Source organism: Toxotes jaculatrix, chromosome 12, assembly GCF_017976425.1.
Source record: "Toxotes jaculatrix isolate fToxJac2 chromosome 12, fToxJac2.pri, whole genome shotgun sequence".
In the NCBI taxonomy this organism is placed as follows: Eukaryota; Metazoa; Chordata; class Actinopteri; family Toxotidae; genus Toxotes; species Toxotes jaculatrix.
In genome coordinates this window covers 15,690,174-15,810,631 of record NC_054405.1, presented here as the reverse complement: position 1 = coordinate 15,810,631, position 120,458 = coordinate 15,690,174, and the positions used below count along the sequence as shown (strand labels likewise).

The window sequence follows — 120,458 nt, the reverse complement described above, 5'->3', positions numbered from 1 at the left end:
CAACCAAACTCCTTATGAGTCTTCCCGTGGCTGGTTTATCGCCCTGTTCTGTAAAAAGTTTGAGAGTAAAATCCCATCACACTATGTTTTCTGCTATCTTAACAGGTGAAACAAGGACGCGTGGGAGCGTTCAGTAACTGAGCTTCTGCTTGTATGAAAACAAAAGCAAATCTGACAGACTGGGCTGAAAGAAATTGTCATTATAGCCAGTAGATGTCAGTGTCGGCAACAATCTGAACAAAGTCAGTTATGTCAGTAAATTCTGGGTATTTCAGAGGAATTAATGCATTGTTGCTTAGCGGTAGACTATCTCTGTTTTAAGAATCTGATTCAAATTCAGTCTGTATAATCTATGAAATTTCAGCAACATTTTTGCTGAAATACCTTCACTTTAGATCATTTAATTTTTAACTTTTTTCCCATCAGTTTGTTGGTTAAGATGGATTTGCAAACCTTTAAATATATATATATATATATATATATATATATATATATATATATATATATATATATATATATATATATATATATGTATTAAAAATACAATCAAAACAATACTTAATAGCTGTGTTTAACAGATTTAGCTTTTGTTTGTGTATTTTTGATAATATATAGAAATACTGTTGCCAATTTAATTTTCCCTCCCAAAACGTATTCAAGCTGTATAGAAAACATTATTTTCATTCCTTATCATCATCAGTGACTAAAATGTAATGTTAGTCAAATATAAACTTTTTTTTTCCTTTCCACACATTGAACAAGGCATTAAAAGTTTTCACTCAAGTACTATTTCTCATTACTTACTGCTTTATTTGAATGTTTCCACTTTAAGTAATTTATTTAATTTATTTAATGAAAAACTCAACTGCAAGCAAATATTCTGCTCAAAAACATTTGTCAAAGAGCCTGAATTTACTTGATTCTTTATGGGAAAGGATTAACATGCAAAACATTTAGTTCACAAGATTAACTTAGCCAGAGAGAAAAGTCAAAGCCAAACACATTTTATCACTTGCCAGGGGGACTTTATATTGAACATGTATTTTTAAGTGCATTGAATATTAAGTGTGGATTACTGTATGTCTCAACAAACTATTGACTTATGTAACTTTTACCTGCGACAAGCTACAGACAGACTTATCTTCTTTTTAAAAGCTTTGCAAACTTCACTTACTGGCTCATTCTTCAAACAATGCTGGCTGGCTTTACTACAGACTTTTTAGTTAATTCTAATAGGGCTGCGGTTTTTGACACATTTTGACGAATTTAATGTTTTCAAGACATACTGAAGGCAGCTATGATGGGAAAGCAAGATTAATAACATTAATTGAAGTCATGATTGCAAACAGAACAGCTCATAAATAAAACAAACTGTCACATGACGAATGAAAAGAGATAGCTCATCCTTTACTCATTCACCAACATCCACAGCTTGTTGTCATTAAACAAACACATTTAACTTATTTCCTGATGTGTATTTCGAAGTTTCCATCTCTGTTTTGTGTTCTTGCATCACTGAATCTCAAGTAACATTTAATCAACAACTAGTAACATGTTTGTCGCCTGTCGGTCGCCTTCAGAGGCAGCCAAAATTCATTTCTAGATTATCCTCGAGTCATATCTGGATGCTCTGCTTTCATCCCAGAAGCTTCAAAGCCAACGCTACACTCACTTCAAACAGCCATCACCGAATGCCAATCAAATCCCGCTCCAGAAGACAACAAACACTACAGAAAAAGTTAATCAGCCCGGGCCAAGCATCACCAAAGTAAATAAAATAAATTGTAAACAGATGCTACGATTTGCAACACATGGATAAATAAGGCAGTATGTCATATTTCTTTCTTTTTTTTTAATTCAGTGGTTCACACAGGGTCCAAACTCCTCTACTTCTTCAATTTCCCTCCATCTCATCCTTCCATCCATCCATCCATCCATCCCAAATCCTCTCATATGTGTCAGTGACTTCACTGCCTACTGCTGCTTTTTCCAGCTCAGAGAGGAAGTCCATAACCCAGGGTCTTGTTAATATAGGGGTATAAATCACTTTGTTCATGTTCCTGTGTTCAAACAGTCCGAGACCAGTAACCTTTTTACCTCCGTCTCTGTTGGATCAAATACAACATTCAGCAAGCTTAAAGGGTTTATGTAAAAGATTTAATGGTTCAAAGTTTCCACTTCTTCAAATTTGGAAGGATTTCTGCCATCAAATGAAATGCTGAAAAAGATGACAGGTCCAAATGGATAAATAAAATCCCTCATTCAGCCACTGGGCACAGTCCAGAAGTATCCAAATGAAAACTACTGATGCAGAGCAATTTGACTTTCATGTCATGAATTGACTGTCTTTCATTGTGAGACACATGAAGTTGGTCAGGACTCGTAAAATGTTCCAACAAAATCTCCAACAGTACCATCATTGTGTGAAACCACTGATGAAAGAACTGTCTTAGAATAATTGTTGTAAATAATTGTTTTTTTTAAATAAATAAAACAAGCAATTATTGCTTGCAATCAATTGATTCAAGAATTACAGAAGGAATATCAAATGCACATTTCTGCATTGTCTTCACAGCATGTTTGTGATGCTTGTATTTTTCTTTGTTAAATAAATCAGGTAGCTGGTAAGAATGTGCTGTCCGTTTTAGCACAGTATGAATAACTAACCGCAACTTGTCCTGAGACAAGCCCAGTGATGTAATGTCTAGAAACACAAACAATGTGAATGTTTTTCACTTAACAATAAGGATCTATTTGTGTTCAGTATTTCTTCCTCTTCACATTGTGGCATTGTTCTAGTGGATACATGGTGAATTCCTCTGAAAACCCATTAGACTGTAAAGTTTAATAGAAAAAAAGAGGAGGAAAGGTGATTGCTCACTTATAAAAGTTCACTTCAAAGTGGAAAACAACATGGAAACAAGTTTTTTTTGTGGGTTTTAGCAAACACAACTTAAAAAATCATACATTTGTTTGTCCTTTCTGTTGTTTTGATCAGCATCAATGTTTATGAGTGGCTGACATGATAGGAAAAGTGAGAGATGCGTCCTTCCTGTCTGAACTTTGGTAAATAGATTGGAGGCATGAGAAAATGTCAAGGCTCAACTGTGGTCAGAGCACTGCAGTGGAGCAGTGACTCATTCTCTCTTTGTATGTCTATGTATGTGTCTATGTGTGTGTGTGTATGTCTGTGTGTGTGTGAGAGAGAGAGAGAGAGAGACACACATACACACACACACACAGAAATGTTGTGTTTGTCTGTGGCGTGTTGTATGTAGCAGATGTAGCGATCTTTATCTCTCATTCATGGCGTCCAAGGAAATGTAGCGTAAGCTGGTTAACAGTCATTTTCTCAGTATCTGCTTGGCAGAGATGTGCTGATAATCACTGCCATGTCGCTCATGCAGCCACCTGCTGCCTTGTTCTGTGGAAACTGAGGTGATGCTGTAGCATTGCCCAATAGCGCTCATGTTGCCCACATGCTGCTCAGTTCATTGATTGCCTTTTAAATGTTGCGTAGTTGCTCAGTGCCAGCATGTATTACCACATAAGAATGAAATACAGAGTAAACACAGTGCAACTAAGTGTCTAGTGAAACAAGCTACATCTGCTTACATTAAAACTTAAATTTTTTATGTGTTAAAAAGAATCTTCCGTCGTCTTTCTCTAGATCTGTTAAAACCAAATGTGGACTTAACAAATAATCAATGGTAAAGTGCAAAATGTGAAACCCTTTAAAGACAAGTCTTTTAAGATGGCACCTTTAAAGGCATACCTCCACTAATGACAGAGCTCTGGTGTAAAGGAGGGGGGACTAGGCCACCACTAGTGGTTGTTTAGGACACTTTGGATAAAAGCGTTCATCAACTGACATACAATACTCCAAATCAGTCCAAGTAAAGCCTATATTTTAAGGCACACTGATCAGGAAGAGTTTATATTCTGATTCACATCTGCCCTTGATGATCACAATATGAAACCACAGGCTTGGCAGCGAGAGGGGAGCTGCGGCCCTGCCAGCACATTTACCACAAACTATCAAACTGCCACGCCGAGCCTCCTGCTATACACTGCACCCAGCATCAATGTGTGTGCTGAATACAGGATCCTGTAATCAACAAATTCTCCATATTCGCCCCCTCAGGTGCCTTCGCCAACATCAAAGGAGGTAAAGGATGGTGTGGTATCTCTGTGTGCCTGTGCCTTCTACTGTATAAAACAGCCCCAAGACACAGGCGGGGAGCAGCCGAGGAAATTTAATTTCATGACTACCACGTTGCTACCTGGCAGGTAGGGCCTTGGTTCATGTGTTTTGTAGGTTTTGCCTGCAAGGTGATCACACCAAATACCTCTTTAAAACTGCAGGATCAGATATGAAAATCTCTGTGCCAAGGATCCAAGTTTTTGTACAGAGCAAAAGTGGGTAAAAAGTACCAAAAACTCACTCAGTTTAACTGTTATTTGTGAAAATTTCTGAAATTACTCTGTTTTTTAAAAAAGGAAAATTTACTGAAAGTAAAAAATTACTGAGTGACCCTTTAAAACCCCAGTGAAACATACACACACATACATCAACACAAACAACAAGTGTCCTCTACTCTGCAACAGATGCCTATTAAAATTTAGAAAATTTCACTTCAGTCAAACACTTTGTTGAAAACAAAAACACTGACTTCCTCCAGCTGTACAAGAGCACAAAATTTTCATATTTAGGCATTCTTGAGTTCATGATTTACTGATTACTACACTTTATTTCTCTTGAAATAGAAGCATCATGTGTCATGTGTATTTTTTTTATTTTTTTTTTACATAATTTGCTGTTTGGTTTTTAAATACAAAGTATGACAATTACCACAACTTTAAGTTGATGCAGCACAGATTTTCATTCATTCATACCAAAAAACATAGATGGTTGAAATCATTCACCATCTGAGTATGAGTAGATGAAAGCAGTTCAAGTTAAGAACCAACTTGTTATTAAAACCAAATAATTCAATGGATATTTTCATTTGAGCATTGTTTGGTTTCTCACCAGTGTGGTTTGCTGAATGACCTTGGCTGCTCTTTGACTCTTTGCCCAAACATTAAAGTTACTATGGTTAATTATTGGAGCGACGGCCCAGAGAGAGAAGCTGCACACCAACTGAAAATCCCTGGCACTGAACGCCGAGCCCCTGAGCTAGTAACCTTATTACGCTTTTTGATCCTGACTTGAATTTCACATCAGAAAAATCACCAAAACTGGCTTTTATCTTCTCCTGAGTACAGCCAGATACTGAAAGGCAGATGAATGCTTTTATCACCAGCAGACCTGACTACTGTAATGCTTTCTTTTGGAAAACTCTTGATAAACTGCAAATGCAGAAGCAGATGTTTCATTGAATGCCCATTAGTTGCAGATGTTAAGGTTCTGTAATTGGTTTCCAAATCACTCAGTGAACTAAAGCTTAAACTCAACCTGCTTTCTACAAATATTCCCCCTAGATCCATTCAACTGGATCTGTGATTTGAGTTTTATATATAGGTGTTTGTATTTAGCAAACTAGTCCCTATTATTCACTGTATTTGTTTATTTTAGTATTACAGCATTGTTGGGGGTTTTTTTTATGACATTTCCACTGAGTTTTTTGGAATTACTTTTATACTTACACTCTTTCTTGATTCGACTTGATTGCATTAATACATCAACAGGTCTGACATATTTACACATGAATCAAAGTGGAAATTTGTTAAGAATCACTGAACTTAATCCCCAGGAGTCACATCCTTTGATTTTTATGTCAATGATTGCTCCACCTGAATGATCCTTGAACCAAAACTTTTCCTTTTTGTTTCCTTGTTTCAAGGATAAATTGACATTTTGAACTGTAAGCTTTTGCCTATCATCATGCACGTGTTCCCTGCCTTGCCTAGATTTGGTAGCATAGTGAATAGTTTGAGGCTGAGCTGTGGTCGACGTCAGAACCATTTTATGTCAAATAAAAGACAAAATATCTGAGTTTAAGCTTTATGTGAAAAGTCAATGAAAATCTGGCGCACTTTAAGATTTTATTGTTTCTGTGCATCTGCACTAGAAAAAAAATCTGCCTTAAATGTTTGTCTCTAATGTTGCATTGATCTTACAGTAAAGCTTTGATGCTTGTGGTTTTCAGTGTTAACATAAGATGCTCAGGCAAAGTTATTTTTGTGAGATCACTTGTGCAATGCTTAACTGTTGATAATTTGCCTTAAACCTCGATCAGTTCCATTCACAGAACACAGCCACCTGAGAGATGTTACAGTTTGTTATACTGAAGTGGTAGAAAAAACATTTTCCATTGGGGCGTCTGATCAGCCCTGAGATCTTCCAGTGGTTGTGTAATTCTATATGTCCTTAAGAGACACGCTTCAGCCTCTTCAAAAAGCCTCTACTGTAGACGTGAGGAGCCCTTTCAACTGAAAGAGATGTGAAGAAATCAGGCAAAACTGTTGTCTAGGCGTAAACAAGCTGTTTGTTGAGATGCTAACGGTTAAACCTAAATGCCAGGCCCCATCTCAAGCTCACGTACAGACAAGCCCATATACACACACACAAGATACAGACACATATGCATAGGCGCAGATGAATGTATAAATATGTGCAAGAACGCACACTCTACATCTATACAGTGACACACACACAAAGACAGACACGCAGTACTGTCTCTGGCTGTGGATGAAAGCCGTGTCTAAATTTACCTCTTTCAATAAAGTTTTCCAGAAAGGAACATACTCATACTTTTTCAGATTATCAGTCACTCATGATGAGAACATGGGATCCAAAATCATTCACAAATCATTCAACTGTCTGCAGAGTGAGAAAACACTGTAGACGCAGAAAATAGCAATTAGTTTTTGCGGTATAATTACTGTTGCTGCCCTGAGGTGTCAATCAAATTACTATTTTATGCTCACAAACCTGTCAGACAAAATAATCAAAAAAATTGTGCTCAGCGACGACACGTGTTGTGTGATCCACTACATTATGGTAACATTCAAGGTGAGTGATCACAGAGAAAGCTGGAGGCAACAAAAATCTGCTTTCTTTCTGTTCGCTTTTATTTACACAGAGACAGAGCAGTGAGAACAAATGCTCTTTTTCGCGGGAACTGTTCACAATCAAATAGTTACACACATTCACACCTGGAAGCTGCCCAGTACCAACCACAGTCTGGTCTGTGTGATCTGTCAGACACTGAGCGTTACTGTTTTGGAAAGTCAGTTTTGAGTGTAAAAATGTCATCACTTGCTGAAGTCAAAGGCCAAAACGAGAAAAAAAGATTTTCAGATTCAGTCATTGTAATGTGGATGTGGTTTTAAGCAAGCAATCAGTCAAACTTTATTTGTTTAGCCCCCTTTCATACATGTTCGTGTAATTCAAAGTGTTTTACAGATGACTGACAAGCTGAGAAAAAGACAGTACAAAGTACAAAGCGAGAAACCAGTGTGATGTGCATGAAAAATAGAAGTGATAAAAGTGAAATAACAAAGCAAATAAAATGGAAAAAATACAATGAAAAATAAAATGGGTTAAAGATAGTAAATGCTTTTAACAAGAAGAAGACAAAGAGTTTCACGAGAGGAAAGCAAATCACAATATAGAGATTAGATTCTCACTTCTGTTATTTTGTTTTGTCTGTTCCACTGTTCATTTTTGTAAAGGAGATTTCTTTCAATACATCTACTGTTTCTGACAAAATTTGAATTCTTAAACCTCTTAACTCATGAGGCTCCATCATGTTTTTACAGCACACCCTAACAATGACAGACATCTAAGTAGGAAACACTCTACATTCATAAGCAATTTATACACAATAACTTGTACATTTTACTTTTTTTTTTTTTACAGTACTCAGCATTGTTTATCATGTGTTATCATTTAACAAGTAATTTGACCTACCATCCAAATCTGACCAACTCATTTAAGAAGTCTGGGGTCTTTTAAAATGCATGTTGTTCAAAGAAGCCTTCTAAATCTCTCAAAAACTACAAAAAGAAAGCAAATTAAATAAATGATTAAAAAAAAGTTTATAAGATGCAAACCGAGTTGTACAAAATAAGAAGATATTTCTCCTTGTGATGTTTTCCCAGAGCAAAAACAAACCAGTTATTTATCTTTTTTTTTATCAGTATGGTTTCATATATCACAGTGAGATGTTACTTTAATTACATGTTATGACTGATGTAATTCATATGGTCAAAGTCACATCTCCATTCAGTCAGGCTTCGTTAGCTGTGATGTAATACATTATTATCCTTAAGCTCGCTCACTGAGAAAAGGCCAGCTTTGCTTTTCCTTGATCCCATCGACTTTATGTCGGGTGATGCGACCTCAAACCTCAGTTACTCTTCCCAGACAAATACATTTTGTCAATCACAAAACCCCAAATAAAGGTTTTACACAAAAGTCTTAAAACCCTCAACAGCTATACATCACAGCGACATTCAAATTAGTGCCATATCAGGCGAATCTTACCAGAAGCCACACATCAAGAAATGTTTCTGATTGTTTTCACTGTTTATAACAACCGAGAGACAGAGACGATGTGGAGATATGTGTGGTGACACATTTGTCGCCATCGCAACAAGGACCCTATAATCTTCCCGATCAGGAAAACCAAAACAAATTAGGTTGTGCAGCGCTTCCAGTCTACCATCACTATAAATCAACATCATGACCCCGAATATCTACAAGTACTCTATACAACAACAGGGCCTGGGAGAATAATGTTTGTTCCCAAGATTGGTCCACAAGCATTACATGATATACTGTGAGAAGAATCCCATTCACATCTACTTCTCACACACTTATTGTATGGTGCAGTGAAACCATAGGTTACAGGATCTGCAGGGTTTGGGTTTGGCTCTTTTTCATTACAGGGTTTGTTGGCTGTGAACAAGCATCAGGCAGTGATTGTTAAATGTCACTGTGAGAAAGAGCAGAGTTGCACAAAAAAACCCCACCAAAACAAAGGCCTGTCAATGAAAATCACCTACACAGCAAATACTGATACTCTTTTTTTAATCTGTGAAATTTTCTCAGACACTAAACAAGACTGAGATTCTACAGCCATTCCAGCACTGTGAGGCTGCACGCTAACACGATGCTCACAGCATGCTCACAACAACAACACTGACATGCAGATGTTTAGCAGGAATGATGTTTACCATGTACACTATTTCAGTCTACTGTGTTAGCAAACTAACATTTGCTCTTTAGCAAAGGACAGTTGTCATTAGTTTTGCTGGTACAACAGGTAAATCAAAATATGGGACAAATTGAAATTTTGACCAGACGATGGTGCAAGAGGAAAAGTTAAAAGATCAACCGACATTGTTAAAGTTCATCCTGATGGGAACATGAATGTGTATATGAAGTTTCACGCCAATCTAGTTAATAGTTGTCGAGACATATTGCTCAAAACCGCAAAAGTGAACCTGCTGGTGGCGCTACACGTTAAGATCCATCCTCCCAGCACCATGAATACATGCACCAAATATAAAGGCACTTCACTGCTGTTGAGATGTTTAAGTGTAAGTGATGTAGAGACCAACAGACCAACACTGCCTCATAGAACCAGCTTCTCTTGATGCCTTTGCCATGGCTAAAAATAATTCAGATCAGTTCTTACGCTGCAACGTTTGTTCTTATAATGTTAACATGTCACATGTTTTTTTTTTTTTAAGTTGCAAAGAAACAGTCAAAAATCCAAAAAGAAAATGTAAACCAATGAGAAAGAAGAACATTTTCTGGGTAATTTAGAACAAAGTAATATTCATACGCAGCAGTGTTAAGGGGAGATTTAGGAGATTAAAGAATTTCATCCAAAAAAAAAGAAACCATTCCATAATCTCCAGATCAGTGTCAAGTCTGTTTTAAATAACTGCAGTCAAACAAGAAGGTGCATTTTATTAAGCAGCTGTACAGCAACAAAAAGAGAGAAATTTAATTTCATTTAATGGATACTTTTTTTAAGTCCTTTGTTTCCTCTACACGTTTTGAAGAGTAAAATTGTTTACTTTGAAAGAGAAACCTGAGAAAGAGAGGAAGCCAGAATAAAACCTGAGAGAGGGAGACGAAAAGTGAGAGAGAAAAAGGCAAAAGGAAGTAGTAAACCAGAAAGAGAGTAAGCATGGCGGTGAGGAAGAGAGGAAAGGAAAATACTGAGAGGAAGACAGACACAGAGAGCGAGAGCCAGAAAGGACCAGTTCAGCTCCAGTTGGATATCCAATCTGTGTTCTCAGTCTCTGAGTCAAGTAAAAACCATCAAAGCTTGAGGTTTGGGGACTCAAAAGTCAGTTCAATCTCCAACCATTTCCCACAGCCTTTCAAGGGCTGCCAAACGTTTATTTGTTTTGGATTAATGTAATTAACCCCCCCCCCCCCCCACTTTCCTGGTGTCACACACAAGAAGCAAGTCACAGTGAAAAGATTACAAGGCCTCTGCTTCTCATACATCCAGCTCGGCCAGCCCAGCCCAGTGGCTCAAAGATTTCATATCAGTGGATTATATTTTGCTTGAGCTTGACGTGTAAATGGCTCTTTAACAGTTCTCACATGCACAAGCAAACGCTTTGCAGTCCATGCATTAAAAAGATAAACTGCAACATGAGGAATACTTCTGAAATGTACCATATGTGCTTTTGAGCCATTCTGCAGTTACTTACACATGTACACAGTTACTTCCCAGTTTTGTTTTGTTTTGTTTTGTTTGTGATAGTTTGTAATATTTTTGAAATTGATAGATATTTATTGGAGCATTGTTTGTCCTCTCTCACAGCTCACATAACTCTGTGACAGCTGGTGAAAAAAATTAACTGAATGGAAACTTTTTGTTCTTTGTCTTTGGTGCAAATAATATAATTAAATAAAATAAGATAAAACATAATTCTTGTAAAAATAAAGTTGTTTGGTGATTTATCTTTAGAGGTATTTTCTCCAGAGAGAAACATCTCAGAAGATTAGCAGTATCATGCAGTACCTGCATACTATTATGTTGTGTTGAATTTACTATTTGTTTCCCCATTTAACTACAACAAACAGAGATATGATTGTGTGTGGGCTCAACATTTCTCTTTCATCTTAGGGATTCATGTCAAGACAAAATCTTAATTTGTAATATAATTCAACAAAAAATAGGTTCTCACTTATAAATAAGATTTCCAAGTCCCACACTGCACCATGAACCAGTTCATCATGCACTGTTGAGTCATGTGAAACTCTTGAATCTCTAAATATTAAATTATTCAAGAGTAAAGAAACCCCTACTGATTTTGTCATTGACCCTAATGCAAATCCTGAAGCGCACAGCGTGTTTTAAAGGTCCTCTTCTCGGATCATGAAATTTACTCTGTAATACTTCATTCAAAGTATAAACCAGGTTTTTGTGAACCAACTCATCAGCCTTCCCAAGCAGCCCAGAGCCATAACTGTTCTGGCGTCAATAATTTTTCATGTGACAGAAGTCACAGTTAAAATGATGTGTGAGTATGTAATACATTAGTGTTCCAGCCATATTAAAATGTCCCATAAATCCTGAGGGTTTTCTGTTTCATACGCTACATCTCCCTTCATTCCAGAGGAAGATGAAAAATTGAAAAGTATTGGAAAGATTTGGCGATCAAACCCAGATGGGACCAAATCTTTTTTTCAAAGCCTGGTACAATGATTAGTGTGTATTTCTTTCTCATTTTGCATAAGATAGAATGATGAGAGGTTTTTCTGACGCACGTTATGGTTTGACCATTTTAACAATCATTCATATGCAGGCACTCTGGGAAAAAAAAAATCTTTTTTTGAAATCAAAATGCAGTCACCCAAGAAGTATCTTTGGATAAAAATACTTCACCAGTTTATGTGCTGATTCAAATGTTCAGTCATCTGCATCTTAGCTGCATATATGTTTTGGTGCCATCCTCATCTGTTTTGTGCATTTTCAAAAGTAGAGAGTTTTGCCAATACTGAAGATAAAGTCTTTTAGTTTCAGGTATGCTTGAAAAGTCAAAGAGCAGCTTCAACAGAAGTTCTCCTTCTACTACAGTGATGTGGTGGAGCTCAAACCGTTTACTGAGAGCCTTCACTCAGATTAATTCCCATTTTGTACCTCAAGAGGTCAGTCTAGCTCCCTGTGCCAGCGGTGGCTGACCACCAGAACTGATGACCAGCAATGAATCTTAAGAAAGAGGGTGTTTGTACATATCTTTTGATATATGCTATTCAAATACTGTACCTCTTCATCCATAAATAACACATTATAATATGTAATACTTACTGATCCCTTCTCCCTTGAATGCAGGGTCAACTACTGTTTAAGGACATTTCATCAGATAAACTCCTGATCAAAATATTTGATCAGTATAAAATATCATGCACTGTTACAAAATAAATTTGCCAAACAATAAAGTAGTTCAAATTAGCCTCACCCGGTGCTTTACATTTGAAGTATACTTTTACTCAAGGTGCCAAATATAGAGAATATCAGTTCAAATTTATCATGTAAGTGTCCAGGGCAACTGAGTTTCAAACTAAAGCATTTTTCAACAGTCTACCACGACGTCAATAGTGAAAACAGATTTTGGAATCAACTCAGTATAATGAAAAGAGCATTTTTTTTCCTCTGATGTCCAACAAATGTACAGGGAGAAATCCATCAAAGAGGAGCCAGAGACAAACAAGTTTCCACCCACAGCATCTATGATACCTGAAAGCAATGCAGCCAAAAGACATCTGACAGTTTGGAGTGAAGATTTCTTTTTCCTTTTTTTTTTTTTTTAAATTTGGAAATCTGACGTCTTTTGCTTAAATTATTCTTTAGTTCAGCTTCAGTGTGGGAAATCATGAGTGTTACATGATCTGTGAATTTTCCTTTAATTCTGTGACTTTCAGCATTTGTAACCGTCTGCCACCACCACCTCCATTAAACCAATGTGTGGTTAATCTTTTCAGAATGAAATGAGATAATTAAATGTGATTCACTACACTTAATGGAAATTCTTTGGCTTGTCAGCTGTGACTGCCATTGCTGCAGCCCTTACTTGAGGTTTTGTCGAGTTGAGCAAAACCAACTCACAAGCTTGCTCAGGGATGAAAATGCAACAAAAAAACACTTAAAAAGTTGCTCTTGTTTGGGTTTTTTTTTTTTTTTTTTGAATGAACCTTGAATTGAAAGAGACTCAGAAAATGAACTCTGCAAATTCTCAGTGCTTTTCTTGAGGCAAACCAGTGCAGAGGTCATCCGTTTGAGTCTTTTCCTCCTGTTTCCATGGCTGCTGCCAGTTTTCTGGAGAGAGAAAAAAAATTGCCAGGATGTTTTCTTTGTCCTGCATGACACTCCCTACATTTGACCTTGGCTTCCATTGAGGCCATTTGGACTCTCCGTGATGCTTAGGAAATTTAACAACATCACAAAGAGCCGGTGGATGAAGGGTTCTTATAAATAGTAGTACTCCCTGTCTACCATGACATTCAGTGCTGTAACTCCTGCCAATCCATCCTTTACAATAAAATTCTTTTAGCTGTAATGTTGAGGTATCTAGCAAGAAAACAACACACAACTGTATACACGTAGGCAAGGAAATATATCTATTATATTTCATCTTTTAAATGTTTGCATTAAAAAATAGAGCTTAAATGAATATCCTACATCTTCATTTCCTGCAAATCCTTTTTTTTTCTTTTCAACATAGAGGCACATGTTTAAAGTTTTATTTTATCAGAAAACACACAGTGGAAAAAGACCTGTAGAAAAGTAGTAGAAACAGCAGGAACAATGGCATCCCGAGCTCCTGGCTCTGTTCGACTTCAGCAATATGTTTTCTTCATGTCAGTCTGGGATTTCACTTGCTACATGTTTTAGAGGATTGAAAGTCTCATTTTGCTCAGCGAGATCAACTCTTTGATTGGTTTCTTTGTTCACATGAGCATGACACAGACCGTGTTGTTCACTCTCTGGCCGAAGCTTTTATCATCACAGTCCTGCAGAATCTTTTGCTTCTCCAAGTGTCAAGTTTCTCAGGAAAAGGGACAAAAAAAACCATGATGTTCACTCCTGAAACTTTTGACATGTTGCTATGCTTTATCAATAGTCTAACTCATTACATATTTTATGCATGTTGGAGACATGCACATCAGTCAAACTTGAACAGATAATACACTCTGAAAAGATATGAACAGTATCTTAACTTTTACTGTAATATTTGCTTTTTTTCCCCAATCATCTGATTGATACAACTTGCCAGGTTACATCCCTATTCCTCACCATCACAACTCAGTCATGTTTATCCTCAATATCAAGACTAAACCATCATAAATCACTTCAGAACTCATACAAAAGAGGTGTCCTTATAACTTTAGAGTTTATCTCACAATCATCAGAATTTGACTTTTTTGGTGTCAGTTTTCAACAGATGTTTTGCATTGATGTTGCAATGTCATAATTTTCACCTAATTTAAAAACATTTAAAAGACATTTAAAAGCATCTTCATTTTCATCCATACCTCCTCCCTTTTCATGCACTTAATCATGTTTTATAGTTTTGCGGCATGAACCAGTGAACCATTATGGCAACATGATTGTCAACAGCTTTCTCATTTCCTGTCACAGACTCTTCAGATAAACTATATTTACATACATACAGATACAAATACAAATTCATTTGTTGTGTGAAATAAACACATAAAAACAGATACAGACAGTAGTTTGGCATTAGTGCCCTAGTTTAACAGGTCACGTTAAATTAAAAACATGGCTCTCCAAAACACCAACTTTACGAAATAAGAACAGCCTTGTTTTAACTTTTGTGAAACTGAATTTTGTAGATGATTCAAGGGGTTTTGGTGTTTTTATGAGCCATGCAGATGTTTCTCTGCAGACATGTACGTACATACTGTGGGGCCGATCCTGAATCCTTCATCTCCATGGACTAGCATGGAAACACTCATACACATAAGCACACACACACATACACACACACCCATAGGCTCACACACCCACTCCCCAAACCTAAACAATGATCCATCATATGAATCCACATCCTCCTCTGGGCCACATCAATCCCTACGCTGCGGAAAAACTGATCCCAGAATCGGCTGCTAACTGTCAACTGCAGGACTCTGAGCCGCCCACTCACCACTAGAAAGAGACCACTGTGGACGCACGCATTTAATAGGCCTGCCATCAGAGTAAATGGAGGCTTAGTTTGAGAGCACTCTGATCTCTCTCTGGATTTGTGACGCTCCTCTTTTTTTTTTTTTTTTTTTAAAAAACCCCAAGGGGAGCGAACACAATGGTGGATTTGTCAAGGCTGTAATTGTGATTTTAGTTTTAGTTTTGTTCCTTGTCATTGAAGGTGAATTGTCTGGCATGTCGTAGCTGTCATCGAGGTTTGTGTGCGGTGTGTGTGTGTTTGCTTGCTCACATGTAGGTCTCTGCTCTTTCAGCTGAATGAATGAATGAAATGTGCAGAAGTGGCTGAAGACAAACATTAAGTGACTTTTGATCCAGATGGAGATACTACAATGATTAGTTTAAGTAAAAAGAAAAAGCTGAAGACACGGTTTGATAAGATAAAGTTGAATGTATACATTGTAAAATATTACATGTAAAGGTTTTTTTTTCATAAAAATCAATCCAGTGTGCACACCCTCCACCCCTGCATCAATTACTGAGGACTTGATGATATCACATGGAAAACTGTGTTCAACAGCCTCAGTGGCCACTACAGTGCCTACTACTACTAATGCCCCCATAGCCCTGACGAACAATGCACTCAGGGAGATGCTAAACAAATTTTTCTTCATCAACCTTGATTTCTTCTCTTAATTTTTCTCTTTCTTCATCCTGGCCCTCTTTTGTCAGTGATTCATGTGGTCTTCCATTGAGGTGCCAAAGTGAACAGAAGAGCCAGGAGATGAAAACAGCCCTACGGTGCATGGCCTCCATCAGACACTGCTGTCGCAGTTGGCTCTGGGTCCACAGGGGTTTCTCTGGACCTCTGAGACATATCACACAGCTCCTCCTCCCCAGGCATTTGCTCACCTGTTCCCCATTCCCTCATTAGCTCCCCAGCATACCAGTCCATTTCCACTCGTTCTCAGCCAGATTGTCTTTGTGCCATGTGCCTTAGCTTTCCAGCACTCTGTTAATTGTCCGTCTGTTTTGATGCTGATCATGTTTTTGACCTTGCCTGTTTTTTTGTTTTGTTTTGGGATTTTTTTAGTTTTTTGGGGGGGGGGGTTAAGATTTTGGTCAGTGGGCATTTCCATTTCAGTAAAGAAAGTTGAGCAAACAGTTGCCTAGTGTGGTATTGAGGCTACATTTATACAGTACTTGCCTAAGTACTAGCCTACTCAAGCCTCCACCATCATCAGCATTTATACTTGTGTGTTGCTCTGCAATTACACTAACACAACACTAGTTGACGATGGGCTTTCTATGTCACTGTGTTGAGCTTCTTTGTGTTCTTGAAACATGGGCAACAAACTGAGAGGATCATATTGGAGTTGTCAGACTATCTATGGCATTTCTACACACAAGCATAAACTGGCCTTTAATTCTGAGAGCAGATGATTGTGTGTTTTGCTTCTTTTTTTCCTAAACTCATTAGAGACCAAACCAACAAGGAAAAATTGTGCTGAGGGACTGCAAATTACAAAAAGTAGATAAAGTGAAAACACCAAACAAAAAGCCGAGCAGATCTCTGACAGCAAACAGTAAATAAAGCAGACAAGGAGAAGAGAGAAGATTAACACTTTGATTATTAACATCCTATTTCACGAAGTGTGTTGTGTCCTGGGACATGCAGCTCTGGGCAGGACCTTCATCAGAGACACAGCCAGGCCTCTTTGGCTGTGGTGAACACACTAACCACTAATATCAGGTTGGTTCAGCAGAGGAGAACAACAGCACGGCCACACTAACCAGACAGCTGCAGCTTCCTGCATCACAATATGCAGGAGGAGGGATTAGCCACTCAGCTAACATAATAACAACAAAAACAATACTAATACAAATGATTATCATAATTACTCTGACATCACTATACTGCTTCAGCCACAGCTGCAACCATGGAAATATTGTATATTACATGGAATAGTATATACACCTACATACTTTACATACAATCTGTAAATATAGCCATAACAGTTGTATTTCACCACATTAGCAATAGCAACTTTTACAAACAAAGGTTGTCATTGTGTTTCACTGCAACTATAAAGACAATCTTTGTGGTATCTGAAAGCTTTTGTTTCTAAAAATTGCTAATGTGCTGATCTACTACTGTTATGACTGTCTATAAACTGCATGGAGAGCAGATACAATTAACAAAACTGAACAAGAAAGACAGAGATATACCAGCACAATACAACTAAGTACAGATGAAGACAAAATTCTGGGATTACTGTCACAGCTATTCCTGTTACTACTGCAACTGGTTTTAGCACTATTTTTATGACCACAAGTATCACTACCACTGCAGCTCTGTTATTGTTTCAGTGATGCCTGCCAACATCCCTTTATTATAGGGAAGCATGTTTCTCATCAGACAGCTCACCTGGAGTCACAACGACTCTATGATTTTCCTCTTGTACTTTTAAAGACCTTGTCCTGCTGCTTTAAATTGACAGAGAGAGACTGAACCAGTAGCTTCATGTTATTAAATCACATAGAAAATGAACCACTGAAAGAGGAACTGTACACATTTTGTGTCCTCCAAAAAAAAAAAAAAAAAAAAAAAAGTTCTGATGTTTTGGTGGCTGGAAAAATAATGGTGTGTTTTAAGAAGGTTCTGATTAACAATGAGCAAAACAATTTTTTTTTTTTTTTTAAACACGGAGCTGCTGTATCTCGTGCATTTTGTGTGGCTCTCACTAACACATTTCATATTTAGCAGTCATTTTGTATGCAGAAGGAAATTAAATAAATCAAATAAAGTTCTTCAACTAGAAGAGACAATTTGAAGTGGTGCGAGTAATGTGAGCATTTCTGAAGAATGATATACTGTGGAATGATCGAGGAATTTTTCATGAAAGTGTTTTGAACTTTGTGGAGGTCACAGGATCTCAAAGCTGTTATGAATTTTGAGTTGGATTTGAGATGCTCAATGTACAGCATGTCGACCATGTAATCACTAGTTCCTTGTCAAACTTTTTGTACTGATTGAGCCACAGCTCTGATTCTGATGATTTTTTTTTTTGTTTTACACTCCTTGTTACTCAAAAGCTACCATAACTAACTGCCATAACTGTACCTAATGCCACTGGCACTTCTGCTAAGCTACCTCCACCACTAACACAAACACCACTCTAAAAACTGCAACCATTTACTGTAAGATTGTGGCTTCTACTGAGCCATGAAACCCATGTATTGCTACATATTTCTATGTACATGCACCAAACCTCACCAAGTTTAATTACTTGAGTAAATATTTCATGCAGTGTACCCAGTAAGTCCTCTCTTTCGGATGAGCATAAGTACTAGCACCACAGCTACTGTTACTACAGCAGTACCAGCCATTCTGAGATTTCTTGCTTTTATGAGCTGAAATTACTTTAACATTTTTACTTTTGAAATAAAATAGCAATGGTGTGAACTGATATCACCACACAGGGGTGAAAATGTGCAGTAAAAAAAAAAAAAAAATGTTTCCACTAAGCCAAGCTGTAGCTTTGTGGTTCATCAGTGTGTGAGTGTGTTTAGTGCTGGGTGATTCAAATCTAATGTATCAAGCTTTAAATAGCAGGCACACAGCCTCAACTCAGAGAGATTACAGTCTTTTCAGCATTTTCTTTTTTTTTGCAAAAGTGTGTGTTTGAGACGTTCTGTGGTAAAAGGCTGTGTGTGTGTGTGTGTGTGTGTGTGTGTGTGTGTGTGTGTGTGTAGCGAGGAGTGAATGGCTTGGCTCCACATCAAAGGCCCCTGCGAGTCTCTGCATTAACGAGGCCCTTTGTTTCCTGCCTCCCAGATTACAGCACGTCTCTCCCTGTGCTGAGTGTGAGTGTGAGTGTATGTGTAGTGTGTGCGTGTGTGCATATGTCTATGTATGTGTGTAAGTGTGTGGAGGGCACAGTAACCTGTAGACCAAAGGCCAAGGTCTCATCCTCCTCCTCCTCCTCCTCTGCCTCCTCCTTCTCTTCTTCACCTAATGTAACCAAAACCGAGCTGATCCAAGGTCAATGTCATGGTTCTCAGAAAAGGGACCCAAGAGCACGAGGCAGATGTAAAAGTAAAGAAGCAGATGTAAAAGGTTACAAAAATCCAAGGAGGTAAGCAAAGTCCAAAAAAATCAGACAAAGGTAAAAAAAAAAAATAAAATAAAATAATCCAACAAGGTCCAAAACATGACCAGGATCAAAACAGGCAGACAGGCAAGCAAAGAACAGAGTGCTGGAAAGTTAAGGTACATGGCACAAAGATAATCTGTCAGAGTGGCAAAGTGGAGACTGGCTGTATATATGCTTGAGAGCTAATGAGGGAATGGGGAACAGGTGAGCAGGTGAGTGGGGAGGTAGAGCAGGAGGAAAGGCAGGCAGGTGGGGCTGGAGTCTGAAACGACAGCAGCGGTTACTACATTTCTGTGCAACCCAATCAGGCTGAATGATCGAAAGGATGAATCAGCAGACTGCAACTCAAAACCACGTCGGTCAGTTTTTCTGTCAGTTTGATGAATTAGGTTTATTTCTGTTGTTAAACACTTTAATTTAAAACTGCTGTATTGTTACGTTTTCACATATACCAAACTGCATTGTGTAATTCCCACTAACATTCATTTGTTATTCAGGATAATCCATGTCTTGAATCCTGACGTGGATGTTAGAGGAAAAACAAGGGGATAAGCAGTGAAACATCCAGTGAAGCTGTGTCACTGGATGGTTTGTTGGTTTGTTAAAGTTGAGAGATAGCGTATTCAATAATAAAATAGCTGCAATCTGTTTATAGATCCATTCAAAATAATTGTTTTTATTTTAAGTTTTCTGTATTACTCAGAGACGTGTTGGAAAGACTGTAACAGGATCATCTTACATGCTGTAAAAATTAGGAAAAAATGAAATTTTATGACTTAAAAGCGACCTTACTCTCTTGATCATATGATCATTCCAGGTTTACATGAATATTTTCAGGATAATCACTGGTTCGTCAGTGTGAACAAAGTCCCATACAGCTTATTTGTAAGTCTGCGATGTAACTTTGAAACAGTTAACACATTTTAAGCAAACAAAGTGTCATGGAATACATTTCAGAAATAACCTTCCAACCTCCTGACTTCAAACCCGATGTTTCAACCTGCAAATCACCTCATCTCACCTCAATCAACTCAACGACACCCTGACAAAACTCGTGGTGTATGAGTGGAGTGTATGTGTGCGTGCGTGTGTGTGTGTGTGTGTGTGTGTGCGTGTGTGTGTGTGTGGTGACAGAGTGTGACGCAGAAGCTCGTTTGCTGCTGTTTCCAGTCACTATCAGACCTGGTTTTCATAAGCTGGGGCATGATTTGTTAATGCATGTTTTAAAAAGTTCATGAACTGAAGTGGGCCCAACGAAGATGGAGCTGTTCCAACCACAGTTTGCTGGTTCTTTCGTCTGAGCACACGGGAAGAAGAGAGCAGGCTGTGTGCAGACATTTTGAAGGGGTTTTGTTCCACACAGAGACACAGAAGGTTCAAAATGAAAAGGGGTATCTCCTCTTACACAGTGGCAAGCACAGAATGAAAACAAAAAACGATGGCACTTTCGAGGACGATCCTTGAAACAGACTCAGTGAAATGCAGCAATCTCCAGCAGCAGTCTCCAGCTGAAGAAAACAAGTTTTATAGTTAGACTCCTTGGTATTTCATTCATTTATTTATTTATTTCAATTTGCGCTTTAAAGTTGGAAAAATCTGCTATCAATTTAGTTGAGCGTGGATCCTTAAAAAGAAGCATTTCTACATATTAGATGTATGAAATAGATAAGCAACATTACATTATAAATTACTTCCTGTATGTATTATTAAATATAGTTGTGATATTTTTTTATGTAGTTGTTGAACTACTGCTGGACAGTTGCTCAGGAGGAGATAAAATGTACATTAATCACATTTCAGATCTTGTGCTAGACACAAAGTCATAAATAAAGTGTTTGCAACTTCGTCCACTGATGCTCCACTGAAGACCAGCGCTGTGTTTTCAAAGCTCTTTTCCTCCACTGTTTATGTTTGTTGATTTCGCCCTCAAAGCCCTCCACAGATCTGTGATATCAACTCATAAATGTTTGATAAGGAGCTAACGAAGAGGTAAAGGGACTGCATTCTGCTAAATCAGAAGAGACAGACACATTCAAATCAGCAAACACTCAGCAAACTAGAACTTGAACAAGCCTCATTATCTGGCACAAGATATCAAGTTCTTGCCCTTATTTTTCTTTTTTTTAGGAGGGGAGGAGGAGGTTTCATTTTGCTGAGCCAGTATCTTTCTTTTTCAGCACATTCATGCAGCTACATGAAAGCTGAAATCAGTCTTGTATGAGTGGTTTCACAGGAGACAGTGCAGGTTGAGTTTCTTGTTCAAGGAAATCTTAGCTGCTCGAGGGAAGGAGCCCACTTTTTCTGCCCGTCCTTTCAAACTGATCAGCAACCCAGGCTCAAGATGGCTTCTGTAACCTTGGTGGTAAACTGGTGCTACTTATGTTAACAACTCTGTGTACCACTTCTTAAATAAATGTCTGAAACTCTGAAATGATTCAAAGGTTATTCAGCCTCCTACAGATTTCAAACCCACCCTCACAGGTGTTACGTGGCATCCCATCAGCTTACTACACAAATCAAACTCTTTGTTCAAGCAAAAGACTTTTGTACAAACTCAGAATGGTTCCTATGTTTCACATATAGGCTGTCCCTAAAGTCATATATCAGCTGATGAAGGACTTTAAGACGACTTTTATTCTACTGCACACAACCTAAACATCACGTTCTTCAAGTTACTTGTGTTTCTTGCCTGTAGACTGTTAGTTATCTTGGTCCACTTAATATTCAAAAACAATTAAACAAAAGTCAGTAAAAATCTTTAATCTCACTGAAACCACATTTTTTGTTGAATATTTATGTTTTAGATTAGTTCACTGTTTCATTGCAGAACCTAATACACAAAATAAAACTGTTGAAAAGATTTGTTGAGGTTCCACATTGCTGGCTGGATGCTGCCTTGAAGGACATGGTTTTGATTGTAGGAAAACTACCAATAAAAAGCACACAAGTGGTTCCAGTTAAGAGCTGTTCACTTGGATGTGGCTTAACCCCAATGAAAGGACATGATTTAATTACTCTGCAGCTTTAATGCGCCTGATGTTTCTTTAGAAAGCACAGTATATAATCTTTTTTTGAACCGACCGTGATTCATCTTTGTAGAAAAAAAAATGTTAAAGAAAGAACAGTTACTCCACTAATGATTAAGCAATGGAAAAGGACTCACTGAAATTATCTCATATATTAAATGAGTTGAAGTCTGTGCACTGAGTAGCATTATTCATCTGATCTGTCTTTAAAAACACATTAAAGTTCAGGCAAGAGCGCAAAACTAAAGTCAAACCTACCTGGGACTCAACGCATGTGTCTGCCAGTTGTGACCAGTTCAACCAAAGACTCTGCTGTTTTCCTGGTTTTATTTGAATACCTTTAAAAGGCTTGAAGAGATCAAAAAAATATATCCAGTAATTCACAAGAAACAGAGCAAAACAAATGATGAAAATCTGAAAAAAATAAAGTACTTTGTGTGGCAGAAATATATATTTTTTTGTTGTCATTGTCTTTGTTGTGGCAACCGCTTATGGAGGGGTCCAGACCTGAGATTTTATGCTTGCATTTTGAGTATTTGGATGTTACAACATATATAAATACCAGTAATGCCCAATAATTTGTTTACTGATGTTGATTTTTGTCTTTAACTTTTAGTACTAATGCACAAAGTCGGGTGCGTTTTGCTCTTCTACTTTCACGTTTAATAGCTGAAAACATAAACATCTTTGCATCAAACACGTTTCCGCTATCAGAACAACCACAGTCTCTGCCGTGTTCATATATAGAACTCGTATCTGTGTCTAAGTGTGAAAAGCTCGCCTCCTGGGGTCACAGCAGCAATGCATCTTATTGTTTTCTGTGTGGGCTGGTTATCTCTTCCATCTGCTTTCCTTATTTGGTGTTTCCTGCCAACAGATGATGTCTAATGTCACTACAGTCATTGGAGTTCAAGATAAATGATGATGAGAAAGGATGGAGGAAGGTGTGTGTGAGTCACAAAAACTGGTCTTGTAAGGCAGGATGCTGTGAACTTAAAATACAATTCTGATATTACAAGAGTGATCAAACCACTAGTAGCAGAAAAAGAGAGAGAGAGAGATAAAGAGAGAGAAAGTGTTTGTAGGTCAGAGCGCCTGAAAGTGTTTCAAGAAGAGAAAGCATGTGGAGAGAGAATGTGTTCATTTCTGGATTTGTTTTGTGTATCTGTCTGTGAGAGAGGCCGAACAGGCTGAACACAGACTATAGCCTTAGGTGAACCTGTGAACCCATGTGATGAATGTGTGCAACTATCAGCACAGATATTCATGGGAAACTGCTAAGATCAGAGTGCGGCGAGCTCATGAGGCAGTGGCCCGCATAAGAGAGGTGCTGTCTCTCTGGAAAAACAGCTGTCTATATTTAATCAAGGCGAATAAACAAGGAGTTTAAACAACTCATTTATAATTTAGATTTGCATACATTAAAACTGCTCATTTTAATCTTTTTATTAATATGCATCAACGATATTGTATAAATATGCAGTTTTATGCAAATACCAGGCCCATTTTCTGTTTGTATTTAATTCTGTTCCCCAGCTGTGGATCATCATTTTCATTCAAGGCAACCGACTCAGATTAAGTCAAATATTAAGTCACTGCATGGGAGTGTATAAATATTTCTCAATTAAAAACTCTGAAGAACAGCTACGCTACTGTATCAGCATTAAAAATGCATTGGCATTGGGAGGAAAATAGGCAAGTTACGAGTTTGATAAGACATCAGAACTTTAAGTCTACATCTTTGAACTATGTTTTTTTTTTTCCTTCTTTCCCTCCTCCAATCAAGTAGTTGCAATAGCTAGCACTTTTTGCTGTTCTAGAGACTGTTACAAAATCTGGGGGATGTAAGGACCAGCCAAAAACATGCTGTGCCTCCGTTATTGATGAGCATGCCGTGCCTTCTGATGTTTTTCACAGAATGTCCTACATTTGCCGTTTCTTGCCTGAGCTACCATTTTTCTGTCGATGCAAATGAGGAGTTTTGTTCCAAAATGTGAAAACTACCAACTGAACAGTGTGAACAAAAAACAGCCTCCACAAAAGAACTGCTGGGATTTAAGTAAATCCTACAACACATAAGTGATCAGCTAAACTGATTATGATAATACTCCCAAAGCACATGACATTCTGAACAATAAAAATAATACTACATTTTCCTTAATAGATATGATTAATAGGAATTACTTAATGAAAAAATGGAAACCTTTAGGATGAATGCCCATGTCAAAGTAAACATATTTTATGTAAACCAGTCACAAGAAAGAGAAGGCGGGGTTTCAGGTAAAAGAGGCAGCTGATAGGCTCTCCTGTCACCATCGTCAAAGCCTAAACAGGCTGCCATCTCTTCTGAAAAATGCAGTGCACAAAAGTGAAAGTGTGCAACTAACTTTTTTCATTTTCATTGTCAGTTATTTCTTTGAATAAACTTCAGACTTGGCAAACCAAAAATCCCAAAATACTCCATTTACTATAATGTGAGACAAAAAAAGCAAGATATTCTCAGATTTGAGAAGCTTTAACCATTAAATGTTTGTCTGATTAATGGATTATCATGGATGAACTTTGGCTGGCATTAATTTGCTGGCAATCAAGTAAACTCATTGTTTAATAGTTGTATTAACACTAATGTTCCACACTCAAAGTTGTAAATATGTGTGGAATATTATTACTGATAAAAGTATTCAATGTAGAGCAACAATTCAAAAGAAGTTTCTTTTCTTCTTATTTATTCAATGTCCATTTCATAGGGAAAAAGCATGGACCACTTACCACAGTATTTATACCCTCAGCCTCACCAAGGAGCTGCATCTGATAAAAACTACTATTATTTGTAAATTTCAAGCTTCCACTCTTGATAATCTTGTGAATTTAAGTGTTGTACTTTCAGTTAAAATCCTGGTAAATCTGCAATCACATCACCAAAACTAAAGTTCAGATGGAGAAAAATGCAGGAAAACCTCAAACAGACCACCTCTGGGGAAACTCTGTTAAGAGCATCATGGAAAATAATGAACTGGTTCCATGTTAGAGAAGAAAATCCTTTTCTGCACATCTGAATGTAAAAATGAGTTTTAGCTCCTCAATGTGGATCACAATTATTTGGAGATAATTTGGTTTTAAACCAGTTAATGACAAAAAGAAAAAGTGTAGACTTTGTGCAAACTTTGATTTAGGATTAAGGCTGAGCTCCAAACTAATGAGGTAGTGATTATCATTTCAATATTGTAAATAGAAAATAAAATCCAAGAAAAATGGAATGAATGAAAAAAACAACTCTAGCTGCAGCTACTCTGAGAAATAATCTGCATTTATTTCCTTAAGTAAAAGTTGCACAGTAACATACAGTTACATGTAAAAATTACTTAAAAGTATATATAGTAAAAGGTTATATATCTTCAGTACAGTGAAGTAGTAAATGCAGAAAAATGCCCTTGGTAAGTGCAGTAATATATATTTCAAGACTATTGCCAGTGATTCAATGTGTTTGTGTAGTGTTTTACTATATTATTTACTATTTTAATTATTTTACATACTGTTGGGCAGTTTTAATCATTAACAGTGCATCATGTTTTTTTCTAATGCAAACTCTTACTTTGTAAACTATAGCTGTCAGATCTCTATAGTGGATTAGTTTTATGATGTGGCATGGAACAGAAATAGTCCTACCAGTACCTCAGATGTGTACTTCACTATAGTAGTTGAGTAAATGTACTTAGTTACATACTATCCCTGGAAATAATGAAGAAAAAGGTGTAGATGCAAAATAATATTTTTCTGTTTCCTGAAACCAGAACACAAAAGCAGCAATCCTGACCACCATACTGAAGAAAAGTGTAAGGATTAACATTTTTGCCTGCAGCCACCGTATCCACATGTCTGCACGGTTACCCTGGGAGGATATTTGTTTGTCTTTAGTGAAGTTTTGGTGGCAAAACGCAGCAGCAGCAGACTCTTGCAGCCAGGGGACCGTGAATGGCGTGAACGCCTCCCCGAAAGTCATGAATAATGCCCGTTCAGCTGAGCTCTGGGAGGTGATGTCTCTTTAAGAGCCTGCCGAAACAATCGTACAACCCCCCAACAAGTCATCGGACCTGTCAATCATCCGGTCGGCGCCCTTTGATGTCGGTACTCTCGCCATGTCTTGGGCTCAAATGAGCTGTTTGCAGTTGTAGGGAAACATTAGTCCTCTACCAACCAGCCAGCCGGGGGACGCCACATCTCAACTTTTTTTTTTCCCTGTATGTGGTGGGGGTTTCTGCACTTTGGAGGCGCCCCAGAGTGAGGAGATTTAAAAGAAAAAAGTCTCTTGATTCTTTTCTTTATTTATACTTTCTTGTTATTATTTTTTTTAAGTGTGAAACATCGCAAGGGGGGAAGTAGACATGCCTCAGCTCAGCAGCGGCGGCGGGGACGACCTGGGAGCGAATGATGAGATGATAGCGTTCAAAGACGAAGGAGAACAAGAGGAGAAAATCCAAGAAAACGCGTTCACGGAGAGAGACCTAGCCGACCTCAAGTCCTCTCTGGTGAACGAGTCGGAAATAAATCAAAGTCCGAGCGCAGCGGTAGGTGGCACAGAGTGTGTGTGAGAGAGTGGATATTTACACACACACACAGAAACTGTATGTGTGTGTGTGTGTGTGTGTGTGTGTATGAAAGCTTGTTTTATTTTTCACGCTGCTGACAAGCGTTGAATGAAACCAAAAAGCGCAATGAATTGCCTTCGGGGATACAGTAGTAAAATTCCCAGGCTGCCTGAGGTTTACTACAGGAGCGGGATGCTGTGTCAGAGGTGAACAAAAAACACAACACAAAGTATGATACGGTCACTATAAAGTCACTCTCACTCTCCGTGCCCCTTTACGACACTTATGTAGTTAATTTCCTCCGGGTTGTGTCGCCTTTTTCTTTGCCCCCCCCTCCTGTTTTTTTTGTTCTGTTCTGTTTGTGAATTATCTGACCCCCGTGTTTTGTTGCCGGTCCCTTCCAGGCGGTCAGGCGGGGACAGCAGGGCGAGCAGCGGGGCTTCGCAGAGAAACACCGGGAGCATCTCGACGGTGGTAAGAGCAAGAAAACTACAAACATTTCCACACTCTCTCACTCATCCGGGTTGAGTAGCCTCTGCTATCTCAGAAAAAAAAAAAAACAGAAACAGCTGAGAGAGCGATGAAACACCACTGTGTCAGAGTAAGCGCTGTTTCTGGCCACCGTGACACGTGTTGCTGCTTTAAAACCAACTTCAAAGAGTAGTTTTCAGGTGTACACTGCAAAAGACGTCCACCGTGCACCCAGCTCTCCGCTTTATCTATCAAATCAACCATTTGATGATGGGATTTCCTCTGTTGCTGTTTCAAATTTGCTCGGCTCAAGAGAGATTCAAGGAGAAATCACCCGCTTTAAATGTCCTATAACGAGTTCTTCACTGAAACACGGACTCTGGAAGTGTCTCGGCCTCGTAAAGAGTCACTGAAATGAGATAATGGCACTCTTCTGCAGAGTGCATCAGCTTGTATGAAATCATTTTAAGATGGAGTCTCTCCACTGATGATGTGATCTTCCCTATATTCATGTATTTAAACACATTTTAGATTTACAGTTTGTTTTTTTGTTTTTTATTTTTTAGAGTTAACCCTTGACATTTTTTGCAGTGTACTTTTGCTAGACTAGCCAAAAGAAAAGTGGTGTCAACCAGGGTCCTTGAGAGGTTTATTTTAGCTTCTTTTTTTTTTTTTTTTGAGGGTTGCCACCCAAAAGAACAGAGCAATTTCACTTTCCCTCCCTTTGGCGAATATATATACATGGCAGTTTTAATTATAGGCATCGCTGTAGGCTCTAGTCGGTTGCAAAACTCATTTCTAAAAGGAAAAAATGTTTTCACATTGTGTTCCTTTGATCAACATCCTCATCAAGTTTGGATTTGTGGTTGCAAATGCTCGTATCTTAGGGGTGGAGGGGTGGTCTTCGAGAAAAAGCGAAACCCACAGGAAAAAATATTTTATCACCCTGAATGATGCTGATTGCGTGATTATGTTATTTCATATTCCATCACTGTGGTTACTGCCACGATAAAAGTTTTGGCAACTTCGGAAAAGGTCATTAGTGACAAGTGATGAGACTGAAACAGGAAAACACAACAACAGAAGAAAAAGTTCAGTGTTTTTCTCTGTGTGTGTGTTTCATAGAGACCAGGTTTAACCTAGTTATAGCTGACCCACAGAGAGGCCCCAGATGCTTAATATGGGAGGTGGTGAGAGATAAATTAACACATAGGCTACAGGAGTTCACGCCTCCCAGGCTAGGTGACGGTTGTAACGCTTTTGTCTCAAGTATTGTAGTCTGTGCTCATACAAGGATATAACATGTAGTAACTAGAACACTTGTAAATAGTTGACCTACTTTGTATGCACATTTATTTTGGATGTCAGGTTTTTCTTTTTGTTCTGACGCACAAAGCTAAATCTTTTTACAACACTGTGGGAGTGAGTATCATTTTACTTTATTTTACTTTAATCCTGTGAGTACAGCGTTTCATCCATCGCTTCTGTTATTCCCTTGAAATTAAAATCAAATTTAAAATGATACCTTACTGATACATGTCCTCTCAGAGACCAAGCCAAAGAAAATCTGGTTAGAAAATTTAAAGAACTGGGCTTTTAAATGGGCCCATTAAAACATTTTTGAAGTTTTTGAGTCTCTGACTCTTGTTTGCTGTTTTTCATGTCTGACCTCAGTGTCGAAGCAGCAAGATGGAGGCATGTACAAGACACCGACGTATCCTGGGTATCCGTTCCTGATGCTGCCTGACCCTTACCTGCCCAACAGCTCAGTTTCTCCATCTGTAAGTCCACCTCTGTTTGAATTCTTCTGCTGGTTACACTGCGCTGATCACTGTTTTATCTCCAAACGGTTTCTTGTGTGAGCAGCTGTGGGCAGTCTGAGGTCCTTAGCTGCCCCTGTGTATGTCCTACTTTGGACACTGAACATGTGGTTTTGTACTTTGTGAAGGAAACAAGTTTAATTTGGTGAACTTTTTAATGATATTCAGTGTTGGGGGTGATGCTCTTGTCATAGTAGCTCACTACTGCTGAGGAAATATGAAGAAATAAAGAAACATACACTCCGAAATTGAAATGTCTCAAGCCCGGGTGTCCTCTGGCTGTTATCTTTTTATTTTTGGCTAAAGGAAACACATCCTCTCTCATCAGAATTCAGTAGAAATAAACAGAAACGATGAGGACATGACAGGCGATAAAGTGGCGGTGATTTTTCCTCTGTCCTTTTTGGATAAAGCATTAAGCATTTCTTTTGGTTATATCTACTTTTTCCTCATAAGTTAGGATTTTTTTTGTGATTTGATGTGATGTTCCAAATTAATAAACTTACACTCACATCGGCAAGGTCCTGCCTATTAGGTGCAATCGGCGCAATGTGGTCTCGGCTATAGCCTCTCAAAAACTCCCTCTCACAAAACAAGCATTTGTATCACTTTATACAGATTTCCTAATGGTTCTTTTGTTGATGAATAAAATTTTCTGTGTTTTTTCTCAGTTACCAGCCTTCAAATAGGTACTTAATGTCTTTTTGTCGCATTTTTAAAAATGTTAATAGTCCTTTTTTTTAAGTTCTGGTGATTGAGATCTGTAATGATTACAGTATCCGTCTGTAAATGAATCCCAAGAAACACCTCCCTCACTTCTCCAAATCACGAAGCAGAAACAGTCAATTCATATCAGTACAGTAAATGAACTTGCCTGTAGTTTAATACAGTGAAGGTTGATTTAGGTTCACAAGAGGCTCAGTCAGTGTGAGATCACAGTCGCAGCACTGCAAATCAGTCACAAACTTTACATGTGTTCTAATTTGGCTTTGAACTGTGCTGTTTCCCCCCCTAACTGCCTTTATAAAATCAAGCGGTCCTTAAAACAGAGCGAAATGAAATCAAAGCGCCGCAGCGTCATGAGGGAAAGCAGAAAAAGAGCTTGTTTTTGTTTACGCCTTTGCTGAAGTTGGAATATGATTGATGTCGTCATCGTGAAGCCTTTCACGTGACGTTTTCCATCTGTTTGTACCCGCGTGAATGACGAGAGGTCTGTTGCCGCCTTAATAGCTGTTCTAAGTGTTAACCCGCTACAACAAACATCAGAAAGACTCGTGGAAGGATTTCAAGTATGCAGTATCACTCATCCAGCCAGACAGTCTTAAAAAATTAATCATAAAATCCCTTCAAGTCACCCATAAGAACCAATATCCATGGATAGGCTGACTAATTGCACCAAACATGAGCGGTTGTGCCTAATTCATTTTTCACGTGCAGTGTAATCCTGTTGCCTGAATTAACCCCCTGCTCTAGTCGACAAGACGTTGCTAAACAGCAGAGGTGCCTGTTTGTGAGATCACATGTACTGTGGGCTGATCTAATACGAGGCACAGTGAATTAGGAATCTGCTCTATGGCCAGAGAATGTGATTTTTGTAATGACACCTTGAAATTTCTGAGTGGGTTTTGCACCACTGGAAATTCTGAATGGGTCATTGAAGGGTCAAAAAATAGCTGACTGTTGTTAAAGATAATCTCCCAGTAAAATAATACCTCTAAAAAACGCCTACATAAAAAAAAAATAGTTTTTTTCAGGCTGTTGTCTTTGGGAAATAGATTTTCATTTCAGTGTTATGTTCTCTGTGGTTCCACACTTGTACAGTATGAAGTTAAGTAAAATGTTATGAAACAGAAGCTGTAAAGTAAACGTAGGGAATCCTGTCTCTACATACAACATTTACATTAGCATCTCTCGGGAAAATACATTCTCCCTGTGTCTGTTATTCATAAACCTTCACTGTGATTGAGAATATAGCTGAATGAACTACCAGTACGAGAGAGTGTACTCGTATTTCCTTAAACATCTTTATACACCTCGTTGCATAACATGGTACATCCGGCAAAGCGTTAGACAAACACAGTCTCTTCTCTTCTCTTCTCTTCTCTTCTCTTCTCTTCTCTTCTCTTCTCCAACCCTGGAGTGCCAACCGCAAAGCCTCTCAGAGATTGTGTTTGTTGAGGGTGGGATGAGGTGGGGGGTGGTGGTGGGTGGGTGTGGGGGGAGTTGGTGGTGGCAAGATAAAGAGCACTTTCTTTCCCTGTGTGTCTTCGAGACTCCACACAATGCTCACTTGTTGCTGCTTCCCTTGTAATTAGCCCGCTGGTTGTGAGGCGGTAGCGACGTATCAGGCCCCTGTCTACCTGCCACTTGAAAGGCCTGAGAATAGTGGTTTGGGGTTTTTGGAAGGGGTGAGGGGGGGGGGGGGGGGGGGGGTGATGATTATGGATGGAAGAGATGGATCGGAAACTATAGGTCTGGGAGACTGACAGAAAAAAAGGGGCCGTTTGGTGTTTTCCTAGTGTTGTGGTGTTAATATGGGACAAGGCAATGCATGTTATGCCTCTTTGCATGTGTGTGTGCGTGCGTCCATGTCTGGCTGCTGTCCTCCTCTCTTGGCATTATGACTTTGAAAGTTTCACTCTTTACTGCTAGTTTCTTATAATGTTGGCAATTCTAGGAAGTGAGGAGGCCTGTCTGTTATATTTTTGAGTAATCGTTTAGTTTGTAAAATGTCTGTTAATAGTGACAGTTTCCTAGAGGCCAAAGTGACGCCTTCAGACAGTACAAAATACACTTGCAAGGAGATCAAAGTATATTTATTAGTTGATTAACTGACTAATTGTTTCCATAGTAATAGTTCTACAGGTCCTTTTCAGTCAAGTTACCGTAACTAATAAGACTGTGGCAATAAAAACATAGAATTTAAATCATCTACCTGTCCCTGGCAGATAAGTTTTTATGATACGTCCCAAACGTTGGTGCATTTAAAAACTTAAATATCAATCCAGTTTGGCCACTCTTGTGCCACTGCAGAGAGATTTTTATTTTGTTCAGAGCTGAAATAATTAGTCGGTAAATCACTAAATCATTAAAGTGACTTTTAACATTCTCTGGTTTCGGCTTATCAAATACGAAGATCTTTCGGTTTTCGAGCACTAGTTGAACAAAACATTGCATTTGGTGACATTGCCGTTCTGAGCTCTGGGAATTTGCGCGGAACAGTTTTCTGATGTTTTATAAGCCAAACCACAATTCAAGAAAATAATGTGATTAATCGACAGTGAACATTATTGTAAGTTGCTGCCCCGATTCTGTTATTGTGTTATCATCTGCTATTTTCACATCCAGCTTGTTGAGAGGCAGTGATGGTAATCTTATTTAAGTCTGTGGGAGACTGAATGTTGTCACCATTTACCAGCAAAGTTGAACAAACAACAACAGTTTCTCAAAACCTTAATGTATTCCCATAAGCTGCTGTAAATTGTTGAACTCATTGTGAGAGCATCAGCTGAATGACTGAAAGCCAGATATTAATTGTAATATTTGCCTGTGTGTGTGTGTTTCCCTCCTCTTCCCTGCATAAACCATGTGGGTTTATCTTTTATTGTAAAAGTCTAATCTAGTCTTTTTAATGTGGTTAATAATGCCATTTGAATATGTTTTTGATGCCCCGGCCTCCTAGAAAGGGGTTTTGAATGAGAATCTGTCTGAAGACATACAACCACAACCATCGGGGGTCAAATTTCATTTCATAGAACAGGAGCAAAAAAAAAAAAAATTCCAAGAGCTGTTGTTCTTCTGAAAAGATTAACTTGTTATTATCCATGTTCACCCGAAACAGATTTTCTGAAATGGACAAAAAGATGCATAAATCACACCCCTTATTTTTCTGCTATTATTGTTAACACCTCATATAAAAAAGCCTCTAATCTCTGTTGAGAAGTAATTTTGACAAAGCGACTGCGCACTGGAGAGGCCCCCTTCTCCTATTCAGCGATAATACTCGTATTACAGCATTTCATGGGGCATTTCACTGTTGTTATATTAATGGAGATATCAGGCGTCCTCTCAGAGGAAGTGGCCAAGAAGGAGATTTGTGGGATTCAGAGATATGACTAAACTCCCTCAACTTGTTGTCTTTGGATAAAGCTTTATCCGGAGTGTGTATGACAGTGCATATTGTCCGTGTGTGTGCGTGGTTGCTGTTTAAGTTCATTACAATAAGTAATTTGTATGTATCTAAGGTTTTGGCATGCTTTGTGTGTGTGTGCGTTTTCATCTGCATGTTTTCTCCTCAAGTTTGTTGCCTTAGGCTTGTGTTTGTATCCAGGGTTCATGGTGTGTTTTGTGTGCTAATGTTTTGTGTGTGTGTGTGTGTGTGTGTGTGTGTGTGTGTGTGTGTGTGTGTAGCCGGACTTTGTGGATGCAGCATGTGTGTCAGACCTTCACTAGCTGTGTGTATAATGCTGTGGATTACCAGAAGACAGTGTTTTTGAAGGGATCATCAGTCTTTGTCGTCTCAAGGAGTCAAACCCCAGCAGAGGGGAGATTGTCAATAAAAATAAGAGTATTTTTCTCTCTCCAGCATCCGCCCATCTTTCTCCCAACTGCCTTTGCTGTTTTCCCTTCCCATGTACCCACCTCTTTTCCCGTCTGCGCTGTTTTCATCATTTTAGCTGGATCTAAGCACTGGGTTCCTCCAATTCTGCTTTCTTTCTTCATTTTTTTTTTCACTCACACAAAGCTCCTGAATCCGCATTAATCTTGAGTTACAGGGTAGCATAATAAGTATAGGAACGTCACACTTTACCTGGAGGATCAGGTTGTCGGAAAGCATCCACCCTGCTGCAGTGTTTTTAAGCAACTTGCTGAATCTTTGCCAGCTCAGGGAATGCTGCAGTGTAGCTCAGCAAATGTATATTTCACCATGCTGATCTGTAAAATAATCATGGTGTGAGTAGCTACTGTTGTTCTGTGCTTGATTATGGTTTGTAAAGGAGTTTTCGTAGAAAGTGGACAGAGAATGAATAGGCGATGAAGAAAGCAGAGAGGAGCAGGGAGAGGAGCGATGAAGAACAGAGTCTGACAGCCATGTATGTCTTTGGTTGCTTGCTCTTGTGGTATGTTTGCATTAATCTCTGCGAACTAATCTGCTAATTAATCTTATGTCCATAACTTTAAATAAAGATCTTTGCTCGTTCACAGATGACTAAGAGCAGTGCTTCCCCTAGAACTTCTGATATTAGTGGAGAGTATTAGTTATTAATGGGGGTGGAGGAGAAACAAATGATTTTGTTTTGCAAACTTCACACAACAGTGCACTTCTTCATGGATTCTATTCTACTCTTTCAAACCGACTGATCTACAAAAAACGTGGAGGAAAATGTCCACATCTTGCTATGGACCATTGTTAATCCAACAGCAAGTTAATGGTTGTCAGTTCACCTCCATAGCTCAAGCGGCACTTCCCACAGCTGCTTCACAATAAAAGCTTATCAGTGTTACGCTGGTGGAAGGGTTTTTAATATGAAGAACCCCACTGATATTGTCTTTACCACAGTGGAATTTAACTTTGATAGAACAAATGACAGCAAATCAGAAAACGTCAGGACACCCCTTTTTCTGAAATATATTAATAGAAGAACGCTGCCTGATTGTTGTTTGAGATTGGTGAGTGTCTGCCCACTAAAACAAAAACAGGGGCAGTAGTTTTTTCTGAAGTGGCTAATGACTCACAAAGGAGTGATTGGTGGTTAGTGGTTTATATTTTAATGAAGTAATTAGACTACATTTTAATCAGTAACCTTTCCTGAAGATCTTTTTATTCATCCATTGTTTTATTTGGGGAAAAAAAACAAACCACTTTGGATTGAAGTTTACATTTAGAGCAGCTTTAACTGGTTTCAAAGTAGATTTTGTGTCTGAAAGCTTAAAAAAAAATCACATTTAAAATTCTTAATTTTGAGAGGGAAGCATTAAGCTCTCTATGGAGACCTTTTGGCAGGTTCATTTCTGAAAACTGAGAAGCATTTAAACAACTGATATTCAACTGCATGGAGTTTTATTCATTGTCAGAGAGGCTGTGAAACTCCCTGTGATGTGGAAGCTGTGGTCACACAAAGACGTCAACAAGCTCAGACGACAACACACCGCTCTAAAACACTTTCCCGCTCGCTGTACCTGGACACTGACTGTAAAAGCTTTACTTTATTAACCAGTTAATTTGGGAAAACAGCTAAATGTTTGTTTACAGTGCTTTTTGACATCACATAAACTTAGTCACTGGAATTTACAAGTCACGTTTAACAGCTCAGTGTATGAAGAGCAGTATCATTGTCTCGTTTGGGGGAATTTCCTGCTCATTTGACATCTCATTTCACAGACTAAAAATTCAAAAATTGACAGGAAGGCTGCTAAGAGACAGTTTACATGTTTGGGAAAGGTAGGGGTAAAACTTCGTCATTTCTAAGACTCTAAAGGCTCAGCTGCAGTGTGTTTTTGAAAATTTAACATATGTCTGCTGTCAAAGTGTCCCCTTCGTGGCTTTAAGTAAAGCAAGCCGCTCTTGTTAGAATTTCCAAATCATGCAAGGAAATAGCAGTTTAATTGAGCTTTCCCGCAGGAACTAACAGCTTGTTTGCTTTTTCTTTTTTCATTTATTTATTTTTTCTATTATGTAGGTGGAATTTAAAGTCTCATGTTCTTAGCAGATAAATGTTTTCATATGCCTCTTCCTTGCATCCATTCAAAAATCAGCTGCTGTTGCTAACAGGCTCCCCTCCACATCCCCTTTTCCACCTCCTTGTATCTCCCAAATAATACCAGGGCGATCCTCCGAGATCAAGGGAATGGCATGTGTGTGTGCAAGTCTCTAGGATCTTGCCACTTCCTTGTTTCCCATTGTATTGTGGTGTTGACAGGGGGGTTGTTCAGCCAGCCCCTAGTCCCTTGGTAAACAATGGCAGCAACACAGGCTGAGGCCTCCCTAATCCCCCCCTTCATACAGACCCAGGGGCTGGGATGAGCGGCACTGGGGCCTCCCTGCCTCTGACTGGCTACGATAAGGACCCCGCCGCTTGGATTTAAGAGGCCTAAAAGAAAAGCAGCTTTCGCTATAAGGCAGCGAAAGCTGATGTTGCATGGAAACCTTGCATCTCTGAATGTTGTTTTGAGGACTGATTTTTTTTTTTTGTTTTAAATATAAACATAAATAGATTTATATATATATCAAGACAAGAAATTTTAAGTAACATCCATGTTACTTCTCATTCATATTGTCCAAGTAAAAAAGTTTTTAAATAGCTACCAATGTCAGAGCTTCCAGTGTGTAAGAGAGCTATGGGTTGGAGGAACTGGCAGAGTCTTAACTTCGCATTGTTGCAATGTATGTAAGTGAGAGATTATGGTTGTATAAAGTCTAAGATTACTGAGTGAAATGAGGTTGACGATAGGGCAGCAAATCCCTATTATTGCTCTTTGGCAAACATGAAAAAATCCTTGTTCTTCTTTCCTCATTCACATCACATATAATGTTTTATGTTGTTATATAATGTCTCAATGTTATGTCTCATTATTCTGTTTTGAATATATATTAATAGCAAGATATTAGACTACAACAGGCCTCTAAACCTTAAAAATATCTTGCTGAGGAATGAAATAGCATAGGTTTGCGCAAGGTTGATGCTGTCACATTAAACACTCTTGGTCAAAAGAACGCTTCCATATTTTCCCTTTTCAGTTGAAATTTACACAGTTCAAGTAAGCGGCAAACTGCTGGAAAAAAATCAACACGTTTAGGTTACCTAAAACTGTAAATCATGTAAATAAATAGAGGCCTTTTTCAGGGATTAAGAAACTGGTTAACTTACAGTTTTCCCGAAGCAATGGCAGTAAATGAAGCCTTGGAAGTTAATGCAAACAGTTCCTACAGGTGACCTAGCTTTGATTGATGACTTACAAACCCTCTGTTTGTATAAAAGCCGTGTTGGAACAAACTGTGTTACAACACCCTGTGATTCATTATTAGATCAGTACTGTACTGCAGGAAATAGTACTGTATATTGCTATCAGAGTGGTGAGAGAAAGACATATAACAAAGGACGACAGACTGGTTGGTCAGGGGTTCATCCTGCAGCAAGAAAAATCCAAAACAATAGAAGTCTTAAACACCATCAAGCTGGTTTGGGATGAACTGGACATAAGCTGAAAGCAAAGCAACCTGCAAGTGCAACGCATTCGTGGGAAGTTATGCAACAGTGTTGGGACAAACTGTCAGAACAGTATTTGATTTCCATTGTGGAAAGATGTCTACATTTAACCAGTATCATGTGTCATTGAAGAAGGACATGAAAAACCAATGAAACCAATGAATCATCATATCATTTAGTAAAGTAATCCTAAATCGGGGGTTTCTAATTTCTAAATATCTGTCTGTGTGTGTGTGTTTTTGTGAGTGCGTGTGGACTTGGTTGTCACTGTTTGGCATGTTCAGTCAGTCTCAGGTAGACTGGAGCCGCCACCGCTTCGAAGAAGGTCAGGAAATATGAGCAAAAGATCAAAATATATTTGAATGTAGACAGATAAACAGACCATAAAGAGAGAGTTTAAAGAGGGAGGGCTAGAGAGGTAAAGAGAGCATTATGGAGGGAGGGGAAAAGGAGGGGGAAAGATTAAAATACAAATGACCATAAGAGCTTCCTCATCGCCCCGCCGGCTTTGAAGTAGCCGGCTGTGAAGGCACCTAAAGAGAAACTGTTCAGAAACTATTTCAAGAGGCGGAAATGTTTAAAAGAATATCAGAAGAGGAAAAAAAACCCCTTTGGATGGCCCCGAGGTGTTTATACCTGTAATTATTCATCCACTTATTTCTTTCCGGCACATAGGGAAGGTGAGATGGGGGAAATGGTAGAGTAGTAAAAGACAGGTGTTGGCAAAGGAAGTGTGGGTTTGTTTGATTGATATTATTAACTCAGGTTTTTAAAAAAAATCTTTTTATAGATGCAGACATGTCAACACAGACAAAATCTTATGTGTTGACTCTTTGTCTATACAGACCACCTCTGAGCAGAACATCAAATTAAATGCGATACCTTGCAGCAGTTAGTGTGATATAAGAACAAGAAGTTGAGACCGTTAGTTGGTAACCTTATGTGGTGTTGTTAGTGCGTCTTTCTCTAAAGTAAGACCACATTTCCCATAATTCCTCCCACGCTTCCTGTCAGGAGGATGCTAGAGGTCAAACATGTTGGAGGATGTTTTTTTTTTCTTTCCACTTGCCTCTTACCACCATCAACCGCTGAAACAGAAAGTAAGAGCTTCCACTTCATTTTAGTGGCCATTATCAATATTTATGCTGTTAGGTTATCTCCCTCTGTGCTGTAAAGCAACATGCTGGACAAACCCTAACCCAGTGATGTGGACCATACAGTTCAGACAAATATTCAGACATTACAGTTTTTGTAATCACTCAATCATTTAAAAAGCCATTTAAAAAGCAAACACGCCGCACTTTTTTTTTTTCAGATTCCAGCTTCACATATGTGAGGATTTGTGGTTTTACAGACTGACAGACTGAAAAAGAGACACCCTTCTCCAGCATGCTTTGAGTTCTGTGTGTAGATCTGCTCCAGAGTTTTGTTTTGTTTTTTAATGCGTTCACTTTTTTCAGTTCACTGATCCTCTCTTCTGATACTGTGAGGTGTGTATACAAGTCATTTTCTGCTGGAATTTGTGGGGGGGGGGTGTGGAGAGGTCAAGTAACAAGTTGAGAATTGCACTTGAGTCACCTTTTGTTTCATAATAAGTCTGTTCATTGTTTGAGAGCGTGTCAGAAGGGTTTTGTTATTTGTTGTTATATTGTGTGTGTGCGTGTGTTAGTTGCGGGATGTTGCACCCAGGTGAGTCATTGGCCGGTGAAGCGAAACCGTGCAGAGTTTCCCCTGTGTTGTTGTTGACAGAGTGAGCTGTCCAAGCCTCCCAGATGTGTGTTCTCAGCTTGCAGTTAATCAGTGACAGAATTGTCACTCTCACACCCCAGCACATATCAAACGTAGTCACATGTACCTGCTCATTCATGCTGCACGTCTAGTTTGTTTGAAGATTGTCGATCATTTTAGAAAATGTCTACAAAGCAATTTATAACCTCATTAAATCACTCTGAGACCTTTCGGTTCTGTATTGGTTGCCATTGTATAAAGCTTAAAAAGTGTGGGTTAAGCTTTACAAAAGACAGAAGTGGTACAGTGAAATGTAATTAGTGCGCAAAGATCCTTTCATGTAAGTTTGTCAAAATGTGACAAAGCACTTTCTGCAGCATGACCTCAATATTCTTGATGTCCTCAGTCAAAGTTATAATTCCCTGTAATCAGCTAATGGTGGTATGTAAAATGGAAGTCAACTTGCGTATGCCAATATAAAGTAGAGGATGCACATCTGAAAAAAAAAAACTTTCAAAAGTGCTGGATGAAAAAGCAAATTGTTAAATGTGATTTAACAGAGCAGGGTTTTGATCCAGCAGAATCCTTCGACAGGCATTGTCAAGCTAAATTACGTTTACTGGGAGTTATCAGTGTTCTGCCTTCAACATAGCATTACAAAACTACCTCATCATTCATGTTAAATGGCTGCCTGAAGTTTTTGCTTTCAGCACTCAAAATCACTAATATCCAGCTGAGACCCCAATGTACTGTAAGTCATTAATACAGGCAACCTCACATGTAGCTTACTCTGTCACTGCTGTCACATTTGGATGTTCAGCTGCCCACCAGAATGATCAGGGTGCTACTTTGTGTAGCTGGGTCGCTTAAAAAAGACTTGTGAACACAAAACTGGTGTCACAACTGGTTTGTAGGTCAGTGGGCCACAGTCACAACCTGTAAACATGTCGAAACTCACCTCCCTCCCGTGTCCCTGGCCTCTGAAGGGTTTCAAAGTACACTTTCGAATAAATCTCTGCCTTTCAGCCTGCATGGATCGTGTGACACTAGAAGTGGAAATACTGGCTGTTCAAATAAACAATTAAAAGCCTTATTTATTTTATGTTAGCATTTGCTAACACCTGCAGATATCCATACATCCGGATTTGACCCTTTTCTTGTGGAGGCAAAACAGACATTGAGACAATATAAAGCAGTGGTAACCCCATGCGTTGATAAATCTGTCATGAGTCTAAATCTGTGGCACGTGTCTGCATCCACTTTGACTAAATACACGCATCTACCTTTTCTTTACTACTCACAGCATATTAATTTAGCATACATAAACAAAGTCTATATCTCTGAAGCTCTAATTCTGTCATTAGAAACATGCAGCACCCAGTTTGGTCTTTTTAAGAACATGTTTTTTTCAGTTAGCATTGTGTTTTAAAAATGTTTTAGTCTTGATTGAAGTGAAACTAGGGAAGACCCACACAGAATATGAAATTTTAATTCAGTGGGAAATCTAATTCCTGATAGGTTTGCAGCTGTTTTATGAAAAATCAAATGATATTCAGGTGATTATACTCTGTGGGTTTCTGTGAGATTGAGAGAAGGTTTTTTTAAGAAATCACATGACCTGTGGGAATTAGTCTTGTTTCATTTCCTTTTCATTACTGTCAATAATCAGCCTGTTAAACAGTTTCACAAAGCCAGCGCCACGTCTCTAGATTAGCAGAGGTTTACACTCCACATATAGCAACACACTCATACACAAATAGTCACCCTGTACTTTCCAAAAAAAAAGAAACCAAATAAAACTGTTAGCTATATAAAAAAAAAAACTCATTTACTTAACTTGGAATTTGCCTGGATGAGCTGGATGTCAGATAATTTAACACAAAGAGGCACAAGTCTAATCATTAAAAAAAAAAGATCCTCAACATGGAAACTCAAGGTCTGACAAGGTCAGATTTTGCTTCAGATGGGGTAAAATATCGAGTGTGTGAGTTTGGTCATGGGGCTTGTACACCCAGCAAACAAGCATAACATGCCAGGCAGTATAGAGGAAAGTTAAGAAAAAGTTCAAACTTAAAAACAACAGAGAAGGAAAAACAAAAAGGAAAACAGCATATTTCTGACATATTTCTTAGAAACCAAAAAATGCACATTCGCTTTATCATTATTTATGTGCTGAAACAAAAAGGGCACAAACGAAATGTACTTATATTAGTCAGTGACCTCCATTCGTGTTGATTTCGACATGTTATAAGCCTGCAGTCGCAGCCACACATGGTGTGTTTGCCTGTGTGCTGGGGCTTCCACTGTTTGCAAACAGAGTCAATGTGACGCCCATGTGTTATCGTATATGACAATTTGCCTTGTGATCTGCCTCTTTCATCTATCCCTGTAAGGAAATTTACAACCTGTTTATACTCTCCTTCTGACAGATGAGGGGTGTGTGTGTGTGTGTGTGTGTGCGCGAGTGTGTGTTTCTACAGTGAGTGTAACTAACTTCACATCTTATTTAATGTGTATCTGGAATAGGATGGTACTTTGATCCGTGTACGTGCATGTTTGCGTGTGTTGTTCAGTCCGTGGGTATTTCTAGTTCTTGATCCTTGATTATTACTTTACGAGAAGTAAACTCAAGATTAAACCTAGTTATGTATTTCTGATGATCTACTGATTGACCGTGTCTTCTGTTTTTAGAGGTGTTAAGAGGAAACTGCAGCTTTCTGTCTCCTTTGTTTCTCGCTTTGTTCTGCTTTTTATATCTGGTAATTCATATATATTCTTCTCATCCTTGAACTGAGAGTCCCTCAGCACAAGTTGAAGTACAGCAGTAGAGACCCTACAGTACAAATATGGTCAGTTTATAAGAGTGTGTTTTGTTTATGCAGCAAATAATAGTCAGTTTGTTGTTTAGTCAGTCTAAAACCTGAAGATATATTTTTTTAAATGTCCGAAGACCAAGAAAACCTGCAAATACTCACATTTCAGAAGCTACAGCCAGTAAATTTTTGTATTTTTATTTAACGAAAGACTGAATAAGTAATTGCTTCAGTATTGCCAATTCATTTTCTGTCAACTGACTAAATTTATTAATTGTTGCAGCTCTACAAATATTCCTAAAATCTTACCTCTACTGTCATGTGCACTTGTTGTAGTGAAAGTAAAAGATACGGTGGAGTAGAGTTTATTAGTCTTAGAATCGAAACTCTACATGGGGCCTCTTAAGATGCATCTTAATATGGTACTGATCTTCTCACCTAATTCCTTCTTGTCAGAAGGTGAATAAGCATATTTCCCAAAGGCTCGAACCATTCCTTTCATCCATACACACACATGCTTAGGTCATATCATCCAGCCTTACTGTAAGCGTACCTCTGTTAAACTTAGAGGATCTTGTTTGTTGACTCTTTACCGTCTTATCTGACAGCCTTGTTAGTTAATGATCTGGGTGACATGGTAACTGACTGAGCTGTTCACCTGATCGCTGACTCAGAAGCAGACAAGAAGATCATTTGGTAGATTAATTTTCATCATCACGTGCTTTTCAGTGTGAATAAACATCCGTATTTGGTGTGCTGATGTTACTAATTGATAATGTCCTTAATTGACTTTCCCTCCGCCACCACTCATCTCGGCCTCCAAACCTCAGCCTCCGTGCCCGAAACTTTATCATCATTTTAATGTGCACTTTATTAAAATAGTGTTTATAAAAATAGTCAACTAAATGAAACTCAAACCCCATCCACCTCCGCCTCCTCCTCCTCCTCCTCCGCCCCTCTCCACCCCGTGCCCGTGGCTCTGCCCAGACCAGCTGGAGCCTCCACAGCCGCAGGAAGCAGCCCAGCACACATGGCTGTCATCTCAAACGCACACATGCACACACATGCACACACAGGAGCAGGAGTCTAATCCTCCCTCATATGATACTCATCTGCTGAGGGAAGGAAGCAGCCTCCGCCTTCATACGCTACTCATATTTATACAGCCACGACACATAAACATACATATAAAAGTCCAGCACGCCACTAATACAGAGTTTACACACACACACATATACTGAAATCACACACACATTTACCACACAGAGAAACACGCTTACAGTACAGTCCCGTCCTCACTCATAGCACACTCATAGTTGTATAACTAATGTACGTCTTTACTTCCTTCTTCCTCTGCGTACACCCTGACACACTAACATATATCATGCACACACAACAGAGTAACAGTTTAACACACACACACTGCACTGTTTGACAAGAAGACCCTAACAGTCAGGGATAAGAAGTGATGGTTTATTCTTCTAGTTTTAGGAACTCTAACAAGATATTCAGTAGTCTGATATAGGACAAATTTATGGGAAAAAAAATCAGAATAAACGAGTGGAGTTTCCATACATGACACGAGGGGTCACTGAAAGATTTGATGAGTATGGAAATTATGTAAATGATGCACTGTTGCGTTCGCAGTCACCAGATCTCAACGCAGCTGATCACCTACATGGGGTTTTTCACCGACTTGTTCACGCTCTCCATTGCCAAGACACCAAATGTGGGAATACCTTTCGGAAGCATGGTGTTCACCCCTTCAGTGGAGTTAGAGTTTATGGTGGTGCTTATCAGACGTGAGCCTCATCGAAACGTATGGTCACAGTTTTATTTTGTTGACCTCCTTGTGGAGCTCAGTTTTAGCTGCACAGTCGCAGCATAAATGCACCGTTCCTCGACGCTGAAGTCAGATGCGCGCCCTCACGGGGTGATCAGAGCTGAAAAGTACTGCCTACTAGCTTGTGATGCTTTCGATAAGTGATTATGATGACGACCAGCTCTGACGAGAAAACAATTACGCTTTCTGTGGAACGACTGTTTTCTTTCCTGTGTCTGCTCTGCTGAGGAAGTGCTCGCCGTGGCAGGGTGTTTTCAGTAGCTTAAGTTGGCACTGGTTTGAGTTTTGTCTTGTGTTGGTATTCCTTTGATAATCAGTCATTTACAGTAAAAGGATCACTACACACACGCAGTACGCATGTTGCCTCCTCAGCGCGTGCATACCATATTCTGGATGTCGGATTGCAATGAGCTATAACCTGCGTTGGCCGGGATTAGTTAGAAAACAAGGAAAGTAAATGCGAATGTGTGTTTTGTAAGGCAAAGCACGTATTTACTTCAACATGCAAAGTCACAGAAGTGTCTATTTTTGGCTAATCCACTGTATTAAATATCTTTAATCCTGTAAATCCAATCCCGAAACATTGGTTCCAATGACCGAATTCCCCCGTGTTTTACCTGTTTACAAGCATCTGTCCTCTCATGATACGTACTCAGTCTCATGTTATAAATATCATATCATACAATGCTAACTCGCTTCCTGCCTTGTGCTATAAAGCAGATTTCTACGTTGTTTGGCGATGTCAAGCATGTCAGTGATTACCTTAGTAGTTTGAAGTAGTTGCATTAGTGATGTTAAATGACCATGCAGTGCCATTCGAGGAAAATCAGTCCCAGGTGAATGTGTAGCAGCTTACTTCTAGAGGCGTGTCTTCAGTGTGTGTAAGCTCATATGTTTTGGCACCATGTCCATGTGCTAATGTCATTTTTAGGCCAGAAAAGCGAGAGGGAGGAATTCCCTCTTCAACAGGTTTCCTCAAAAGGAGCTCGGCCATGCGTCAAATTGATTTCCTACCTTTGTTTGTCCCTGTTTTGCAGAGTAGGGAAAGACACCCGTCCCCACATTTCTTGGTCATGGGAACCTTTTCTGTAGGTCTACAGAGAGAAAACCCTCAGGCTTTCAAGAGACGTAACACTTGCGCACAAGCACAGACAGACACGCGATGAGAGCGTGTTTGTCCCACCGACCTTCGTTCTATGATGGAGACAGAAGACAAAGACATGGAGAAAATGTTGACTTCTGATAATTGCGTCAGGATTTTAGAGTTAATGGAAATGAAAGGGGAGGAGCATGATTTGGCCTTGAGGAAGCAAGGAGGGGTGATTTTTGTCACGAAAGAGGAAGGGAGGGGTTAAGGGAGGAGAACAAAAGAACGAGGAGTGGAATTCTAAAAGGAAGACTGAAAACACAAAAGCAAGATGCCTCAATGACAAATCCAGACACCATGTTGTTGTCACTCACAGCCAGCACTTAAGTATGTTTAGTTGCAGGAAGTAATGGAGCTCATAAAGCAGCTTTAATCAGTGTTTTGAGTGTGTGTGTAGGTACGTGAGACGATACTGTGGTAAAGCGGCTTGTATGAGCATTTTGCAGGGCCAAAGAAAAACTAGAGCAACGGCGATGTACGCTGCACTGTGGTTGATGTGTGTATGAACAAGTGTGTGTGTGTGTGTGTGTGTGTGTGTGTGTGTGACAGTGTGTGGGCGTGCGTGACGGTGTAGGTGTTGCACATTGTACAGGACATGTATGTGGGAAACACTGTATGCACACAAGGACAGATGAAAGGGAAGAGGTGGGTGGGCAGGAAGTGAAGAACAAAAGAAGCACATCATCTGATTTATCAGATGGGTACAGATTGGGTTGATCAGATGCTGGAAAAAGATGTTGGAGAAAGGGGAGAAAGTGGTTGCAAAAGCGTCTCAGAGAAATTGAAAGAGGTAGAGAGTCTGATAGAGTGAGAGAGAGAACAATGAAGGAAGAGAAGATAAGTGCAGTAGCGGAAGGGAGTTAGCAGTAAACAATGAGAAGCTGGTAACCGCGTTGTGCACCTGGTAAAACAAAACCACAGCCCCAGAAACAGACTCTGACACCTAAAGAACACCTTTAACCGTTTCACTACTGCACTCAAGGAAAAGGAACACAAATCCAGGGCTAATTCGACTCTCGAAAGTCACTTTTTACTTTCAACAATAGGAAGTGGATTTGTTTGAAGAAACCAAAGTGGGCAGCAGAGTTGCCACAGCCAAAATCATCAAGACTGAATCATTTTCACTTTGTTTGTGTTGGCCTGGCCTGCACCAAGTGACAGGATGCCTCTCTTTTGCAGCCTCTGTTTTCTATTACGCAGATATTAAGCTTTTATTAAATATCAGAAACTTCAAACTGGGTCAACCACAGCTGATGAGGAGGATTTTCCTCTCACCACTGCTATCAGCAAACAATCAGCAAAGACATTTTATTGTCTTGACACATTTTTAACTTTACATTTTTTAAATCCTGTTTCCTCTAAATTCATTCTTCTCATGCAGATAGTGGTAAATCTCCATGAATTAGAGACAGGGCATATGTTTGATGGCTATTGTCGAAGGCCCCAGTTTAAAATACAAAGATTTGAATCCAAATTATATTCATCTGTAAGAGTCAATTTTGGCTAGAAAAGCTATGTTTTTCTAATGTAATAAAATTTGAATTTTATTCAGTGTCTTTCAAAGGCAGAATTCACAATTGCAATGCTTTGGATGCAGCAGCTGGACAAGAAAGCTGTGCGTGAAAAATAAATAATAGTGCACAAAGATTACATGATTGTTTTTTTTAGGTTATTGCTACTTCAGCAGAGCAGTATTCATACACAGGGGGAAAAATATCACATTTAGGTATGTTAAATATTGATCATCTTGACTAATTTAGATTAAAAAGGAATATCAGTAACAGTCATATTGATCAATCCCATGTTTTGGTTTCTATGTAGAAGAAGAGCTGTTTTCTTACAGTTCAGTGTCCCTCAGGGATACTAGAAATTTGGGGAAAGTACAGTATGAAAAACAGCTTTTTGTAGAATTGAACATCTGCATTATTCTATAATGTTACATATTACTCAGCAACATTATTTGACGCATCTGTCAAAACCTCTAAAATCAGTGAATTGATCATTCAAAAAATTAAGCTAGAAAGAGGAAAATCGGCTTGTCTGTAACATGGACTGAATGCTGGTGTTTGCACGTCACTATAACGTTGCCGGTACATCTCTGTTACATTACTGAAGAAATTTTTAGGTCACATTTATTTGGCCTAACAAACTCTGATTCTGACCACGCCAAAAAGTGCAAGAAAAGTTATTGATGGAGAAACAAACAATAAATATAATACACAGATGAAAAGTTATTTGTTTTGATCAAACTATGTATCCAGGCGCCATTGATTAGGCCTTTTTTTCTTTTACTCAGAGGGAATGGAAGAAGATGGGCTCTTCTCTGACAGACAGACAGACATTCAGTCAGACAGACAGACAGACAGACTCCATCAATGACGTTTTTATGATCCCCTTGCTGACTCTCCCCTCCAGACAGAAGCAGATTTACAGCAGGCGCAGGCACAGTCAGCCCATTGTCAGGACCCCAGAGGACTCGTTCAGTCTCCCCTGCTGCGCTGCAGAGCAAGGCGACCGCCACTCCTCCATGACGCTCTTTCTGTCTCATAGTCGTTCTTTTGCCCTTCGTCTCTCTCTCTCTTTCACATCATCTCTCACTCTAATTCCTTTTCTGTTTTTCTTTAAAAGTGCGCCCAGGGTCTTAATACTGCCAATTAAAGGCAGCCATAACTCTAACACTGTCACAAACAAGCAGCGCAGCATGAGTGCCATCCAGGCTCCAGTTGATCTCCCTGCAGAGTCACATTAATCCCAGGCCAATAGAGGGAATACTGGTTTCAATTAAGCATCCATTAGCTGAACATCAAGTCAGCGGTATGCTGTTTTGATTAGAGGAAGCAAGGAAGAGGACTGTTGATTTCTTCTTCGCTTTCCCTTTTCTTTTTCTTTTTTTCATTTTTGAATTTCACCACAGGGAGAGAAAGTCCCCAAGTGTCCCTGGAGACTCCCCCACTGCCACTTAGTTTGTTTAGAAGAATCGGATTCCAAGATGAGACCTCATTCAAAAAAAAGAGAGAACCTACAATGACTAAGGACTATTAGCATGAAAAATACATAAAATAATGAATAATGACATTACTGATAATTCCAAGTATATTAAGACAAATTTTTGGTAAGTACAGCTGGATCTGTTGTTGAAAGTGAAAACTGAAAATTTGGTGTCAGTGTTGAAACTTATTAGTTGCTCAGAAACACACAAGAAAAACAAGTTTTTATTGTATGATTTCGGCTCTGGTGAAGCTAAGTAATAAAAGTAATAATAATCAAGATCAGACATGACCGTACGTACAGCTGCAGATATGTATGCGTATTGACAGTTTAAAAAAAATATATGGAAAGTGTTGATTCTGTGCTATGACAACATGGGTTGTATTAAAGTAAAATTTCCGTCTTCCTTTTTCCCCATCCAAAAACGCACAACCCTCCCCCTCCTCGCTTTCACCTTATCTACCAGTATCCCCCCTCCCCTATTTGCACAGTCTGTACCAAGGTCACCCAGCATCTAAGAAACACAGCTACACAAACACTTCATAGCAATCATATCCATTTAAAAAATGAAGGTTGTTTTATCAGCAGAGGTCTTAGGGTTACTAAAAAAAAATGAATACCAGAACCAGGAAATGGTAAAGTGCATGATGATTTTATTTATTTATTTATTTATTTTTACCTCAGCTAATGGTTCGCTTGTTTTCCACAGTGTTCTGTAGCTTTTTGGGACAAAATCTTCAGTGCCGAAACGATGAATGTGAGATGCCGTTGCTTAAAATATAATCTGGATATTACAATCATGACGATTGTATTTGCTTATGGCAAAAGAAAGATTATTACCGACTTCAATAGAGCGTGTATTTAAATGTTATTTGAAGCTCAGTGAGATGAGGAAGACCTTAGTTTTTTATTTATATACAAAAATGTACTGAGGGTCTTCTGTGAAGTTCAGCTTTCTTTCTGTGTGTGTGTGTGTTTGTGTGCGTGTATGCTTGTGTTCGTTGTGTTACAGTTAGGCGAGGTTAAGCCTGTTGTGGTTTACCATGGAAAATAAAGGCCTCGAGTCTTATTGTCACCTGAACAGCGCGCGCACACACACAGACACACACTCACACACTCACATACATACACATATACAAACACATGTACACACAGTGCTCCTCCCTGTGTGCTGCTTTTGTGTTGCTGGTGGAAAATTTTAAAGGTTCACTTGCTCAACTGCATCTCCTTTTTTTCCTTTTGCTGCTTTAAATGGGGAGAAGTTATTGTCTGCAAAAGCATCTGACCTGCAATGGGAAATTATTTGGAACATTAAGAGATAAAAAATAAATCAATAAATAAAAAATAGTACTAAAAAATTAGTTATATGGTGAGAGAAATTACAATTCCAGCTTGAATCGGCATTAAAAAGCTTTTTTTTTTTTACATAGGAACATCAAGTCAAAGCACTACTGATTTTGACTTCTTGTAGATGCGTCAGTCGCTTTTCAGACTTATCAACCCAGCAAAGAAGGCGGAGGAAACCCAAGATGTTCCAAATTAGCATGGAGAGACGTCACATTTAAGGTTGCATTTCCCAGGTGTTTAAGGGTTGCATGAAAGAACAGATAAGCAGTAGTCGCAAAGCAGATGTCTTGGATATTCAGAAACCTTGTTGCACAACATCAAATTATCTTATAACATGCTGGCAGTGGATGAGGTGCTTGGTCATGAACCAGTCATGAAAAAAATCACGGAGTTTGATCAGTGAACTAATGAGTTGAAAGCCTGTTCGTGCTTTACGGCGACTTTACATGCAGTAGCTAGAGGGAGGAAAGGAGGGAAGGAATCCAGGATGGGAGCAGTGATCTCTGGTTTGGCCACAGTTGAGCTGCTTGGTTTCTTGGTTCCACACCATGTTTCTTTTGGACTGAGATTAAACGAGTGAGGGAGTGAGAGAGACAGAGAGATAGGAATGGACTCTGAGACTAAGAAATAAAGACAGAAAGAGGATGAGACATCGTGAGAGTAAGAAAGATGAGATGCAGACAGAGCTTGTTTCTTTGGTCATTTTGTAATTTTACTGGATTAAATATGTCCAAAAAGTGAGTACTGTTGTACTTTCTTGCTTAGTGTTACTCATTTCCAGTTGACTGTAGAGTAAGTTCTTGCTTCCTGCACATCTCAACTATATAGTTTGCCTCTAATGAAACTAATAAAAAGGCCAGTAACTTACAGATAACACTATTTTAAACAAGAATACACAGTACATCCGCTAATCATCTCAAATGACACTGAGTTACGTTTTTATACGTTGACACACCAATCTCATCTCAAGGGCCATTTAGCCATGGCTGTTCTGAACCTTCTGATCGAGTCCCATGATCATCTTTCAAATTTTCAGCCAGCATGGAGGAGAAGTCCTGACAGAGCTCAGAAAAAAAAAAAAAGCATGACAGCTGAGCAAACTTTGTCTGCCGATGAAGGTCATGTGATGTGATCAGAAGCTCTAGAGCAGCTACTAAATGAACCTTTAGGTGAGATAGTTTTGTTGTTTCCAAGGTCAAGAATGAACCCTGAAATTTGTCTTTGTTTTACAGCTGCATCACAAATCTACTGACATTTGCCACCAACACGAGGGCAACAGTCACTTTATAAACCAAATGGATTATCAACAGAAAAGTAATCAACAACAATTTTATTGTGAATTTATTGTTCCTAGTTGTTTATCAGTGAAATATTTTATACAGCAGTTAGATGTAATTAGCTGTTGGCAGGGAAAAAAAGCAAAGAAGCCAACCTCCAATATGGCCGCCGAAGGCTGGGTTACATCACCTGAAAGCTCTCTTTCCCCCGTAAATGATTAAATCACGCAAAAACTGAACATGCATCTTTGTTTTCTAGTGTTGTCCGTGCTGTGTGCTGTATTTTGTGCATCGTAGGATGGTTGGAGCCCGGAGGCAAAGTAAGCCATAAGGGCTGCTGATGGTTAGCCGCTTGGCTCGGGTGGACCCGTACTGAGAGAGTAGAGGCCCGGGAACAATTATGGCTTAGTAGGAGTAACGGAGCTGAGCCAGGCAGCTGCTGGTTGTCCTCTGAATATGCAATGTGTGTGTCTGTGACTAAGTGTGCTTGTGTTTGTGTGTGTTTAGGGGGCATCCAGAGGGAGCGGTGCTCTCATACGCAGCCACATATTTACATTACAAATCACAACGAAACAATTCAGCTGACCACAGACGCAAACATCAGACGTTTTTATAGGCTGGAGAGACGGATAAGAATGATGGAGGGATGTGCAGAAGAATGCAGGGATGAGGGCGTGAAAACAAGGGGGATTGGACTGATGGATAGATGGAATGAATGAGAAGAATAAAGTAATGGACTCAAAAAGGACCACCAGAAGTTTTTTGCTGAAAAGTTTGAATGTAGGCTTTATGTCTTTAATTTTTTGAGGAGCTCTTCATAACAGCCACTGGCTTTCATTCATTTCTAAACAGACTCTAGAAACTTACTTGAGTTTTGTAATCCTCCATCACACTGAACACAGTCTGAAATTCTTCAGAGCTTTCTGGTCTTTAATGCAGTTACAAGGCAACACAACAATATTCCCAAAATGGCCAACTGTGATGTAGAGTTTATGTGAAAAAGAGCTAATATGTGCAAAAGCACCAGTATGTTCACCAGTGTATCATAAAAGACATAATGGAGATAAGGAGACAGGAAAAACAGAGGGCTGCATAACTTTAAGGCCTTTTCTAACATTGAACCTGCAACATTGAGAGATGAAATTATCCAGGTTAAAAAAAAGAGAAAGTGTTTTTTTTCCCACAGTCATAGGTGCCCCATGCAGAGAATAAGCTTTCCCCGTGTAACCTCATGGTTACGGATAGATTGGGCCGTGTTTCTGGGAAACTTCGCTTTGAGACATCATACGTACCAGTAAGGTTTTGCGCACTTTACCCCATGACTGCTGCTGCTTTTCTTCTCACCACAGCTGTGGAGGAAGCCTTACAAAAATGTTACCAGGTCCTGAGACGGAAAATTGCAGGAGCGTCTGACACAGAAAATCATCTACGGTCATGTTCCCACATGACGCCCACAGGGAAAATTGTCTTGAGGATTTACACTTTAAGGTGCTTAGAGTGAACTCTTGTGTGAAGAGCACAAGAGGAAGAAAAAAGCGAAAGGACTGAGCAGATGACAAAAGCTGATTTAAAAGCAGAGGTCCCTGAGCAGAGCTAGCCACTTTATTTTGGGGTGATAATTACACGCTCTGGGCCAGTCACCATGTTATTAGTACAGATGATCGATAGCAGAATATCAACCCCCTCTGTTAGCCAACCGAGCTGCTTGGCAGGCGCTCCATAAACCACAGGCCTGCCATTCTCTCCAGGGGACCCTCATCTACACACACACACACACACACACACATACACACACACACACGTACACACAGATATAAGCACACCCAAACACATGAAGACATGCTTACACTGAGTTTTGTTCCAGATCATGGATGCACACATTCCTAAATAGACGAAAGGAAATAAATGGGTATTTATACCCACATATAACATCGTACACAGTACAAACACATAAATACATGGACATACATGCACACACACGCACAGTACGACAGAGAGAACATTGTGCCCCAGAGATGGTGAGTGGTGACAGGCGGTCTTTCTGATGCCGCTGCACAGTGAGTCCCCCCGGGCCTGTGCATGCAGCTCTGTGGTGGAACACACCAGCGCTGGCTCTCGCAAGGTTTTGGACAAGCTCCACATGTGGTCAGCTGGATGGTAGCGCCCTCGCTTCACTCTCCCAAAGTACACAGATGACTCCAGTGGAGTCGTGCCATGTCGAAATCCTCAACACAGTTTATTGCCCCAAGAGCAAAGTCTTTTCTCTTTCTCCTCACAGTCTTCTCTCTGTTTACATAAGATTCAAACAAACAAATAATATAAGGTGTGATTTATTTATTTTTCTAATGAACACAACAGCCAGTAAGAGCCAGGACTTTCCTGGGAATAGAACAGCGCTAATCACGGTGCTGAAACATGTCTGAAGAGAAGCTTCATCACAAATTTAACAATAACAGCTGCCATCATCATTGCGGTTCATTAATAACTTCATTAATTTGAAAAAAACAATGGTTAAAAAACATCACTAACAACAGGACTTAACAATCCTGGAGCAAATTTGTGTTGTGTTGTGTTTAGTCTGTGAAAATGTGCAAGCAATTGTGTTTATTTGCTTTGATTCTTGGGGATTTTACACCTGTGTAACGTTGCTTTCAGGTCATAACATTTGGGAATTTCTCAGATATCGTACTATATTTCGACAGGCTAGATGATGATGTCTCATTTTGAGACATCACTAAATAGAAAAAGAAGTACAGAGCTGTGCACTCAGAAATACACGGCACAGTTTGCATAAGTCAGAGGTTATTTTTTCACTTGTGGGTCGCAGAAAGTGTAAGTGTGATTCAGACCTTTTAGCCTACAACCACATAACAAAATGATGTCAGCACCTGACCTTACATTATAATAGATTAGCTGTGCCAAATACACACTGCTTTGACCTCATAAGTGGCAGACGTGAAATTTCCAAAGTCAGTCAATCATCTCTCGACCTGTCCAGAGGTCGCAGACCACCTCGGGTTAAGACAGGCTGTCCTAAAGAACAAAACAGAATCTGCCACGATTAAACCTGGTGGAGAGTGCATCTCTTCTCTCCAACACCTCTTTGAGTTCCTGGAGATAAAAGCAACTGGCGCAACATCAAATCGATAGGCCCATCAATGGGAACACATCCTGAAGATTAAAGAGAAACTCACTCAGAGACAGAGAGGGAAGGTAGGGTGCTATAATATATGTACAAGCCCTGGCCGATGGAAAGGGGTTTAATTGATGGGTAGAAGGGGGGTGGATGAAAAGGTGAGGGCTGGCAATGTTGTAATGGGGTGCTGTGTGTGTTTGTGTGCTTGTGTGTATCTGGAAGTTCCTTTCGTAATCATTTAACACTCTTTTCTTTTTATTTGTCCATTAGCAGGAGTTCATTTGTCTAAAATTGTCAGTTCTAACACATAATTATTTCATTCAGTTCTGTATTTACCTGTGCATCCGTACGTTCATGTTTGTATCCTCTCCTCTGTCTTCCTAAATCTCAGTCTCCGCTGCTTTCTTTCGTAGTTTTTAGCTTTTTTTTATTTTTTGTAGTTTTCCACATCTGGTGGCCTCCCTGCTTTGTTCGATCCATTTAAAGGCATCAAGCACAGGCCTGCTCAACAACACTACCACCCCTCTGATGATAAGGAGACACAAAAACACACGAAGCTGCACAATGCTAATAGATCATATTGCACCTGCCTACACTAGTGCAAATGAAGCACTATACAATATTAGAATAAAAATATAAGCAGTTTTATAACAGACTAGAATTGGACCTAAATATTTCTTAAGGTCTGTAATAGACCTGTAATGATAGTTGATAGTTAAGTTCATTTGTTATGTAAAAAAATGCTGAAACATCATCTGGTTCCAGCTTGAATGAAATGAATTGTTAGGTGCAGCCCTTCACTTAATGTTAACATCAAACGTCAAGATGGGGGAAAAAAATGTCACGTCGGTGACTTTGATGGTGGCCTGATTGCTGAAGCCAGATTGGCTGGTTTGAGTTATTTCTGAAACTGCTGATCTCCTGGGATTTTCACACATAACAGTCTCTAGAGTTTAGTCAGAATTGTGCCATACATATAGTTGTTTTTTGCTTTTTTTGTATTAATGCATTATTTTAAAATCAAACGACTCTTGTACTCTTAAAACCGTGTGGGTATGATAGTTACCGAGAGTAATCAAGTTTGGTTGCTTCAGTCTGAAAAGAAGATGGTGACTGTTGGTCTGTACGAATAACTTTATTCCTACCTTTAGGAAACAAAACAAAATCTACAATCTGCTCACCACGCTCAGCTCTGACATTGATTAGTTATCCTCGGTTCTTCCCGACTCCCACCAGAACACACCAGAACCTTCTGTCCAAATGTGAAAACCAATGAAACGCTTTGTGAATCCCTTCAGCACAACTTGTCACAACCACCGGCATACATTGCACCTCCTCCCCTCCCTCCCTCATAAAAACCTCATCTAAATTAGAGCAGCATGTTGGGGGGGGGAATATAGTTAGGGAATGTACAAGGCATTCAAAAATATTCTGTCATAGCGAGGAGACCACAGGACGGGGCCTGCACTGAGCTGGTCTGTGTGGTTGTGGGCCGGGGTTTGTACGCTCTCTATCTGAAGCCACATCAGAGCCCTAAGCCCTGTGTAATATGATCTGGATGGGCAGAGGAGGGTTCCCCCTTGGATTCAGAAGAACCGCCGCTGAGGTGCAGCGCAGGGACGGGCGGTCAGTGATGTAAGGCAGCTCTCGGTAACAAACAGTTATGGCTGTAGGCATGGCGACTTTTTAACAGACTGCTCTCTGCCACCATGATGGCGATGGCGGCCTGTGTGTCACTGTGTTTTTCTCTGAGTCTGATTCGTGACTGTTTTCTTTTTGTCTTAATCTTATCTAACTTTTTTCTTTCCTGTTTGTCTTGTGTATGTGATCAGCTTTTTTTTTTTTCTTCCACCACTGAGCACACGATGGTTGGGGCCGTTGAGGTTCAACATCGGCCTCAAAAACCTTTTCAAAATATTACTACAGCAGACACACAAACTTAACTTTGATTTTTGTTTTGATCTGTTCGATATCAAAACGTTTCCCCAGTTGTTTCCTGGTACCATGAACGTGTGCATACGGCCATGGGTGGATTCAAACTCCCAACCCTGACAGTGTTCTTGAAGTCCTCAACAAGCTCTTTTGGGATTTGGTTCTTCTCCTTTTCAATGCTGTCTTGTTCTGTGTTTCTTTCCTCTTCTTCCTTAATCTCTCTGCATCCCCTTTTTCTGCATTTTCTGCTTTCTGTAGTCACTCTCTTCTTCTTTTTCTATCTCTTTCTTCCTCTCCTTTTTATTCATCATCTCCTCCGTCTCCCTCTGCACTCTCTATCTTATTTCATCTCCCTCTCTCTCTTTCTCTCTCCTCTGCTTACTCAAAGTCTTGAACAAACAAACAAGCAGCGGGTGGCTCGCGTCTCCTATCTATAATTCAAGCCAGTCAAACTACAGCGAGGATGTTTGCCAAGCACATGAAGTGCATCTCTCAGCATCGAACAGAGAAAGAGAGAGAGAGAGAGAGAGAGAGGGAGAAAAAAGGGAATGTGTTTCACCATCATGGCTTGGGCTCAATTCACAGAGATTATCCCAGCATTGAACTGAGAGATTAAAATTATGTTCATGGCGTTTCTGCTTTGTTTTGATTGAAAACACACCAGGCTGAGGCAGGGATGATAGAATAGGGAGGATATTATGTGATCAAATTTGTGAGCACAAGTCAAAGCCACTGTGCTTCGAGGGGGAAATTCACTGAAACCCTAAATTTTAACAGGTTTACTCATTAAAAAAAAAAAAGAAAAAGAGACTTGCTTCTTTACAGATTGTATTAAGTCGCACTGTCAGTGCTTTACTGTCATTGAGAGGACAACCTGAAGAAACTAAATCAAATTTTTAAGAATATACTTTGAGAGGTTTTTTTTTTGGTTTTTTTTTTTTTAACTTCAGGGCTTCTGTGTCTTGCTCAAGGACAATGATGCAGCTGCATAACAGTAACTGACTGCAGGCATTATCCATCACACAGAAAAGCATCATATTCCCCCTGAGACCAAGCCAAACCACTTGTGGTAACAACAACTTATAACGATAAATGAGAGTCAAGAGGAAAACCAAAGCTGTTTTTCCAGGTGTTTGGACGAAACTCCAGAGTATAGTTTTCAAGTCCATCTGAGGTTCTCTGGCTGAAACCGTTCACTTCTAGTGAAAGGAGTCTTGTAACATTCAATTTGTTTTTTGTTTTTTTTAAGGCATTCAAACACATGACTGCACACGCTCTTAGAAGCGATAAAGTGTGTGTCCTTTAAAAGTCTTTGAGTTTAACTGCGAAATAAGTTTATTTTGGTTGAGTAAATGCAGTATAGCATTCATGGACACAGTTTTGCGATCACAGTGGCACCTGTTTGGACAGGTCGCCACGGTCACAGACGATCGTGGTTTGCATATTTAACTTCTTGCCTTCTGATTCAGTCACTTAGGATATGATTGTGTTTGATTTGGTTTGAGGTTGGATGCTTGGCTAAAATGCAGCTGAAAAAGCCTCTGGGGAGACAAATGGACATCTCACTGACATGACTGAGATTCTGCTGATGCAAAATAACCAGTTTAGCAGATAAAGGCTCCAACAGTTATTATCAATTCATCTGATTGTTTAATTGATTAATGCCTTGGTCTCATAAAGCATCAGAAAACTGTGGAAAAATGCATGTGAATGCCAGTGAAAAAAAGCTTAAAGTCACCTCCTCAGATGTCTTTCCCCCCATTCTTCCATTTCAGAAGCTTGAACAGTGAAGTGTTTGCCATTTTCACTTGAAAAACAACTGAAACAATTAATCGATTATCAAAATAGTGGCAGATTAATTTTCCATCAATGGAATAACTGATTAATCGCGTTGAGGTTGTGGCTCTTTTGAAGACTGTGGGTAGAAAGAGCTGTTTGAAAGGGCCAGTTTCCAAAAGCACAGGTTGTATTTTGTCACAGGACTGACAAATTAAAACCTCCCAAAGTCTCCCAAAACCAAAACTATCAATATGGCTTCAAGTGAAAGTGAAGTTTCTTTTTTCTTTTTTTTTTTTTGTAATTTATAGGTGAACTAAACCTTTAATTACTGAAATCAGCACCCAAGTTGCTTTTTTCCATAGTTTGTGTTCTGTCCGTGCGAATGAAATAAGTGGGGCGACAGATCTTAGATCAAGAGCCGGGACTTTTCTGTGGCCTGCGGTGGAAGCTGTGTTATGGTTACCATGGTTACAGCATGCCTGCTCTGTTTCCTCGCCGCTGCACGGCATGTAGAGAGGGGACCAGCCCAGCAGGTGGGCTGAGAGAGGAAGAGGGGTACAGTAGAAAGAGAAAGAGAGAGAGAGAGAGAGTGAGAGAGAGTGAGCAGGGGCTGCTGGGAGGTGGGGCACGCCTCACATCCAGAGGAATCACTCCAGCCGCTGGGGTAAAAGGAATTAATCAGACAGAATAAATTAGAACATGAAAGGAGAGAGGGAGACAGAGCACCTCTCCCTCTACTCTTCCATCCATCCATCCATCCATCCATCCATCTGTCCATCTCTCTGTCCTTTTCCTCTACTCATTTATTTCCACATTCATCCATCCACCTCCTCTTCTCTCCTGGTCTTCTGATTGTGTCCCTTTTTACTCTTCAGTCTCGAGATAAAATGATCAGTTGATCAGCAACAATTCTGATAATCGCTTAATAATCACAGTTCACTGGCTGAAGCTTTGGTTCTGTCACTTAATTTGCTACTTTTCATAATCTTGCACCGTTTTCTGGACGATTGCTTGAGAAAATAATCAGCAGATTAATCAAGAATTAAAATATTTGTCAGATGCAGGCGTACTCCACTCATTCTTTTCCTTCTCCCATCTCATCTCCACATCTCTCGTCTGTTTTAATTCAAACTTGCTTTATTGGCAGGGAAAGTGTTCATTCCCAAAGCAAAAAGGACACATAACACTGATTCAGTTTGCTGCTGTGACTCTTGGACACCAAGAAATATGTTAATAAGTCATTTGTACATATTAAATACTCAACTGATCAGACCTTGAATCTTTAAAACCTTTCACTGATTTAGGAAAATACTCTTGAGTTTTAGAAAGTCACATTTTTAAAAAAAAGAAATGTAAAACAGGTGAAATGCAAAGTCAAAGCAATTAAAAAAAACTGAATTAAAACCAGAAAGTTGTTGCCTTGGGCCTTTGGCGTTGTTCCCACAAAATGAAGAATGGCGTCAGCATTCGTCAAAACTTCTGAGGGGACTTTTAAAGTGTTTTGTGTCAGCTCTCAGTGCGGACACTGGTCATCAGAGCTGATAAATAACCGGTTCTCAAGACATGTTGTTGCAACAACTGTAATCTTTGCTGAAAGATGGTTTTTTAAACGGTCCAGAGTCGGACTGCTTGATCTCTCTGAGAGAGGATGAAAGGAATGAGCTGATTGGCCAGCGGCCTCGGGGCCCTGGTTTTGTGCCTGATCTCATCTGATGACTCGCTTCTTCCAGCGTGTATGTCTGTTGGTTTGTGTGTTTTCTGGCTGATTTTGACTTTCCTGCCTTTTTCTCATCCCTCTTTCCTCCTAAATTGTCTTGTATAGATAAAGTTGTAAATTGAGTCAAGCCACTAGTTTAACCAAATCATGGTACAAATCTGGTTCATGTTTAATTTCATAAGATGGATTCGAATACATGAATGAATGTTGGCGGCCATATTTGCTTCTTCTTCGCAGTGTGTTTTGCCTCTTCAAGTAGTGTTTTACAATGACACCTTGACAACTAAGTTGATTGACATAAAAGAAATCAGCAACTCTTTTTGATAGTTGATTCATCATGATTTTTCATTCTTTAAGCAAAAACACCAAACATTTTCCAGTTCCAGTTTCTCACGTTTGGATTTTATTTTATTCTTTCTTTGGGATATTTAACAGTAAAATGAACATCTTTGGGTTTTGGACTGAAACAATAAAGTTATCTAAACTGATCATCTCCTGCTGCGTAACATTTCAATGAGCATTTTTCATTATCTTCTGACATTTTGTTGATAAATCGACGAATTTAGAAGATAATCAGCAGAATAATGAATAGTGAATAATCATTTGTTGAAGCCGCAGTTTGTACTCATTCAAAATTCCGTCTGTAGAAAAGAACAGCCTCAGTCGTGTCATTGACACAAGTGAAGCAGGATAATCTAACGAAGATGGTTTTCACAGTCCTTTGATGTCACAACTGTTAATTGCTGCCTCCATGAGTGTTGAGTAAGGAATCGACTGTGGCTTTGTTGTAGTGTCTTCACACACACTATATGACACGCAGAGTGAGAGTTCAACGCGCTGCATGAAGTTTACACATCAGCGGCACTTTCGAGTACCCTTGAACAGGTCATGGAAATTGAGTGACCTTATGACCTCCTCTCATGTCAGGACTTTCAAGGTTTTGTTTTTTTCCAATTTAACACTTTCTGTTGCTTTGTTTCTTAAGAATTTCTACATCAAGGAAAGAATCAGAAATTATAAACAACAGTTACAGGACTTGGTTTGCTTTGTTTTACGAGTTTGTTCTTTAAGAAGTGATGGAAACTTAACTGTAACTTAAATGCAAATTTGTGCAAAAAAAAAAAATCCCACTTTTCAAAAAAGCAGATTGACTTTAATATTTCTTACAGCACCATAGACCTTATCTGTGTGTGCAAATTTAAAAAAAAGCCGTATCCAAAAAATATTCCTACTTCAATTCGGGGACGTTAAGGCCATTCATCACACTCTGCCCCCCCAGGTATTTCTTTTGCATGGCCTTCAATGCTCCCATAACACACAAACACCCAGGGATGAGATTATTTTGATACAAACATCAAAGCAGCAGATCAGACAGAAAGCACCGTGCATGTGAGGTGAACCGGTGGCCCAGGGGGCAGAAAGCATGTAAGCTAATTGAGCTGTCTGCTTCCCCAAAACTTGACTCAACAACAGTTGGCCTACATGTAGAGTCAGCCATGTACGACCACCACGTCAACGCCCTGTTTGCCGCAAACACGCAGACAAAACACATAGGACTCCTATGCACATGCACTTTACCCTGTATGCAGGCAGACGGAACAAAACTGCACATGTACTTTTTAAAAATATATACATTGACAGGTGTTCTTTAATAAAAATTTTGAAAGGTGCTTAGATAGCAAATTGTGTTTTTTTTCCCTTTTCATTTGAAGCTTTTTGTGCTGATAAAGATAAACATTTATAGTTATACACGTAGATGTAAACATCTTCGCTGTATTTTGGGGGCATGATTTCAGTGTGCAGGGACCCGTTCTTTGAACTGTCGTTGCCTTTTTGCCAGATGAGCAAACACCGCACTGAACTTTAGAAATGTAACAAAGAAAAAGCATAAGGTTTTTCCATGTTTAATCTGTCAGCTCACTTTTAAATTAATAGATCGGTCATTAGACATTAAAAAAAAAAAAAAAAAATTTTAAAAAAGCAAACACAATGATGAGGAAACCTCTACACAAGTTCTAACCACCCAAATTATTGTCCTCAAAAGTCTTGTTGTTTTGTCTTTCCAACGGTTTAAAGCCCAAAGAAACTCAAAATAAAATAATATAATACCCAGAAAAGCTCAAACAAACAAACATTTGTCATTTTTCCTCGATAAACGGAACGAAATGATTAATCGACATCGTGATATTGCAGGGTTACTTCCAAATTTGACTCACTGTACATACCATAGCTGTGCGTTTTGATGCAGTCGGTAGTTGTATTTTGTAATGGATATTTGTTTTTATTTAATAAAATCCTTCCCAAAGGGAGTAAAACAAAAAAATACAAAGAAGCGCTAAACGAGTTATCAGTGTAAATCTCTATCTGAAAAGGAAAAAAAAAGTGCTTTATCTATGACCTGTGTGACTGTTTTATTGTGGTATTTGGCAGCCGTATTTGGCAGCCATATTTGTGTGTAATAAATAGATACTGGCTCACAGGAAACTCGTCACTGCAGGGGTTTTTTTAATGTGTGGCGGCATTTCCCATTTGGGCGCATGGTCTGGTATTTAGGCTGAGCTGGTGAGTGAAAGCTGTCCTCGGCAGCCGTAGAGAAAAGGTTTCACAATGAGTGAGCGGTAGACACACTCAGTCATCTCAGCAGGGGACGGGACCACATAACCTGCGGATGGGATCGCAATCACATTGGGGATCTTTGAGAAGAAAAAAAAAAAACCAAAGCTCTAAGGCCTGGTGTCCTGATACAGTACAGTTGGTAGGAGGAGATTCACCAAAAGGTCACTTTTATTTTTTTTTTCCCCTCTTCAAGCTGATTGGGTAAAACTTTTATCCCAGACCGCAGCCACCAGATAAATCAGGTCAGATAAACACAGTTGTGGAAGTTTGACATTTCACACTGAAAACAATCCCTGCAGGCTTGTCTGAGAATAAATGCAAACACAGACGCCTTTTCTGCCATGGCGGGCCCTCGGTGCCTCTTCGACAATGCTGTTATCAAACCGCGAGATTTTTTGGCTTCTGCTAACTGGCTCCCAAAAGACAGACAAATATGGATGTGGCCTGAAGTGGTCGTAGTATCTATTGTTTGAATAAACCAAACCCTGGAGGAAGTGTGTCTCAAAGAGGATTTATGTCATCTGTGGTCGCCTCATTTCCTCTCGACTCCCTTTGTCAATATTTTTGTTGCAAATGATTGCCCAAATGTCACAAACAAGTTGTTAATTGTGGGACGTCTGATAGAAATAAACAAGTACACCATTAATTAGCTCTCTTTAGGACCAATCATTAGAGGTCATTTCTGCAGAGTGAAACCGTCACCGCAGTCTAGAAGAGAAAGTTGCCTGCTTGTCTGTCTCCACTCATTAAGAGAGTGATAACTCATTTCTAAATGCCGTTGCACTGGTTGGATTTGATTTTGCACCCAGTCATATCCATGACTCCAGAGCCAGCTGCAGCAGAGAAGAGTGTTGTCTCACATAAAAAGCTCAGAGGTTTTTTTTTTTTTTTTTTTAATCACACTGAGCTTGAGCTATGATGTCAGATTAAGTATGAAAAGTGAATCTCTTTTCACTCTTTCCTGTCTCTTTTCACTCTTCCTCTCAACTCTTGTCAATACTTCCGCTAACAACTGCTAACAACTGCTGACACCACCAGACCTACTGCTGCAGCACTACTGGCAGTGCTAGAAATGGAACTAGCAAAGATAGTATTCTCAGGTGCGTTTATAATTCATTGGAGCTTTATTGTGATGGTTACAATTATAAACACAAAAAGTTAAGATTATGGATAAAACAAATGACAATGATTATTTATTTCAAACAGGAAATGAACAGCAGTCTCCCAAGTCCTGTATTTTCTTGACCCAATCACCCCAGCCTCTTCTTAACGCGGACTTTGTCAATCTTTAGACTGCACCACCTGACTTCCTCCTTTGCTCCCGTCACAACTTCTACGGCAGGTAGAGTTTGCCTAACACTAAAATGTTACAATAGCTCGTACTAAGCTCCTGGCACAGGTGATCTATGGGCTTGTATTAATCAGGAATCAGACAGAATGGAAAAGTAATTAAAGGAGAAAAATGAAGGAATACAAAGAGGTTAAAGGTTGCAGCCTTCCAGCAAGTCTGCAAAACAAATATCGTTTTGACTATTGCCCGACTACAACTGTGTGTATGGTGACATTTACAGCTGCCACCCCCTATAACTCATCATTATATTAGTAGTAGTAAAAACAAGTATTACTTCTTGTTCTGTAACTTTTATTTTGTAATATATATTTAGATTTTGGTGCAAAGCCTTCTTTGACATTCATTCATACTGTTTTTGTCCTGACAAGCAAAAAAAAAAAAACATGATGCAGAGTAAAAGCTGGAATCATCGTTCTCTCTCTGTGGATTACAGTTGGGTATAGGATGCATAATAATACATACACACTCAGACAAAGTGTTTCTCTCTGTTGGATACAAGCAGTGGTTACTGATTCATCATGGCCACGGCCCAGATGTTCCAGTGGTGTGTGGCAGCAGTGGACTATGGTGTGTGTTTGTGTGCATGCATTTGTGTGTGTGTTTGCATGCACACCACTGGGCGTGTCGTTGCATACATGCATTCATGCAGGCATATGAGCCTGTGTGTGTATGTATGTGTGTGTGTGTTTGTAATTGGGGAGTGGGCGGGCTTGTTCGGGGGGGAGGGGGGTGTTTGGCCCTTTTTTAAACATACCCGCGTTGTTATGGTTGCCTGAGCTTTGATGTTGCCCAAACCTCCAACTAAGAGGCTCTCATTTTGGGCTCCTGACTCTGGAGAAGGCAATGACTTCCAGATTGGGAGACCTACTCAGTACTCAAGACTGACTGCTGCGGTGGGGCGGGCTGTGGGGGGTCATGACGGTCAAGGCAGGTCAGTCTGGTGGGGTACGGGGGGCAATGGGGAGGATGCAGCAGTTGTGGATGTACTGAACACAAGTGTAGATTTACAGAGTACAAGATGTTGACACAGGGTTCTACATGTGATGTTTTTGTTCAGGCGACTGAGGCAGTTGGTTAAAGTTAGGAAAGATCTTTTTTTTTTTTTTTTTTTAAATTTAAAAATATTGACAGTGCAAATGCCCCAAGCCTCGTGCTTCAAGTCAGCATTGATTTTGCTGTATTTTACAAAGACCATGATCTTTTTATAAACTTAAACAAAGTGCTTTGAGCTGCCTGAACATAGCCATGAAAACCTTTCCATATGAACATTTTCTATTGGCAATGAACAGTTTGCAGATGTGTTGAATAGAAACGTTTCCCCAGTATGTTAAAAAAAAAAAATTAATCCAGACAGCATTGCATTTCTTACAAAGCAAATTTACTAACGCAAATTAGTTTTTTTATGAACATAATGTTTAGAAAGGGTTATCTGTACAACTTCAGCTTAAGTTTTAGACTATTGTGACAGCGGAAATTTTTGGAAGTCTCTGAGTCATATTGTGTTTATTGAATTGAACAATAACGGAGAAGCAGCAGAGGAGAAATAAAAAAAAAAAGTAGTCTCAAAAACAAGCTGTCTAGTTGAAGAATTACATTCTGAAATTCTTTCAGTTTTACTGCTCAAGTAAACGTGCTGAAATATTTGACAACTAAAAGTAAAATCATTATTTTTGAAATGTGGTTCATAATGCAGTTATGAACAAGGACAAAACAAAGTAATTTATTAGTTATTTGTTGCTTAGATAAATTGTTGGTTTAAATGTTCTGCATTTCCTGTATCTTCCTGTATGTAAATTTTCCACATATATATATTTTTTTTCTTTTTTTCTTTTTCTTTTTTTTGCTCTCTGCAGACAAAATTAAAGAGGTTTCCTGGCAATTAAACAAAATTTTCATCCTCAGAGATCAAATGACTTGCTGTTTAGCCTTTTCCTCTCAGCAAAGGCAGAAACCTTTTCTTTTCAGAATCTTATTTATGTTTTCTTAGTCATACAGGACAGTTTCAAGATTGGTCTACCCAATGTCAAGCAGTTCAGGCATTTCACACAGCTGCACCCTTTCTATACATCAGCCTCCTTTCTGGGCATCGATAAAGTCAGATCAGGCTGAATCTAATACCAATATACCGATGCAATACCAATCTGATCTAGGCCAGGAGTTTCCATGGGATCAAATGTTCGTAGATTCTCCCGTCTTTTTCTTTGCGAGGAGTTGCTGCCTCATATTTCCCTCTTACTCACATGTTTTTTTTTTCTCTTTCTGTATTTATCTTTGTTTCTCTCATTCTCTCTTTTTTGCAGTTTTCTCTCATGAATGCAGGTGTGGGGAATTTTACCGCGCTTTTAGACTCAGAGGTTTTTTTCCCTTCTATTCACCCACAAACTTGTGTATATACTGTGCATATATATGTTCGTATATGTGTGCTTGTGTGTGGTTATTCAACACTCAAGAGGCTGACCCTGTCCTCTCACCTCTCAGAGGAAGCATTATTGTATTTAGAGCAATGTATTTGTGTCCTTTAAAGCACACTGATGAGGTACAAAAGAAAATTCCACTTCCAACCACCTTGACATTTGACAGTCACTACTTTTACAAAGAGAAAAAACACTTTGGTTGAGCAAAATAACCATTGATGAAATAGGGTTTCTCCACTGAATAGTGCCTTAAGTCCACGTTCTGCCCTAGTCGAGTGTGTCTAATTTGTTCTTTCACACCTACACAATGCAAAAAAACGTCAGTTGTTAGAATCAGCACATTTGGCCTGAGTATGACATTCAAGCTTGACAAGGAGGGCTGAGATGAAATATCCAAAGCAGCAGATAAAGAATTTAACTGAGGATACTCATGGTAACTAACGTAAGGATACTTTATTTCAAAAGTTTTATTTATTTTTTTATAAATTTTTCCTGCTTTAGTATTTTATTTCATTTGGGTCTTAGTTAATCTGGGGGAAAAAAAAAGATTGATTAGGTGGAAACCTTTCGTGACAAAAAATTTTTGAAATATCCAAATTGTAAAGAAAATACTGTTAATAATCAGTTTTACGGCACTGAGAGCATAATATGAAAAATGCGAATGACCTTAAATCTGAACAGCTCAAAACGAGATAAATTCCTCTTGTTAGCATTTGTAAGCAAAAGTGTTAGATTGGCCCCTAAATTTTCACTGTTTTCCAAGTTGCACCACAGGCAAAGCAATTATTCCATAAAAGGAGGCACCAGTTCCTCATTTCTCAGAGAGCACGTTTGTTGTAATTTGTGTTAATTCGCAGATCCGGTTTTATTCACAAACTAGAACATGATTTATAAACTGTTGTTTTCATTTGTCTGTGAAGGACGGTTTATTAAGTGCAATCTTGATTTATTTGATGACTAAACATGATGCCGTCATGCTCAGATCTCTTTGTGAAAAACCTCTTTCCTGCAAAGCAGTTTGATTGCTGCCACTTGAAAGGATTTCAGACAGCCAAGGTGAATGCACCATTAATTCCCAGCCACTGTCCAAATTTTTTATTAATTTTTTTTTATTTCTGCCACACCAGGGCAAGGACAACTGTGAAAGAAAGAGAGTGAATGAGTGTTTTTAATGTGCCATCTCCGTGAAATGTGAGATTAAAGACATTAGACTCAAAAGCACTCTGGGTTGTTGGGGGGGGGGGGGACAAAAGAGAGGACGCTTTAATTTCCGCTTCAGATATGAAAAGAGACGGATCTACTTAGTGTGTCATCTGAAAACTAAAGAATACATTAGAGGTGTTTTATCAGCATAAGATCCTCTAAATGAAGGTGTGTGTGTGTGTTCACTCATAAGCATGCAACTGCGTTTCTTTGCACGCATGTGTATGTGAAATGCATACGTACAAGTGTGTGCGTGTCAGGGTCAAGGTGGAGGGCATCATTACAAACAAGTGATGTCTGGGATCCCATTAACTCTTTTATTCAGCAGCAGATTTCTGTTCAAATAGAGTGGAGATAAAAGGCAGCAACAATATGCTGATAAATCAAAGGCCTTTCAAGTGAAATGAGACTACAGAGGGACTGAGGGCTACATTTACGATTTCCTGATGCACTTAAAAAGGTGTTGATATCTAATTGGAATTTTTAAAGTAATCACATCTTTGAAGTAATTAGATCTTTGAAGTAATCAACAAACAGGAGATTCATTATGCAGTGCTGCTGCGGTTGGTATTTGACAGTGGACGTCATGTGTGAGGCTTCTAATATGATGTATGTATGTAAGGTGGCATATGGTCTGCTGTGACTCTATAAATATAGCTAGTGTTTAAGGTGTCAAACAACTGCCAGTGTAAACAACGATGATGATTTCCTTTTCTTTTCTAGACATTGTGTCACTGAAGTTAAAGATAACTTCTTGCGAGTGTCTTAAAAACAAAGTTACATTCACTTTAAAGCAGGTTGTGTGTATCTCTGAGGTCTTTCCACATAAGTCACAAGTAAACATTGATTTAATAAAATAAAATTAATTCTGCATTGTTTATATCTTCTTGTTCGCTGCCTGTGTTGGCACATTTATTTGTTTGTGCATTACCGCCACCAACTGTTGGAACTGGAAATTTGAGAATTTGAGCATCTTGTTCCTTTTCCACTTGTGCTAGTTTGCGCATAATTGACAAACATAGATAACATTAGGAACAATTTGACAGTCCAGTACAACACCACAGAAAACTACATCCTCCAAAATGACCATATACTTGTGCGTCAAGGGCAGCACACACAGATTTAAAAGCCACCAGCAGCATCGAGATGTGTGTGCTTCTGCACCATGATATGCCCCTGTGTTGTTTTCCAGCACCAGTGCATGTGCCAAGATGCTGCTTTTTGTGTCTCAGATTATGAGGGAATGTAGAGAGAAAGGAATTTGTGGAATTTTCTCTGCCCATTTTCACGCCTGTGTTTACCTGGCCGGATGCTGCAGAAAGTGGGTGTGGCTGCCTTATCCTTCGGTTCAGAAACTTACAAAGATGAGGTGACAGAGATCGTCCATCTGAACATTGGAAAAGACATTTTCACCCCGGTCAGATTGTCCTAACAACACTTCTGAAATAGCATGTTTTGACCTTGAGTCACAATCAGTGTTTCCTATTGGCAGATGGGCCCTCACGCATGTTATTTTCCTATTAAAAGTAAATAAATCAAGGTTGAGTCGGTCACAGTTAAAACCCTGTATTTACTATTGATTTGTACTATGAAGTTATTCCATGACGATTTATGTCAGTCAGCAAGGGTGGGTAACTCTACTGCAGCAAATTAAAGGGTGAGTGAACACTTTTCCCTCATCTGTGTGCGCGTGTGTATATGCGTGTGCATGTATATGTGTGTGTGTGTGTGTGTGTGTGTGTGTATGTACGCACGCCCTTGCACCTGAACATATGTGTAACTCTTCTGGTTTCTTTTGTACCAAAAACATAGCTGCGTGTTTCCGATTTAAAGATGCCCGACGTGTAATTCGATCTTTTCCAAGTGTGCGTGTGTCCCACTCGTGCATGTACACACTCGTCAGTTCCAGCTAAGGTTAATTATGTGTAAGTTTTGTGTGTGTGTGTGTGTGTCTGTGTGTCTGTGTGTGTGTGGTGGGGTGAGGAGGAGGGGGGGGGATTTTTTTTAAATACAGAGGGATTGATAATTATGGGTTAAATGAGTGCTCTCAGTCAGCCTCCCTGAGTGTGTGTAAAAAAAGGAAGGCGCAGCGAAAGCCACTTCAAGGCCGGCTAATTACCCCGAGGAAGAGAGGAAACATAAATGGACGATTTTGCGGCTATAATGTTACAGCAAAACGGCTACATCAACCTCAGCACGTGAAACCGAGCCACAGCTACTTTTGAAGGCTGTTAGCAGCCCTGCACAGATGTGTGTGCGCGTTTACATCCATATGTGCAGGACCTGTCGAGAAACGGAATAGGTGTGTGTGCACGTGTCTGTACATGAAGCCTATGAAGAATGTGTTAAGCAAGTGCAATTTATGTGCTGTAATTCACACTTTTGTATATTCTGTATGTGCTTAGTATTCACATCTTCTCTATTGCACATCTCACAACTGAGATACTTTCAAGGCAAGATTTTAATGTCATGTAACCTCTATACACATACACGTTCTGATGGTGCTCACTGCTGATGCTAAGTACCTGGTTTTGGGATTTTCCCTGAAAAATGTCATTGCTACTGTTGAAAATTTAAAAACAGTTTTATTTCCTTTTCCCAGGACAGAGCTATGTGACTCTGTATGTTAGCAGATTTCTAATGAAAATTCTTTGATTTGCGTTGTATCAAGTGGTGACAATCAGCAGCAAAATGTTGTATGGAAGTTGAAATGAAATTGCTCTAAGGCAATTTTAGGCATTAAGTGATGAGAACAAAACTTTTTTTTAAATTGATAAAATTAACTTGAAATACAACTTAAGCCACAGTTACAATGAGCCAAGTGTTCAAATAAAAAGCAGCAATCTAACAGCTCCACAGTCACATTACGTTTCAAACGCTGGACATGTTGTGCATCATTTTAACATTTAACAGATGCCTGAGGTTAGCCAAAATCAGTATTCAGGGTAACTAAAAGCAAGTTTTAATGGATATAGTTCTGTTTGGACCAAGCAAAGTGTGTATGTGTTTTGGTTTTTGTTTTTTAAATCTCATAAGACCAATTCTTAAGTCTTTCTTTTTTCGTACAACCAATCTGAGTTGGTTGGTGAACACTTACATGTAGTAAGTGAAGGAACTCTTTCCCATTGTTAATTTTCATATCAAGCAGATACACACAGCCACATACTGGCCACAGTATGTGAGTTTGTGCTGATGATGAAGAATTAGTAGGGTACCTGTTTTCATAGGTAAAGCAATGATCTGTTAACATTGGGGAGATTTTGTTGCCTTCGTTCTCTCATCCCTTTTCATGGCCAAAGGACCATTCAGTCCTATTCTTGGTTTATTCCTAAAACCACAAGGCTTCTCCTCCGTCTCTGATTCTGCTTCTTCAGGTTATTACGAATGCAGTCCACCTCATCTAAACCTCACCACCTCCTCTACCCTGCTCGCACACCACGTCCTCGCCTGCACCTCTTCCCCTACCCTCACACCTCCCACCCTTTGGCTCTCCGGTACAGAGGCAGTGCGTTTTGTTTTCATGTGTCTCAACATTAAAAGCGGTTTAGCAGTTTGATCTTAGCTCCACAGCTAGCCGTGTAGCATACACATGAGAATCTGTTTGCGTGTGTGTGTGTGTTTGGTCAGTGAGTAAGAGTTTAAGATGTTGATTGATAGGAAAGGAGCTGTTGAAAGTGTGTGTGTGTGTGTGTGTGTGTGTGTGTATGAATGTGTGTGTGTGCGCGCGCGCATGTGTTAATGTGGAGTGTAGTGTGTGGAAGCTCTGCCTTTAAGTGATAAGGTATTCACTTTGTAACTCAGCAGGAGGCCGAGCAAGTAGCACCAGATCTGCTTCTCTGTAGTGCTGATGTTACACACTTCACACACACACAAACACACACTCTCATCTAAATAGCCTAACACGCACACACAGGTTTGTCCATCTCAGTGTACAAAATAAGATAACTTATAGTTAAATAACACTTACGTCAGAAATATTCATGTACGTGAAAATCAGCTTCTCATTCTTTTGAAGACTTAACACAGTTCGCAGACACACACACACTCACACACAGTACCTCATGCACAAATATATCCCTCCATACTTGCCTCCCACAGAAACAATTATAGTGCCCAGTCCACTCACACACACTCACACACACACACACGTGCGCACACACAGCCTGTTCTGAACATATGCAGTGTAACTCTGTCCAAAGCTGCCTGGTTAGCTGCCTCCAACATCGCAAACCGCTGTGACATATCGTATGTCAGCCAGCATGCTGTGAGCATTAGCAATAACTAGATTTCACGTAAGTTATTGAAAGCCATTTGTAAACAGAAACATGAAAGCAAACAAGCCCGCACGCAGCCTCACTTGATCATCAAAGGCTTATCGATCAAATGGTCCTCCTCCTCCTCCTCCTGCTCCCTTCTCCACCAAAAACCAAAGGGAGCAAAGTACAGCCCATCTGTTTGTTCCAAGCCATGTTTAAAATGTTCTATCTTTCACTCTTGTATGCGTGTGTGTGCTTGGATTTTTATATCAGTGAGCAAATGCAAATGTTCCCCACAAGTGTAGACAAATGCAGAAAACATTCTGAGAGACTAACATCGGCATCTTTGTGTTTGCGTAATCTTGCATCTTGAAACCTCAGTGATTCAATTAAGTGAAGAAAAGAGAGAGAATTGAGATTTTTCTTCTAAATCATTTCATCTTTGTGTCTGGTTTAATGCATCTTGAAACATCTTCTTTAAGCAAATGAAACAAGGGAAAACAAGCATTATTGTCATGTTCTTTGATCATGTTCAGCAGTCTTTAGCTACATGACTAATCCTGATCGTAAAATCTTGAAATACTGTCCCAAACATCCTTAGGAATTACAATAACACAAGTTTTTTAATTCTTTTTTTCTTTGCTTAATTTGTGGTTCCTCATGCTTCTGACAAAAAACAATACAACTTATTCCAATAAATCTTTCACTCCAAACAGTATCTTTACAAACCAATAAGCTAAAATTCTAAAAATATTGAAGGTTATTTTCATATGTTTACCCACATTTTCAAGTTAACTTATAACATTTCACCCCACACTCTAATTGCTGGGATATGGGAAGTGAGTCCCTCTGAAGGTGAACTTCCAGTTGACCCACCATTTTGATTGTAGTTACTGCAATACATGTCTGGAATGATTGGGTGTTTACAAAAAAATAAGTGCACTTACCGAAGGATAAATGTTTTGGATAAAATGGTTGAACATGCAAGTCCTTATCTCAACAATTCAAAATGTAGAAAATCGTACAAAGTCATCATTAGTTAATTTTGTGTCTTTGTATTGTGTTAACAGTCCAACAAAGTGTCGGTGGTACAGCAGTCTCACGGGATGCACCACTTGACGTCCCTCCTGCCCTACAGCAACGACCACTTCAGCCCGAGTCCTCCACACCTGCCCACAGACATGAGCCAGAAGACAGGTGAGAAAGCACACACGCACACACACACACATACACACACACACACACACACACACACACACACACACACACACACACACACACACACACACACGAAGGATTTATGTACACTAGGTTTATGTACACTTCACATGCCTGTACTGTAGGTACAGGTGTGGAGACATGGAAGAATACACACACACACAGATACATGCACAAATAAACACAGACATACCCCAGACAGCTGCTGCGTTGTTGCCGAAATCCATCCACATACACACTGCGATCTGTTTGTGCTGTCGACGCGTCGTTCATCACATCCACACAGATCCAGCACACATACACACACTCACATACATACAAGCATTGTCTCATTTTACCCGACACACAGTACAGATGTAATGCAAATGCAATATATTCATATTCATGTTTCCTCTCTCTTTCTATTTCTTAACCCCTCTCTCTCGCACGCACAGTATTTGTTAATTTCTCCTCCCCTCACACACACACACACACACACACACACACACACACACACACACAGAGGCACGCACACAGTGTGTGAAGTGGCAGCACCGGCTCTGTCAGCCTGTGGCGGTCCCACGGCTGCTCTGAAGTGGCCTGCGCCTCTGAAGGGACCGCCAGCCGCACACACACGCACTCGCGCACACACACTCACACAAAGATGGAAACAATTAGGGTGACAATCGCACAAGCCATCGCAACAGCACACACAAGGTTCTCCTTAGCAAGCACTGTACATACAAACACACACAGTGCTCTGTTTGGAAGTCACAAACAAACACACCCCGACATTTAAACACAGGACTTTTTGCCCTGTCAGAGGCAGGGCTAAAAGGGTGACAGTGTCCGACTATCTCACACTTTTCTCCCGTGCAAGATATCTCCACTACTGGCCACCTATTGTCAAAATCATTGAATGTATTCATGATCTCCAGAGGATAATTCACCATATTAGGCAACCTCTTCATGTTTTGACCGGCATCACTAGCCAAAATCATTGCCAGATTTTTTTTTAATGCATTCATGGTCCCCAGAAGATTAACTTGAATGCAGCAAGACGTACATGTTGTGGCAGATTCAGCCTTGCTGACAGTTTTTCTTTCTTTCTCAAGTCGCAGTGGGTCAGAAGGTAGAGAAGGTTAATGTTCAGGTTGCTGGCGTCCACATGTTTAAGTGTCCTTTAGCATGACAGTGGCCCTCACCTTGCTCAAGATGGCCAGGTCTTCACCCTCCATGGTGGCTCCATAGTCACGTGTGCATTAATAGTTACATATATGGGTGCAGCTCATTTACATTTACCACTGACCCACCGTGACCCATGCTGAGTCAGCACTTATCATTCAACCCTCTATCAGGTTCGTTTTCTCAGCCAGGGTTGGACACAGGTTCTACGATGTCTTGGCGTTGGTGAAGTACCATTTCTTTCAGGGACAGAAATGAGTTCAGTGACACCAACATCTAAATGTCAGTTAACCAAAAAGAAAGAGAGAGCAAGAGAGAAGGAAAAAAAAGAAAGAAAGGCGATAGAAATTCAGGGCAAGAGAAATAGAAAGTGCACACACGTGGCTAAGCGAACGATTGAAGGAAACGAAACTAAGAAGAAGCTTTTATTTGGTTATTTGGTAATTCATCTATCTGCTGTTTTACCACCCAACGTTTTCATGTGACTGTGTGTAATTAACTTTCCATTCTTAGGGAGCAGTTGCGTTTATGGATTAACACACAGTCGTGCACAGCAACACACACATTTCAAAATGCTTTTTGGATTTTGAATCAAAAGTTGCTTCTCAGTAAACGCAACAGATTGTAAGCAGAAGAGTGCTAGACAAAGAATAGAAAAACAGAGTACAGCAAAGGGTGCTAACAGTGAAAAGAGTGCAGACAGAGGTCAGCGGCATATAATAACTCTGTAGTGTGAGATAAGGCACAGTTTAACATAATGATAAAGTGAAATGGATCAGTCCTTTAACACAGCCTGGGCTGTCCTCAGGAACTGCTGCGATAAAAACTCTGAAGTTTCTGAGTATGAATGAGAGACTCACACGATCTTTGACGGTGATGATGATGACGAAACCTATCGCTTCTATTCAGAAAATGGGGAGTAGCGACAGAGGTTGAGAGCAAAATAATAGAGTGAAGAAAAACAGAAACAGGAGATGAACAAAAGTCTTTTCTCAGCTTTGATTAGATATTAGAGTCTCACCTCAGGCAATCTCCTGCCTGCTCCGTCTGGAAATCCCCCTTTTCCTACAAACACTCTCCTTGTCTGGTCTAGACTCTTTGTGAGTGTGTGCGCGCGCGTGTGTGTGTGTGTGTGTGTGTGTGTGCGCGTATGTGATGCCAGCAAAGTGACTCAGCTCTTAATGACAGACTGAGCCACCTGCTTCTAACCCCTTACACACACACACATACACAGACACACACATACTGCTAACACCTGGCTGCACATAACCCTTCTTACACCATCTCACCTGACTGCTGACTACATTTCCACTGAGACAAACACACACACACTCCTCATACGCTACTTCACTCCTCATATCATTCGTCAGCTCGTCACAGGTAGGGGTTACCTCATCAGTGATGTCACTTTTTTTTTGGCAGTCGATCTGATCTCCTGCATCACTGAGCTCAACTCAGCGTGGATCAATACGGTTTTGAAGTGTAGAGAGCTGATCATGGTACTGGGTCTTTGCAGTAGGAGACTTATCTTAGATGAAAAACCAGTAACGTGATTTAAAGATGCAGCGAGTTTGTTGTTTTTACCTGTCACAATCTCATCTGGTTCCAGCCACTTTCTGTTTATCTGGCCTCACACTGTCATGCACACTTGAACAAGGCCATTCAGGATCATTTCATTGGCATTAGGGATGCAATCATGACCACATTATCTGAGAAATCTTAAACTGGTAACTGTCATTATGCTCTCTGACCATAAACAACTCCCCTTGATAATGTTGCTTGTTCATTGGCTGTGAATAATTATCACATTATACTTACATGTTTTCTTGGGGTTCTGAGTACCTACCTTCATTTATCTTTTCTAAACAATCTATCTCTTATATTCTCATTAGAGCTGGGAAATCTCAACCACATGAAAAAAAAATTAGTATTTGCAGAAATTTTGGTAGAATAAAGATTTTCTTGATCCCAGTTCTAAATTTAGCTGCAGTGCAGCTGCAAAACATGACAGTGGAGGCACAGACTCTGTCACACCTAAGCCCTGCTTTACGCCATCAAGCTCACCGATACAGCAGCAGACTTAAAATAAGAGACTTGCAGTGACAATGACAGGGATGATAGGATGCTAGTTTCCGTGGTAACCAGGGAACTTGTTAACAATTTGTTTGCTTTTTTATTTTTGTTTTTGTGTTCTTATTCAGTTACATTAGTTAGATCACAGCCAAAGTAAAACTCACTCTAATATCACTATTATATCTGACAGTAGCGCAGAGCAGCATAGTGGTGTGGAGAGTTGTAGAGAGACCGTCACAGAGCAAGACACTCTGCTGAGTCAAGCAAGAAGAGGATTTTCTCTCACCAGAATAATGTGACAGGGGAAAGAAAAATGACACAGGATTGTGTCATCTTGTGTGTGTGTTCGTGTGTGTCAGTTAAAGTAAACGCAGGTGTAGTACTTATTTTTTTTAATAAACTTTATTCAAATAGTCCCTTTCATACATTACACACAACTCAAAGTGTTTCATGAAATGAAAAAGAAAAAACAGACAGTTTAATTAACGCTAATCTAAGATTATGTAAGGCCACAGTGTGTTCCTGTCAGCTGGTCAGTAAGCCTAGTCATTTCTTCTGTCAACCATTACACCACATTCAAGATGTGATCCAAAAGTCGAGCGGTTCCCAGTTGATCAAGCACCGCCACATTACTTTGACTGTTTTTCAGATATGACTGTTGGCTCGGACAATAGAGCACAAACTACAGAGCGAAAAAGCAGAAGTGAAACATGTCTGCTCACTGTCACACTGTCATGTGCAAGATTAACACTTGCTGTGTAGCCTTTTATGGTCTTATGATATTACGTGTGAAAACAGAGTGCAAAGTAGCTTGATGCATATTGCATGCATCACTTAACTGAGCAGATTTTTATTTTGTCAGTATTTTTATTTTTAAAGTATTACTTGAAGGGTAAGTGATACTCTACACTTTTCTTTTTGTCAGCAGAACAAAACCAAGAATGAATTGATTTTACTAATAAGTACTGTCTGTGTAGGCCTGATGTGTCTTACTCCTGTGGGCCATAGAGCTTTGTTGTTGTCCAAAATCTATTAAAAACACACACCAGTGAGCCACACAGCTGCACTGGGTGACATATTTATTATTCATTACTGTCAACACAGCCACTAAGTCATTCTTACATACACTGTCCTGCTAAATACTATTTGAGTAATGAGTGCTAAAAAAAAAAAAAAAAAATACAGAGGCCAGTTGTTTTTCTGCTTTTTATTTTTTAGTTGCTTCAGTTACTTTAAAAAAATTAAAACTATATATTTGTGTCCTGTTTTTTAAGTTTGACCTCTTTAGTAGGTGCACTGTGCAACAGACTGTTTTGTTGGTTTCACTGGATTTGTTGACAGAATCTGTGCTTTATTTCTAAGCTTAAAACAGCTTAAAACCACAGAACATCCCATTACAGTTACATTAAAGTAACTACCTTCTGAAGTAAATTGTTGCTTTCTAAGTATTTGAGGGAAAAAAACTTTTTTGCATCCTTTGTTTACTTTTAAGATGATGTTCTGTGCTGTACTCTTTTCACCTTCACATTTTCTTTATCAATTAATCACTTTATTTGTGTCCAAAGGGCAAAGAGAACAAAAAACACAAAAACACACCATACAAATGCAAAAGTGAAAATGAGTGGGTTAACACACATTTTGAAACAAAAAAAGTTAATGATGAGTAAAAATCTATTATTAAAAAAATTTAGAATTAGATCTTGCATGGCTTCGTGTGCTTGTGTTACCTTTGCCTTTTACATTTTTTAATTAATTGAGAGAGTTTGAGTCACTCTGCTTAAAAACATGAGAAAAAGAGAAACTGTGCGTTGGCAATGAAATGTGATGAATAATAAGAGAGAAATTAAGAGTCATATTAGACATGGCTTTCATAATCTGTAGTTTTACACTGTAAAAAATGGACTCGTACTATTACTGTGACTTTTGATTTTTGCTCTTGACAAAAGTAACTGTTCCTGTACTTGAATAAAATTTGTCAGCACTCATCACTGTCCTTACTGTAACAAAACACTACAAAGTTTCTTCTGGTCTTGAGCTCTTTTATGTACACCACACAGGCAGGTTGTCAAGTCATTTAAAGGCTCAGATGCTGCAGCGCTTTCACTCTCAGTGGTTATAACCACCACAACACATTATCAGTGCAGGAATACTATTTTCAGCTCTTCGACTCTCGGTTTAACATGCACACATTCTGATAGCTAGCTCATGCAGAGCCGGTTTGACTCAAATGGTTTCCCTTTGAAGTGTTTTCCTGAGACTCTAACATGGAGACCGTGAGATAGTTGCTGTAGTTGTTATTAGACGGCTGCTTTAAAAGGGGCATTCCAAAGACAACTGCCCCATTACTGGTGCTAATTTTCCCCTTCACGTTTCCCAACAACAAATGGGCCTGATAGTGTCAAAGCTGAAGCAAAAACGTGACTTACAGAAAACAACGTCATGTTTCCATCACATACTAACAGCTAAGATCAAACTTGTGCAAGTTGTGTTTAGGATTTGTGTTTTGATGTTAGTCATTTCTGGGGTGAAAGGGTGTGAAGTTTACCATCACACTATCACAGAAAGTATTAACATTCATTATCACTAAAGCTCTTTTTCAACAGTACACTTACTGTAACAGTTAAAATCCGTTATAAATATTTTAATGGTGCAATGTGTTTGAGTTCATCAGATTTGATTCATAGAAATGCATCAGTTCACTTTTAACCCTTATACAAAATTAACATAGACAGAAAATCTATATTAGCCCAAGGGCATGGTCCAGTAGCCCTCTGGCAAAAACTATGAAATATTACATGTTGGTGTGTCCGCTGTGATGGTGCAGGAAACTGGTGAGACGATGAAGTTCAGTTTAAAGGCTGATGTAACAGCTTTTTAGGTTTCATGTCAGATCTGGGCGACTCATATGTTATGTTAATGTTTTCTCTGTTCCAGTGCTTGCATGTTAAACTGTAAAAGCAGCACAGTGCTACATGCTAAAAGGTTTTCTACCTGACACAGAGATACATATTTTATCCCCATTCTGAACTCCTATTTAATTTTTTTCTTTAAACAACCTCCTAAACACAGGACTTACCTGCATAATGTAACAATCCTATAGGTTTTATATTATGGCTTCCAAATGTAATTATTTCAGTTTTGTTTCTGAGAAATCATGTTTCGTCTTTTTGCTTGGCATGGCACATGGTTCAAATATACTACAATACCCACAAGCCTTGGTCAGAAAAAATAAAATAAATTAAGTAACTCCTCCCAGATGTTGTACTTGTTTGATTGACCAATGTAACGCATTACCAAATGATGTAGCTGCAAAGAACTTGAACCAGGATCAAAACTTTCTAACTAAAAGTCCCTTCATTCCTTTTTTCTTTTTTTAAACTGTTGTTTTTTTGCATTTGTTTGTTTGTTGTTCCGTTCTCGTGGAAATGAGTGAGAAGGTTTTTCACGCAGTGCTGTGTCAGTCTGAACACGGCCTGAGGGTAAACCCTGTGTTTACAATAAGTGGAATTTACCCAGATAAAGTTCTCTATATGTTGAATCTTGTTTATGTGACTGAGTTTGGCACACGCTGCTGAGAAAACTCCTCCGTGATGTGACTGTGACACATCCAGAGCTCTGATGGGAAGATGTTACAGCAGGGATCAGACAGCCGAAAGTCCCTCTGCCTTTTAGTGCTGCCTCAGCTCTTTTTAGATAGATAGATAGATGGTAACTTTGGCAAAGGTTTTAACTTTTTAAATACCATTTAAGTCACCTTTTTGGCATCAATTGTTTTACTCAGTTAGCCTGCCACATTACGCGTTATTAGGGAAAAAAGCAAGAAATGACTAGTTGACTAGTTGTTGACAGGGCAGCATAGTTTCCGGTGAGAAAAAACAGTCAAATAGACAATAAAGAGAGAGCACAAAGATTGGAAAGAAGCCAGTAGAGGGGGAGGAAAGGGTGAGAACGAATGAGAGAGAGACTGTAAAAGTAATGCAGGGGGGTTGATACACTTTGGGAACAGATGACTAGAGAGATGGAAAAGGAGAGATCTTAGGTCTGTAATGAAGGAGGGAGAACGGCCCAAGCACAGGATGGAGGGAAAAGAGAGGTTAAAGGTAAGAGAGGGGTGAGGATGAGGACAAAGATAAGGAGTTAGAGAGCCTGAATAGTGGAGGGGCAGAGGGCAGTAAGAAAGGATGAGGGAGGAGAGGAGAAGGGAGGAAGGGTGTGGTGGGACAGACGGAGGGAGGGGCGGAAGGATCGGAGTGGTGAGACAGGTCTCCTGACTCACTCACATTCCTGTCGTCCAGATTTATAGCGGCTCGGGGTCCTGAAACAGGCCCGGAGCCGCGGCCAAATTACAGTCATCTACAGCATTCCTCTGCTGCAAACACAGGTTAGCAGCCGGGCCACGCTAAGTGCTAGGTGCTGCCTGTTGACAAATGACTTCCTTTGAAGGGCACAAAGACAGAGACAGAGGGAGACTGGATATTTACTGTGTGAGGGCAGAGAGTCGAGCTGTCTGTGTTTCTTTTGTTGGAAAACATTTTTGCTAAAAGTAGAGATGAGGAATGTTTGTTTGTGTGCGTGTTTGGGTGTGTGCGTCTCCCCGTATCTGTGTGTGTTTTTCAAATGTGGGTTTTACCATGGCCCCTAACTTGTGTAAAATAAACCAGAGAAACCAACTGGCGACATCAGCTCCCAGTGGAAGGTCCCACACACACTCACACACAGCATAAAACATGCACACACTGTGACAGGATGGGAATGGGAGTGTGTGTGACCTGTGTAAAAGGGTATCTTTGTGTCTAATACCAGGTTCCCAGACTACTAATAGTGCTAATAGCCACTGGCTAGGGCCAGGGGCCGCTGACCTGACCTTGTGTGTGAGAGAGTGTGTGTGTGTGTGTGTGTGTGTGTGTGTGTGTGTGTGTGTGTGTGTGTGTGTGTGTAAAAAAGTTAAAAGACAAAAAGATAAGGAAATTGCAATCTTCATTAAGTGTGCGTACATTATTAGCAATAATATGCAAGATATAAAAGAGAGAGATGACAATGCTGTTGAAATGTGTGTGTGTGTGTGTGTCCTCCAGGCGTTCACAGGCACCAGTCCCAGGACCTCTCAGGGTACTACTCCCTCCCTCCAGGCGGTGTGGGCCAGATCACTCCCTCCATGGGCTGGTGAGTCTCTCACTCACACACAGCTGTGCATGCTGTGACTCACGCAGTCCTTTGTGTACTTGTGATGACCTTGTACTAACTCACATTCATTCCCTAACATGAAAGGAACTCACCAGGTCTGTTGTGGGGCTGACACTATTCATCAGTTAATCATGTAGTCAGCAGGGAGAAAATTAACCTGCAGCCCTTTTAATAACTGATCAATCCTTCCACTCACCTTTAATTCCTATAAGGACAGCACTGTAATTCAGGTTGCCTCTGAGGACATGGTATATTATTGGTAAATCATTAGCACAGACGGTTGAGAAAAACTCTCTTTGTCTCTTTGAGGCACAAACAATTAGATGATCATCCAGCAAAAATGATAATAAACAAAAATGTACCCGTTGCAGCTCCTCAAATGTGAACATTTGCTGCTTTTGTTTGTTTTTGATGATAGTAAACTGAATGTCTTGGGGTTTTGGACTGTCAGTCTGACCATACAAGGAATCTTAGAGCCTAAACATTTAATCAATTCATTGGGAAATTAAAAACAACCATTAGTCGCAGCCCCACAAACGTGCTTCTGCTTTAACAGGTTTCTCACCATTAACCTGTAATCAATGTAACCTAACCCTCAAATATTCACTTTTCAAATTAATTAATGAAGCTGTAATTTTCCCACAATAGTTCTTCTGCTAATCTTCCCCAACACCATCATCATCATCATCATCATTTCACAGCATCACATACACATACACACTCCGACCTAGATCAGTGGTGCATACATCACTGTCTCACCTGGTGTCAGATTAGCCAACCCAAGGCCCCACTGTCATGGAAACCACCTCCTTTGATCCTCTGTGTTTTGGACTCTTACTTTAACCTGTGGCCTCTGCTTTAAACAAAAAGAATGTGAACAACAGTGAATGAAAATTCACTATTAACACAAACTGTGTTACTAAACACTGTTATAGACACTCAAAAGTCTGTATCTATCTATGCAAGCAGGTCCTCTGAGAACATTTATACTGACGAAAATTAAAGAGACTTAATGTGATTTAAAGCTGGATGTTGTTGCCAGTAAATCATCTCATAGAGGAAAAAAACACCGAGCACAAGTCATGCAATGTCCTTCTCTACCTTCATATCTAAATCTGCAACTTGCTGTCTCCCTCAAGATGTGGAGGATTCTGGGAAATGTTGGCAGGCTCCAGGCTGATTCTGGCCTTAAATAAACTGTCAAAACCCCCAAAACTATATATCAAAACGTGTTTGTTTTATAGTAGTAGAACTCCTCTCAGCCTGTGTCTTGATTTTCACTGCAGTTTCCTGTGGGGACAGAGCGGCAGCAGCAGAAGCAGCAGCAGTGGTGTGGGACGTCTAAAACGGCCACATCTGCTCCATATTCAGTCCTTTCATTCAGGGTTTCCATCATTTTGGAGGCGACTGTGAGCTCGCAATGTCATGCTGGTCGATTGTGAACTTCTAATGTCAGACTTCCAATGATTTATGGATCAACACAAATCCATTTATTATAACCTACAGTATCTGTGCCTGGACAAAATCCCCTGCAGGAGCAGTTAAAGGCTTACATCAAATGTCACAGAGATTTGGAACACAGGCTTAAAACTTTGCGTGTGCATTTGCTTGCATGTGTGTTTAAATGTCTGGATTTTTTTTTATGTTTCTGTAGGACGAGCTGTCTGTCCCCAGACAATTTTGATTTACAGACATTCTATCTTTTTCAGACAAGAACACTTCACTGTGGATTTTCACAAGTATTATTAACAGCTAATCTCCTTTAATGCAGATTATGTGCTTGTTTTGGCCCCTTGTAGTGCACTTCTTTATTGAAGGAAGAGAAGGAGGGGAGAACTCGAAGAATGAGTGGTTAAATGTCAAACTGTTGTTCTCTGTTGTTTTGATGATTAGCGTGGTCTCACTTTCTGTCCCTCTATGACCACCTCCATATGCCCCCCTCGGCCTGTCAGCTGGTCGGTTAGTTGCCTTGGACCAGGACGGTGTCAGGAATTATTTGAGATGGGTTTTGTTGTTTGTAAGGATGTCGCTTTGCAGTGACAACTGCTGTAGTGGGAGCATGAGACTCACAAACATGTTGCATTATTAAATACAGTGTGTGCGGGAGATGAAGGGGAATGTTATAAAGCCTCTGTAACAGAAAAGAATGCCACCATAAAGAGGGAAGATGCAATATTGTTCAAATATGGGGATAACACAGTTTCACATAGTTCATTCATAGTGTTGTACTTGGTTGTTTACATGAAAAGTGACAGAAGTAGTTATGTACTGAATGAAAAACAGGAGGAAAGTACGAACCCCGGCTTTTTGTTTTTTCACCTTCACACAGCTTGCCATGGGTGTGAATGTTGGTTTCAGATAGTTACAGAAGTTGTTGGACACAGCTCTCCCAGTTTCTGCATTACAAAGATGTGGGTGGTGGTGATTTCAGAGACCACTCAACTGTCTGACAGGCAGCTCTGAGTGACACAAACAGTTAAAGTTGGATTTTTAAAGTTTGTCTTTTTAGCAAAAAAGTATCATCATGCAAAATGATGTAGTAATAAGAGGCTTAAAGAACAACATTTTCAGCCTCTGTTGCTGAAATTTCTTGTTTGCTTATATCCCCGTCCTCCATCGCTGAGCAGCTGAAATTGCAAGTATGTGGGAGCCTGAAGATTGGGTGTGCCTAAAATGTTATTTGACAGAGATTGAGTGTAAGTACTTTCCAGGAGTAAGAAAATAAAGCCAAAAATCATATTTTATGGTCACTTTTGTTCTCCAGAGTTGTAAAATTGGGCTTATTTGTCCTTTAAATAAACACATGAAGAGAAAGAGAGCAACCGGATAAATTACCAGGTATTTTTGAGGCCTGTAGGATAACAAAAAAAAAAACAAATACACAAGGAGCTGACCAGTACAAAGAGTAGTTTTGCCCTAGCTTTTCATTTCATTCCCAGCATACCTCTGTCCAGCCATGCCTTTCACATGGGAGGTGTTTTTCTGTTTTGAGTGTGGCATCACCATCACTCAGGAGGTGCTGTCTACAGAGATTTTGATGTGGTTGTGATTGTGTCCATGAGCGCTCTTTCCATCAATCACACCGATTGATGCATTCATGGATTCTGAGACCTGATGCGTGCAGCTTCCTGGCGGGAAGAAAACCAGGCAGGCTGTTTAGTTTGAACGGCCTTTACTTGAACAACACTTGACCTGTGTTGTAGTGTGATTTCAGTTAAAACAGGATTATAGCATGAATGGTCCTCCAAGACCTGACCTCAGTGATGTCTGAAACTCCTCCCAGCCGAGGGCCTCCACTGCTGGGCTTTACCTGTATGTGTAGCTCTGCCTCTTGGGGCTAAAGAATGGATACAGTTGAGGAATAGAGAATGAGGTGAGATGTGGGAGTGTGTGTGATGAGGATGATTATGATAATGATGATTGTAAAGGGGGGTTTAAATACTAGATGTAGATTGGGCTGCGTGTGTTTGCATACGTTGAAACATAAGGCTGATTCACTTGAAGGGGGGGGTGGTTGTATTGGCTCTCAGGAGGTAGAAGTGTGGTTTTCTACATATCAAAGGGTCTTGCTTACATCCCATCTCCACCCTCGACCCCCCACGGTGTGTGTCAGTGTGTGTGTGTGTGTCTCTGCTCCCAGTAAGCCAAGTATTGACACACAGCTGTCAACAGTGCTGATCCAGACTCTCCTTGGGGGATCGCCGTGAATCACAGCAGAACAGAAGTGTCTTTAAAAAAAAAAAAAAAAAAAATCAAAGAAACATTAAACCATGAGGTTTCACTTTATAGAAGAATTAGCAGATTTAGTGGTTCTGAAGTTTATTTTTATTTATTTATTTGCACATAAAAATGGAGCGGTGTAAAAAACAAAAAAAGAAAAATGGAAGAAAATGATTTCTCATTTCTGCATTGTAACTGTGATGAAACCAGTGTTTGTTTAAGATGTTTTCAAAATACAAACAAAGATGATGAATGGTGGACAGTATGCATGTTTGAACTCTAAAAAAACAGTGTCTCTATTGTAGTGGTTTAGAGGGTTTTTAAACTGTCTTTGATTTTTACTGAATTTATTGATGAAAATGAATTTAAATTCAAATCAAAGTAGAATTAAATTGAGCCTGAGGGCTGAACATCCCTTCATGGATCAACAAACTTTTACCTGTAAAGCTAAAAGGCACCAACTGTTGCCGTCTCTCCCCTCTGCTGTGCTGTGGCAGGCAGAGCCAGCCAGTCTATCCTGCCCTGTCCCCCTGTGGATTCAGGCAACCCTACTCCTCCAACCTCCCGAGCGCCTCCTCCTACTCCAGGTACCGTAGCTGGCTGGTTGGACCGAGCCAAGAAGGAAAAACACGAAACCAAAAAACAAGCAACGCTGTGCATCATCAACTCCAGTTTATAGCACATTTAAAATGCCTGAGCAGGAGTTTTCCATTCACCATGGCAAACTCGTGTTCAGCTTCTATGTGAGCTTTCATTGGGCAGCTGCAGTAAAAAGTCCTATTAGAGTCAGTGTGCTGTAAACAGGACGAGTTCAATGTTTTGCCAGAACAAGCCGAGTCAAGGCAAAGTGAGCCGAGCCAAAGCTACCCGCTGCTGCAGAATACAAAGGCCTGACATGCACGCACACACAGACACACGCACTCTTTTCCACTTTGAGTACCATCAGGGAATTTACTGCTTTTTTCTTGCTATCGCTGCCTTTTATCTCTTTTCTACTTCTTATTACTTGTTAGTGTTCCTGATCTATGACACTCACTGATGAAACAAAATTTTAAAAAGATTTTGCCCTGCCATCCAATGCAGCAGGTTTTTTTCTTTTTATTTTAATCAAGGACACACAGGAGCACTGAACATATTAGTTGAAGCCTTGTGACCCCACTGTGGGTTTGAGAGAGCTACAGTGTCTTCATATTGTACAGCCAGGTGCTCTGTTGTTTTCTGTATTTGCTTAAGCTGATTTGATCCAGTTGAGCCTGAACTGCTGTTTAAGTTCTTCATTATTGGATGACATTGAATGTAAGTGCTCGGCGCTCAGATGCTTTCTCGCTTCTGTGCTCTGCCTGCTTGTCAGGTTGTCTGCTGGGTTTCAAACGCAAGTGCCTCAGTCATGTGGAGTTAACCCACCTTTCATACGGTTTGTTTTAAACCTGTAACGTGCCGCATAGGTGGGGAGGTTTTAAACTTAGATGATCACAAAATCTAAATTTATCAGTCCAAAAAGAGAAACTCTGGATCTTTGATATCACACCTTTAACCTGAGCTCAGAGGTTTACTCAGCCTCAGAGCAATAAGCATTACCTAATATGTAAGTTTTTCATTTATGCATGTTGTTAATTATGTATTTCTGTTGCTAGTACTGGATTTTGTCAGGACCATTAAACCCCACCTTCTACTCCGTGCAGGTTAAAACAAACCGCCACAAGCTGCCAGCAGATGATGCGTACTGCTGCTTCCTTGTCAGTCAGATTCTACTGTGCGCCCCCCTTATCTCTGCAGCACGTGGAGGTGCTGAAACAAACTTGTTTTTTTTTTTTTTTTTAACTCATAAAACATCCACTGGTTCTTTTATGTGAGAAATTTAAGGAATAAATATCTGGAAATAAAATCCATCAAATTGTTTCTTTTAGACTAAATTAACAAAATTTGCATCAAACCGTAAATGGTGAAATGCTCATCGGCAGTTAAGATGTTTAAGAGTCGACTGACTGAATTCAGACTTCACAGAAGACAGTGGTTTGCGATCTGAAGGGACGGCTTTCCTTGGCTCTCAGCGTCTCGCTCTGTGAGGCAAGGCCGCCCCCTAGTGGTGACAAATGCTCATATCTTTACTGAAGAAAACCTAAGACCGAAAGCTTCTGTGTCAGTCAACCCCGTCTGTTCACACAGACAGGAATCCTGTGTTCAGGAAATCACATTGCTATTGAAAGTTTCATTTTCAGCCATGATGGACACAGCTGAGCAACAGTTCAACAACAGTCAACCCCAACAAGGCAAAAATCCCACCTCACGTACCAGGTTCACGTAAAATCACCTTCAGCACAAAGATGATTGAGGCTTTTCATGCTTTCAGGCGCGTTGCTTACCAAAACTCTCGCTCTTGCTTTGACAGTCACCGTCCTCCCCCTCACCCCACTCCCCCCAACTCAACACATTTCTCTGAACTAAGGCTTATTTTGTCACTTTCTGTCTTCCTCCACCTTCCCTCCTCTTTCTTTTTTTTTTTTTTTTGCCCCCACCAGGTTCTCTCACTCTCTGATGCTGGGCCCATCAGGCATGCATCCTACAGGGATCCCCCACCCAGCCATAGTGCCCCCTACAGGCAAGCAAGAGCATGAACAGTATGACAGGGGCATGTACGTGTAAGTATTGGGAGTTTTTTTGTTAATTTTTTGTTGTTTGGTTTTTTATTCTGGACAATTGAATTAATGAATGAAATTGTATTTTAATTAACACCAAACCTGACGTTTTTCTCTTTTTATTTCCCCTGAAGTAGCTTAAAGCTTTAAAAATGATTTTATTCATGCTCTCAGACGGTTGTTCCTGTGGTGCTGAATTTGACCCTCTGTTGATGAGAATAAAATAAAAAAAACTCGTAATATTTTCAAGAAAATACAAAGTTTGAGGAAAAAAATTAATGTCAAATGAGAAAACCCGAATGACTTGACCTTTTTTTGAGCTTGATTTTCTAACGCTGAAATGAAAGGAAAACAATAACATGATTTATGAGTCACACACGTGTTTTTTAAGCTGTGACTAGAGCACAGTGGGGGACTTGGTTTCCTCCAGACAGAGATCAAAACGAGTTTGCTGAAGGATTAAACCACAGTGGGCTCTATGAGGACCTAGAAATTCTGTGAAAGGCCTTAGTAGTTTGCAGTCAGTGGCTCTAATACTTGTATGTCTCAGATCTTCACTGAAGCTGATGATGTTTACACAGTGTAAAATATTCAAACCCAACACTTTTAATGGATGTATGGATGATTTATGGTGCCTGTGGTGTCTAATGTTTAATGTAGCCTGCTGTATGTGAGCAACACACCAGGTCAAGTTCCTTGTACACACAAATTGACATACCAGTAGAGAAAAACAGATCCTGATTCTCTCTCCATCTTTGCTCTCAAATTCCTTAACCCATCCTCCCCCTGTTTCTCCCCCAGGAAGCCGCAGGTGGAGCCCAAGCGGGAGAAGGAGCCCAAGAAGCCAGTCATCAAGAAACCCCTGAACGCCTTCATGCTCTACATGAAGGAGATGAGGGCGAAGGTCATTGCCGAGTGCACGTTAAAGGAGAGCGCAGCCATCAACCAGATACTGGGGCGGAGGGTGAGCAATGCACACGCGCACACAACTAAACACACAGACACAAATCCTGTTTCCAGGTCAGTCTGTAATTTCACACATGAGGAACATGAGAGGACCATAGTAATGTGAACTCTGTTCCCCTCACATACTGGTGCTACTGAGATTATACAAGCCAGACTTGTGGTACTGGGATCCTGAAGAATGATGTATGTGAAAACATTTGTACTGCAGATCACACTGCATCATACACTGAGGTGTTGTGGAATAAAGACAAACCTTTCATAGAGTGGCTTTAAAGATGTAAATTTTAAGACTTTCTCTCACTGTTTGGTTTGTTTTTTTTTATTTTATGTGTGTGTGTGTGTGTGTGTTTGTGTTTGTGTTTGTGTTTGTGTTTGTGTTTCCAGTGGCACGCACTGACCCGGGAGGAACAGGCCAAGTACTACGAGTTGGCCAGGAAGGAGAGACAACTCCACATGCAGCTCTACCCGACCTGGTCTGCCAGGGACAACTACGTAAGGACTTCCTCCCTTTACTCGTCCGCTTTTCTCCTCTTCCTCCACACTGAATGTTTACGTTTGCCATTAGAACTCCTGGTATTACATCAGTGCAATCCACAAGAGGGGAAAAAACATGTTATCAATTTTCCTGAGCTCGTTATAAAAACAAAACCAGGAAGGTGTAAAAGTTTTAGGTTGAGGAGGCACGCTGACTTTGTTATGCAAAACTGTGGAAAAGTCATGAATTTTGTGCTTGGGTTGTCATAGTAACCTTCTCTAGAGTAAAGAAGTCATTTGGTTGCTATGGTTACAACACTGAGGTTGTAGAAAAATAGAAATATAATTAGTGCAGAATAGTTGAATAATGCGTTTAAAATATGTGTAGTGTTTTTGATAATCTGATATGATGTTACATTACATTACAATTATTTATCATTATATCAATGTAAAGCCATTAAATTATAAACAAAATCCATTAAGCTTACAGGTTTTCATTATGTTGTCCATATCAGGGAACATTGGAGTATATTTAAAGAGCATTGTTTTCCTGATTCACCACAGAGAACAGTTAACAAGGTTTTCTTGTGGTGAACACAACTACAGAAACATTCCCACTAAAAGAAAGTCAAAAGAAAAAGACAAAGAAAATGTCCCTCAAAATAATAGTTTGTTCAGCTATGCTGTTTGAGCTGCATATTATGTTATTGTATATTTTTTATATTTGAATTTCATGCTCTATGTTACATCATTTGAAGTAAGGAGGAGAAAGCAATGAGAGCTATTTCTACCTTGATAAGTTCTTATAGTATCCAATACTTATTACATTAGTAGTGACACACCAAATGCTGAGTTTGACATTAAACAGTTCCTGGAAGCAAAAAGCTGAATTTTCAGAAATCAGTCAAATGTCAAAAGCTCTAAAAAGAACAAAACATATAATGAAACAAACTCCAGGAACTGGTCCAGCCACTCGACTTCTTTTCTCTCTGGTTTGATTCCCCGTAAATAAAACCAATATGGAAAAAAACCCAGAAAGGAATCAATATAATAAACCTCAGAGCTGAAAAAATTACTTAGTAGGTGAATAATGTAATTCATCTACTGGCTACTGCCTCAACACACCCTGCATGATTATTGGCTCCCAGAGCTGTCACTCAAAAGACATAAAACATGACGACACACTTAGCATAGATTGGCATAGATTTATTAAGTTTCCCATAATACAGGGGCAAATCAAACCTGTGTGGTGCATGTGTTTTAGTCTAATGTTTTGGGGATGTGCTGTATCTGGGCTGCTATGTGCCTCTCACTTGTCAGTTTGCTGTTGAACTCTTGCAGGAGGCGGGCCTTAGCGGGGTCGCAGGGGAAAAGAGTAAAGCTGATTGGGTAGGGACACATCTTATGGTGGATTTATGCCTCTGTGGTGGAAAATATGAGTATGTGAAGAGCTGCATGAAAGGGGTTGTGGGTACTCCTGTGCATAGTTTGCATGCACCTTCCAAAAATCTGAATGACTCACATGCATCAGCCCCACAAACAACACATAAGCAACAGCAGCTGCAAACAGAAAGTCTGATCGGTCAGTTATGGATACATCTCACAAAGTCTTGCACGTTGGTTATGACTACTAGTCGGTTAAACGGTAAAACACTGAATCACAGAGGTATAAATCAACCCGTTTTGCTCAACTAACAGAGAGCAGGGCCGCATGGCTGGCCTCACTGCCTCGCTGCCTTGGTTTTTCTTTTCTTTTTTTTTTTTTCTTTTTTTTTGTGGGCATCCTTTTAAAATGTAGCACCTTCATTTTATCATTATAGCCAGATAACAACGACACATACTGTGTCAACCTTTTGACACAACACTTACCAGTAATTTAGCAGCCTTTTGTTATTGTAATTAGCTCCTTTCATCTTTAAGTAAATCCTATAATGTATGAAGACCTTTTGTCAGAAAAGGAAGATGTGTCATAATCAGGTGAATCAAAAGCTTTGGTTGGAACACAGGCTGCTTTTTAGTCACGTTAGAAATGTGGCAGAGTGGTAACCTGTTTACGCTTTTCTCTGCTGCACTGTCTCGTTTCTGTGTATCTGACTGAGCTGAACTCTGTACACGGGCAGGCATGGCACATGAGTTATGGTTACCCTTTGCTTGGGCTGTGGTTTATAACACGTTTGTAACGTCTGAATGAGCGCATCGTGCCACAAACATGGACGCTGATTCAGTTCCATTGTCATTCTTCTTTTGTTGTTTTATCTCATTTCTATGCTGGAGCGGCACAGTGGGAGTTTTTGAGCAAGGCTTTTCAAAATAAAAGTCCCAACCCTATCTGCGGAGGGTTATCTCTTAGACCACTGTTCAAAAACATCCTCATGTTCTGTTCTGAATTTGTTATAAACCAGAGCTTTAGTAAACTGTGATCATTGGTGGAGGAGCTACTGCTGTACGCATGGAGCTTTGAGCGCAGCATAACACTGTGGATTCTGTTTGCTTAGTTCATCTGGGCAAATGTCATGACTCAAACTACTATATCTAAACATCATCCTCACTTGGTGGCTTACTGACAAGTAAAGCATTTGCTTATAGTTCATTTAACTATAGGGACATTGGTCAGCCAACTTTATACTGCATGTTTAAGCTGTTTCTGATGATAATGACAGGAATGCATTACGCTTTATGACCTGTGATCATTCTGCAATAGTTCAGCAGCAGCCAAAGTGAATTTATTGTGCCACAAATTATTCATGAATGCAAAAAGAGCACACCGTTTTTTCAAAGTACTCTTTTTAAGCACAGCACAAAAGAATAAAAACAAGTTAATGGCATATACAAGTATTGAGTTCCTATAGCATGTGCTTAAAATATTGTCTGCCGTATTTCATGAAACCTCACTCCCCATCACCTCTGAGGTTAAAAAAAAAAAACCAGAACAGTCACTGGACCTACTAGCAAAACAGAAAGCGAAGTTCCACATATCGCCCCCGCAGCTGTTGAGGGTCTCTCCTCCGACTCACTAAAAAAAACCTACATATAGTGTTTGCACACACACGGGACACACACTTCTACACATACGCCCACAGATATAAAGCTTCAGAGAGGTGCAGTTGCAAGAGGAGTTGTTGTAACCACATAGACAATGCTGACAGCGAGCTGAGGAGGGCAGACATTGACGCGTAGGCGGCAGATTTCTGTACCCACATCCTTCATCTCACCCAAATATGAGGCCTCACTTCACCATCACTGGATCTGTGTGAACAACTCTGATGTTTATCTCAACAGTTACACAGTACAGTCAGCCTGGAGGCAATGCAATATGAACACAAATATGAAAACAAGACCTTTGGGGGTCTAAGATGATCCAAAAGTCTGTAAAAGCCTTTTAAAACTGAATTTCGGAGGGTCTCAGATCTCCTTTTCAGCAGTTTTTGCATGAATTGTGTTTACAGTGACCGTAGTATTGCTAAGTATTTTCTCTCGTTTTTTTTTCTTGATCTTTCTTGCTTTCTTCTTGCTTTTGTTAAGTACTGAAGATGGTTGCCTGTTTTCTGCTACTTGCAAATTTGTATTTACAATAGTGAATTTACAATAATGTCACATAAGATACCTCAGCTATTCATACAGTGCAGGTCTCTGTTAGACAGAATAGACCTGGTCCCAGGTTTGGGACCAGGTCTCATTATGACCAGTCGTTTTTAACGTTGCTCTCAAAGGGACATTTCATATAAGGGTAATAAATAAGAATATTAAGCTAAAGAGGAAAGTAAAGAGGAATCCAGAAATTCTTTATGCAGGTCAAAATATGTTACCCTGCTTGAGACAAACCAGAGGAACTCTATATCAGTCAAAAATCTGCTAATAATTTCCAGCTCTGACAGTGGATTTATAACATTTCAGTCGTTTTCAACAGCTGTGCCAGACTCATGTCTTTGTTGGATTTTCTTTTTTTTTTTTCCCAACAGGGCAAGAAGAAGAGGAGAAAAAGGGAGAAGCAGCAGGACTCCAACACAGGTAAACATCCAATGCCAAAACATCTCACCTTTCTTTTGTCAGGTACCACGACAGCGTAGTTCAGTGCGAGGAAACAAATAGCCAGTGTCAACCCTGCAGTATTTGGGAGAATTCAGTTGAACTTGAACTTGCGTTGGCGCTCAGTAGCACAACATTCGTGATGTCTTTGAGGCAGGATGTATCTCTAACGTCAAACCACCCACCCACTCTGCTTTCCACGTAACCTCAATTACAAACATTTTAATCCCCGGCACACAAAACTTTATTTCCTTATCTTGGCTGTTTCAAGTTTAAAATGTCAGTTGGACGTCAAGGCAATTTTCCATTTTCCTTCACCATGCTGAAGCAATCAAAAATATTTTCTCACCTATTGCCTTGAACCAATTAAGTGATGAAAACACACATAGTGAAGCCCTCCACGTGTCCTCAGTCGATCACACACTGTACATGAGTGTTCATGCTAACACTGCATCAGCAGCTAGCATTAGGACAAAGCACTTGTAGTAGTTCCAAATAATGCAAATCTTAAATGGCATTTCAATGGGATTTCATGAGTGGTGATCTCCTAAGATTAAGCAGTTTATGACTGTCCTGTGTCTAGTGAGTGAAAACCTTATAAAACCCTGTACTAACAGAGTGCCACAGCATGGCCGTCCTCTATCTGTGTCTCTCTGTATGCCTTAACAGCCTGTTTCCAGGATGACTGACATATATGTTTTAACTAAGCTGTGTCTGTGTCGGGTGGTTATTCTGGTGAATGTTAATGTTTTGCTGTGCTGTAACCAGCTACTAACAGTTTGACTCGATGGCTTTCTCTGAACGGACTCTGCCCTGTCAGTGCTTTCCCCTGCCCTGACAAGCTCTTGTGTCTCTTCCATCTTTTACCCTCTTCTTCTGTCTTTATCTCTCTCTCTCTCTCTCTCTCTCTCTCCTCGCCCTCTAACCTTTTTCTTCTTCTCCTGCTCTTCTCTGTTTTTGTTTTTCCTCCTCCTTGTTTTGTGCATGCTGTGTATTGTGCTCAGACCCGGGCTCTCCTAAGAAATGCCGGGCTCGCTTCGGCCTCAACCAACAAACGGACTGGTGCGGTCCTTGCAGGTGTGTACCAAACATCCACGCCCACCCACTCCATCGCGCCTCACCGCTGCCGTCCAGCAAACTCCTCGTGTCTCTTCCCATCTAACCATCTGTTCATCAGTGCGTCCTTTCTGTCTGATGTGGTCTTAGTTATTCAAACGTTTCTCACAGGCAGAGCTGCTCTAGAGGTAATAATAATATCCTCAACTTGATCACAATCACAAGCTCTTATAATTGTAGTTTTGTCCTCTCTTACCCTTCATCGGTCATTGCTTACTGAATGAAATTACCAAGCTCCATCCACCAAAACAACAACATCATGTCTACCTCAAGACCAGCTCCACCTCCAGCAAATGTTTGAAAACCCAACCCGAACTCTGCATGCCTATCTGTGACTAACTTGTTGCTCTGCTAAAAGAACCATTACAGCCATAAATATTTAGTTATGCAGTAAAAACAATAATACAATATAGACAGCTTACTACTCCAAAATAATCTACTGCTGTGCTGATTCAGAGTATTATTTTAAGTCAGGCTTCACTTTATAAAGGTTTACTGTCAGGATTACTGTTCCAAGATTAGGTCCAAAAACGGATCTTTTGACTGTAAACGAGGTTTCACAGATGAAGAAAAACACTTGATCCAGATTTATTTTGTTATTTCCAAAAACTCGTTTTCTCCCGCATCATCGCTTTTAACTGTGACATCTCGTCAAAGGTCAAAGGTGGTTTGGATTCTGCAGCGCCGTTACAGTGCAGTGCATCGCAGAGGCCCTGTAAAGTTAATGTGGTTAAAGGGGAATACCACTCAATAAAAAAAAGCTGTCAGGAAGTATTTGCAGAGTGGATACCTGGTACTCAAAAAACATACCTACGTACATATAAGGGCAGTGAAATGATCAAATATCTTCTCTTCCACGCTGATCTTTTTTTTTTCCTACCTGTTTTATTACAGAACTGAAAATAAACCCTGCATAAAAATGAGGCCTTTTATTTTGTTCCTGGCAGCTCCACAATTTCTGACAGATTTATGTATTCACACAAACTTGCATCGTTAAATACCCAAACGTCAGAAATTCCTAGATGGGGAAACATTCACATTGTTACTACAACTTGTAAATTCAGGCCAAGGTTAGACTCCTGCTGGGACTAAAAAACACCCTACAAGAACCTGTTATAATCATGGAACATACATCTTGTTGATTAGCATCCCTTATATAATCATCAGCAATTAATACCAATTTGCAAACCATTTTGTAAAAGGTGAAGTTGCACTAAGTATTTCAACCAATTGTAGTAGCTAAAGCTCTAATTCAGTAGCAGATGTTGCTAAATTGAATAAATTAGATTGTGCTACAAACTGTGAAGTAAAGCTGGGAATTTCCCATTTTCCCAAACACTGTGAGCGTGGGGATAGTCTGAGTCATAGGAGTAATATTTTTGAATACTCAGAGTTATAAAAGTAAAGCAGGAAACTTGGTTTACAGAGTTTAGTGTTAACTTAGGGATCAAGTACCCTGGCAGCACAAGGAGATTTATTTAAGTGCCTTTTTTTCCGTGACCTTTTCTCAAAACTGCAACAATCTCAGTTCTTCCTTTCTCTGTAATAAAGCAGAAACATGGTAACAGTGCAATATAAATCATCAGAAGCGAGCCTGTCACCACCTCAGACTGCTCTGTTTTAGTCACAGCAGGATTTACAGTAGACGACAGCCGACAGCTTCGCTGCAGGAGTCAGGAATCTGTGTGGTTCTGCAGAAAAAGCTTCTACCACAATAGCACTGTAGCAACCCCGTCGTCTTCCCCACCATCACGTCATGGAAATCTGAGTGTGTGTGTGTGTGTGTGTGTTTCGGTTTGAGAGAACAAAGGGGGGGGTGAATGTGGTTAGAGCAAATCCTTATCACCACAGCTCAACGCACATACACACTCCCTGCAGCTTTGCATTTTGACAGCGTTCTCATACCCATTTGCTTTCAACTTTCTCCATTCATGCGATGTGGTAACAGGCGTCTTTTGATGGTGAACTCTAACATTTAGAAATCACTTTCTGTTGCATTCTTCCTCCCTCTCTCCCTCTCTCTCTCTCTCTCTCTCTAAGTATGGCCTAGCGCCTTTCCTTGCGGTTAAACGTGGTGACTCATATCATATTCTGGTAATGATCATGGGATCCTGTTAACTGCTTTGATGCTGCGCTCGGTGGTACACAAGTCTGCTTTTAAGTATAACACTTCACTAAGCACAGTACGTCACTGCTGTTTGCATATTAGACAGATGAAATATGTTTGGTGCAGACCACGAGTGTGGTGTACACGAGGTGGACAAAAAAACATGTGGGTTAAATATTACTTTGTGGTGCTTATAATACTGAAGGACACTGTCAACTCCATGAGGCTGTTTTTTTTTTAATTGAATTCTCTTAATTTAAGTAGCTAATTAATATTAATAGTACTAAATATAAAAAAAAATAACACTTCTAAAGTATATTAATTATTTCAGGCATAAAGTTGAGTGGTATTCCCTACTCTAATAATTAAGTATTTATCAATATTCACTGATATTTGCGTTAACCTACACAAATATAAATTCCTTCTGGTATTGATAGCATTCTTAGGCTCTGCTTTAGCCATGGAGCTAAAAGAGCCTGGGGATGATTAGCTTAGCTTAGCATAAATACTGTTAGCAGAGGCAAATGGCTAGCCTGACTAAAAAAAAGTTCAGACACTAATTTAGACACTAATTTTTCCCCCTTTTAATTGGCACAACAGCAGACTGGGTTCTTATTTATTTAGAAAACAGAATTTAAGAAAATTTCCATCATGGATTTGTGCTGTTTTGCACATTCTCATTCATTTATAGATGCACCTAGGCTGACACTAATACTTTTCTGTTGTTCATTAGGACCATGCATTATGTCGCCCTGTTCATTGACCTCACTGTGAGTGATGCATCTTCACTGAAGCCTGCTGACATTTACCATCCACACTTTATTCACAGATAACTCTCTCTGACTGTTCCTAGGAGGAAAAAGAAGTGCATTCGCTACCTTCAAGGAGGAGGCTGCCCCAGCCCAACTTCTTCAGATTTAAGTGCTATAGACTCTCCCCCCTCCTCCTCCCCCGCCCGTCACCCTCTCTACCAGCAGCAGCGCCAGCGCCCCCCCTCCCCGGGCTGCTCCCCACCACCCACCTCCCCGTCGACACGCCTCCCCTTGTCTCCGCCGACGCACACACGCTCGCACACTCGCTTGCCCCTGGAGCAGTCCGCTGGCAAGCGCGGCGACCTCCGGCAGCCCGCGACCAAACACGCCCACACACACCTGGAACTGTCCGGCAAGCAGACGCACAGCTCGACGGCGGTGCTGTCCGCTGCCAAGGCCGCAGGACTTTCTCTTAAAGTGCTAACGGAGACTCAGTGATCACTCCAGTCCGCTCACACCCCTGACCCTGCTTCCTCCAGAGCTCAGAGGCTGGCTTCTCCAAAGCCAAGTAGATCATTAACAGGTTAATAAGACTTGGTCCTTCTCAAAGCCTCCTTCGCGTGCTCAGTTCTTTAATCGTGCATTCAGGAAATCCGTGTCAACCCGAAAGACTGGAAATGACAGATAACCCCGTCATATTTACCAGATACTGGGACATATACAGCATGATCTAAACCAGTGAAAAGCCACTGCAGCAGGTGAACTGTGTGGACACGTTTGTAATCAGACGAGTGTCCCCGGTTCATATTTACCATTAGAAGTAGCTGTTTAAGATGCAAAAAGAATCCATTTATTAGATGTGCAAAAAGAGATATATACACAACTGTTTACCAGTTGTCCATCATGTGTTCATCACAGTTCATGCTGTAAAATTGGTTACCATTAATTTGGTTATCCCAGCTTTGTATTTTGTGGTTGTATGAGAACAACTTCTCGGTAATGAACTTGGAAATTTAGTTGATTTGGAAGTTGACCAAAATCAACTGAATGCACCAGAGTATTTACCCATGAGGCTAAACTGTGCCATTTGGAAGAGAAGGCAAAGACTAAGTCTGGAGGGTCCAGCCCCTGAATTGGCTGAATTTGTGACTGAAACCCGGCCAGCTCCAGACCACACAGTTCCAGTTATACGGAGGCAGACCTGCACTGAAGGCATAATTAATCCGGAGCCTAAAACAAAGGTTCTTTGGCTCCATCTGCTGCAGTTAAACAATGCTAAAGTGATTAGTTTTACCTTGAGGATGGCTCTGCCTCTAAGAAACCATTTTACAAATAACTCATTAGCCCCTTGGTGCTTTTTCGGTCTGTTTGTTGTTTTTGTTGTCTTGTCTTTTGTCCTGTTTGTTTTACAGCTGACCCTGTGCTTTGACCTCCATGACAATCATCGTTTTGCAAATGAGCTCTTAATCCAATGAACCACATCAACACAGACCTTAAAAATGCCAGATCTACTGTGCGGAGAGAAGATGTGCAGTAAGAGCTAATTTCAACGGGAGGGGGTTGTTGCAGAAAACTCACAGTGTTGTTACATACACGTTTTCCTCCACATGCAGGGGTCCACAATAACAAAGGAGATGCCACCACCTCTTTCTCTTTTACATATCATCACAACAGATACCGCTTTGACATATTACCCATCACTGTTACTGAGACCAAACCAATAACCCATGAGAGGGGAGCAGAGACCAACACCCAGCCAGCCTGACCAGCAGAACCTCAGCTTTGAAGAGGGACAGATTTGCTTTTATAGCAGCCGTTTTGTTACCATCTGACTTCTGTTTCATTACATTTCCAAACATTTTTATAAATAACTGTGCAGCTCCTTTGACAGAACTAAATTGATTTACAGCAACTATAGAAAAAAAAAGAGTCTCAGAATTATACATGAGAGAATTCCCACTTTAAGTTACATTATCTTTTTTAGGCACTTTCAGGCTGTCAGTCTCTTGCTTTATCAACTCTTGCAGTTTTTGTTGTTATCTCCTAATTTGGGGGTATTTTGTATAAATCTCATGATTTTTTTTTAAAGGTCAGATGTTTGTGCTGATGGGGAAACCCTTGACAAAAGATGAGGTTTTTTTTTTTTTGGATATTTTCCTTTGACTGAACATTTTGCAGCTCCATAAACTAATCTGAGACCAAATGGGTACTATTATATTGCATTGTGTTGTAAAGTTTTATAAATGTTGGAATTCCCTATTATAATTAAACTTTTATATGTTTTTATGTAAAAAAGAAAAAAAGAAAAAAGAAATAACTTTAAAAAAAAAAAAAAAAAAAACCTTTTTGTTCCACCGTTTCTTAAAGCAATACATTTTGTGTTTGTCCTCTTGTGCAGAATTTTACTTTTGGTCAAGTGTTACTGCAGCAGCGTTCAAATGATATCTTATGTTCTCAAACGTGCATGTTCCAACTTTAATGTAACAAGAAGACATTTTGACTAAATTTTCTGTTCTGCTTGCAGCTTCAGACTCTGCTTCCAACTCTGTGGACAAACTGTGGGCTGAGCTTTTGTACAGCAAAACCGTTTCCCTCCAGCAGAGAGAGCTCTTGTGCTAGAAATAGCTTGTTTTAACTTGAGGGCGTTCATGTCAGTAGGGGGAACGCCTCAATCATGTCTTTGTATTTTTTATGCTTCGAACGCCTCTGATGTATTACTTGTTTTTTTTTTGTTTCGTTTCGTTCTATGTATTAAAAGTGTTTTGAATATCTCGCCCATGTCTAGAATGATTATAGTGAAACGTTTAAGTTTAACGCCATGCCCCGGTACCTTTCAAAGCACAAATGACAGACACCAACCTTTTAATATGTTTTATTTACTCCTTCAGTATATGTTTGACCATCCCAAAAGCCAGCATTAGAGCTTATCTGAGAAGTTTCCTATTCAATACAATATGAATTAGGAATGAGTTACCGAACGCTGTGTGACCACACACAAGTACTTCAAGTCCAAAGGACATCACGCAGAAAAAAAACAAACCTTTTCACCTCAAACCTCACTTTTCCTTTAAAACAGCTCAGCCTCTCTTAACATGGTTTCACAGAACAAATGCATTTACAGGGCAAAAAATAATATTCACCCTTTCATTTCCATTGTCAAAAAAGCCATTTTATTTAATCAGTTAACCTAAAAGAAAACAAACGTCCAGTAAAAAAGACAACCATAGCAATTAATAATAGGGAAAATAAGAAAGGACTGTCTTCTAATCTTTATGGGTACAAAGCCATGAAACCATGAAACTATTTATTTTATGTGAATACACAACATGAGTGTGTGGAAACAGAAAAGAGATTCTTAAATTAATAACACCACACAGGCAAGTTAAAATGATCATGCTGTCGGTATACAGAAATTGAGGAAAGGGGACGAGGGGGGGTGGGGGGGGGGGCGCGTGTGATCCTAAATATACTAAATGTAAATATTAACAATTATGAACAACGCCAGTGCAACCAGTTAGCAGGGACAATCCTTTTCAGTGTGGTAGTGTTGGCAGGATTTTCCGCTTTACTTCTCTTCACACCACTGGTTCTCTTTGCGTACCTGTGGACGAGAATAGCAACAAACAGGCTGAGTTTCCGAAACGATGCGTAAGAAAGGTGAACTGTCAAAGCTCTTATTCCTCATACAGGTAATCTAAAATTTCAGCAGTTCAATTTCAATGAATAACTTTAAATGGTACAAAGGTAAGCAGTAAACTGCCATAGGTAAATAAATAAATAAAATTCAAAGTGTCACCAAAAACATGAAAATCGTGTACATTTCATAAAAAAAGGTTTTTTCAGGGATTAAGAAAATGCTAACTTATAGTTTTCCTGCAGCAATGGAAGTAATTCAAATGAAGCCTTGAAAGTTGATGCAAAAAAAAAATCCTACAGGTGACCCAACTTGTGTTGATTGCCTACAAACCTGTGGTGCATTCAGCTGCTAGACGAGCCATTTTTTTTAGTTTAAGATTTAAGATTCCATGATTCCTTTTGTTCCTTTTTATCAAATCTTTTGTTTTCATTTCAGAGCACACTGGGATATTACACTATGTAAATTTTAGTAACAACAGTAAAAATGGAGGTGATCTAAAACCTTGACCAGTAGTCTAAATAAGATCTTTGTGTTTTGTTTTAACAGATGATGGATGGAATAACTACCTGGGCTTCCTCCTCCTCTGTGAAATCATTTTTGATGTTGAAAGTCTTCCTGATCTCCTCAGGGGTTTTGCCTTTGATCATGTTGGCCACCGTCTTGCAAGTGACATCTAACAGGCCTTTGATGTCCAAATAGTTGGCGGCCTAAACAGAAAAGACAACAGTGAGATGAAGAGGAGCAGAAGGGGGGTGGCACTGAGAGAAAGGCAGGAGAAAGTACTGAGTCACATCTTAGTATTTTGAGGAAAACAGTAACACATACAGGTTCATTAACAACCAACTAAGAACATGCACAGGCTGGTGTATCAGAGGTCAGTTAAAGTAGGTGCAGTTAAAGTATCCAGATCACATATTATAACCTAGTCTGAATGGCTGCGGCTTATCTCACATTACAAAACACAGCACAGCGGTTTATGACACTATGATAATGCTACAAAGTTATCATGATGTCAAACATTTTGTCCTTTGCCACGACAACCATGAGGTAAACAATACCAATACAGTTTTCATTTCATAAAGTAACATCCCAGGAATATGTGCTTGCATGTTTTTGAAAATTAAGCCACTTTTTAGCCAAACAAGCAGACAACAACATCTTAGCTGAAATCCAACAGGTCTGAAACATAACCTGAATGGACAAAGATTTAAAAACGTGCACACACTCTATACTTCCGAGTGTGGCTGAAATCAACTCGAGTGAGGGACACTGTGACTCGTGTTTCACTTCCTGGAAACCCACAGCTGTACCAGCACCTATTTCCCAATCTCTGCTTAGGTTACCTTTCACATGTTGTGCCTGGTTTACCTTCACATGTTGCCCACAGAAAATCCATTCAACTCCAAGATCACTTCCTGTTGCTTTTCACTTTAATGCAGTCTTTTCAAATCCCTGCCTCTGTCAACCAAACCACCTATTTTCCAGCTGTTGCTAAGCAACTTTGATATCTCTGTTAACAAAATGACAACTCTCAGTACAGTGCCACAGCAGTGAGTGAAATCAACAAACAACGGTAGACTGTAGAAAAAAAGAGATACTAAAGCTGAAGAGAATATCACAGTGAAGGTGTATCACAGTAAAAGTATTCGGTAATGGAATTGCAGAATAGCAAAAGGATTTCAGTGGAGTCAGTAAGGAATCCTTACTGACTTCCTTACACAATAACTCAAGGGGATAACTCGGGATTGGCATTTCATCTGATCTCATCTGTTTACAAATTGACACTGGGTACTCACATCCATTCTGGGGGAAAAAAAAGATTGTCCTTATAAATGTTAGCCATTAAATTATACGATATTGTTTTTTGGTTAAAGCTCAAATAAGGGTTGGGATTTGGCATGTAATGGGTGTGGCTAAGGTTAGTGTCAGCCTCTTGGGAAGGAATGTAGGTCAGTGTAATATAATATAAACTGTATTTACCAGAATAAGCTCAAACAAGGTGCCTTGGTCCACTTTGAGGAACTCCTGGTCCCACACAGGAATGTCATCTGTCCTCTTCTCCTTGTTCTCATCGTCCTCAGGAGGAGGGGGGTCATCTTTGTGATGAGTGCACCACTGAATCACCTGAAGGAAATACACACACAGAATTTTATTCAAGTTAACTCAATATGTATGTCATCCATCAGTTCTGCCTTTAAAGCTGCGCAAAAAGGTTTAAATACCACAAGAAAATTGTTGCTCCTTTCATGCAGTATCACAGTGCACCTTGTTTTGCCTGCTTGTTTTATTCTTTCAAGTTATAGAAATGTGTTAAATAACTCTATGCACGTTACAGTTAACTAACATAGGTTCAAGGTCTCAAAGTGGAATAAGAGCACAAGAATCTTAAAACCCTATTATTTAAATAACTGCAGATGTGGAGGACAAGCATGAACTTGTTGAAGAGACATAAAGAAACAGACCTTCACATCCTTCTGCTCTGACAAGTATGTTTACTTGGCTTATTGACAAGAACAATTTAGCAAGGGCAAAGAGGAATAAGTAGCATGTGCTTCAGTCAGTTGTTTGTCATAATAGCTGTGTGTGTGTGTGCATGTGTGTTTTGTACCTTCTTGAGGATGGCAGCATTCACATTAGGGAGAGGAACTGGGTCATCATCTCCTTCATCGTCCATTCCCAAATCTGTCAATGAATAAATGAATGCCATACATCAGTCTGCTATGTATCTACCAAAAGGAGCATTACTTTAAGTAAAATATAGCCCCTAAATTGGTCGTGCAATAGATTGGAAAGTTTGTGGTGATTTGAAAGTCATACCTTCTAACATGGTCTTGATGGTGACAGACTGTTTAGCTATCTCAACATCCACCTCGAAGATTTCCCCATCAGAACTCTGTAGTTTTATTGTAGGCATTATCTGTAGAACAGAATAAACAGAATGTTTAAACTTTGGTTAAGTAACACAAAACTCACATTAACAGACGACACTGATTCTACGTCTGGTTATTGCTAACGCTGCAGTTGGCTAATAATGACGTGATAAATAGTTGACAACTTATTATTATCCCGCCATAGACAGTTCACAAAATTAATAATCAAATAGCTACAGCAGTAGTGATACACTTGGTACATATGTTAACACGTTTTAAGGTTACCTATGCGGGCGTTGTTATTAGCAAGATCACCTCATCTGATGAGTGGCTTGTGTTCCAGCGATAGCGTTTCCGACAAGCTACCCAACGATACATTTAGCTTTTGGCACAGGCTAACCGAGAATAATGCTAACCACGTAGCTAGCTTAGTATTACGATAACTTTCATAACTGACAAGCAATCGACCCTCTTTGGTGTATAAAACACATACTACATCGCCCGCCTTGCGTATTCATCAAACACTAAGAATCCTCTAATGTTGATTAAATAGTGCGCTAACCAGGCAGCTAGCATTACCATGCACAATGCTAGCATCCTAGCTTAACGTTACGCTAGCGCCTTGCAACAGCGAGGCCTCTTAGCAACCACCTCCAAGCTCGTCAAATAAAGACGCAAACAAAATGTAAAAAAAAAAATGATCGATTTAACCTCAATCTCCACAGGTGAACACAATACAAAATGGCCCAATCAGGATTGCGAAGCCACGTACCGTAAACGTTTTAAGTCCAATCCAGAGGTGAAACTCCTCTGTAGTCAACAGTAGGGCCTGACAGACGCTGAGACACCGAACAGCGGCTGGAAGTCTCTGGATCAACCTGGTGAGCCTGCCGCCCGGAGGCTGACGATCGCTTTGTCAGACGCGAGAGAAAAAAAGGGGCGCGGGTGGCCGCATGAAGGCTGCCTTTCCTGTTTCTGTTTATCAAACCCCGTTTTCATTTTTTTTTCAAACCTCAACATCTGACTCACAAGTTTGTACAGAGATTTCAGCTTACTTCACTTAGCATTTTCATCTTGTAAGCCATTTGTACACGTTTCTGCATGACATTGGTAATTTTATAAAATTTTAAGTGTTTGCATGGGATGGTGTTTAATCATCTCTACAAACAGCATATTAACGGAAATTAATTTCCTTGATGCTCTTGTTGTTGATTTAGCGTATACAGCGACGTTGACTTACTTCAGTTATTTCTAAGTCCATTAATCAGTCTAGTGTTAATTACAATTCATGTTGTATCTGGGCCATTCAGGAAGTGATGGGAAATAGTAATCGAAAGTACTAACTGTTAACGCAGATTCATCAATGTATAAGCAGCATTTTACTGTTCTAGCTGATCGAGGTGGATCTAGTTTTAATTACTTCATATACACTTAGTTTAATCCAGTGGTTCATAAACGGTCGAAGATACATCTGAGGGGTCCTGAGACGATTAGTGGGGGAGGAAAGAAGAGAAAACAAAGTTATGATACACAAATCTGTTTTCAGGCTTTGGTCTTTAATCAAATCCTGGTTTTTTTTCCTTCTGAAATGTGGTGGATTGAAAGTGTAAACTGAAGATACTCAGGTGAAGTAAACTACAAATACCTGAAAATTCTACTTAAATACAGTACGTCTTTCCATCACTGTCTATGGGATACATTATAGACTTGTCATGTCAAGTTACAGTTATTTTTGGAAAATGTGCTTTAGGTCCATGTGCGTGATGACTGTGAACACTGTATTCTACCATGGAGTGGCGCTTTTTCATTCCATGGTAGAATACATGGAGTAGCTACCATGGAGTGGCGCTTTTTCTTTATTGCGCATTCTTTCGAGCTGATTCCATGGTGCTTTCAAGGGCTCCTCGAAATCTTACACTCCTAAGCTTTGACCGCAGAAATAGTTTAACCTATTTCAAACATGTTGCGTCACTGCTGCTTATTTTCATAAACAATATACCAAAATGTTAAATCGCCCCCCTCCCCATGGATGTTATTTTTGTTTTTGTGTCAAGCAGCAAAGCACTTTAACTGCTGCAGTGGGCAAATGCAAAAGATGCCCTTTTGCATTTGCACATTAGGTATATTGTATTTTATAGTGCATTGTGCAGGAAAACAGTCATATCGCCTGGACCAAAATAAAATGTTAACCATACTGATTCCACTTTAAGCTATCCCTGCTTTTGTGCTCACCTAAAAATGTATTTTGCCTTTTTTGGATTGTGTTTCACTCATATTTACAATACTACTTGTAGTGTCTATAAGCAACTGTTCCAAGGTAAAGATTACATAATCTTATAGTCTAGACTTAATAGTAATAGGGAATAAATACTAATAACTTAGTGTCAAAGTTCATAATTGTGTTCACACTGACACTCCCACATTACTGGCAAAACACAAGCTGGTGCTAAATGCTGCTGATGTAATGTCTTGATAAACAAACCTCTCTCGGCTGTCTAGTTGTGAGACCGTTCAGTTACCGTTACAGTGACACTTTCCAAGAGGCAGAAAACCATCAGTGTGCAAACCTCTTCAAAACACATCTTGAACTAACAATGTACCACTGCCAGCCAACCTGTAGTCCAGGTGGTCGACCTAGTCACTGGTTGGTGAACTGGTGGACTTCCAGCTGGTTAAATTGGACATTCATTACAGGTCACAGGGGCTTAACTCCAGTTGTCATCTCATTCAAGGCAAAGTTTTTCAATATGATGAAAAGAAAACAGCACATTTACATCAAGGAACCACCTTTGTCTTTATTATTCAAATGGTTTGGTTAATACAGACTCTGTAGTTCAGAGAGAGTCAGTGAGTTGATGTGGATGAACACTCCATCATCTGTCAATCATATACACCAAGCTGGGTAACTGCATAAGAAGGGTTTTGCTTAAAAGTTGCTTACACAGGACAAAGAAACCTTGTGTAAAACTCGCCTTATGGGGGCTTTATTTGTAATTTAAAAAAGAAAAAAAAACAAAATCAAAAAGAAAAAAAAAAACATCTGTAGTGTGAAATCTTTTTTCATCTTTTGACATATGTTACATTTCTTAAGATTTACAAAAGTGCAAACAGATCATGATCAGATCTCCTAAATATAGTAAGCCATGGCATGTGGGATTCAAACAGCCGCATTCGAAGTAGCAAATTTTTTTGTCTTGGACCTCGGTGCCATCGGTCAGCTACACAGGTACAGGATGAGGAATTTAAACATCACTGTTGTTTTTACATAGTGGGGGAGATTTTCAATACAAGTCCTCAGCAATGAATATTGTAATGATTATGGCACACACCTTTTGGTCCATCCATAGACACACAGACATTGTTTTCGCTAAATGCTTAAATAGGTCTTTGTGTGGATATACAATGTGCACTGCTGTAAGCCCCCCAGTCTCCCACCCTCCCCTTTCCTCATTCATGTTGTTATCGGTTGAAGGTCATATATCATGGCAATACTGGACTTGACTGTACAAGGGTCGCAGGTCAGACTTTACAGGAAGTAGTCTGGGGTGCGACGAGTGACATGTGGCTCCCCTCTGCGAGGCGCAGGATCGAACTGCAAGCTGGGTTAAAAGAGGGAATAGAAGGCAGAGAAAAACAAATCAGATTTGCTGACCAATTATTTCTGAGTCATATATATTCTAAGCACAATACTATGAGCACTGATATTAATATTTTTCACATAATTTAAGTTTAGCAAAGCCTGTAGCCCTATCTCCCGCGAAAACAACATTACAGTCATGCAGCGCTTCTGCGCTTTCTGAACTTTTAGAAGTCCACAGAATTACATGGACTAATTAACCTGTTTTTTTTTTATATACTTACAATGAGTATTTGAGGGTGTCGTCTAGTTCCATGATAGCTGCCTGGTTGCCACAGCGGTAGCAGTAGTTGGGAGCACTAAATATTGTCACCACATTCCTCTCATGGCACCAGTTGTAACCCTGGGGAAAGCAGATGCATTATTCACTGGAGATACATAATTCAGGACAAAAGGCTATTGTGATGCAAATCTAAACTGCACACGTGTTCTTGAACTCAGTATGAGAGAGCTAGATGGTGGTGTAACCGTTTTTTCTGTTGCAGAGGTGGTTGGTTCTTGAATGTAGCTGAGAAGTCTAAGTGCTGTAACACACACCTCCATAACCAGCTGGTGGGCACGGGACACCAGTGTGAGGCGGTTGGCGTGGTTGAAAGTCTCAGAAATGTCCTGACCGAAAGTGTAGCCAGCCCCTCGAGGAGAAATGCCCCAGCCACCGCGGTCATCAGGGTCTGACCACAGCAGGTCACACATGGGACCCTGCGGAGGGCGAGGAGGATAAGAAAAGGGGGAAGTTAGCAAGGAAAAGGCAAGGAAAGTCCTGCTATTAACTACCTGAACCGTCACCATCATGTTCTGAATACATAATATTGAATTATGGAGAAACGAGAATAACAACACATTAATTTCTTTGTGCTTTTTATGTATTGGTAATGATCAAGTTACTTTTATTGACAAACATTTGTTGATGACTAAGTCTCAGTGTTCTCTGTTAAATTCTTTGTCCTATTGTACTTCATTTTAATGTTCCTGGCCCTGAACCGTATAACTTTTGAAACATATAAGTTTGAGACATATAAGTATTATCTTTACCTCATGTGGCACTTCCTGTAAACGATCCAGTGCTCTAATGTGATCCAATGTATCTATGGACGGTGACAGGCCTCCATGAAGGCAGAAAATCTGAAAAGAGAAGAGGAAAATGTGAGCACTTCACTCTGACCATCAGCTTCTAAATCACACATTCTTCTCATCTAACCAATGCTTCTTAAACAAATAATGGCATATGTTTCGTCCCATGGAGAAACATTAAATTCTGTCTTAATATTAAGTCCTGTTCAGTCACTGCACAGTCCATATTTATATCTGGGAAACCAATCGACGTGTATTCTCACCTGAGAGTCTACCAAGGCAGTGAGGGGGAGGTAATCGAACAGGTCTGTGAAGTACTTCCAAACATTGGCGTTACCATATTTCCTTAGGCACTCATCATAGAAGCCATACACTTGTGTGATCTGTCTGCTCTCGTGGTTCCCTCTGAGGATTGTGATGCGCTCCCGGAAGCGTACCTGAAACACGAGAGGAGAACAGAGCGGCATGTTATTTTCTTTCCAACAACGCCCTATTAAATTTCAGTTTTGGAACAAGTCAAATGTGTGAGGACTTGTTAAATTATTACTAACCTTAAGTGCTACTAGTAAAGTGACGGTTTCTACGGAGTAGTACCCTCTGTCCACATAGTCTCCCATAAACAAATAGTTTGTGTCTGGAGATTTCCCTCCAATCTTGAATAGCTCCATAAGGTCATGGAACTGGCCGTGCACATCGCCACACACTGTCACGGGACATCTCACCTCCTGGACGTTTGACTCTTTGGTCAGGATCTCTTTTGCCTAAAGAACACATACACACACATTTAACTGTGGTTCATGGATTAAGAATGGAAAAGAAAAAAATACCAAGTTAAATGCGAAAAACAAAAAACTGCAGATCAAACAAACAAACCCAAAAGAGGAGGCTTAAAACATCCCAAAAATCAGCATTGTCCATTATATGAAACATAGTGTCCATTTTATATTACCCTCCTGTAATCCCACAACACTGATGTATATCTAGACATCAAGTAATTATGTTATCAATAACCTGATATTTACTTGTATGGTATTTTCCCCAATTTATGTTATGTGTGCTGCTGTACTTTGTTGTGCTCATTCAAATGCAGGAAAATCCATGTGATCCTGCACTGTAATCACATGCTCTATACACTGTAATTTTCTATCTCGTTCTTTGTTCTCCGTCTTTATTTCTGGAACACACAATTTCCTGCCAACCTCCCTGCACAATTTCCACATCAGCCTCCAGTGGGGTCTACATTAAGATGCTGCACAGTGATTACATGACAACCTCCAACCTCACCACCACAATCTCTCCAAGGAAATAAGCCCCTATCCAACATATATGTGTGTGTATGTGTATGTGTATTTATATATATGTATATATATGTATATATGTGTATATATTTGTATGTGTGTGTGTGTGTGTGTATATATATAGTTTCCTGGGGGCCTGTCTTGCAGCACATGGAAAGACAGCTCTGGTAGCAACATTTTCTAAAAATCGATTAGTGTGATGCTCCAAAAGCCAAGGACAGGGTGGAGAGTGGGCGCTGGTGTTTATGGATAAAACACTTGGTTTACTCTGAATATTACTTTAAGAGGACTCAGCTACAGCTATGAGGGCTTTGGCAACACAGTCAGTCAAAAAAAACAGATCTGAACTAAAACTAAAGGCATGACTCAGTATGTGGCCTACAGCTAGTGTTTTTTTAGAGGAAACACTTTGTTTCTGTTGTCTGCTGATTCAGTGCAAATGAGAGAAGTCACACACTGATGAAACACTCAAAATATGTAGAGGATTTTCTTTTGCAGATCAGCTGATGCAGGACAAAAGAAAGCTTACAAGGGATCATTTGGCTTTGTTTAAAGAATAAACTGTGTGAGTAGTAACAGATTCTCCTGATTTTATGTAAGGAGTTGTAAGCTTATGGACATTTTAATAGTGTGCATTTCAATGTCATTTAAAAAGGAAAGCAAAGGTTTTGTGAATAATTTTCAATATTTAGGTGCCTAATGATTATGCAGCCTTTACCAGTACTGATTAAAACTAAACTAAAAATAGGGGAAAGCTTTAAAAAGTACTAATGCTAAATCTGTAGACCCACAACAAGGCCTATTCCTGGAATCAGTCTAGCTTGGCAGGCTGGTCCGACTAAGGGGGTCGGTCAGCTGGATGAGCTCTTTTAAGAAGCTTGGGAGCAAACAAAGCTCAGCCAGAGAGAAAAATGCTCTGAGCTGAATGACCACCAGACACATCTGACGTGCTGAGCCACATGAGAGAAGAAAGAGAGGCAGAGTGACATAGGGAAATGCAGAGGACAGGGAGGGGGTTCATAAACACACAAGCTTTTTTTATATTCCAGCCATTTTTGAGCAGTTACTGATGTGTGATTCTAGAGAAAAGGTCACTGTCCATCTGCAGTACAATTAAACGCAGGGGCTGTTGTGGTATGTGTGTTTAATACGATTTTATCACATAATAGACTCTTTGAAATAAAGTGCTGATTTGGTTTGGGCATGCATGTGCCTCCTTCCATGTAAATGCCTGGAGTTTTGTTGGTAGAACATTTTTAGCAGCCCCCATAGTCTCACAGTGATCCCTTTAAAATGAAACAAACACACACACACAAATGTGACCAGGGTGAGAGAAAGAGAGAATTGACATTGACAGAGTGCTGAAGTTGGCCTGTCACCGCAGCAGATGGGACAGAGAGCGACAGACCCACAGTGACTAGGACAGGACTGCAGTGCTGCACAATGCTGACCTATATTACCCACACATACATACACACCCTCCACGTGCCCATACCACCATGTGGCAGGAGGCTTTTCAGTGACTGGGCTATGGATGACAGATTGACCAGGGCTTCGAACTCTAAAGCAACTGAGTCGCTAAGCCAGAGAGAATATTCTACATGCCTGTATTAAAGTGGAGCAGCCCCTTTCCTCCCTTCCTGTGGGGAAATAAATAAATAAATATGGGCACAGCAAAACGAACAAACAAATCTGCATTTTAAGTAGGCCATGTGACGCTCGAGTCACCATTCTAAACCTTCAGCTTCCTTCATTAGGTATTGGGTAGAACTGAGCAATAAACAAAAGTAGAGATATGCAATCAAATACAATATACTTAAGTGCTATCTTGTCCACCCCTAATTCATTAGGACATCATATAAAAGTTGCTTTGCCAGTGCATGACACAGTATATGGCCTGCAGCTCCGTAACCTTACACTAACTGTATGAGTAATATGTTCAATGACGCATCAGATATCACCTCTGTGTCCTAAATTGGCTCAACTGATTATAACTTGTTTAATGTGCACTTTGTGTAAGGCCAGCACACTGACAACTTGGTCTGACAACAGATCCTAGTTATAGTTTCTCACTCTATGCTGAGCTGAACCAGTAACAAGTAGACATCTTCAAAATCACCTGCACCTCGTTTAAAACAAAATCTTGCAAATAGCCATCACACAGTTTCATTTTGTGATCTTGTAGCTAAACAACTGACAGAAAACAGAAAACAAGATTAAGTTCCATTGGATCAAATATTACATAAAAATGGAGGAAAGAGACTAATACAATGTGACCTGCTGCTTCTGGCACCAGGGCAACTTATTAGTAACTCACAATTTAAGCTCGGATTTGGCGATAACTTTAAAACTTAGCGTGTGAAAGAGCCATGTATTCATGAGACGGCAGGTCACACCTCATAGTACTGATGCCAGTTCAGTGGTGAATGAATAAGATGACGGCAGAGGTTACGCAAGCACCTCGCCCAAAGATGAAATACCACAGTGAGGCTTGCAAAGAGTGAACCTCGGCCCAGATTACGGCTATGCCCGGAGACATCAGACGCCACACAGTCAACAAACTGCTTAGCCGAGTGCTGAGAACTACAGTCAGCATTTTCCCGGCTGCCGCAATATAATCCCATTAAAGCGAGTTAAACACAGCCAAAGGTTCTCCTGGAGACAACTTAGGGCAAATTAAGCTTGACAACTAGGCAAAACTACAACCACAAACAAACGATGACCTCAGTCAAGATGTTTATGGTAGTTAAAGGTTAAGCATCTTCCTGACAACAGCACTATAATCAATGTGGAAATCAGCACCACAAGCAGCTAAATGATTGCTAATTGTGCCTGTGTTGGCAGCTTTTCTGCTGAGATGCCTTTAACAGCCTTTTATCAGTGTCACACATTTTGACTCATGTTCACGAGGACCACTGGATTGTTGCATGGTTTCATCTGTGTTTTTGATATCCATTTTTAGTGTTGTCATGATACTATTATTGTGATGCTGTAGGACAACAAACCATCATTTGGAACACTCCTTGTGACTGACTCATTTTTTTCCTGAGTAAAACACTGACATCAGTTAGCAAACAAAAAGTTTAATTTCCTGCCCTTTGAACACAGACAAAGGTCATACAAAAGACTTCACTTTCAGGAAGTGGGTCAACTACATGACCAAATTATTACATCATTCTGACACACTTGATGATATCATGAAATTTATGATTACATCACAAATCCCTCAGCATTCATAAGCAAATTTCATACTTATGTTTCTGTACCATTTCTGCCTTTTGTAAATCTTTCTTTGGTGTAACGCTGTTTGTAATCTCCTCTAAAAGAGGATTTATCTAACACAAGCCTGAATGGTTAGTAAATGGTGGCTCATAAGGGTATCAAATGAGCAAAGACATAAACAACATGGGGCTTGAACTTTAAAAGACAGAAACAATGTCTGGATGGTTATATAACTCTCAAAAGGTTTATTTTTGAACAGCGGAACAGGTCACGAAGAGGATATGTCTCTGACTGAAGCACATGTTATGCATTTAATTAAATTTACTCTATGTAATTGACAGGGACCTAAAACCAATTTCCAGTGAACAGAGCACTGACTGCAATCACTCAATTTGAACCTGCCAACTACATTAAACACTATCAACTGATCAAACAGATGACATCAGCAGTCTGTAAACAAACAATATTTGCTAAACACATCTAGAGCCTTGGGGTGGGGTGAGGGGAGGGTGCTGCAATGCTGAAAACTGAAAAACATTAATGGATTCTAATAAACAGCATAAAGCCTATAATTTTTCCCTTGTCCCTGTGCACCGGGCACCAGACAGAAACCCTGGTATGTTCTGCCTTCCCTGAGATAGCTGGAAAGCTAAAATGAAAAGACTAAGGACAGATTGCACAGTACATCTCATTCCTCCACACCCCCATACATCCCATAACAGAGACAGCAGCTCGGTGAGTCACAATGAACAGTGTTATCCTGAGTCACACACTCTGATCCCCTTAGCAACAAAGGCTTTGATAGTGTTAGTGATGCAACTCAAAATCAATCATATCCTCTGCTATTTTTAAATCAGGGAGGAGGTTGTGTAGGTACATTCTGCTGAATATATTAACAGAATTCATGGGGTGGGGGGGTGGGGTGGATGGGTAAATGCAGGTAGACAGTAGTTTGGAGCAGCTGAGCTCAAATGAGCTGCGACAATGATACAGCCCCAGGGTGAGGAAACTGTGCAGCTTTCCTTTTTCCTCTCAGCTACTTTTATGGCATCTTTGCTGCATTAGGGAGGAAGCAGTGGAAAGCAAGAGGAAAGAGGAACACAGCGTTATTTGTGTAGCTTGTTTGTTGTGGCCGTTTTTCATCCTATTTATAACTAATAACTGTTCACAGAGCCCACCAGTCGATCTGCTTTTTTGATCGTTCAAGACAGATGCACGCAGAGCAAAATACATGCTGACAGCTTAGCTAGTGTAACTTATTGAGCTGACACAGGACTGCCACAGCATGGACCTCCACTACCACCTCCTTGCTCCATGGAGAGCATCCATGTCCCATTTTGGGATCTCAAACCAACAGGGATGAATAATGCAGTTTAAACTTCTGGAACTGACCATATCAGAGCTCAGCAAAAAGGAAAAAAAAAGGAAAAAACATGCTAGGATTAACAAGCCACTTGAGAATAGTGTGCCGTTAACCTTCAGCGAACAGCGCTCCAAACATGGTAGTGGGTCTAGTTTTTGTGTCCTTTTAAGAGCAGGATGGCATACAGCTGCAGTACAGAATGAAAAACCAATATGACAAACGGCAATAAAAAAAAGAAAGATCCGTCCAAATTTAGTCTCTGTTACCAGGGTTAAAATTAAGAGCACTGAAAGAAAACCAGAATAGCAGACAACTAAACCACCACAAACTGATGACAGGTTTTGTTGTCAGTCACTGAATTTCTCCAGCAGAGGAAGCCTAAAAAAATCACGAATTAAGGCAGCAGCAATATATAGTGCACGTTGGTAAAGTGGTGTAGGACCTTCCAGAAAACAAATCATCAGATAAAGAGATTTTGTTTCTACAAAGTGTCACTTCCTTGTATTTGTCTCCATGTCAACCAAATGTCCTAAAACATGAAGAAGTAAACCAGAAATAAAAGCAGAGCAGATGTTTAATGAGGGGTCAGAGGTGAGATTTACCACTCACATGACGTATATTTGACCAATTAAGTCTGGTGCTTTATAGCCTAGTAAACACAACAACTTCACTGCATATTGGCTTGGGAAAGAAATGAGAAGCTAGATGAAGGACAGGGGTCAGAGGTTAACTGCAACAATCTTGTCTAGAAATGCAAAGTAATCATACATAACACATAAATAGTTAGTGAACCGTAATAAACCACCTTTATCTCAGTTCACCCACAGTTTAAATGTACAGTAAAAGTTTACCTGCCTTTTATTAGCTTCATTTCACTGCACATTACAAAAGGATATAGTTTTTTAGGTTTTTTTTTTTCACTTCTTTGATGCTAACATCCACCTACATCTTTGCTTTTCAACCAGGAACCTACTCACATACAGACAACATGAAACATAATGCACGGTAATAAGAAAGCAGTCAGTCACACTACACTTAAAACTTCAGTGTGGAGTTTTACTGCCGCATCTAGCTGAAAGAGATGCTACAAGTCACAGTGACAGTCTGAATGAGGTGGGCTGTAAATGTGGAATGTGACTTGAATTCACAGTATGGCTGACCCTGTCTGGCTGATAAACCCTCACTAACCGACAAACGTTTGCTTGTAATTCAGAATTTCCAGTCATTTCCAGCAGGCAAGTCTCCTTAAGAGACGAGGCTACACGTTGATAATGAATGTCAAATATACGCACGGCGCAGTGAAATGTACACTATAGACGCCATTTTAAGAATGTCTGGAAGGCGGCGGTAAGGAGAGAGAGAAGACGTTGACAGTTACGCGGTAGAGAGGGTGAATTTTTGAAAAAATATATATTACCTTTTCACATAGTGTTTTCACTTGTCCCTCCGACAGCTGCTTGCATTCGTTGAGCTGCTCGATCCACTGATCAAGTTCTTTCGTAAACGCCTTTTCGTCCATTTCTGTGTATTTTCGGGGTCGCAGTAGTTCTGTTTGCCAAAACGTCAGCTGACTTCGGTTAAGAGACGACTCCCTTGAGTGATCTTATCTCTTCCAGAGTTTACAAAACGGCCACTCAAAGTGCTAATTGCTGTCTTATTAGAAGACGCATGGACCTCTGGCTGCCAGATCGCTATGATTTGACTGAACTGAAACTGAGGAGAGGGAGGGAGAGACGTCAGCTGGTGATCCACCCTAGAAACGAGTCTGTGTCGAACTACAACGCAAGAAAACACCTGCACTTCCTGTTCTGACCTTCTAAATAAAAGAACCTTAGCTGACCAACTACTGGTAAGTGTGGTACAAGGCCCCGAAAGCAATGCATAAACAGCCTGTAAATGTTATGCTTTGAAATGAATGATAATGGTATCTGATATGGTTGCTAACGTTTTCAGACAGGATAGCAAACTGTAAAACAGATAGAAAGTTTGTAATGTGTTCATTTATGTCTTGAGGGCTGATCATCAAAAAAGAAACAAAAAACACTAAAAAATGCAGATACTGCCCTCTGCCTTTCAGTAATTTTCAGAGAATGGTCAGAGAAACTGCTGTCGACCAACAACATATGAATTTTTTTGTACCACAACCGTTTTAGTGTTATTTAGGCTTAAAATTCTTACATAAATCAGGGCGTGGTTACGTTGAGTGACGACCCCATAGACGGGCACTGGCAGTTAGCTCTTTGCTAAAGCATCCGCTGGGCTAGGCGGCTACCTCCAGCGGTTAACAGGAGCTGCAGTGTCCGTGTTTGTTTGCCAATGTTCGGATAGGTTTTTGTGACAATATGGCTTGTTGGAGTGTAGACTGTATTAACCGACCGTCGAAGGAGCCTGTGCTGCAGTTTTTTCGGTAAGTAAATTTCTCACTATTTTACCTGGATGTCTGCACTAATTAGCATGTATTAGCATATTTAGCCGCTGGCTTATGACTTGATTGCCGATTTATGGTCGCTGCTGATACAGATAGAGGACCGGAGCAGCTAATGTTAGGAACGCTGTTGCGGTGTGTTCAGTGCTCTCAGAGTCCGTTTATTGTGGGAATACTAGGCTACACGTTTATTTCGTTTAATTTTTCTGTTTAAAAAGTCCGACATTGCATGGACAGAGCAGCTCAGTCAGTCAGTAGCGGTGTGCTACTGTAAGTGGATAGTGGGTGGAGGCAGCAGTGAAAGCCGGTAAATATTAAATATTGAACATTTTAACATATTATTTTATTATAATTATCGTTATTTTTATTGTCATTAATAATATTGGCGATAACAACAATAATAATGTTTTTAACGTTTTAATATATTTTATCAATATAAAATAATAATGATTGTTTCACAGTTAAATAATAGGCTAGAAATAAATTTCCCCCCACAACTCCACCAAACCCTGCAGCTCCACCTAAAACCTCTCTATTGGAAACAGTCATGTTTAAAACACAGCAGCAACATTATGATCTCTGTTGTATGCTGTGTGTTGCGGTTACACGGGGTCGAGCTAGTCGGGTCAGACTCGGGACTGTCGTGTGGGGGATGTAACTGCGTGTAGCGGCCGCTTAGCTTGTTAGCCTAGCCTAGCTCGGTTGCTCCGAGTTAAGTGGCCGGGTTCTCGGCCGGCTGACCCGTAGAGTAACCGCCTCCTCGTGAAATATGGAAAGTATGCTCCCACTAAAATCCAAGATGGCGCAGCTCAAATGCCCATGGTTTGGTCACAAAATCGACTCCCCGAAACCAATGGGTGACGTCACGGGTGCTACGTCCATGTCTTATACAGTCTATGGTACTGCACTGTAATCTTGACTGCACTGATTAAAACAATAACGCCATTCATCGTACATCCGGTTTGACTCCTGTTGATTGTGTCTAGCTTGACGCAGCACCAGAGCGCCGCCCGACACAAATAGCAATGGGAGACCAATGACGGCAACTCTGTCATTGGTTCAGAGCGCTGCTTCCTCTGCAGTTTTATTGGCTCATCGTTTAATAGAGAAGTTAACAACACACACCAGAGAGACTACATCATCGCCCCCTGAAAGCATGTTGTGAATTTTATGGTGTGGCCATGATGTCACTGTTTTACATGTAGCCCACATTAGGTAAACAAAATAAAAGTAATACGCCTCTCAACACAGTTTATCATTTCTTTTGTGGTCTTTTCTTGCCAGCCTATTTATTGAGCATGAGCAGCATCAGTCAGTATAGGTCATAATGAGTTTTTTCTCTGTCCTGCAGACTTCCATTGTTGTCCAAACACTATTAAAAACACTCCAGTGAGCCACATAGTTGCACTGGGTGACATTTTCCCTCATTACGATCAACTGCTGTAAACTGCTGCTGTAAATACTCACTTACTAACAAACATCACTGACTCAAAATGTTACTCGGATTAAAATCTTTCATCAGATTATTCCAGTTTGAAATGTTTGATTATATCAGAGCATCAGTGACTCATTGGATTTCCTTTTGTGACAATGACCCTTCAACAGCCAAAAGCAGACTCATTTTGACCTCTTCCTCTTATCAAACATATAAACTCCAAGGCTGATCGTTCCTTGAATAAAAAGCAGCTTTCAATGGAGAGCTGTGGGTGTGCTTAAGAAACACACCGCAGTTAAACTGGCAATACAACACACCAAAATAATTTTAGTAGGACGTTCAGTGATATCAGATTTGAAACAGAGCTTTGGATAGCACACACACACAATCAAATATTAATTTCACCTATGGGGGAATGTAACACATTTAAACTTTTTTAGTCAGCTGTTCGTCTTTATCTTTCCAGTGTGAATGTGTTATTTTTCCAGTCTCAGACTGTGATTCAGTGAGAGGTTTTTCTTTTTTTTTTTTAATCAACCTCCTCCAGGGGGAAATAAAAATACTGACACAATAATTTCCTTTCGTCTCGACTCCATAATGCCAACAGGATACACATGTCTGAAGCTGCAAAGGGAGTATCACAGGTACAGTACGTTCTCTGAAGAAAATGTTTTTCAAAACAGTTTCAGTTTTTCATTACAGCTGGAAACAGGTTGCCTGGCCCAGGAAGGCACTACTCATATAACCCCTCATAAAACCGCAAATTATCTTTTTTATATTTTTGTACTGATTAAACAAACAAGATATAACATGTTTATCACTGAGCTTCTCCTGTTTCCAGTTTTTGGCTGTAGCTTTGTGTTTAACAGACAAACATGAGAGTGGTTTTGATCATCTATTCTGACTCTGGGCAAGAAGGCAAACAAGTGATGTTCCTAAAATGTCAAACACCACGATGGCAACTTCCTAAAAATCCATCTGCACTTACAGTAATGTGTTCACAACACATACTTACAATTTTACTTCCCCTGCACTATAAAGACTTCACAACACCACAGTTTTCATTTCAGCAAAATACTGAGATTTACCCGAACTGCCTCTTTTACAGCAAAAACTGAAAGAAATCTGCAAGGACCTGTTCACATTTTAACAATTTTAAGCCAAACACATCAAACATTATTGTAGAATTTCAGCTCTGACCATCCAGTCTGCAGTTAAAATACAGTATAACATTATTCTTTGTGTTAGCAACAGACCACCATGGGTTAATGGGAGTGACCTGTGCCAGAGACTTGTCAGGGAAGCTGTAAGCAGAAGCTGACAAAGGCCACAGGTGTCACTATAGATTGAATAACAATACACCACCCAGGAAAGTAAGAATACATCCATTTAGCTTCAGTTTCTTTACTGTGTATGTACTTCTTTGTGACTCTGTGTATGTGTGCGTGCATGAAATGCTGACACAAACCCAGCTAAGATCAATTTCTGGGTCCATTTTGCCCATCGCTCAAAATGCAAACCTCAGTCTCTGTCACAAAAAGACACCACACATCAAACAAAAGCAGTGATCAAAGGCTGAATCTGCCCTTCCTTTCAGGGCCGCTCTCTGACGCACTGAGACACGAACGAATATCACGTTAATTAATAATCATTGTATCTTAAATGAAACTTGTTAGGTTCCTTTGTAAACACGATGAAACACAAGGCAAGATGAAAGGGGGTGATGTGATAGAGGCAATGGGTGATATTGCTCAAATTAAACGGGGGTGGGGGGGGCCCTTTGTGTTAATGATCCACTGCTGGCACACAACCGTAGGCAGATAGGTTACTTTGAAAGAGAAGAGAATACTGACTACTTACAGCAAAGAGCTCAGATCTTCATTTACAACCACCAAGCATTAGGTCAAGAGTACCATTACATTCAAACCAGATTTGTTATAACTAAAATTTTCTTGAAGTTTACAGGTATCTTCTCTATAATTGATCACCTCTCACTCTTCAATCATTGGGGGGGGGGTTCGGGGTTCAAAGTGAAAACATAACCCAGTACTTCAGTTCAGCTCTATTATAGAAGAAATAAAATCTATTTCTCTTCTTTTTATTCTCCCTTCAGCAGTCAAACAGTTCCACTGTGTGTGTGTGTGTGTGTGTGTGTGTGTGTGTGTGTGTGTGTGTGTGTGTGTGTGTGTGTGTGTGTGTGTGCGCGTGCTGTAATGACACATCTCTCAAGAAGTTCTTTATTAAAAAACTGATTAACATATGCCGAGCAGAACCAGATGCTGCTGCACTGTGGGTTTTTATGTTTTTCCTGACAAACAAACCATCGAATCAGCCACATTTTCGAGAGCGCTCTCCTCATGATTGGAAATCTCTGTTTGCAGCGTCACGGTGAAAACAAGCAACCATTTTCTGCTTTACACAGACTTGAAACAAACAGCGGCCAGTATCTCCCTCTCGATCATAATTATCAGTTTCAATTTCAGATCGTTATTTTGATTATCTGCATCTTTATTCATGCTTGAGTTCTTTTTTTTCATCTGGATCATGCTATTTTCAACGTTATACTCCTCGGCCCTCTGACTCATGATAAGCCTCTACTTCATCAAGTTTCATGTCTCTTAAACAGTGACCCTGTAGCCTATTTTAAGATCATGATAAGCATTCTCCGGATCGTTGTTTTCCACATTAACATTTCATCGATCGCTTTGGAAACAAGCTCATCCAGCCTGTCTGATTGTTGTAGCCCTGGCTTCCCCGACCAGGAGACTGGGCAGTTTTCCAAGTTGGCACACCCCAGCAGCTCATTCCCCCTACTCATGTGACCGACCTGCCTTTATTTAGTTTAATCCCTATTGTGTTTTTGCTTATTTATCTTTATCTTGTATTTTACCCCATTAAAATCCTAGTTATCTGTGTCTTTATACATCCCCTCGTGTATCCTGTCTTGATGCCTTATGCGCAGCACTTTGAATTGTCTTGTTGAAAGGTGCTACACAAATAAACCTGATTATATTGCCGTAAAACTTTCTCCTGTGAGAAAATTTTTGTTATTCTGAATTTAATTTGAAGATGCATCTGGAATGCAGTCTTTTTAGATTATTTACTGC

The 120,458-nt window shown here is 39.9% G+C and overlaps 3 protein-coding genes across 6 annotated transcripts; 1 reads left to right on the top strand and 2 right to left on the bottom strand.

The window, feature by feature from the left end:
• The first annotated feature begins 26,491 nt into the window (after positions 1 to 26,491).
• On the top strand, positions 26,492 to 98,328 carry tcf7 (transcription factor 7). Of its 4 annotated transcripts, XM_041052369.1 has the most exons (13): positions 26,492 to 26,891; positions 27,317 to 27,386; positions 29,058 to 29,164; positions 72,028 to 72,154; positions 80,488 to 80,575; positions 84,814 to 84,903; positions 86,836 to 86,955; positions 87,754 to 87,916; positions 88,303 to 88,410; positions 89,734 to 89,781; positions 92,352 to 92,400; positions 93,423 to 93,495; positions 96,495 to 98,328. In XM_041052369.1, exons 1-13 carry the CDS (start codon positions 26,709 to 26,711, stop codon positions 96,889 to 96,891), a joined length of 1,623 nt encoding a protein of 540 aa, XP_040908303.1. In that variant the 5' UTR covers positions 26,492 to 26,708; the 3' UTR covers positions 96,892 to 98,328. The 4 variants fall into 4 exon arrangements, with proteins under 4 accessions (XP_040908303.1, XP_040908300.1, XP_040908302.1 ...); XM_041052366.1 differs by lacking the exon at positions 93,423 to 93,495 and having other exon boundaries at positions 96,495 to 96,699; XM_041052368.1 differs by lacking the exon at positions 93,423 to 93,495 and having other exon boundaries at positions 96,471 to 96,621.
• Positions 98,329 to 99,249: 921 nt separating this feature from the next.
• Positions 99,250 to 103,829, bottom strand: skp1 (S-phase kinase-associated protein 1). Its single transcript, XM_041052370.1, has 6 exons — positions 103,673 to 103,829; positions 102,848 to 102,947; positions 102,639 to 102,712; positions 102,011 to 102,154; positions 100,597 to 100,737; positions 99,250 to 99,994 (listed from the first exon to the last, which is right to left on the bottom strand). Exons 2-6 carry the CDS (start codon positions 102,942 to 102,944, stop codon positions 99,959 to 99,961), a joined length of 492 nt encoding a protein of 163 aa, XP_040908304.1. The 5' UTR covers positions 102,945 to 102,947; positions 103,673 to 103,829; the 3' UTR covers positions 99,250 to 99,958.
• A 1,846-nt stretch (positions 103,830 to 105,675) lies between these two features.
• On the bottom strand, positions 105,676 to 115,243 carry ppp2cab (protein phosphatase 2 catalytic subunit alpha b). The gene is made up of 7 exons (XM_041051829.1): positions 114,909 to 115,243; positions 108,160 to 108,369; positions 107,872 to 108,045; positions 107,570 to 107,659; positions 107,075 to 107,236; positions 106,762 to 106,880; positions 105,676 to 106,499 (listed from the first exon to the last, which is right to left on the bottom strand). The coding sequence occupies exons 1-7, from the start codon at positions 115,008 to 115,010 to the stop codon at positions 106,427 to 106,429; spliced, it is 930 nt and encodes a 309-aa protein (XP_040907763.1). The 5' UTR covers positions 115,011 to 115,243; the 3' UTR covers positions 105,676 to 106,426.
• Positions 115,244 to 120,458: the final 5,215 nt, after the last annotated feature.

What these genes read in the sequence shown, in the direction of transcription:
- ppp2cab (XM_041051829.1), bottom strand. Translation starts at nt 115,010, where the DNA reads ATGGACGAAAAGGCGTTTACGAAAGAACTTGATCAGTGGATCGAGCAG. An exon ending in CTGCCTTGGTAGACTCTCAG is followed by an intron (nt 107,660 to 107,871) that starts GTGAGAATACAC and finishes TTCTCTTTTCAG; the next exon opens with ATTTTCTGCCTTCATGGAGG. An exon ending in CCCACCAGCTGGTTATGGAG is followed by an intron (nt 106,881 to 107,074) that starts GTGTGTGTTACA and finishes TGCTTTCCCCAG; the next exon opens with GGTTACAACTGGTGCCATGA.
- skp1 (XM_041052370.1), bottom strand. Translation starts at nt 102,944, where the DNA reads ATGCCTACAATAAAACTACAGAGTTCTGATGGGGAAATCTTCGAGGTG. An exon ending in CCTTGTTTGAGCTTATTCTG is followed by an intron (nt 100,738 to 102,010) that starts GTAAATACAGTT and finishes TTTTCTGTTTAG; the next exon opens with GCCGCCAACTATTTGGACAT. An exon ending in CAGAGGAGGAGGAAGCCCAG is followed by an intron (nt 99,995 to 100,596) that starts GTAGTTATTCCA and finishes TCTCGTCCACAG; the next exon opens with GTACGCAAAGAGAACCAGTG.
- tcf7 (XM_041052369.1), top strand. Translation starts at nt 26,709, where the DNA reads ATGCCTCAGCTCAGCAGCGGCGGCGGGGACGACCTGGGAGCGAATGAT. An exon ending in ATCACTCCCTCCATGGGCTG is followed by an intron (nt 80,576 to 84,813) that starts GTGAGTCTCTCA and finishes GTGCTGTGGCAG; the next exon opens with GCAGAGCCAGCCAGTCTATC. An exon ending in AGCGCCTCCTCCTACTCCAG is followed by an intron (nt 84,904 to 86,835) that starts GTACCGTAGCTG and finishes TGCCCCCACCAG; the next exon opens with GTTCTCTCACTCTCTGATGC.